The 144179-nt window shown below is 42.0% G+C and overlaps 3 protein-coding genes and 2 pseudogenes across 4 annotated transcripts; 3 read left to right on the top strand and 2 right to left on the bottom strand.

Moving 5' to 3' along the window:
- Positions 1-5713: 5713 nt before the first annotated feature.
- On the top strand, positions 5714-21194 carry serinc1 (serine incorporator 1). The gene is made up of 10 exons (XM_041958089.1): positions 5714-5820; positions 6736-6897; positions 8861-9054; positions 10275-10354; positions 10920-11057; positions 11350-11519; positions 11963-12053; positions 13158-13299; positions 13427-13651; positions 20052-21194. The coding sequence occupies exons 1-10, from the start codon at positions 5782-5784 to the stop codon at positions 20188-20190; spliced, it is 1380 nt and encodes a 459-aa protein (XP_041814023.1). The 5' UTR covers positions 5714-5781; the 3' UTR covers positions 20191-21194.
- A 4446-nt stretch (positions 21195-25640) lies between these two features.
- hsf2 (heat shock transcription factor 2) lies at positions 25641-44164 on the bottom strand. Of its 2 annotated transcripts, XM_041958462.1 has the most exons (12): positions 43984-44164; positions 43445-43553; positions 41078-41205; positions 39663-39787; positions 37089-37164; positions 36585-36646; positions 35940-36018; positions 35248-35381; positions 31980-32267; positions 28973-29075; positions 27939-28005; positions 25641-27315 (listed from the first exon to the last, which is right to left on the bottom strand). In XM_041958462.1, exons 1-12 carry the CDS (start codon positions 44074-44076, stop codon positions 26987-26989), a joined length of 1593 nt encoding a protein of 530 aa, XP_041814396.1. In that variant the 5' UTR covers positions 44077-44164; the 3' UTR covers positions 25641-26986. The 2 variants fall into 2 exon arrangements, with proteins under 2 accessions (XP_041814396.1, XP_041814397.1); XM_041958463.1 differs by lacking the exons at positions 41078-41205; positions 43445-43553; positions 43984-44164 and adding an exon at positions 40014-41056.
- Positions 44165-73862: 29698 nt separating this feature from the next.
- Positions 73863-79798, top strand: LOC121622347 (annotated as a pseudogene).
- A 4250-nt stretch (positions 79799-84048) lies between these two features.
- LOC121622348 (general transcription factor II-I repeat domain-containing protein 2-like) lies at positions 84049-85857 on the top strand. The gene has a single exon (XM_041959302.1). The coding sequence runs from the start codon at positions 84049-84051 to the stop codon at positions 85855-85857; it is 1809 nt and encodes a 602-aa protein (XP_041815236.1).
- Positions 85858-98426: 12569 nt separating this feature from the next.
- On the bottom strand, positions 98427-110982 carry LOC121622350 (annotated as a pseudogene).
- Between the last annotated feature and the right edge of the window lie 33197 nt (positions 110983-144179).

Here is a 144179-nt window from a genome sequence, read left to right on the forward strand (position 1 = left end):
ACAATCCAAACAGCACCGCCACGTTCAACTGACCCAGAGATGCTCCAGGTAGTGGCCAGTACCGATGCTACCATTTAACTATTGCTAATGCTAATGCTAACCGCTAAGAAGAACAGAAGAAGACAATACAGTTCCGATGCTACCATTTAGCTAATGTTACGTGCTAACCGCTACCTGCTAAGAGGAACAGAAGAAGACAATAAAGCTAGATTCACCTATACTGTTAATGTTAATTGCTAGCTACCAATACTAACTGCTAAGATACTATCATACTCTCACCGCTTTAGCTATTGTTAGCTGCTACAATGCTACCACAGGCCTAGATGCCACATGTAACTGCCGATTGCCACACTACCATCATCTACCCCTGCCTCTCACCAACTGCACCAAGAAAAAGCGGGGTGGGAATACAAACCCTGGTTCGGGTAGGGGATAGAAAATAAAGAGGTAGAGTCAAAAGATGGAAGCAGGGATTGGATACAGACCCTTGTTCGGGTAGGGGGTGGAAAATTTAGAAGGTGCTGAAGGTGGAGGCCTAAACCACAGACTAGATTTAACAGCCTCTTCTAACACTTCCTTCAAGAAGCAGCAAACCCTACCATTTCCTTCAAAAAGCAAACAGAGCAGGAAAACAAACCCTAACATTTCCTTCAAGAAGCAAACAAAACAGGAAAACAACCAAAAAGATCAAAAAACAAGCCAACTCTGTGTCTTACCACGCAAACTCACCTGAACAGGCCGCATGGTCCCAAAGAGAGACTCTAGCTGGCCACACCCCCACCTTATCTAAACTTCCTGGTTCTCTTCCTATTGGCAGAGCGAGAAGATGGGGCGGGGAAAGCAGAGCAGAGGAGAGGTGTCTTGTTCAGACTTTAACCTCTTCTCCCGCCGGGTTAGGCATGCATGTCCTCTGCCCCCCCCCCCTCTCTCACTGTCCCTATTTCACCCCCCAACTACTATTATTTCTCCTGATCCATATCCACTGACTAGACCTAGCAGCCTCATCTGACATCTCCCTCACTGTCTTCCTTAAATTTTGCCCATGCACGCCCAGCTCCCTCAACAGTGAAACAGCTGACCCTGCAACAAAACCTCTACACCCCACTTCAACCGGACAGACCCTGGTCTTCCACCCCCTCTGCTCAGATTCTGTCTTTAAATCTGCATACTTAGTCTTCTTCCTTTCATAAGCTGCCTCCACTGAATTTTCCCAAGGGACTGTTAACTCAATAAAAAACACAGTCTTTTTACTCATGGACCATAAGACAATGTCCGGCCTCAGATTACTATAAACCAATTCCTGGGGCACAACTAGCTTTCCTCCCAAGTCGACCTGCATTTGCCAATCATCAGCCCCTACCAGGCAGCCACCTACCTGCCTTCTCCCTGACTTAGCAGCTCTATTTTTCTCCCCCTCTCGAACAAACTGCACATCTAACCTCTTCTTTCTAGAACTTCCAGAATTCACCTGCTTCCTTCTCTCTTCAATGCCAGCGGCTAAGCTTCTCAGCACCTGATTATGCCGCCATGTATACCGGCCTTGTGATAAGCTAATTCTACAACCTGACAAAATGTGCTTTAAACTTGCTGTACCTGAGCAGAGTGGGCACGATTGATCGCCCTGTACCCAGAGACTTAGGTTCTGCGGGGTTGGCAACACATTGTATGTCGCCCCTATCAGAAATTTAATACGGCCTTCCTCCATATTCCACAGGTCCCTCCAACTAAGTTTCCTCTTCTCAACACCTTCCCAATTCAACCATTGTCCCTGTTTGGCTTGACCAACTGCTTTTGCCCCCCTTAACAACTCCTCCTGCCTACGCACCTGTTCCACTACAAGCTTTCTTTTCTCCTTTAGACCTGCTTTATTCCACACTGGTTTGCCTGGGCCAAGCCCCAAGCCTCCCCGGCCAAATTGAACATTTCCTACTATTTCTGCATGCCTAAGAGCTGCCTCTGCCTCCTGCACTGCTGCCCTTGGGTTCCATTTCCTCCCCCCAGAAGGATTCGGAACCACATTGCTAACTAACATGTCCTTACTCCCAGATAATAAAAGTTCTGTCCTAAACTTAGTGCATTTAAACTCCTCTGTTAGACTGGATACTGGCAGCTGAAGCATTCCTTTCCCATTCAAAGCTACATTGCTTAAGCACCTGGGAGCACCCAACCATTTTCTAATATAAGAGCTAACTAGCCTTTCCATTCTCTCTGCTACAGATAATGGGACTTCATATACTGACATTGGCCACATTAACCTAGGATACAAGCCAAACTGCAAGCACCACAACCTCAGTTTTCCTGGGAGCCCTGATTTATCTATTCTCTCCAGCCCTTCTGCAACATCCTTTCTAAATTGCACAACCTGTTCAACATCATTCAGGTCCACATTGTACCACCGTCCTAGACTCTTAACTGATTTCTCCCTAATTGTTGGGATTTCCTCATCATCTATAGCAAACTTTCTATCACTTACTTTCCCTCTGTATATTGAGATACTCCTTGACTTACTAGGCTTAATCTTCATACTAGCCCACTTGAGATTCTGATTGACTTTATCTAACAACCTCCTTGTACATGGCACTGTTGAAGTTAGCAGTGTCATATCATCCATATAAGCCCTAATTGGTGGAAGACGCATTCCATTCTGCCGTCTCTCCCCACCTACGACCCACTTGGAAGCCCTAATAATTACCTCCATAGCCATTGTGAAAGCTAGCGGGGAAACTGTACATCCTGCCATAATACCAACCTCCAATCTTTGCCAGCCTGTTGTGAGCTCTGCGCTACTTGCACACAGTCTGATGTCTTGGAAATATGCTTTCACCAAGTTAACAACTATCTCCGGCACTTTAAAGTAGTCAAAGGAACTCCAAATAAGGTTATGTGGCACTGACCCAAACGCATTAGCCAGATCTAAAAATACAACATTCAAGTCTCTTTTCTCCCTCTTAGCTGTCTGAATCTGATGCCAAATCATGCGAGTATGCTCTAAGCATCCCGCAAATCCTGGTATCCCTGCTTTTTGCACTGTCGTATCTATCATACCATTCCTTTCTAAGTAATTAGCCAGCCTCTGTGCTACGATACTAAAGAAAATCTTTCCCTCAACATTTAGGAGAGAAATCATCCGAAACTGGCTAAGGTCCGATGACTCCTTCTCCTTAGGGATGAAGACACCTCCTGCCCTGCGCCATGCTCTTGGAATACTTTGTTTCTCCCAAACTATTCTCAGGTATCTCCATAGTGTCCTTAAGATGCCAGGTGCACTCTTATAGACACGGTAGGGGACTCCATTAGGCCCTGGGGCCGAAGAAGCCTTTGCACGCCTAACCACCTCCACAACTTCTCTCCACCTAGGTGGGCTCACATCCATCTCCTGCTCCACTTCCCCTAATGGTGGCATGTCAGGTGGAAGACCTATGTTCCTATTCTTCTTTGAATCTGAATACGTCGACTTCAAATACTGTTCAATCTCTGATTTCGTTGCCTTAAGTTGCCCTCCTTTTTCTTGATTAAACAAGCCTTTCACAAAATTAAAGGGGTTCCTAAAAAATGCTGACCCTGCACGTTCCTTCTTCTTTCTCTTCTCCCTAAGGTGTTCTGCCCTTCTGAGTACTGCTAACCTGCTTCTCAGTTCCTCCTGCAACACCTTAATTCCCTCCCTTTCTTCTTCTGTCGCCTTCCTCCACTGCTTTCTTAACTGCCTCCTTTCCTTTACTAACTTCTCTATTTCTCTTTGCCGCCTAGACTTGCTGACCTGCACCCTCTCGCCTTTCCTTTTGACAAGCACCCCAAATCTCTCTCGACCATAGGAGTAAATCACATCTCCAATTTTATCCAATATCTCCACTACATCTCCTCTAAGCCTGCTTAATATGACTGATAAATCTCTATCAACTGCCTCCCATTCTTTGCTATTATTAGCCCTCGGCCACCTAACTCTAGCTTTCTGCTCCATGCTTCTCTCCTTGGCTGGCCTGTTGACCTCAACACCAACTGCATCCCCTCTCCGTACCTCCTCCTCTCCAGGGATAGTGTTACTGATATCCTGCGAACTGTGGTTTTCTACCTGTCGCTGGACTTCATCCGACTGATTCGACTGACTTCTCAAGAAATACTGGTCGATGCGGCCACTCTGCCCTTCCACCGCTAAACACTTCCTCCTTCCCTGATGAGTTCTAAGGCCTCGGATTGATGTTATTTTCTGCCAGCCACATGGGCAAACTTGAAGCTTCTTATCCTCTGCTGCACAACTTTTGCTCTCCTTAGTTGCCTTCACTGTCACCTGAGTACTGCTACCTCTGGCCCTAAGAGATGGGTCCGTGCCCCAATCCCTCACTGAGTCATGTATCCAAGGCATAGTCATATCCGTTATCCTGTTCGTTACCATGCAATCCACCTGTGAGTCATCTTCCACCCCTGCTCTCGCTGACTCTTGGGGTATTTTCCTTATATTGGTTGTAGCTAAGTCTGGTTGTAACAAGATTAGGGCTTGCCACTGCTGCCATGGGTTGCTAGCCCATACCAGCACCCGTGGGGTCTTTTCCCTCCTGTCAGCTGTCTTTCCAAGCAGTCACATGGTCTTTCCCTTGTTGTCAGCTGCTCTATTCACAACAGTCACTAGCCAAGCTAGTTGTCAGTTAATTTAAACACAAGATACTTGTGCTCAAAAAGAGGATTCATTCTCAGTGAAGAACCTTGGAGCTGTAATCTGCCTCTATACATGCCAAAGAGCAGTGATTCCTAACACGTCTCTGGGGGTCATCAGGTGGAAACCTCCCTTCAACAGTGTTTCGCCTACTTAGTCCCACTGCACCTCCAGGAGGTTAGGCAGTGAACTCCGGCGTCCCAGAGTCACCCCCCCTAGTGCCAGTTCACACTGCTCCTACACAATCCAAACAGCACCGCCACGTTCAACTGACCCAGAGATGCTCCAGGTAGTGGCCAGTACCGATGCTACCATTTAACTATTGCTAATGCTAATGCTAACCGCTAAGAAGAACAGAAGAAGACAATACAGTTCCGATGCTACCATTTAGCTAATGTTACGTGCTAACCGCTACCTGCTAAGAGGAACAGAAGAAGACAATAAAGCTAGATTCACCTATACTGTTAATGTTAATTGCTAGCTACCAATACTAACTGCTAAGATACTATCATACTCTCACCGCTTTAGCTATTGTTAGCTGCTACAATGCTACCACAGGCCTAGATGCCACATGTAACTGCCGATTGCCACACTACCATCATCTACACCTGCCTCTCACCAACTGCACCAAAAAAAAAAAAAAAAAAAGCGGGGTGGGAATACAAACCCTGGTTCGGGTAGGGGGTAGAAAATAAAGAGGTAGAGTCAAAAGATGAAAGTAGGGATTGGAGTAATATGTAAGATGCATTATGAGATATTGGTTGATTTTATGTATCTTATGCATTTATGCAACACATGGATAAGGGTTTTCCTGGAAAGTGTGAAGAAGTCATAAGAAACCTACAAATGATTTTTCTTGCCCTTTAAATATAACTACAAATAGCCTTTTATCATTACATCAGGTACATAGTTCTGTTTTTCTTTCGAGAAAGATGAACTTAACATATAACCTACGTTTATGGAAGTTACACAGGAGACTGAGGAGTGTACCGCAGTTGTCCTACGGAGGGCAGCAAACCGTGTATCTGCCGGATTTTGTATCCGGTGAAGAAGCCAGTGCATCATCCATCTTCTGGGAAACCATCAGCCATCTAATCTGTCGCCACACCAGACGAGAACAAGCAGCAGCCATCATGGGAGCCGTTCTGGGATTGTGCTCCATGGCGAGCTGGGTAAGTACCACACGCTCTTATATCGTGACTGAAAGCAGTTTATGTGAGAGCAGTTTGTGTTATTGGTGTTATAAAATGCTTCGACTTCGCAGATGCTGTCATGACTGCGCAATAAGACAAAGCAGCAGGCCGCCCGGCTGATTCACTGTGGCGCAGACAGACAACAACACAAGACGGCTAGTTAGCATTCAATTACCGTTCATCTGTAATCTTAACACAAGGGTTGCTCGTGTGGATAGATAATTGTTTTAAGCAGTTGCGAAAGCAAACTGTAGCTTTGTTTGGAAACCTGCTAACCTAAATAACTCACAACGTTAGAGCCTCTCTTCGGCTCCGCAAATTGTCTCGTTGTCGATGACCATCAGTGGTTCAGCATTTTGAAGCGTGTTTGTGAACATTGGCAACACGCAGCAGTTCCCAAAGAGGATGATGTCAACAAAGCAGCCATGGTATGACGTCAGCTGTTGACACGCAGACATGTAAGCAGAGCCGCGTTTCAGCCGCAGTCAGCAGGCTGTCCTGATTGCGACATGTGAAGGCTGACAGCAACAGATACACCCATACACAGGCCTGCCAACGAGCTTCAAAACAGCCATAATCTGGGTCAGAATCAGCTTTTTCTTCACATATGTGGACACAAACAAGAAATCTGACCCCGTTTGCAAGTTCCTCTCAGTGTACTTACACATAGTTCCAAGAACAAAAAAGTAATAAATAGAACATACAGCTATAAATAAGGACAACAAAGATAGGTGAAAATAAACAAAATTATTATTTGCGTACACGTAGGTGGAAAAAGTTCATCTGTGTATATAAATATATATATATAAAATGTGGAAAAGTAACTCTCCTTGATGGACTCTTAAGACTATCTATCTCTCTGTAATTCATAGTAATTTTGGTTTGTGTATGCAGATCCCGTGCCTGTGTGGCAGCGCCCCCTGTTTGCTGTGTCGATGCTGCCCCAGTGGAAATAACTCCACAGTGACTCGCCTCATCTATGCCTTCTTCCTACTGCTGGGAGTGGGTATTGCCTGTATTATGTTGATGCCTGGCATGGAGGGGCAACTTAAGAAGGTACGCAGTGTTCCTCAAATAACATTACCAAATGGTGAATATATTATCACACTACAGAAAAGAACATCACTACGATCTGTATTCCTGCTGTGACTTCTCACATTGTTGATACAGCTATTAGGTCCAAGAACCACTAGTGTTTGAACCCTCTTCTGTTTGCCTTTTTTCGCTAAATGTGGTGGTTTGTAATTACTTTCATTGTAAAGGAGCGTTTATTTCGGCAAGTTGTAGAAAATGGTGACAAGAATATATTCATTACTCATATTCATTTATGTACCTTTGTCTGCAAAGTCTTGCATTAAGGACATATGAACACTCCGGGGTATGTATGAAGTGTGCAAAAGTGGCCACATATACATAAATTATCCAATTCTACCTTAACTAAAGGCAAAAATTCTGGAAGCCCATAGAGGACTTTATATGATAATGTAAACTTGAAAATGAATTTGTAATTCCACAATAGTGTTGTGATTTTCCACACATGTATCTCTTGTCTGAAAAAAAGTATAAAAAATAAAAAATCCAATTTGCTGTTTGATTTTCACTAGCTCATAGTTCTTCTATCTGACCATATTAAAAGAAAAATTGAAAAGCTGTTTTTTGTAATTCAAATGCTACAACTGCACAAACATCATGTTACATAACCTCATCCTTGATATTTTGCTTAAATTGACAAGGTAGATACCAAGCCAGATAGAGAAAATGGCTGTGTTGTCTGCAAAACCAAAACCTGTTCACCAGCTCACCTGCACCTGGGTCACCTGTTTGTTCATGCTAAATTCTGTGTACTGCTTTATATGAGTCTTGCAGAGTGGATGCAGCAGTCCACTCTGCAAGAGCAGCAGAGTATATAGTGAGAGTATAGCAGTGATGAGATGATGAGTGTATTTAATATGATGTGTATGTAGTTATAGTGTCTGGATTACAGTTACTGTAAATAGACTGTGTACTCTAAACTTGACACGTGGTGTAAATAAGATCATTATTGCCAATTGGTAGCATTAAGATGGCCCTGGTGTGCACACTTAAACAAGGATCCAACAGCCATCATCTGTTGAGTGAAGGAATGGGTTAAGTCTTTGAAAATGAAATCTCATAGAGCTTTTCAATTTTCCTTTTAATATGGTCATAGAGCCTTCATATGAGTAAGTGAAAATGAAAATGTGAATTGGATTATTACATTATCGTATTTGTTTTTATTCAGATAATGGATGCACATGTGGATAAGTATATTATTGAATTACATTTTCATTTTCAAGTTTACCATGTCATTTTAAAGTAGTCCTAATGGGCTTCCATAATTTTTGCCTGTCGTTACGGTTGAAGTGGATCATCTATATTATTGCATTTATTTATATCTGAAACATATATATTGTGTTTGAGAACTTCTTAACAGTGCATTGCACATTCAAGAGCCATTCATCTCCATTCCTTCTTGTGCTGGAGTTCCTAAAAAGGACACATTTGTTCCTTTCTCTATTCATTATATTTATTTTTATTGACAGTGCTTTATACTATTTGCTGTTGGAATCAGATTTGTCCAAGGTTCATCTGCTGTCATTTTGATGATACAATGCCAATGCTGTAATAACTATCACTCTTAAGACTGCTGTGATGATGCCACCACAGTCAGAATGCTTATTGCAGGGGTCTTCTGCCTTCAAGTGGTGGTGTGATGCATAAAAACAATGTGATGTATGATGTGGTGCCTCACATGCACACCTTTTACATTAGTAGTAGTAGTAGTAGTAGTATACAGTCACTAGTATATAGTTTCCTTTGTTAAAATTGTTATTTTTTCTGTCTGATCATGAAGGCCTTAAGAATGCTTCCCAAAAGTGATCACAGTTATATTTCGGAAAGCATCCTATGCACAGCAGCTTTCTTAGTGAGTGTAGGACACTATTCTGTGCCAGCTGTTTGATTTAAAGGTGATTTTGCATAAAGCGGTTTCTTGCTGTAGATTCCAGGTTTCTGTGAAGGAGGGATGGGTTCATCTATTCCTGGTGTAGAGGGTCATGTGAACTGTGATGTGCTGGTTGGCTACAAGGCTGTGTACCGCGTTTGCTTTGGCATGGCCATGTTCTTCCTACTCTTCTCTCTGCTCATGATCAAAGTGAAGAGCAGCCAGGACCCTAGGGCTGCGCTGCACAACGGGTAAGTCAGAATCCATCCGTCCACAAGCTCCTCTGTCTGCTGGGACATAAACTCACGCTTTGCTGAAACTTTGTGGATTTGTCACCTGCTTTATATAAACTGATAATGCTTCCACTATTTTGTTCTAACCCTTTGTGCAAATTCACATGACAAACATTAACACCAGCATTTATCATATTTTGGTCGGAAAAATCCGCAAATTTGACCTGCTGTGTGCACCTGAGTGTGCACCTCTTCTTTGTGGCTTACCATTGTTCAGGGCCTTTTCCACCTCTACCCAGAGGACACAGAGGGAGTGGGTCATCACCTCCACTTTGAACTAATCATTATTTCGTGCAGGCATTAATGCCTGCCTGGCCTTGAAATACTTGGCACCTCTTATTGTCTGATCCTTGGAAAACATTTGGCCACTTCTTATTGTCATTGACAGCATGATACAGTATTCTGGATGTCTGAACTTAAGATGATAATAAAACAAGGTTTAAAAATGTGACACTTGCCAGCATTGTCTGTTGTTGTGAAGTTTATGTATGAGGATAGGCTTTGTATAGACATGCTTTTGTGCATATGTATGTGCGGTGCTGAATGGCAATGAATATGTCATGACAGCATAAAATTAATATACTTTTAATCCGTATAAGTTTATTTTAGGTGCACTATTATGCAAATAGTGTTTTAACACATTTACTGTAAATATACTACAAAGTACTTGAGAGCAATTATCTTAAAAGTACACTTTAAATATTGAAATAAAAAATTTCCTGAAAATACATGTCACAGTAGCATATTTGTCCAAAGTACAGTATATTTAAATTATAAATTTAGTGTTTTGAATATTTCATAACAGCATAAAACGAATCTCCTTTTAATCTGTAGATGTTTTAAGTGCAAAATTATACTAATTATGTTTTAACTTTTACTTGACAAGAATTATCTTCAAAGTGCACTTTAGGTATTAAATCTAAATTTTGCTAAAAATATATTTTACTGTAGTATATTTATTAAATGCATGCTTTCAATCCATTTAAAGTAAGTACACAATTATATAAATGTACTGGAAACATACTTTGCAATATTTAAAGTCAAGTATGTGAGTATATTCTGACCAACACTTCAAAACTGCGCTAAGGTGTATAAGAATTTATCCCCCAGTTCTTGTCAGAGAAAGATGTAAGAACTGTTGACAGGGAAATATTGAATGTTTTCTGTCTTGGTTGCAGGTTTTGGTTCTTTAAGTTTGCTGCAGCTGTTGCCATGACTGTTGGATCATTTTTTATCTCAGAGGGTCCCTTCACTACTGGTAACTATTCCTGTCCATTCATGTCATTTTCCTCTCAAATAAAATACAACATAGCTGGCAAGTGTCTGTGCCTCCTTGACAGTAGATCAAGACTGTGGAGGTCTTAAAGGAATTAGCCTGCATATGACATGATCACAGATTGTATAATGCCCCACATGAAAGTGTTGAAGAAACAAGATATGGAATGTAAATATGCTGTCAGTCTTCTGTTATCCCATATCATGTGTCTCAGAAATGTTGTGGACAAAGAAAAGAAGTTTTGCGACATTGCGTTTTTACAAAATGCAGTGGGTACCTAAAGGGTTTTATTTGTTTCAGAAGAGGAGAACATTAAAGAAGCATTCAGTACTCGCAATAGTCTGAATACATAAATCAATCAAATATGTCTTTGTTTTCTGTTGTGGCAACCAAGAGCGCAGTTTTAGCAGGCTGTCACAGAACATGTATTTGTGTCTTTGTTCTGGTTTTTAATTCAGTTTAAGGTCAGTAAAGGTCTTGAAATGTCTTCCATTCTGGCTGCATATATTGTAACAGTGAAGTAAAGTAACATCTCTGTGTTCCTCAGTGTGGTTCTATGTCGGCATGGCTGGCGCCTTCTGCTTCATCCTCATCCAGCTGGTTTTACTCATTGACTTCGCCCATTCCTGGAATGAATCCTGGGTGGAGAAGATGGAAGAGGGCAATTCTCGCTGCTGGTATGCAGGTATGTTGACAGTGTCATTGTAAGGCTAAACATAGGGATGAAAACCTGATTAATAACAATCTTAAAAGAGCAGTTTTTTGGACAGTAATGATGTAAACAATACCTAAAATGTTTCAGTGACAGCTATCATGGAGACCACAAAGGCTTGTAGAAAGTAGAAACATGGAAAATATGGACTGTCTTAAAAAATCTCTAGACAATAATGATAATACTGTATACTCTTGCATACAGATAAAATGTCCAGTCAGAATGTCTGATAACTGTCAGATAATGTTTGTTCATATGTTCACAGCCCTGCTGTCGGTCACCACAGTGAACTATTTGTTCTCTCTGGTATCTCTGGTCATGTTCTACATCTACTACACCCACTCTGATGGTTGCACTGAAAACAAGGTCTTCATCAGCATCAACATGTTCCTCTGCATCGCTGCCTCCATCATGTCCATCCTGCCTCAGATACAGGTCCACACCAGTTCTCTTTCTCCTGCTTTTTGGGGATTTTTTTCAGTATATGCATATTTGTGGTCTGTACTGGACATGAACCCAAAACACTTTCATCTTTCAGCTATAAAGCCTGACTCTGTAGAATGCTACATTTGTAAATATGGGGTACAAAATCACATTGAGTTAATAATGTGAGGCTGTTTTTGTCATGGCACAACAAGATAATGCAGAAATGATGTGGTGAAGCAACACTGAACACAAACACTGACGACTGACAACAGCAACATGTGGAATGGGTCACAGAGATGTATGAGTGACAGGTATGGGATCATCATTGATGATGGATCAGTGCTGGGGAAAGACATGGGCGATAAGCTGCAGAGAAGCTTAGTGCTTTTGTTTGTTAGATTTGTTCTTAAATTTATCTTCCTGATCTAATGCCTGCTGTTTTCTGTGTAAAGGAGTCCCAGCCCAGGTCTGGCCTGCTGCAGTCCTCTCTGGTTACCCTTTACACCATGTATCTGACCTGGTCTGCCATGACCAATGAGCCTGGTAAGATAACATTCACGGTGTATATGTGTGTGAGTGTGTGTGTATATATTTCATATCATATTTAAAATTTTTTATTTTTTTCGTCAGATACTGAATTGGAGACACTAATCTTGGGTGTCCACCTTGAAACTGTGGCGACTGTTTAGATCTTCTGTGCTGCTGGGTTGAAGTTGTGTGTGAAGCATCCATGTTTTAGAATATGGAGCTTCCTTGTAGCAACATGCATATTTGAAGCATGTGGTGTGACATGTGACAAAGCTGTCTTATCAGTCGTCTGTACTCCTCTGTATGGAATAGTCGAAGTGAAGACAACATGTGTCTTGCTGGAATATTTTCACTGGAATCGTACACGTCAGTATGGTGATGACTTCCATTTCCCCCAAAAACTATATCCTAAAAGTCTTCACTACATTGTCTGGACAGTCATGGATGTAAATGCAATTGCTGTCACAGCAATACTGTCTGTAGTCTTTGTCCTGCTCAGAAGGAGGATTAGAAACATGGTTACCTGTGTACATAACCAAGGAACGGTATTTCTGCAGGGAGTCTTTAGTGGGAGAAATCAGGTTTATATTCTCTCTACTTTTTTTTTCTTATATAGAACTAATAATCTAAGACTTAGATTATTAGTTCTATAATAATCTAGCCTTTTACAGAAATTTGACAACTTAGATTCTAAGTTGTCAAATTTCTGTAAAAGGCTGATTATAAGGTGATTACTGAGGTGCACATTATCATGACTGGTAGGACCAATTGCCAAACCAATGAAAATAGTCTCAGTTGTAAAAAATTGGAATTATATTTTATGTTTGTGAAATGTAGCGCCAACACTGCAACTGTCTCTGATGATATGACATATCATGTCGTAATATATGATATTACAATACAAGATTCATTGTTTTCACCCTGTTTCTAGCCATCTGTCATTATGTATGAGGTTCATTTGCAGTCTTGATCAATGATGCTCAGAAACACCTATTTTTCTCTCAGGTCTGAGTGAATGATAACTGAAACCTGTTCTGTTCGGTACAGTACACACAGCCTACATTAATGATAAATCATGAATAACAGCACTTAGTTCAACTCTTTTCTTGTGTCTTACAGACAGGAAATGTAACCCAAGCCTTCTGGGTATTATTGGGCTGAACAGCACTAGCCCTGCAGGTCAGGACCACGTGGTCCAGTGGTGGGATGCCCAGGGGATTGTAGGGTTGATCCTTTTCCTCATGTGTGTCCTCTACTCCAGGTGAGGAAGTCTTTTTAAATGTCTGTGCAGTCATCAAATTGCAGACTGACAGTTAGCTGGTGTTTAAAATGACACCTCTCATGTTGTTGTTCTCTGTGTTCCCTCTTTTCTCATGTTCGTCCATCAGTATTCGTAATTCGTCCAACGCCCAGGTGAACAAGCTGACTCTGACCAGTGATGAGTCAGCTCTTATCGAGGATGGGCCTCAGACTGACAGCTTTGAGGAAGGCAGTGGTCTCAACAGAGCTGTGGACAACGAGAAGGATGGTGTCACCTACTCCTACTCTTTCTTCCACTTCATGCTGTTCTTGGCATCACTGTACATCATGATGACACTCACCAACTGGTACAGGTGGGCTTCACACTGCAGAGCGACAGTCCTGCCTGAGTACTGAGTACTGCCACTCAATAAGACGCGATCCAGTTAAAGGATAACCGTAACACAACACATTTTTAGAGTAGGCCAAGTGGTCTTTGAGATAATTGCAAAAACAAAAACTTGATGTGTCAGGCCTGCAGGCATGATACAAGTTGCATGTTGAGAGCAGCACAGAGATTGGAAAGATAAAACATCACTGGAGGATTTTTTATAAACATAAAAATGTACCCTTAAGTCGAGTGACATCCTTAGGAAATCTTGTTCAATATTTGAAAGACACTGCCATATATTCAAAAAATGATATTGACATTTCCTACAGGAAATAGAAATACACATAACAGACTTAAAACATGATATTGGACACTGACATCATTTGTATTACATAAACATGGTTGCAACACAATGCACTACATATAATAATATTGCAATGCCAGGATGGACATTTCAGCATAAAGTGTCACGACTCGGAGGGCAGAGGCTCAGGCGCAGATGAAGGACTCAGTACACAAATACGTTTACAAGAATTTATTTACAATAAGTGAATACAAAACCCCCAGAGTTCTAAATACAATAAACAGTGAAGTGAGACCAACTACCAAACTATTCCTAGCAGAATATTTACACAAATTCAATGACAGGCCCAAATGGTGATAATCCTGGACGGAAACATATTATTCAGGAGAAGTCTGGCAAAAGAACATAACATGCTGAACACAGGAATCCAACAAAGGAACTAGGCCACACTAGAAACTACTGGGAACAACTAAGGCTACCAACAACTAACAAAACAGGACCAACGAGAGAGAGGGTATACTGAAGGCGGCTGTGGGATAGATCTGGATGGAGCGGCTGGAGGTGAGGCTGATGGCAGCGGGTAGGTGAAGCAGAGGAAGTGGGTTGACTGGAGAATGGCTGGAGAGTTTGAGAAGCCGAGTTGTCAGGAATCAGAGGAGCGTCAGGTAGAAGGCAGCGGAGATGATCCAAACTGAGGCAGAGCAAAAAAAAACAAAATTACTTTCAAGCACAATCAAGCAAAGAGCAAAGTTACTACTGTCGAGGTGCTGGTAATAAACTGACGGAGTGTAGTTTACGGTCCAGCGTCGAGTCATGGATTGAGGCCGGTATTTATGGCAGAGGAAGAACAAAGGAGCAGAGGTAGACCACGCCCCGCCACAGGTGAGTTGAGTTACTAATAGGCAGATTCACCGCACCTGTCTGAGCCTCACACACCAGCCTGCACACGCCCACCTGAGGAAGGAGTGTGAGAGGAAGAGGGAGAGATAGGAGGGAAAGGGGAGAGGGATTGCCACTAGGAGAGGGCAGAGGTGGAGGGCGTGACAGTACCCCCCCTCTACGTGCACCTCCGGGTGCACGTTGGAACCGTTCCGGACGGCGTCTTGTAAGGTCCCGGATCAGCGTGGCATGCATGATCCGTCGTCGTGGGACCCAACTCCGTTCTTCAGGCCCATAGCCCTCACAGTCGACCAAGAACTGGAGTCCTCTGCCACGACGGCGCACATCCAACAGTCTTCGAACTGTGTACACAGGACCATCCTCCAGCATCCTGGGAGGTGGAGGGGGACGGACGGGGGGGCAAGAACACTCTCCTTGACAGGCTTGAGCTGTGAAACATGAAAGGTAGGGTGAACTTTGATAGAATCAGGGAGTCTCAATCTCACCGAGCTCTTGTTGATGACCCTCTCCACTTCAAACGGTCCGATGGACCTGGGTGCCAGCTTTCTAGACTCGACCCGTAAAGGTAGATCTCTTGCACGTAGCCACACCTTCTCCCCAGGTGCAAATGTGGGTGCTGCAATCCGTCTCCGATTGGCCTGTCTTTCCATCCTTTGGTTGGCACGGATTAAAGCTGCCCGAGCCTTCCTCCATGTCTTCTCACACCTCTTCACGAACGCCTGGACTGAAGGAATGGCAATCTCCTGTTCCTGTGCAGGGAACAGGGGTGGTTGGTAGCCAATGGAGCACTGAAAAGGCAAAAGGCCAGAGGAAGAGTTCACCAATAAGTTGTGTGCAAATTCCACCCACACCAACTGACTGCTCCACGCTGCAGGATTCTCTGCTGTGACACAACGAAGGTATGTTTCTAAAGACTGGTTTGCTCGCTCCGTCTGACCATTAGACTGAGGGTGGAAACCAGAGGTTAAACTAACAGTGGCTCCCAAAGCTCTACAAAAATGTCTCCATACCTCAGATGTGAATTGCGGCCCCCGGTCTGAGACGATGTCCAACGGTAACCCATGGATCCTGAAAACCTGCTTCACCATTACGTCAGCCGTCCAAAAAACAAAGTCCACCGAGCCTGTCGTGAGTTCAGTCTCTTAGCCGAACGAACATATTCCAAGTTCTTATGGTCTGTCCAGACCACAAATGGCTGCTAAGCCCCCTCCAACCAGTGCCGCCACTCCTCCAGAGCCAGCTTGACAGCAAGCAGCTCCCTGTTAACTTTTACTTGACAAGAATTGTCTTCAAAGTGCACTTTAGGTATTAAATCTAAATTTTGCTAAAATTTAGATTTAATACCTAAAGTGCACTGTTTCCAACATCATAGTTCTGTTCGGCTTGAGATAGGCGACGTGAGAAAAAGGCACAGGGGTGAAGCTTGTTGTCATTGGAGGCACGTTGAGACAGCACTGCTCCCACACCAGTACCAGAAGCATCAACCTCCACAAAGAACTGACGCTTCGGATCGGGTTGGACCAGGATTGGGGCAGATGTGAACCGATCCTTCAACATCTGAAAGGCCTGAGTGGCTTCGGGGGACCAAGCAAAAACCCTGTTGACAGAGGTCAGAGCAGTTAATGGGGCAGCAACCTTGCTATAGTCTCGAATGAACCGACGGTAAAAGTTGGCAAACCCCAGGAATCTCTGTAACTGCTTTCTAGTCTCTGGTACTGGCCAATCTTTTACCGCGGAAACCTTCTGGGGGTCCATTCGAATCTCCCCACGGGAGATGATGTAGCCCAGGAACGAGGTGGTGGTGGCGTGAAACTCGCATTTCTCGGCTTTGACAAACAGCCGGTTCTTCAGGAGCCTCTCCAGAACCATACGGATGTGCTCTGTGTGTTCCTCTGGTGTGCGGGAGTAGATGAGGATGTCATCCAGATACACAAAGACAAACCTGTTGACCATGTCTCGGAACACGTCGTTCATAAGATTCTGGAAAACAGCAGGTGCATTAGTGAGGCCAAATGGCATGACCAGATACTCAAAGTGCCCCAGTGGTGTGTTAAAGGCCGTCTTCCATTCGTCACCTTCATGGATCCGGATCAGGTGGTAAGCATAGCACCAAGTCTAGTTTGGTGAAGAGGTTAGCCCCATGCAAGGAGGTGAAGGCAGAGTTGATCAACGGGAGGGGGTAAGTATTTTTAACTGTGATGTCATTGAGACCTCGGTAGTCAATACAGGGTCGAAGGGACGAGTCACGCTTATCAACAAAGAAAAACCCGGCCCCTACCGGAGAAGAAGAGGGTCGGATGATCCCAGCAGCCAACGAGTCCCTGATGTAGTTCTCCATCGCAGTCTGTTCTGGTTTCGACAAGTTGTACAGCCTGCTCCGGGGTAGTGCGGCACCTGGCAAGAGATCAATGGCACAATCATATGGTCTGTGGGGAGGGAGCGACATAGCTTTCTCCTTACTGAACACAGGAGCCAGATCATGGTATTCTGCGGGAACTGAAGACAAATCCACTGGGGTTGCAGGGCAAGGCTCTGCAGAAGCTGGGGTCAAGGCAGACTGTAGGCAACGAGAATGACATGCAACCCCCCATGAAGTGATCTCATTCTTGATCCAGTCGATCTGTGGATTGTGGCGTTGTAACCAAGGGTGACCGAGAACCACTGGGGGGTTGGAGTGGTCCAGGATGTGGAAGGTAAGTTGCTCACGATGATTCCCTGCCAAGACTAAACATGCTGGAGCAGAACGAAAACGAATCTGAGTTAGAGCCATACCATTCAAAGCTCAGGCTGTGATAAGATTAGGCAGGGGTTCTAGTGGGATCAATAGCTGTTTGGCCAACTGCTCGTCCAAAAAATTTTCCTCTGCCCCAGAGTCAATTAACACACAGGTGTGGAAAGAGATTGCCAACAGATAGTAGCAGTTAGCTGTAAGCGTTGGAGGGAGGAAGTGCATGTGTGGCTCACCCGAACTCCTCCGGTTAACGGGGAGCCAACCCTTTTGCCAACCTCTTTGGGCGGGCCGCCAAGTAGTGTCCCGCAGCTCCACAGTAGAGACAGGCGTTGGCTGCCCTTCGTTGCTCCTTCTCCTGGGGAGTCAACCGAGCCCTGCCAATCTGCATCACCTCAGGTTCAGCAGGTAGAGGAGTGACAGGGGTTCTTGGACCTGGAACAAGGTGATGGGCCGCAGGAATGCTGGTCCAGTGGCTACGCTCTCGCTTCCTCTCCCGAATGCGATTATCCAGACGAATGCTAAGGGAGATGAAGGCGTCTAGGTCCGCAGCGTCCTCTCGTGTGGCCAGCTAATCCTTAATCTCCTCATTAAGTCCTCTGTAGAAGGCTTCTTGGAGGGCTGCATCGTTCCACCCGCTCTCCACTGCGAGAGTGCGAAACTCCACTGCATATTCCACCACACTCAGTCTCCCCTTACTCAGGTGGGAGAGACGAGAACCCGCTTCTCTACCACGAACAGGATGGTCAAAAATCTTCTTCATCTCTCCAACAAAGGCTGGAGATCAAAAACTAAGGAAACCTGAGTGAGGAAAGCCTGACAGGATCCTAAATTCCTACCCCTGAGCGTTATGATGGTGGAGGGCGTGACATAAAGTCTTTATCATACAGCCACGTGACAATTTTCTCAAATGTTTTGCTGCAAAAACACTTTTAGGAGAGAAAATAATAAAAACAAATGAACCTAAATAAACAATATATTTGTTATGGGAGGTTGGAAATTCAAATTTGAAATTTGCAAGGCAGCACAGGATTTGGAAGGTCAACTTGTAAAGTTTTACAACAGAGAGGTAGAAACAGGAGATGCCGCCTTCTTGGTGCCACTCGACCTCAAGACAACACAGCTGTCACCAACAGTAGTTGGCACTAAGCATGGTTCAAAGTAAAACGTTGACAGTCATCTTCTTTGTGTTGCTTACTGAGTTTTTATTATTATGGCTAATGTTAGAATGAACAGACTGCTGTCATGTGACCAGAGTACTTCAACTTTCCCTGTTGCTTGATATCACAATAAATAAATATACTAATCTCTTTGTAAAACACAGATATTTATATTTGTTTCTTTTCTTTAGCTAACATAAAATATTTATTATATTATTATATTATAAGCTATTTATCAAATTTAAAAAGCCAGGAAGCCTGATGACTGAGAGAGACTGGAACAGAAAGTGTGTCGCAAACATTTGCTTGTTGAACAAACACATCAACATCATTAGCATCACAGCGAACATTCTGGTCTGCAGTTAATGGGCCATAACTGTGTTACTCTAACAGCTCTCCAAATGAATGTGTTATTCAAATTGATATATGCACTTTCACTTCTGTACAACCTATTTAAGCCGACCACCTTAAGAGAGGTGAACATCTTCTGAATTAACCATAGGTTGCAGTTACACAGTGATTTCTTTTGATTCAGAATGTGACATTTAGATTTGTTGTAATAAGCTATGCCCACTTTAATCAATCATTACCAAATTTTAATAATTGACTCCTCATATTTTAATTAATTAATCCACTTTTTGTGCTGTGCATGAGTATTTTGGGCAGCACGGTGTAAAAATAAATGTGTGTGTGTGTGTTATTGTAATGAAGCAACATGTCACCCACTGCAATGGCGTGGCCCATTGATGTGTATTTAATAGCCTTTGAACAACACTGAAGCTTTATGGCACAGAGGAATAACATTCTCCACAGTAACCATCAAGTTTTCTTCCAACCAATGTGCAGTGCAATGAGCATGAAAAATAAATTCCATTCACCTCCAACTCACACATAGTTCAAACCAAGTGGACAGAAAGTTACCACAAGTGGAAAGAGAGAGGGAAAAAAAAAAAATATATATATATATATATATATATATATATGTGTGTGTGTGTGTGTGTGTGTGTTTGTATGTATATATATATATATATATATATATATCATTTTATCATTTGAGGGAAGTGGTATTTGCTCACGTTTTCCTGTGAACAATTATTAAAAAAGTATGAAAGAGTCCACTCTAATGTTGGTCTCCTGTTGTTAAACACCTTTCACAGTGAATGAGATCAAAAAAAGATCAAAATAACTATAAGTAACTAGTTAAATTTCTGACTTTTAGGGCCACTTCCTCTTGCAAACAGGTATAAATCTGTCAGTTGACGCATTTCTCTGTTGTCTCTTCTCTTTGCAGCCCTGACTCCAACTACGAGGCCATGACCAGCAAGTGGCCGTCAGTGTGGGTGAAGATCTCTTCCAGCTGGATTTGCATCGCCCTGTACGTGTGGACACTGGTGGCTCCGCTGGTCCTAGTCAACAGAGACTTTGACTGAAACACATTGTCCCATAGCTCTGAAACATTAATGCTCTGCCTCACTTGTGTTTTGTTTCAGCAAAGTCGTTAAAACAGTTTGTTTGGTTGCTGTGGTTTGTCTGTATAGTCTGTTGCAGCTTCCTCACGGCAGAGGTTATGAATAGGGAACCAGCAAGGCTGTTAAAATTTGTCCTGTCCAAGCTCTGACTGCAGCCTAGTCTCTTCTGGTGTAATGCCATTGTGAATCCTCAGCAGTGTGTTGTAGTGGTTCCCCATGCTATTGCCATTGTAAATATCCTGTGTATTCCCAGTGGATGATTTTGTTTTATTTCTATAAAGACAGAGCTGCATGCTTTTCCTTTAAAACTTGATCTGACATTACCGTAGCTGTATCTTAAGCTTTTATGAGGATGACGGTGGCGTTGATCTGTGCCCCCTGTGAGCAGCAACATTTTAACAGCAACAGCTAGTATTACATATGGAAATGCTGTTACGTGTAAAATAAGGGAGAAACTTTTCACTTAGAGACGAACTTTTACAGCATTGATTCTGCTGTAGTCAGACGGATTTGAGTTGTGCATGAGTGGACTCTGAAGGCCCTGAAAAGTGAGAGCAGGCGAGCGACTCATTGTTTTTCACTAACTAGCATCATCGCCAGGCATGAGTAGCGCTGTGTAGCACTGTGCATGTGGAATAGTTATCTGCTATCATGTGTTAATGCTCTACAAGCTGTGTGTTTGCTTTGCAGCTTGCACACTCTTGAGCACATACACAACAAAGGCATCCCTGTTTTTGTTGCTTCTGATTTGCATTAAATTTTGACTTTAAATGTAAAATTGTTTGACAAGGATAAGTTATTTGGTAGTGTTTAGCAGTAGTATGTAGTTTCTCACAAACTTGCAGACATTGTGGCGATACATTTGTTTGTGGCGATACATTTGTGCTTTTAATCTAATATGATTTTTCTCTTGACATGTAAAAGTATCTTGTAACTCGTTTAATAAAACTGTCAAAAAAAGCCAACCTGATTTGTTTCTTGCCTCTGTGTTGCTCGGGCATGCACTGTCACTGTGAGGCCAGCAGTATGTTCTGACAGAAAGACCAGCAGCTGTACAGACACACCTGGTAGTTACGGGCTGTCTCTGTTGCTGATATCATGAACAGCAACTGCTGACAAAAGTCTGAGCTTCATCAGATTCTATTTGAAGCGTGAAATTAGTCCAGTTGAATTTAGTCTTTAGACTGGTTTTCCTCAAAGAGCAATGCAAAATCATAACGTTTTCAGCATCATTCTACTTACAGTAATGTCACAATGTTAGAGCATGTTCTCATGCGGTTCTTATTATCATGATTGTGTTTATGATGATGATGATTATCATTATTATCCTGGTAATGACAGAATGAATGTTTTTCAAATGACCAAACACAACATTGTTTTCTTCCTTTATACAGACATAGTTCCCCAGCTTAGACTTAATGTCTCTGAAGGATTACTTGTTTTGCAGTTGTTCAACAATGAAAGGCAAATTTGTAACAATTTGTGCGGTTATTAAATTTAAACCCTCCCATTACTGTGTGCAGGGGAGAAACAGCAGCACACTCTGACAGTGTCTGCTCCAGTAGCAGGTTGGAGAGCAGGAAGCAGATCACAGTGTGAGCCTGACAGTTGTGCTGATATTTGTGCTGCTGTGATACATAGAGTTGGCGATTTGCAGGTCGAATTGGATGCAGGTGTTGATTAACATATAATTTTGTTGATCAGGCAGATGGGTTGGCTCTCATGATGGGTCTGGTGAATGCGGAAAAAAAAATCTAATTGTGTGTGTACGTGCTGAACGCAATGTTAATTCAGATATTGACATGAACTATGATGTAAATTCGTCCTTGATTAGCTACTAATAACAAACACTAGTTCTTATGAACAACTTCCACTTGTTGCCCCCGATGAACTCCTTTGTGGTTTTGGCAGTGTGTTTTGGGTCATTATCTTGCACCTCCACTGTGTTTCACAGATGAGCTTGTATGTTTAGGATCATGAGCAGATCCTTTCTTTCTCCAAACTTTAGCCTTTCCACCACTTTGGTAAAGGTTAATCTTCACTACCTTTATCTAAGTCTCATTAGTCCATAAAACTTTGTCCCAGAATTTTTGAGGCTCGGCTCTGCACTTTTTGGCACATTCCAGCCTGGCCTTCCTATTCTTCTTGCTATAATGAGTGGTTTGCATCTTCTGGTGTAGCCTCTGTCTTCTGCGAACAGTAGATTGTGATACCTTCACTCCTGCCCTCTGGAGGTTGTTGCTGATGTCAGTAACAGTTGTTTTAGAGTCTTTCTTTACAGCTCTCACAATGTTTCTGTCGTTAACTGCTGCTGTATTCGTTGGTCTACCTGTTCGACATCTGTTACTTAGTACACCAGTGTTTTCTTTCTTCTTCAGGACATTTCAAATGGTTGTACTGGCTATGGCCAATGCTTATGCAATGGCTCTGACTGATTTTCCATCTTCTCTCAGCTTTACAATTTCTTGTTTTTCACCCATAGACAGCTCTCTGGTTTTCATAAATAATAATAAATAAATGCACAGGCAAGACCCAAATCTGAAACTGAGTGTAGACAGTCAGAGTAATCGATTGTTTGAATAATCAACGGGCAAGAAAACACACCTGTCAGTCACATGTTCCAATACTTTTGCTCACATGAAAAATGGGTGGGGTCACACAAAAGGTGCTATCTTCTAAGTTGTGTATCAGATCCAGATGTAAACACTGTGAAATAACGGCTGAAATTTTGATCTCTTGTCTCATATTCATCTTTTGATGTCAAACCCAAATGTGTTCAGTCTGCAGCAAAAATAAAGGAATTGGCCTTGCTGTACTTTTGGACGGGAGTGTATACACACCACATAACATTTAGTATTTTAAAACATCAGTCATACAGTTTGGAGTCTTTTCTGTATATAACAGGTACATAATAATTCTCTTCACCTCAGCTCTCTGGTGGCTCCTACATTTCAAGAACTTAGTTTAAAGTCATAGAAGTTGGTATTGAAGATTGATCTGTATTTGAAAGTTGTTCATCACTTGTAAGTTGCACATTACTTGAAAGTAGTTCCTGTTCTTATTTTGCATGCCCTACTTTTTTGAGCTGCTGGAACTGCAAATTTCTCCTTGGAGATAAATAAAGTATCTATCTATCTATCTATCTATCTATCTATCTATCTGTCTGTCTGTCTGTCTGTCTATCTGTCTATCTATCCATTTTATCATACTCAAGTGAAGTGTGACACATCACTCCAAAGAACACATTTCTACTGCTCCAGAGTCCAGTCGAGAAAAGTTTTACACCAGTGATTCCAAATCATATTAATAGCACTTGTAGTTGACCAGGGCAGATCTAGAGGGGCAGAAATTTCACAGACTGACTTGTGGCAAAGGTGGCAGCCTATGACAGTGCCACATCTAAAGTCACTGAACTCTTTATGTCAAAGGGGATTTCATGGTTATGTGCTGGGTTTTGTGAACCTGTTGCACCGAGTGAGTGCTTTATATAGAAAAGACAGAATGGACATAAAAACAGATAAAAAATAATTTGTAAACTAGACAATTCCGGCGCTGCCGAAATTTTGACAGTGGCACGAGGGTGCTGCTGGTGTTATCTATACCACTGTTTCTCAAGCCTGGTCCTGGAGTACCACTGCCCTGCATGTTTTGTATCCCTGCTCCAGCACACCTGATTCAAATGAATGGCTCGTTATCAGGCCTCAGCAGAGCCCAGTAACGAGCTGAGACCTTAAAATCTATTCTGAATGTTGACTAATATCTTTCTCCACTTGGTTCTTCGAGCTGCAGAGTTGTGAACAAGCTGAAGTCTGCAAATAGAATTTGCCAAAGAACCAGCAAAAGTTGCACATTTTTAATATTCTAATGTATTTGTTGTAATAATTCTAATGAATATTTTTGTTTGTATGTGTGAGGTTGCACTATGGATTGGGTGTGAATATTTGAACTGTCACTGTTTTCAAGAGTGTTTCATAAACAACACATTTAATTCACCAATGTCTAAATGTGTCATTATTAAGTGAATGATGATCAGTAAAGAGCAAATACAACCCCGATTCCAAACATACTTGTTTGATACAAAAAAAACAAAAACAAAACAAAAGTATGAACAGTGTTGACTTACTGAGCAGGGGGCTTGGAGGAGATTCAGGGATTTAAGGAACAAGTTGGCATTTTAACAAAATTAGTGTGGGTGATGCTTTGAGCATGTTTTTTTTAATTCTTGATAACAAGGACAGCAGGTCTTCAAGCATGTTGCCAAGCATGTCCTGTTATATGACTAATCATTTACACTGCCATTTAATCACTGTACAACCATCATGATTTGTCATGAGCTATAAAGATTAGGAACAAACTTACAGCTGGAAGATAAAACAACATTGGTTGAAGCCAGTCGGGGTGTTTTTCCTGTTTCCCTTACTTTCGTTTTGTTTCATGATACACAGTAATATCTGAAAAATGTTTGATGATTTAATGCAGGTTGTCAACACCTCACTTTCGATTACTTCAGTAACAAATGTGAACGTTTCTTAACGATGCCTCAATTCCACGTCCTCTTTGCAGTTTGCACTCACAGAACTGGACACTCACAGCAAGTTTAGTCATAATTAAATGGTATTTTTTGTTCCCTGACACAGACACACAAACTTCCTTCCTTTGCGGTGACGAATACTTGGTCTCCCATGTTTTAACACCTGTATGTTGTTGGATCAATCAATAGATGAAATTTTAAATTGACTGTTGTTTGGCAAAATCATTTTAACTCTTTAAAACTCTTTAACTTTATCCTCTTTTACCAGAATTGCAAACTGCATTTTGCGGTCTTCCTCACATGAATTTCGTTCAGTTGTCCTGGAGAGGGCTCTGTTGTCATCACATGAACTTTGGTCTCATGATAACACAGCTTTTTCATGAGCTTTCAATGTAACGATCCATTTATAAGCTCTGTAAATAGTTAGCAAGTGGACCTAGAGTGTAGAACTGCTGTTCAAAGGTTAACTTTGACACTAAGACTGTTCACTTCTATTTTTATATTGCTTAATTCATGTAGACCATTACTGGTGTTCTGATCAGATCTGATGTGGTTTTGTGTTCTCAGATGGACACACAGAGCTCATTCTTTACAGATGTTTTATCAGTCCCAGAGCCAGTTTCATCAGATATTTGACATCTGTATCTAAACTTATAACACACACATATATATGGACAAATATTCAGGTGACTGTCAATTATCTACTGCACACCTACTGTATATCTACCTCATCCCCCACTCTGACTGACAGGTTTTTGACAGGTTAACGTACAGTCTTAAGTTCACATTTTGTCCCAGATGTCTTTAATGTTGCTTTCATAAGTGAATGTAACAAAATTCACTCTTTCAAGTCTGAAGTCAAAGAAGTTTGAAAACACTATCTGAAGAAATGTTGCTTTATGAAGAATATCTCAGCTATGTGGACAGAAATGTAGCAAAAGATAAAAACAAAACTCAGAATAAACAGATTTTTAGAAGAACATACAAAGGTTTAGTACATCTTAATACAGCTCAGGTGAGGAAGCCTCCCCACTGATGTCGCAAGACCAGATGTGCTGCAATGCTGAGTGAAAATGCTGAAGACCAGATGAGACCAAAGGCTTCTGTCTTTAGGCCCAACAGCACAGACAGGAAGCTGTGCTGATGGAGAAGCTGAAGAAGAATCAAGGTCCTGGTCACCCTGTTCTTATAATAGTCAGTCTGTGCCTCTCAAGTCATTTTTACATTTGAGACCATTGTGTTGAAAAAAAACATTCAAGTCATAAAAATAAACATAATGATGATTAAGTACTCTTGTCATCAAAAACTAATTTCAGACACAAAATGTGTTTACCCTATTAAACCCTCACCTGTTTTTTTTATTAATTTGCAAGGCAGTGTCACTAGACATGATGTAGAACAATGTTTATGAAAAATGTTTCGGCAAATCAAACCTCTTGCCTGTGTCTGTAGTCTGTGTATATGTGAGTGGAGAGTGTCAGTGTTCCAGGGAAATAAAACCATGACAGCATATTTTGAGACAGTAAAGACAAAAACTACTGACTATGTAAAACAGAAAGCAAATCTATTTTTAATTAGTTTTTCTCACTTTGTTTTTTTTTTATTTCCATTTGTGAAAAGAATGCTTTCTGTTTTGCTACTGTTCCCATCATGCTTTGGGTGGTGTAAACAGGAAGTATACTGTTGCCAAATAAATCCAGGTGTAAACACGGACGTACAGACAACAAGATGATGGATTACTGTTGATACAGAAGAAAAGTTTCATTTAATGATTATGAGGAAAGCTCTAATGATATGGGCAGCCTCTATTTAATATGAATCCTGAGAGGTTTATGGGTGTTCATCCTTAATGGCAATGACAGAGATACTTTATGAATAGTTTGTGTAAGTTGGGTATGCTCTGTCTTGATTGAGTTATGACTCTGAGAAGAAGGGGTGCAATTATTTGGTTCAAAGGGTTAATAACCTGCCAGTGGTTGTTAAACTATATACTATAAACTATTATTATTATTATTATTGTTATTATTATTATTATTCAATGTGGCTTATTTCTGTAACTCAAATGTTATCTGCAATGCAAAAGTCTTACATGTAGAAATGTGTATGCGGTTCCTTTATTCTTCCACCAGCCTGGTGGCCACAGAGGTAAGGGTATATTAACACACAATGTCAGTACTGTCTGGAGGATGGAGGGATGTAGTCTGTGGTATGAGCAGTCGTTCCAGCTCACACTCTGTCCAGTGCAGTGGAGTCAGCCTCTGGTCCAGCAGGACTTAACTCACACAGGTAGAAGAGTGTTTCTTCACTTGCCTCTGCCTCTGTCAGAGGCTCCAGGCGTATCAGGGAGCTGCGAACTGGCTGTTTCAGTTCCAGGCTGGTGTCCAGCAACTCTGAGTGCAGCTCAGCCTCCCCAGAAGCACTGGAGCTGGAACAGGGCTGGAGGTGGGTATTAGAGGAGCTGGTGCTGCTGGTGCCCTGATCTATCTCTGGAGGAGGGGTGCAGCCATCGAGGAAGGCCAGCAGGGGGCAGGAAGTGTACTGGATCAACTGCTTATCTGAACACATAACACAGAGGAGTCCGGTAAAAAAACAAAAAAAATCTGCCCAGGCTGTGTATAATTTAACACAGAAAATAAGCCCAATAATCACCATCTCCCTAAATGTAATCACTGTCTTTGACTGTGAAAACTATTCATTTGTTGGATGGAGAACAGCTACAAACACTATCCACCACTATTATCAAAACACTGTATGAGGAATATGTTCTAGAAGACAGCTGTTAAACCCTCCAGTTGAGATAAATGAGAGTAGAATCCTGACGGTTGAATCACGTCTAACATTTGCAGACTTAACATTAGCACAGACGAAGGGACGCCTCTCACTTTGACTTTTTTCTTTTTATATTCCCACTTTGGGTGACTAGAGTTTAAGATAAATAAATGAACTACAACTACAACTTGTCAAAATGCTTAAATTTATATGGATCAGCTCCTTGCTTAGTGACTAAGTAATTGTCTCTCCATCACATTGATGTTATTTCGGATTTGCAACAAATATAATTGCACATTAAAAATTGTCCACATATCTCAACAGGATTTAACCAAGTATGTCACTGCAGGTGGCATAAAGGCCTCCGTGCAGTCCAGGTAAACTGAGGTATTAGTGTGAGTGTTCTCACCTGTGTTGTCTTCATCTGTCCTGCCTCTATTTAGCTGTGCATTGTTCTCTTTGAAGGACACACTATCCTGAAAAGACATGGAGATGAAATCACTATACAAAATTAGCTTCAACCCAAAAAAGAATAACAGCCTGGTTTTCAAAAAAAATATGGCCAGTAGCATAGATGGATTAAATGATGAATGGTTTACACTTTTTCAACTCTGTTACAGACAAACAGTGTTTGCAGAGCCATACTGCATATGGCCATGGAAGAGTTACTGGTCACTGTAATCATTCTATCTGTCTATATTGGCTGGAGAGAGATCCCTGGATTCAAATGTAACAGATGGAGGAATCCACAGTTGTTCTGTGCAACAATGAATTCTAAAATTCAGCACCTCGAGCGCGTGCTTATACCTGGCAGCTTTGTCACATCTCACATAACTTTTCCTTGTGATATACTAAAATCCATGTGACATAATTTACAAATAGCATGACTTTGACTGGCATTGTTCTTCATTCAGTACAGTAAACCTCTATTTGGTGAGATACACAGTTCAAGTCTTTTTGGCAGATACTCTCTCTCTCTCATGCTCATCCCTTTTGTTTTATTGGCAGGTGCTGTTTGAGTGAATGACTTCTCGTCACTAGATGTTACAGAGAAAGTTGTGCATACTGCCACTATCAAATACACCTGTCAATGTTACAGCAAACTTTTCGCTTTTTTTTAAGAAGGGTAAAGAATACAAGAGAATCCCACAAGAAACAGGACGGTTGACAGGTTATCCCTGCTTCACACACTTTGGGTGAAGCAGCCTGTGTCTGAAGGAGCTGCTCAGTGCCATCACAGTGTCCTGCATGGGGTGACACCTATTGATATTAACCCTTCATGTTTTACACTACCAGCAGTGTGAAAACAGTCATATTGTCAACAGTATGTTTGCATTCTTCTCCACAGTGCTGAAATAAAACTGATTAGATATGTATTAAGTTTCAGGAAGTACTGATCAGGTGAATGCATTCAGGTTAAGTGTGTATATGATATTATTTTACCTCAAGGGCATCAAAATCGATACCAAACTGTCTTCCATAAAGCATGGCCTGGAAGTCCTCCAGACTGCAGTCAATACTGTCCAGATAATCCATCAGCTCCACCCTGACAAGACAGACAAACACACACACATGCAGTCCATCAATGACCAATCACCCGATGGCAGACCTGACCAGAGGACATTGTTATACTGGCTAATCAGATACATTGGTTTCTTTCTCTGTTTTCCTTTGAACATTCCACAAGAAAAACAGGTTCATTTGGAACAGATGACAGTATCCCGATTGGGTATGAAAGGGGCATCCTCGAGAAAGTCATTCACAAGCAAGGATGGGGCAAGGTTCAGCACTTTGTGAAACACACAATTGTACAACCCTGTTTCCAACGAAGTTGGGACGCTGCGTAAAAGTCACTCTGAAGTAAAGAGAGGCAGGGGTTCACCACTCTGACAGACTGTGCCGAAAACCAATACTACATGGCAGTGATCTTAGGGCTATTAGCGCACATTTCAAAAGCCAGCATCCACAATAGTATGGGGGGGGGCATTAGTGCAGATGGCATGGGTAACCTGCACATCTGTGAAGGCATCATATACAGCTTTTAGAGCAACATATGCTGCCAAATAGATGTCTTTTTCAGGGAAGGCCTTGCTTATTTCAGCAAGACAAAGCTAAACCACAGACTGCACGTATAACAACAGCATGGCTTCATGGTAAAACAGTCTGGATACTAAATTGTCCAGGCTGCAGTCCCAACTTCTCACCCTTTGAAAATGTTTGCCGCATTATGAAACATAAAATATGAAAAAGGGCACCTCGAACTGTTGAGCAGCTGAAATTGCACATCAAGCAAAAAAGGAAAAGCATATTTTCCCCATTCATGACAACTGTACAAGGGGTGACATTTTCTATAATAACGTTTCATTTGAATATGTGACATTCCCATAAGACCAGCTATTATTAGCCCTGTCAATCAGCAGCCTCTGGATCAATAATAAAGATAGAAGGAATGAAGAACACAGATTTTGTTAATAATATTTATTTATTCTAAACTCAAAATTTCTAAGGGACGCTTCACCTGCAACTTTTTTTTAATTTGGCATGGTGAGTATTTTAATCTGACCCATGAGGAGCCCTATGAAGTATGTCCACAATCATCTTTGGATACTATCTGGAAACCAACAGCAAATAAACAAATGTGCACATTTGGAAAAATCAGTTAGTAGCCTATTCGCCGAAATTCGTTCTTTGGTAATGGTAAAGACAGTCCTTCATCAAAGGTTGTATGACGTAGATATGTTGGTTTTTTTGGGTGCTTCTCCATGCATCTCCCATAGGCTTTAAGAGAATGGGCAGCAAAGCCTTGGACCCAGCAAAGCATTAGAATGCTGATAATCGGATGTTGTGGCCCTACTTTCTATAGTTTCATTGAACCAAACATGCTAACCAATGTAACATTATTCAACTGTTAAAAACAAGTTGGGAAGAAAGCAATGTTAATCTATAATCCAATAAAAACTACCACAGTTACCAGCCAGCAGTGACTAGTATTTGCATTTTAAGGATAATGAAACTTACATTAGCTGAAGTTTCTGCCTACTTTAAGTTGTAATGTAATGTCATTCAACCTGGATATCCTACCATGAGTGTTTGTAGAGTTTCCACAACATAACAGAGTAGCCATTTGAATTTTTATATGACCCAAACATAATTTAGACTCACAGCAATGTTGTCCGTTTCGCGAACATAACCTAGTAGTGAGCCTGTGTGAATTGTAGCCTCAGATTCCTGTTCTTAGCTGACAGGAGTGGCACGCGGTGTGGTCTTCTGCCGCTGTAGCCCATTTGCCTCAAGGTTTGACGTGTTGTGCGTTCAGAGATGCTCTTCTGCATACCTCGGTTGTAACGAGTGGTTATTTGAGTTACTGTTGCCTTTCTATCAGCTCGAACCAGTCTGGCCAATCTCCTCTGACCTCTGCCATCAACAAGGCATTTTCACCCACAGAACTGCCGCTCACTAGATATTTCCTCTTTTTCAGACCATTCTCTGTAAACCCTGGAGATGGTTGTGCGTGAAAATCCCAGTAGATCAGCAGTTTCTGAAATACTCAGACCAGCCCGTCTGGCACCAACAACCTTTCTTCCCCATTCTGATGCTCGGTTTGAACTGCAGCAGATCGTTTTAACCATGTCTACATGCCTAAATGCATTGAGTTGCTGCCATGTGATTGGCTGATTAGAAATTTGTGTAAATGAGTAGTTGGACAGGTGTATCTAATTAAGTGGCCGGTGAGTGGAAATGCCCAATCAGAAACATAGTGTCTGATTGGTCGACAAGTCATAAACACAACCTCCAGACTAGTCAACAGACTCAACCCAACAAAGGACAACAATGAAAACCTGACAAAAATGTCTGCACACCGTAGCTCCCTTCAGTGCAATTTAATAGTACATTCACACTGATGTTTTGTGTTCCTGCTCTTCAGACTTCCTGAAATGTTGTCATGCTAACAACAACTGTTTTGTTGTTTGATTTGTCATCTGGATTTCTTTTAGTCTCAAAAAGGAACTGCAGTTCAAGGCTGGATTACAAAGCTTCTGAAAGGGATCTAGTTGCACTGGAGCACTCATGGGAATGGCACAATGGTTAGAGTTATTTGGACCAGCAAAACCAGAAACCCACCCAATCCAACTAAGATCCTTTATTTTGTTTTTTTCATCAATTTGTTACCCATGTATAGTTTAGTAGCTTCACTGGAGATGGAGAAAAAGTTTAAAACTCGTCCAGTGCATGTGTATATAATAACACCATGCCAAAGGTTCAGTTTCAACTCAATTTAGGAAAATGGTAGAGCTAGAACATATGGCAAAATATTGTGATATTATATGACAATTTTATCATAAGTTGATACTGCAAGCATCAGAAACACATCAGAACAATGATTTTTACTAACCAGCTGTTTAAATATGCATTTCAAATAAAATGAATCATAATTAAGATTTGCACTTACTTGCCCAGCAGGTTGATGTTCTGTGATATTGCTCCATTCTCATTTAGTATGGAGTCCATCATCTTTACAGGGTCCTCCAGACTCAGGGCTGAGGGTTTATTTAGCTGGAGGGCACTGCTGGTTGGTCCACTGTTGTTTAAAGTTTTGCTCCTCTGGCTGTCATCTACTGCCGCTGCTGCTGACACACCAGCCTCTGTCTGTTTCATTTCAGCGGTGCAGGTGGTGCTCACCTCCGTCTCAGCTGGCAGCACACAGCTGTCCAGTTCCACTTCCACGATTTCCACATCACTGAGAGACAACATTTTAATACAGCATGTCATTAAGAAAGACACTGGTGCCAGTTTAATATACTGGCAGCAGTATGTATCAACTTATTCAAAGTTTTGTTATAAAGGAGAATTCCCCTTACAACCGTTCTCTACAAAACTTGATTCTTTTTCCCACTTTCTGATATTAATGCTAAAAATTGTAGACAATTTCACAGTTTTAATTGAGATTGCACATGAATTGAAATTGCACATGGTGGGTATGGATAAAGTAAGTACTGCATTTACACTATTACACAGTAATAAATATGTGTCACAGTAGAATACTAGTATATATGCATAGGTTGAGTACTTAAAGAGAGTAACATTGCACAAATGTGTGTATTATCAATCACACATCAGTGCAAAAACAGTCTGAATATGGACCCAGTGCTACATTAAGCAATGCTGGAATTGAACACTCTGACAGCTAATGGAATGAAGGCTCTGTGGTAGCGTTCCTTCCTATAGAGTGAATGCAGCAGCCTGTTGCTGAAGGAGCTGCTGAGGGCCCCCACTGTGGCATACAGGGGGTGGGAGGTTTTGTCAATGATAGATGTCAGCTTGACTAACATCCTCTCACCTACATCCTCAATGGACTCCAGAGGGCAGTCCAGGACAGAACTAGCTCACCTGACCAGTCTGTTCAGTCTCTTTCTGTCCCTCTGAGAGCTTCCACAGCCCCAGCAGACCACTGCGTAGAAGACTGCAGAAGTGCTGAAGTCTGATGTGTGTAATGTGAAGAGAAAAGGAGAGAGCGAAATATCCTGTGGTGCCCCAGTGGTGCAAACTACCACATATGACACACAGTCACAAAGCCTCACATACTGAGGTCTGTTGGTGAGGTAGCTGATGGTCCATGCAGCCAGGTGACAGTCTACTCTGGCTCTTTCCTGCTCCCCCTCAGCAGCGATGGCTGAATTATGTTGAAAGCACTGGAGAAGTCAAAAAACATAACCCTCATGGTGCTCCCAGTGCTCTACAGGTGGGAAAGCGAGCGATGGAGCAGGTAGACGACTGCATCTTCCACACCAATGCCTGGTCAATATGCGAACTGCAGGGGGTCCAGCTTGCTGCTCCTCAGGTGACGGAGGAGGTTTAGTATAATCCTTTCCAGGGTCTTCATCAGGTAGGAAGTTAAGGCTACCAGCCTGAAGTGGTTGGGCTCCCTGGGATGCACAGTCTTTGGCACTGGAACCACACAGAAAGTTTTCCACAAGGCTGGAACTCTCTCCAGATTTAGGTTCATGTTGAATATCTGCAGAACGACCCTGCAAAACTGAACTGCACAGTCCCTGAGCAGTCTGGAGCTGATACCATCAGGGCCAGTAGCTTATGGAGAGACGGGGGGGGGGGGGGTGTGGCTCCTGTTGGAAAACGGGTAATCCGTGTTCCTACCGCAGGCAAATTAGATCACAGTTTACACATGCAGCTGATCTCCAGCATCCAAGTGTGATCAGTGAACACAAACAGTCTGTAACTCGTCCAGTGAGTTAAAAGACTGTTACCTAGGCTACTTCAAGCACAAATGTTTGATTAGGAACAACACACCACCTACAGCAAAGAGGATGTTGCAGTGGAAAGGCAAGGCAGAGCGGGGTGCATTGATTCTTACATTCTTGGTGACATCATGATCATGTTCCTGTGGGTCTTGTTCATTGGAAAACCAGAATTTGTTTCAAACCAAATCTTGCACTTGGTTGAGAATCACAAGGTCTGACAGGATGTTAGTTCCTTTTCAGGCTTTGGTCTTTGCATGAGGGTATCGCTTTGTTCAGGCTTTCAGCTTTACATGCTGAGCATTGCTCATCCATGTGGTGAGTCCCAACATGAAGTGAAGTATTGAATGCTTGATTTTTACTTGTAATGGGGTATTTTAACAGTGTGGTATTAGTACGTTTTCTAATGTGGATACTTCCTCTACCATGGCCCCTCTTTGTCTATCAAGGTAAACAAACATCAAATAATTCCATCAATTATGAAATTATGTTTTTTAACACTGTAGGTAGCAAACCCCAAGCCTAACTGCAATTGCTCTGAAATATGGGGACTGATAACACCAAATACGATAGAACAGCTACCCTGACCAAACCAGATCACTGGATGGCCACCTGCAGGTCTCCCACAGGAAGGGGCTTCCCCATGTTATCTACTACCGCTTGTGGTGCCGGACCTTCACAGTCACCACGAGCTGTGCATCATTGAGGCCTGTGAGTATGCCTTCCACCTAAAAAAGGATGAAGTCTGCATTAACCCATACCACAACCCCTACCACTACCAGAGGGTGGAGACCCCAGTGCTGCCTCCTGTTCTTGTGCCAAGACACTCAGATATCCTGCCAGAGCTGCCACCTCTGGATGACTATACTCATACAAACTTTCCTGTGGGAAGACTGTGGCTCAGGTCGTCCACTTATCAGAAGGTTAGTGGTTCGATCCCTGGCCTCGGCAGTCTACATGGGGCAAGATGGGCAAGATACTGAACCCCAAGTTGCTCCCAATGTGTGTGAACGTGTTAATGCTCGTAATGAGCAGGTTTTAGCTACCATATGTGAATGGGTGAATGCAGGCTCGTGTCGCAAAGCTTTGAGCGGTCGGCAGACTAGAAAAGCGCTATATAAAGTCCAGTCCATTTACAGTCCATAACTGCACCAACTGAGCCTAAATCTGCAGTGTATCTGTATGGTCTAACAGACGCATACGTCTGTATGTATGCGTTTCAACTCACCAGCATTTAATCTATGAAATAAACAAAAACACTCACATGGTGCCAGCGCGATTCGGCTGCTTGTGGTTGTTCATGGTATGGCTCAGTACAACTGCCTGCCCTGCCTTAAAAAACCTTGCAAAGCAGACACATTTGTCTTGCAGCTGCTACCTGTTTACCTTTATGTCTAACGTGGTGGTTGTGAAAGCAGTAGAACAGCGTGAATGCTCTGAAGAGTCAAAGGTAAATAGTCTTACCCTTGCTCATAGGCTCTGGGTGACTCCTCTGTGACCTCAGCCGTCATGTCAGTATCAGTCTGAGTCAGATCACAGATGACAACCTCATCTGATATCTCTGAGCCCTTCACACCATTTAGACTGTTGACAGATGACTAAACACAACACACACAGTCAGAATCAGATCTATTCCCATAAAACAGATGACACATTCAACATTATCAACAATGGCATTTACAAAAAAGTTGGGATGTGGTGTAAATTGTAATAAGAAACAGAATGTGCAAAACACCAGTTAGTGTCATTTTAATAGCTTGTTTTATTATCATCTTAAGATTAAACATCCAGAATGCTCTATCATGCTGTCAATGACATTGAAAAATCGGAAGTGACCAATATTTTCCAAGGATCAAACAATAAGAGGTGCCAAACGTTTAACGCCCCTAAATAGATGTATTTGTAATATATTAATATTAGATTCAATGTGCAATTGAATAATAGCACAACCGAATGCATGTATGTGTGTGTGTGTGTGTGTGTGTATACATAAATATGCATTAAAACTAAATCACCATGATGTGAATGCAAAAACACTTTAGTATGCTCAGAAAACTAATATTTAGCATATTTTCTACTATATTTAGCATTTTGTGTTAGTGTTCACAGTAAGTAGTACTTCTGATGGTTATTATTAGGTGCTTCTGTTTACTGACCTGGTCCATACACACTTTCTCATCATAGATCTGATGAATGTATTTGGGCTTCTTTCCATTGCTGTTCATAAGAACTGGCCTGTGAAAAAGATGGTGACATCAACATTTAAAGTTCATACAGACGACAGTTTACATTATGAGAGTGCTGTAAAGTCAAAATGCTTGCTGGTTACAGCTTTAACAATGAAGACGTTATTTCTTTTATCTTATTGTAAATTATGATCAACAATTTAATCAAAAACACAATACACTAATAACTAACAGACGAATAAAGAAAATCATGAGCTGCAGCGTCATTATTTACACAGCAATGTAACTATCATGCAACAAAGTAATTATTGTATGTATATAGTATTGAGTGCATAGTGCATTTCAAAACAAACACTGTGTCAAAGCAACACCTGTCTTTAATGCTGCCTCTGTGAGTGAATCAGCTTTCGCCCCAAGTGTTACTATTACATATTAAAAACGATACACTATATGACTGGTCTTTGCATTTCATGAGGCAGCTTATTTGGTCATGGCTTAGATTGAGTAACTACTTCACCAATGCATCTCTGACAGGTTCACAGAATGTGTGTCATTTAAAGGACCAGTACTCTCACTCCAATCCTACCTGAAGGATGTAACACAGTGTCAACTCACCTTTTGCGCTTTAAATTCAGGATGTGGTTGTTCTGAACCAGTGTGACGATGAAATGTATCAGCTGAAAAAAGAACAGTCTCTGTAATTCAACACAAAATGCAACTGGATTTGGAGTTTGTGGATAACACCTGGTGGCTGTGGTTGCATTTAACATTTCCCTTCCCAAAGTAATCCATTCAGTGTCACAAAAATGTTGACATGGCCACTAAATAAAATGACATGTCTTTTTTCTATTTGTAATTTGCATGGAGTCATGCTTACTGTTGTACCGAAAAGGAAGCACCACTCACATGAGTGGTCGAAAGTGCTCATAATGACTGACGCATGTGCAAAGTAACCTGAACTGATTTTTTTTTCTCCTGGATTGTGAAATGAAGTGTAATAAAATGTCTTTCAGAAATAAGAAAAAAATGCAGCTTATTTCAGTGGAGGTGTTTGCAGGAGACATGAATGTGAATGTACTTCAGGAGAGTGTAAACTGATGGGTCCAGTAAAGTGCTCACCTTTTTGATTAGCTGTTGTTGATGGGCATGTTTCTGTCTCAGATCTGAGATCTCTCTCCACAGAGCTTCATTCTCCCTAAACAACAAAACAGGTTACATTCACAGTCAAGAGAATGAACTGCAGAACCAACGCCATCTCTTCTGAGGTTCTATACCTTCATTATGATTTTCATTCACTGACAATGTTCAGTGCTGATGAAGTTAGTTTCTGACGTGTAATCAGAGGGGTGTTTTCCCACTCTACGATAATGTTAAGGCTACAGTATTGGAGGTGGTGTTCTATTCTATAGCATTACATTGACAGGAGTTTGCATCACTCTGTCCTGTCCTATCATGTAACAAAGCAGGACAAGTTTAGAATAAACAGGTGTGGAGATTTAAAACACATAACAGAGTTTGCTGTGTTCAATAATCTGTGAGTTCTGTCACTCAATACAAATCTTGAACTTTGAGTTTAAGTTCCATCTTGAAAATGTGAGGATTTGCAGCTTTTCCTTTTCATTAGTGCTGATTAATTTATTAGAATTTTGAAGTTTGGACTATTGGTTGGACAAAGCAAGAATTGTGAAGGCATCTCTTTGGGCTCTGGGTAATCAGGACGCGTTTCTCACTATTTTTACAAACCAAATAATATATTAATAAAGAAAATATTCAGATTATTCCATTTAGAAAGTAATCATTAGCTGCAATCCTGTACAAAGTAGTAGTTCAAAATTAACTCCACCTCAACCAACTACAAGAGTAAAATCACACTTTTACAGTAATGCATATAATAATCTGACAATATAATGTACAGTAGCATAACATTCACAGGGGACATTTTTCTGCATTTTTTTTCTGAGTACTTTAATGCTTTAAGTGCAAGTTCCTTTGTAAAATCAGCAAATCTGAAACTTTTCCAGGTTTCACAAGTAGACCTGGATACCATCAGCATAGCAATGATTAGTGACACAGCTAATGTGCCCTAAAGGGGAGCATGTAAAGGGAGAATAAAACAGGTCGTAGAATCGACCTTTGAATGAAGATACATTGACAGGCTTTGATAAAAACAATTCTAATTAGATAAGAAGAGACCAATTCAAGTGCTATACCAGGTATTCCAGAAGTTCTAATAAAATATTATGATCTGTTCTTTCGAAAGCAGCACTTAAATCTAGAAGGTTTCCCCGTGATTGGACACCAAAAACATTTCTTTTGTGAAAGAAGAGCTGTCTCTGCTGTGCCTCCTATGGAAACCAGACTAGAATTTGTCAATAATCTTGGAATGAATAAATAAATAATTCCTCTTGGAAAAGCAAAAGATAACTGCAGAAAACTTTTTCCAAGACTTTAGAAATAAAGGGCAACTTTGAGGTTGCTATATAGTTCTGAAGTTTTTTTTCAGAAGCAGTTGATTAGAGGACATCTTAAAATGAATTGTAACACAACTAGAGGTAAAGGATTTATTGAAAATAATGGAGGGCCAATGGTGCTTAGTACATCCTTGCAGAATTTAGATGACACAATGGCAAAAGTAGGAGAGAGTGGGACAGAGATACGGGGAATACAGTGTCAACTACTCCTGAAACAGGAGCAAAACTGCAGAGTACGGCTGGAAAGGACAACATGACTCAAGGAAGAAACTGGATGCTCTGACTGTACCAATTTCATCAACAGACAAGGACAGAAGTTTTGGACAGTTATTGACAGAGGGTGAAGAAATGGTGGAAGGCATAATTGTTTAAAAGGTGATCATAGTTTTAAAAAGAAACATTGGGTTATTTTTATTGGCTCTTTAATCAACCAACTCCTTCACATAGTAGAGTGAACATGAAACCTGCATTCACCCTGTCTACATTGCCTTTTTATACAGTGGATATTGTGATTTTGATTAATTGATTTTAGAGGTGGATCTGGCTATGAGGTACTGAAATATCAGCCAGCTTCACAAATCACCAACCTGAGCAGGCCGTGGACCAGAGAAGAAAAGGTATTTGAGAGACAGTGTGCTAAAAGGTTTGACTGATGTGATGAAAAGATGGCATCAAAAACAATGCATTTATGATCTGGGATGATGTCAACTCATTTTAAGGAGTCTAATGATATGCCCATGGCCATTGCCCAAGTGAAGAGACTCATACTAAAGGACTTGACAGACCGATATCAAGGGGAGCAAAAAGAGTTTCTGCTAAAAAGCACAGTGTTGGTCCCCCGGTTTAGGAGCTTTCCCCAGCTAAGTAAAAAAGGGAGAAAGTTGTAGATAGATATTTGAACGGTTTGAACCTTTGTGGGGGTTTTTTTTGAAGGAATAATTGAACATAATTTTTGGCTAGTTTCAACAGCCCTAGCAGGTATTGTTTTTGGCCATAACAGACACAGGGTTTGTGATGTGAATAACAAACACGTTGTAAGAAAAGCTGGGTTGGTTACTAACAGAAACCTGGGAGCATTTTCACATCATTTTTACACACTATTGCTAGTCCACCACATCATCTTAACCTAGGAGAGTAAAAAACTAGAACTACTGGACTTTGTTCTTCATTTTGATTTCCCATACATTTTCTGGGGGTGACCTGTCCCCTGCTTTACACTTACCTCTTCAGTGTTGCTAGCCTGGCATCAATGTTCTCCTGCTTGGTGTGAACACTCTGAACACTCGCCAAGATCTTGGTCAGGTCTTCCTGTCGAATCTTATTGTCCTCTGGCCGAGTATTAGAAACCTGAAAGATAAATTACAGTCAAATCTTGTTTTTACAGTTTTTTTCATACTGGAAGCATCAAGGACAGCAAAACTGTGACATAAGGATTTGCACAAGACATTAGGCAGTAAATGAGAAAAGGAACAGATAGAAGACTCAAAGGTCTTGATGCAGAGAATGTATAGGAAGAAACTCAAAATGTAACCACAATCACAATCTTATAATCTCCATAAATACAAACACCCACCATCTGATTCACAGCATTTGAAGTACCAGACCAGTGGGGTGGGAAAATGCCCATGTCTCTGTATTTCCAGTAAAGCTTTGATAGGACTGTTCCCCTGCTTCCAGTTTTTGTGATAAACAAGGCTTAACAAGTCTGTACATAGATCTGTCCTGGGTGTAAATAGACAAAACAGACATGGATCGTGGTCTGACTCTGGCTTCAGTGTCAAAACAAGTGTTGTCCAAAATTTCACAGTGAGTTGTCCAAAGACCTGCTGAGCAGTTTGTTAGACGATGCATTTTTGTAACAAAGTAATACACACCAAGGCTTGTAATGAGGTGCTAAACACTGGAAGCAGACTTGACAGACTTTCACAGACTCTGGCTCCATATGCATTTCTCCTTTATCAAATAATTAAAGCACTCAGGCCTTCACGATCAACAATCATAGTAGGACCCAGAAAAAAAAGAAAGAAGAATGCATGAATTCAGATAATCAGATAATTAAATCTATATAAAATTAATGTATTTTTAATATTAATTTTAAAATTTAAAATCTGTGTGTGTGGTATGACACATCATGGTTCTTGTCACTTTGACATTATTTGATTGGCTATTGCACCTGTCATTGTTTGTTTAAAATTTAGATTTTCTAAAGGCCTCTTGATTTTGTGCCTCACCCTAGTGTTGTAACATTATTATCTCATCATGTTCTCATCCTAATGGTGGAACATGATTAACTAGTCACCATAAGATTTATTATCAGGGTGTGGCCTATATATCAAACCAGCGCCTCAGTCCTACTATGACTGTTGATCTTGAAGAGGAAGAAAAAAACTACACTTTTTTCCTACTTTCAGGGATGTTTTTGGCAAGTGGATGGCACTTTCATCCTGCATTCAGCAACTTCTGATCGCAGTAAATATGATGATACATACATATGATTTGAATGGTTTTTGAGTCATCCATTAAAGGTTTGTTACCTTGAGGTTAGCTACCTATGCTTGAGTCACAAGGTCTTTGGCAACATATTCATAACAGAAATTCTGCTGACTGAAAAGAGAGACAACGGGGAGATGACTCCACCTTCCTCTTGATATTCTCCAGCAGGTCGTCCTGTCCATGTTTGAAGTAGGGGTGCTGAAACTCCACTGGACCATCCCTCTCCTGTTTCACAATGCCTGTGTCAATGTGCATCACTTTACGGAATCCATCTGAACACATGAAAAAAAAAAAACATGCATGCATGTGCACACACATGCGCAATCTCATTAAAAAATAGCAAGAAACACTCCCTCTTAAATGTGTCCATATAAGTGCACATGCAAGAAACACACAGAAACAGAAATATGCAGACTCCTTTAAGAGCACCCAGGGTACCTGGGTTGTCACATGTTCATAAACATCCCAATGTAGAGCTATCTTTATATTGCTATAGTAGTAAAGACTGGGTTCACAATCTACACACGTGATAAAGATCTCACATGGTGATGTACAATTGGCCATTTATTTGCTATTTGGTATCTCTGGAAGTTTGAGTTATGGAAGTAAATAACACAAACAATTTTCAGTATAATTCAAAATAACATCACAAAATACATTCTCCAAAATGGCAGATCAAAAAGCCTCTGACATAGCGTCAACAACAACTGCAGGTCTTTTGTATTGGATTGAATAGCATGGAGCAGTGTATAATCTCTTCAAAGCACTGCCAATCTTTGACCAGCAGTGTTAAATACCCTGACTGAAACTAATAAAATCAGTCATTTTTAGTCAGGTATTCATACGTGATTGGTGTACCAGTGTACTACTGAGAAAACTGAGGAATAATTCAATATAGCTGTTCACTGACTTTCTGTGGAAGCAGAATTGGCCGACCTGATGGGCAAGCAAGACAGCATGTCTGCTGAGAGAAAACTGAAAACTGATGACTGGTTGTGTGCCTCTGCTAACCAGTCATCAGTTGAGGTCACAGTGACCTTGACCACTAAAATCAAAAAAGTTCATCCTGGAGTCTGAGTGAATGTCTGTGCCAACGTTCAAGAAACTCCCTCAAGGTGTTAATGAAACATTACATTCATGGGAGAGAGGGAGACAGAGGGAGAGAGAGATGCCCAATAACACAATAACAAGAATATATATAAAATGACACTAGAAATATGCCAAACAAAATTCTCAGTAAACCTATTCTGTAAAGTCGTATTATCATAGGACTTCTCTAGTGACTTAATGAAATTATATGATGTGTATTAAAATGTTATTCTATTTGGTTTATTAAATGTGGGAAACTTTTCCTGAAATATAAGTCCTCTTCCTTTTTGGCCACTCCAAGCAACTGTACCATATTGCAAGAATAGTAATCAAAATCCAAACCGTGCGTGACCACAGCCTCTGACATGATTACACACCTTCAGATCTGGCTATCATAAGTTCAACTGAAACTCCCAAATCTCACTTTCTCTCTGCTGTTGATTTTCACATATTAGCCATAATAGCAGACATCATTGAAGGTGAGCATTCCAGCAGATCTTTGCCAGACTATAATGTTACTTAAAAGGTACCATTAACCCAGACTGGCTTCATATAAAAACAGCAGAGAAACAAACTTATTTGCGATTTTAGCAGTTTCAAGTGAACTTTTGGAAGCCATTGCTGTATGCCAGATGTGCAGTCATGTCAGAGTCTTCTGAGTTGGACCTTGGATCAACAGAAGAAAAATTTAAAACCTGAAAAGACACACCATGGGATAAACCCTGGTGCGAGATGCAATCATTAGTTAATTAATCCAACAGAAAAAAAGAGAGACAAAAGAACTGTCAATCATTTTGATAACCGATTCATTGTGGTAGTCCTTTCCAATTAAAAATACCAAACATTTACTCGCATCAGCTTCTAAAATGTCAGGATATGATGTTCTTTGTCCTACATGTCCTACAACTGAATAGTTTTTGAAATTATCTCTTGATCCTTTGGACAGTTTGCTGAATGAAACAAGCCATCTGACCACATCACATTGATCTGTGGTACATTACAACAGGCATTTTTCTCTATTTTCTGATATTCTATAGACAAACCAAATAATTGCTTCATTGAGAAAATTGTGCAGACTGATAGTGAAAATAACTGATAGTTCCAGCCTTACTTGGTGCTGACCCTGCTTTTTGGCTGGGTGGAGAGGTGGGTCAGTCTCTGGTGAGTTATCTGCTTGTCACCTTGGCAGTGAAACTAATTGTGATATATGTATATGCTAACTGATTTATGTGTCACTATATACCGGTTATCTGGGTTATCTCATTGTGGCTGCAGATTAACCAAATGAAGCCAGAACCAGCCCTCTCCAGCAGCCACCTGTGAGTCACTCTAAAACAACTATGAAGCACTGACTAATGGCACAACGCCGGTGCTCTGATAGGTAACGCTACAAATGGAGTGGGGTGGTGAATACTGTCTTACACATATTGAGCTGCCTGATAAAACTGGCCATGTTGTTGTGCTTGAAGAACTTAGGGAGGATCTCCTTGGCAAAGCGCTGCTCGTCCAACACTAGGAAGCTGTTGCCTTCCTGGAAACAACAAACATCAGTCAACAGTCAGAACAGCTGATCAGACGGCTAACGGACCTATTTTAGTGTGTGATCCAATCTGCACACACGCATCTACAGAGTGACTATCTGTACAAAACTCAAAGATGACCTGATGCTGGAATGACACAGAGATAGGATTTGGCTTAACGTTAGCTAACTAGTGGGACGGAAAATACTGATTAGCTAACAGTTGATATTTAACTTCAGCTACTGGTTGCTGATCACGCTCTGTGCTTAATACGAATAGGAAGCAATACATGCACGACGGCTGAACCCTAACAATCAATTGTTATTTGCATTATGTGGCGATATGCTACACTTGCTGCGTTAACTTAAGGCGAATGTTGTCTGCTTTGCGTTAGCTTTCACAACTGTATGCTAACCGTAATGTTTAACAGTTTTACGTTACCTGACTCCAGCAAATAAATTCATTTGTGTCTGCATCCTCAACCAGCGTCCACAGCTTGGTGAGGAAAGCAGGGACGTTCGAATTGTGCTTCATGTCGCAAATTCAAGGACAAATGCACTTTGACTGTAAAACGCAGTGTTTGCTCTGTTTTGTAACGTTAGCCTGTTAGAAATGCTTCTTCTTCTTCTTCTTCTTCTTCTTCTTCTTCTTCTTCGAGGTTTTACGGCAGCTGGCATACATGATGTTGCATTACTGCCACCCTCAGGTTTTATTCTCCATCTTTATTCATTTTCAGGAGAGATACTATAGCATCCCCTTACAGTCGTCTCTCCAGTCGACGAAATATCAATTTCATACCTTGGACGTTCCCCCGACATTCTAAAATACACCATATTTTCCGTAACTGCGTCATAATTTCTTTCCTGTCATCTGTAAATTCCCTGCATGATGTAAGAATATACTCAACTGTCTCAGCCTCATGACACTGATTGCAACCACCCATTGGATGTTTTTCTATGATGGAAAGTGTACTGCTAAGGAGTCTGTGCCCAGTTCTCAGCCTGCTTAATATATCTTGCTCTTTCCTCTTATTTCCTCTACTTCTTACCATACCTACTCTGTTTTGGACTGAATGTAAAAGTCTCCCTTTTATTGCATTGTCAAAACTTTAGAGTTACCTAAAATTAAACAAACGAGTGATAATAATAGTTGATAAATGACTAAAAGCAGATTAACAAAAAAGTTAATCTGACACTGTAAAATTTATTCCAGCAACATTGTTGTTTGCATTAGGACGTCCCTGTATCACCTCCTGTGAACACACAAGTGGTCAGAGGTGGGACAAAGTCAGGGGCAGTTTTCACAGAGGACATTTTCACATGTGAGAGTAGAAGAAGAACACGTCTAAATAATGTGATGAATGATGGCTGAATTCCACTTAGCTGCTTGGTGAAGTTCAGGTCAAGCAGAGGTTGAAATAGGTTTACATAACGGAGCCAATGACTGCAAGTCAGCAACTGAAAATGGGATTTGACCTTTGATCATCTACTGCTGTCCTGATGGACACAACACATGAAGAATTGAACTGTTGTCCGTTTCAGTGTATTTGAATGTCCACTTATTGGCCATTTTGCTGCCTTCATGTTATATATATATATATGGGAAACGCTGTTGTAACATGTGTCACCAAAACTTTGACAAGCTTTGCACGTGGCTCACACTGACAGCTGTATCTGGATAACAGCTAACTGAACTGAAAACACTGTGGAGTTTCTAACCATTGAATTCTGTAAGAAGTGAAGGAATAAAATGTCACAACAACAGCACGAGGCACCAGCTAAATGGAAATTTACTCAATGTTAAAACATACTTGCTGAAGTAGTTGCTCCAGCTTTGACATCAATATACTGATGTAAGTTTTTCCCATGTGACTTCAGAGCATAAGGCTCTTTAAGCAGTATGAAATGAGTGGCATGTAGATTAAAAAGACATCATCTTTGAGGACAGAGGATATAGAGGTTTTGTTTTTTATTTATTTGTCAGACTTATTTTTTGTTTTTTTAATTTTGGGGCCTATCCCAGAGGTGGGACAGGATAACAAATATAGACATATAATCATTCACGCTTCCATTTCCACACCTGGTGAATTTAGAGACAACCAATTAACCCAACCTGCATGTTTTCTGTGACTGTGGGAGGAAACCCACGCAGACAGGTAAGGAAAAACTCAACCACAAGCTGGAAAGATTGTGAGGTGACAGTGCTAACCACTGCACCACGGTGCTGCTCCATCTGAATTCATTTTTTTCTAATAGTATGTCAAAGAAGGGAACATGTAGGGTTGGGAATGAAAAGGCAGGTGCAGAGACGGGCAACATCCCGGATTAGCGGGGGGAGTTGCTGCTTTGCTGCTCATCTCTATAGGGGAAAGTAGTAGAGGGCAGTGTCTCTGACCCATTTTACGGTGCGCTGAAACCAGCTGCTGTTCTCAGCTTTGGTCTCAGGCTGGACGACCGTCTCTCCAGTGTTGTCTTCTGATCCAGGGGGCAGGGGTTGTGATGTTGACCCTGTGGTTCATGCTCTCTGGTCCTGCGGTCTGATTCCTGGATAACACCTCACTGACTTCACTTGTTTCTTCATCTGGCATGTCGATGCAGAAGTCAGCACAGGATCTCCTTGGGACGCTGTTAGTTAAGAAGGGATGCTGCAGAACCTCCAGGGTCAGGGTCCAGATGCAGCATCTTTTTAATGAGATCCACCAACATGCGTTGACCACTCTCGTCTCCATTTGTCCTCACCATCAGGCCCCCGAGGTAATCGAGCGACTTGATCTTGATAACCCTTGTGTCGTTAGGGCAGATCCATGTGTCGTGTTCAAACTCCTCCGCTGTCTTCAGTCTCCAACGTTGCTGGTCATTGTCTTGTCTTCGGAAAAAATTCTCGGTGTCCCGACCACGGTCGAGCACATGATCTGGTGGCTGTCCCTGAGCTTCTTGGATAAAGCTCAGCATATCGTAATCCGTGTCCCCGGGGTAGAGGTGGTGCCCTATGGCCAGTTCAACAACTGTCAAGCCCAGAGACCACATATCTATGGCCTCAGTATAAGGAGAGTACAGCATGAGTTCTGGTGCCCTGTACAAGGGGGTACCACCGGGATGCTCATCAGTCACAGGACAAGCCAGGCCAAAGTCAATCAGCTTGACTTTCAATGTCTGCTCAGAGTTCACAACCATAATATTTTCTGGTTTGAGATCTGCGTGTACAATTCCCAGGGAACTGAGGTGGGAAAGGGCTGTGGCCATCTGATGAGTTACAGCACGCAACCCTTTAAACGGGATGAAAGCTCTTCTCTTCATGTAAGAATCAATGCTTTCATCCAATAGCTCAAAACTTAGGCAAATATTTTCCCTGTCAAAGAAAAAGCCATTCCATTTCACAATGTTGCAAATGTCTGGATCCAGACCCCACAGCTTCTTCAGAATGGCAATTTCCTCCCTTGCTTGTAAAAACATTTCGGGGTGGTTCTTGTTGACCTTGATGGCTACTGCCTTGTTCGTTTCAATGTGGCGGCATTTCGTTACATGTCCAAAGCTGCCCTCCCCAAGGAAAGACTCCACCCAGTAGCGGTTTCCGAGCAAGCTCCCCTCCTGTATCCAGAGGTCTTCTGTTGTAGAACCAGCCATTTGACTTGATGCTTTATTCATTGCCAAGGTAAAGGAAATATAACTGTTATAATATATATATATATGTATATATATATTTATATAGAAATATAACTAACCGATATCCAAATGCAAAAGATAGTTTGTTTGCACTTGTTCTTGTTGAGGTCAGGTTGAAGGTGTGATATGCACTGAAAGATCCTATATAGGCACTCATAATGAACTTCTAAGCAATAGCAAGTATTCATGTAAGCTCACAGCAAAAATGATGACATCACGGAACTGGGTTCCATTATCAGTCATCACGGATTTACGTATGTACGTAGATCAGTGTACGTACACTGATCTGCGTACCTGTGTATGTAGATTGTGTATATTGTAAATATAATAATGAACGTAAATCCACTGTGTACTCGTATGCAACTTTATTAGCAGCACTTTTGAGGCTTCATTGCCTCATCAGAGAGCCGGTCGCCGCACATGACGCAGAGCGGGCTCGGTGTGCGGGAATCACCGGTCGACACAAACCCATATTTCAAGTAGGACTGCTGTTGTCTGTTAAAAGCTTTCTTTTTCATGGAAGTCGTAGGCTCTTCTTCTGTCTCTTCACTGGGCCTTTCTCCTTCGCAAAGAAACTTTCCAAAGGCGTCGGTTTTTTACTCATTTTGCTCACGTGTGGGTTGAATTTGAGCGCTCAAGTGACCGAGATGTACCCGAGAGATTCTGGTAATTTTTCAAAATAAAATATTTTTCAAAATAAAAGCTCGTTCAGTGTCAGACAATAAATAAAACGGAAATAATAATTATTTCTTGTGCGGCCCGGAACCAAATGATCCACGTCAGTTTTTTACTCATTTTGCTCACTTGTGGGTTAAATTTGAGCGCTCAAGTGACCGAGATGTAACCGAGAGAATGCGGCTCATTCATCCCTCTGATGCGGCTCCTGAAATAATTCATGAATATCTAATTAAAATGTATTTTATTTTAGTTTGTTCGTTTTTAAACAAACATCGCGCGTGTTCACAGATGACATCTTACGATCCGGTGTGAAGACGAAGGTGACGGCGCACAGCCCTGATGTGCAGACGCTGTGCGCTGAGGTTCAGGAGCAGAAATCACATCACCCAAGTTTGATTAATATTTTAATTGCTTATTATTTTGCATATATTCATATTCTTTCATTGTTCAGTGAAAAAGTCCGTTTATTATTCAGGCTGACTGCAGGCGCCAGTAAATGGATGATGGCACGCGGAGAGAGGACGGCATTTTTGGTTTGCTTCCGGTGGAGAATGTTTTTCATAAATACAAGAAGGACTCAAATAGACTCTGAGTATTTTACTTGAAAGTAACCTTCACCCCAGCGTCATGTTTTTTGGAGTTCAAAATGTTTGTTGCGTGCAGAAATGTCATTTTGTTTTCTCTGCAGTCGTTCATTGATTTCATGAATGCAGCACATTATAGGCTGGTTTGTTGGTACATAGCATAATGAGCGAATGTGCTGACGTTTACACCGCCTCTTGGATTTGATTGACAGTTGCTTCACCTTTGCTTCCCCCATGACATCTGAACTCGTGCGTGATCGTGGAATAACCTGTTTGTTATTCTATCTTATGTCTGAAGCAATATTTTGGAAAGCGTTATGTCAAACTGATTATTATCACAGACAGCACTATGCAACTGTGGCAGCTTCTGGGAATACGTTTCCAGCTGCTTGTCAGATAAATGAGAACGTTTTAACTGACTTTGTGAACTCTTGATCCATCACATCCACGCAGCTTATCTGAACCGGACAATCACATTTTTGACAAGCTAAAGGGCCGCAGCTAACTCCATATTTTCACTGTGTCGCTCTTGGATTTGCATTTAGCCGCCATCTCTTTAGTGTGTCTGACAGAGACACTGATCTGTCGCTGACCCTGAACATACACCAAACAAATCACAAAATAATGAACCACTAAATCCAGTGTGTGATGATTGGAAAAGAAAGAGCATTCTAGGTAGTACATTGATCTTTATAACATCGCTTCGGTTGTACAGGTTCATTGGTAATAAGGACCAGCGGTTTAAATTCATTAATGTCCAGGGATAAAGGGTTATAATTATATTCACAGATGGCAGATAGATCTTTAGGTATTTTTACTCATAGGTATTTAATTACATTGTCTTTCCATTTAAATTTGCACATTCTATCGATATTTTCCTCAGGTTCATAGTTAAAAGTAAGGGTTTGTGTTTTGTGTAGGTTTAGTTTCTATCCTGAATACAGGCCAAACTGTTTGAGTAAAGTTAGTAATATAATTAGGCTCACATCGGGGGTTGTGAGTGTCACCAAAATGTCGTCTGCGTACAGACAGATCTTGTGTTCTGCATCTCTAAGTAGAATGCCTGCTCTATATTTCTCCTGTCTAATTGCCTGAGCCAGTGGCTCAATAAAGAGAGTGAAAAGTGTAGGGCCAAGGGTACATCCTTGTCGACAACCTCTTTTCAGAGATGCCAATTTTGATAAGCTCCCATTTATTTGAATTCTATTTGTGAGTCCTTTTCAAAGAATTATTCTTCTGCAGGAAGCAGTGGGTCTGGGTTTGAGTGGCATAAACAGAGTCTGAAAAGTATTGAGACGGACTAATGCCATGTTGGCTTTGGTCTTTTCATGAAATTTGTTTACAATAATAAAACTAAACTAGAAAATTCCCCCTGGGAAATTTTGAAAGGGACACGGGGTGCGTTCGAGCCGACAAAATTATCTACGTTTTAAAGTTTGAATGAAGTCTCTAGGACAAAGTATGGCCGAGCAGCGGACAATTGAAAAAGGCTGAAATTTGAGGAAATTTCCCCATTCATTTCTTATGGGAAATTTATCGCAGTTGTTCGCGTCTTACGTCGGCCTTCGATGGTCATAGCTCGAAAACCGTAAGAGATATCAAAATGTGCCGAGGGTCATTTGGAGCCGACAAAATTATCTACGTTTTAAAGTTTGAATGAAGTCTCTAGGAGAAACTATGGCGAAGCAGCGGACAATTGAAAAAGGCTGCAATGTGAGAAAACTGCAGATATCAGAGGTAGTCAGTCCCTGATTAATGAATTGCTCTCAGCTGTGTTTCTGTGGCTTTCTCCTTGTCTGTCTCTGTTGATCACCTCAGCTGTCTGTGTCTGCTTCTCTCCTCTGCTTCATGTCTCTGTTAACATGAATTAATGAACTGAATCAATAAACATGAATGGAGCTAATGCTGACGGAGCTAACAGAGCTAACACTAACGGAGCTAGCAGCTAGCGGTGCGAATAGAGCTAACGGCGCTAACGCTAACAGAGCTAACTGTGCTAACAGAGCTAATAACGGCGTTAACAAGGGGGCGGGGGGATGGGGTTTTCATTATGCATTTGTCTGTGTGTGTGTGTTTCTGTATCTGTCATTGTGTGTGACTGCGTATGTGTGTGTCTTCGTCTGTTTGTGTGTGTGTGTCTGCTTGAACTACACAAGCAGCCCAACCTGCTCCTACATGGAGATGTGTCTGGTATATGTGTGTCTGAATGTGTGTGTGTGTGTGTGTGTTTGTTTGTGTGCGTGTGTAACTTCTGCCCCACCTGCTGATAATTACCTCTCTACCTCTCCCACTTTTTACCTGTTCCTGTTCAGTTTTGACGTGCTTGTTTTTAATCACTTTTTAGCTGTTGGTTAGCCCTGCTTGTGTGTGTGTTTGTGTGACTACTTTCTCAACCTTTTTGGCAAAGCGCTTGGTGAAGCTGAGTTTAACTGTTTGTTGGATGGAGATTGTTTTCAAACAATGCCCTTCTTTTGACTGAGCTCGTTAAGATAATCATTCTCAGGCTTGTTGTCCTGCAGATGTGTGTGCGTGGGTTATTGACCGGTGTGTGTGTAAATGACAGTTGCACCTGTTAAACTCCTCCCTTGAAAAGCGGCTTTTTCGCTGTCGGTTTCTTCCGAACAACTTGCGATTGTGTCAAAACCGTAGCTGCTATCAAAAAACCGATTACACTGTGAGATGCGGACAAGTCTGGGCCAGATGTACGTGTGTTTTATGTCCAGATATTCTTTAGAAAAATGACAAAATGGTCGACTTAAAAAGACTCTGCGACTCAGAGAACAGGAGTTTGTATTGTATGCAGTGAGATTTGGGTTCGGCGAACCTCCTGAACTAAATCCTCTGGTGAGAGAACCGTACCTCGTATCAGAGTGTACTATAGATCATCGGACTCCCGAGAACTTCCTGAGTCCGGCCATCTCCTCGTTTTATTCCTGACACAACAACTTTTCGTTTTATGGCGATCTAAAGACAGGAGGCATTTCTGCTTTGCTCACAAAACAGCTCTGAATTTTAACATGGGACTTAATGGGAGAACAGGAGGGCGCTGGCTGCACAAAACGTCTCACTATTTAAATTCAGTAAGTCTCTCGGCTTTTTCGAGGACATCACACGAAAGAGGACAAGTTTGTCTACAAAATGAGCCCAAAATTATGCGTGTAGAGTGTAATTTGTGGCCGTAGCGACGAGAAAAAGAGAAGATTTTCAGATCGTTTTTAGACTCTGTGCCACTCTAGCACGCACTCTAGCACGAACATTCCGCGCAATACACACCCATTATAATCTCAAAATTTCCCGCCAAACGATCACTGTCATTGAACAGTGACTGATCAAAAACTATAGGACCAATCAAAATGTGGATGAACACACCAATAGACCAGACTTGGGTCTACATTTTAAAGTTGAAATGAAGTCTCTCGGTGAATGTATGCCTGAGCTACAGATGTTTGAAAAACTCCAATTTCAATCTTGTTTTTTTCGCCCGTCCCATTCATTTCTTATGGGAAATTTATCGCAGTTTTTCGCGTCTTACGACGCGAAAAACTGCGATAAATTTGAGAAAAGTAATAGCACACCGATCCCGAACAATACGCACGTTTTGATATATAATTTGCGAGGGTTTTCTCAAAGCTGCGGGGCGAGTTTGAGGACGAAAACTTGGAGGAAGATGAAAAATAATAATAATAATAAGAAGAAGAAGAAGAAGAAACGCGCGGGATAGTAATAAGTGACTCGGGGCTACGCCCCGAGTCACTGGCTCCTGCAGCTATGAAATAGCTGTAGGAGCCAGTGACTCGGGACGTTGCCCCGTGTCCCTAATTACATCAGGCATTTCATCCTTTAATATAAAAACAAAGAGCTGAAGTGAAGGAAAGGACTTCTAGAGGGTCTTTTGACAATGTTCCAGATCCTTTTTAATGGGTTTTATAATCATTCCTCCAGTGTCATTGTTAATAATGTCTCATTGATTTGTTACATCTCAGTATCTGAATTCATGAGCAGGTAAAACAAATCTGTAGAATCTTTGCATCGATGATAGTTTGTTGAACTGGTTTGTGAACAGCAGGAAACATATATTTGATGGAACATTGCCAAAGGGTTGGGGTCAGGGAGGGTAAGACCCTCTCAAAGCCCTTCCCTCCTCTTACTGAGTCAGCAGAAGGAGTTCACCAACACAGCAAACAGTTTAAACAGGTCAGTGATGGTGGCTGCTGGGGATGTCACCACTCCACCACAGCCTTCACGTCCACATGCACATTTTGTTTTTCTCTCCACTGTCATCTATCTGAACCAGTCACCTAAACACCCTCGACAGAAGTTATAAAAAACATCTAATCTGTACACAGGGAAATTAATGAGCCTCAGATCTTATTTCCCTTCTTCTATTTTCTATTTTCTCTGTGGTTCACCAAACTGTATTTGTATGTGATACAATGTTAGACTCATTTCAGCCAAAAGGGGTCAGGAGTGCACAGGTCTAAAGTGTTCATATGATCTGAATTCATTCATGTCACAGCCGGAGAAAGTCTTTCATTTCTGCCTGATTTCAGTCTTGAATATTTTCTGGATACTGAGCCACATAACAGAATAAGAGGCTTAACAAGAAGCTCCAAGCATTGTAGCGCTCCCACTGATGACCAGGGATAATGCACATTTGAATGTAAAGATGCATTTAATAGACAGATGTTAAGACATAATGATCTTAAAGACACCTTATGTTTAACGTTCCCCTTTAATTTTTCTCACTGAAACATATTTGTTAGACATCAATGACACACTCCAGAAAGCATTTCCTTCCTCATAAAATGTTTGCAAGCCTTTTTTTAGATATTTTGAAACATTCATTCTTCTTACATCCGTGTGCACGTGGCAGGTCAGTCACAGCGAAGGCTGTTTTTTGGTGTGTTCATCAGTGGAGTGCTGTGAAACTGTCAGCAGGATGAGTTCATGTACGTCACATGCTGATGCACATACATGTTTGGTCCTGGTGCTCACCAACAACAAAACGAACAAAAGAGGAACCCAGTCATAAACACATTGTTCCACAGTCCACCAGTGATGAAAACCTCCACAGGGGTCCTGTAGTGCAGCTTCTATGAGCACTCCTGATCTCTAGTGGCTGAAACTTGTATGACACCCTTTGATTTAGTGTCTTTGCTTCCAGCTTCCTGTGTGTTTGGTTTGAATGGGCATATTGAATTTGAATTTGACTTATATAACAATAAAGATATTGAATTTGAGCTCTTCTGCTCTGTGTTATCTTCAATAATAACAGCACTCATCATCGTTCAAAAACACATACTGGTCGTGTGATAAATCCAACAACTGCATGTATAAAATAAGTGTTACTACCTGATGAAGCTCGACAAGTTCAGTGAGGATGGTGTTCTTTTGCATGCTCAGGTTAAGCACACGTACAAGAACAAAAAAACACACTGTGTGTACTGACAATCGTTAGTAACACAGTAATGTAGTGCACTTCCCATCATGTTATAATGTCACTGGATGGCTAAATGTCCGTCTTTGTAAGAGGTTTTAAGGAAAACGCTTGAGTTTGATCAAAGGCACTTTGGGTGCAGGAGACACATGTTATTAAAATGACAGTCAGTACAGCAGGACAGTATCAGGTGGGCAAAATGAACATCCACCAAAGTTAAAGGCTCAGAGGAACACTGCACGTCTAAAAGGAACAAGAAAGAAAAGCTGAAAGGCCGCAGGGAGGTATCATATAACAGACAGTCCAAGTCCATGTGAGACAGCTGAAGTGCAGATCCAAAGCCTTTAGAGTGCATAGCAGCCCATCAGGGCAATGAAGGGAGCAATAATGTCCATAATCCAAGATGGCTGACACAGAAACTGCATATACTTTAGAGTTACCTAAAATTAAACAAATGAGTGATAACAATAGTTGATAAATGACTAAAAGCAGATTAACAAAAAAGTTAATCTGACACTGTAAAATTTATTCCAGCAACATTGTTGTTTGCATTAGGACGTCCCTGTATCACCTCCTGTGAACACACAAGTAGTCAGAGGTGGGACAAAGTCAGGGGCAGTTTTCACAGAGGACATTTTCACATGTGAGAGTAGAAGAAGAACACGTCTAAATAATGTGATGAATGATGGCTGAATTCCACTTAGCTGCTTGGTGAAGTTCAGGTCAAGCAGAGGTTGAAATGGGTTTACATAACGGAGCCAATGACTGCAAGTCGGCAACTGAAAATGGGATTTGACCTTTGATCATCTACTGCTGTCCTGATGGACACAACACATGAAGAATTGAACCGTTGTCCATTTCAGTGTATTTGAATGTCCACTTATTGGCCATTTTGCTGCCTTCATGTAATATATATATATATGGGAAACGCTGTTGTAACATGTGTCACCAAAACTTTGACAAGCTTTGCACGTGGCTCACACTGACAGCTGTGTCTGGATAACAGCAAACTGAACTGAAAACACTGTGGAGTTTCTAACCATTGAATTCTGTAAGAAGTGAAGGAATAAAATGTCACAACAACAGCACGAGGCACCAGCTAAATGGAAATTTACTCAATGTTAAAATATACTTGCTGAAGTAGTTGCTCCAGCTTTGACATCAATATACTGTTTTTCCCATGTGACTTCAGAGCATAAGGCTCTTTAAGCAGTATGAAATGAGTGGCATGTAGATTAAAAAGACATCATCTTTGAGGACAGAGGATATAGAGGTTTTGTTTTTTATTTATTTGTCAGATTTATTTTTTGTTTGTCAAATGCTGATGCTCTCCTGACCAGTTTGTTCAGTCTCTTTCTGTCCCTCTGAGAACTCCCACAGCCCCAGCAGACCGCTGCGTAGAAAATTGCAGATGCAACCACAGTTGCAGAGTCATAGAATGGTCTTAACAGTCTCCTGCACACTCCAAAGGTCTTCTGTGCAGATGGAGTCGACTTTGGCCCTTCTTGTACAGGAAGGAGAGAGATTCACATTCCATATACTGACACTACAAACATAAACACATCTACATAATTGACAGTGAAATTAACTGCACTGGTATATTAGAGGAGTTATGGAAATTAAGCAAGTAAAACAATTAATGAGCGAGCCACAAGGAAATCATTCAACGGGAAAAGCAAGAGTAGCTCCATCCCCTCGATGTTTCAGGATCACTCTCTTCCTTTGGAGATTCAGCATCCCCCCCCTCAGTCTCGGGTCCAGCTGCAAGAACATCAACCCCTTCCCCAGTGCCGTCTCTCTCCTGTACTTGTTCTGCTTCTGGGTTCTCAGGCAAGAGTGCCTCCTCATGGTCGTTTCTCTGTGTCTCTATCCTTGGATGAAATTCCTCTGCCTCTGCATTGAGGGGAGGATTAACATGTCTCTTTGGTGTTCACAGTTGATACTCTCCTTCGCTGAAACTGTCTGAGTCAGTCAGGTAAGTATCATGTTTGGCTTTTTCATGCCTTGTTACTGCACGCTTCACTTTGTTTCCTTTGCCTTTTTTTGTCGGGTTGGGGTCACTGACCTCTGACTTTTCAACCAGGTAGGGGCATGGCAAGAGCAGGTTACGGTGTAACACTCGTTTTCTTGATAATCCTTGTAATGGTTCAACCACATACACTGGGCTGTCGGGACCTTTCCTTCCAGTGATGACATAGACTGTGTCTTCCCAGTAACTGCGTATTTTCCCAGGGCCACCTCTTGGTGTTAAGGTCCTCACAAGAACATGATCACCTGGCTCAAGGGTGGAGCTCCATGCGTGCTGATTGTAGTTCCTCTGTTCTCTTCTTGCACACTTTCTCATGTTTTCCATTGCAATATTATACGTTTCTCGCATAGCGTCTGGAAAACCAAAGCGCATAGTGAAGTCATCAAAGAGTTTTCTGGCTGCTGTCTTTCCAGATTTATCCTTTGTTGCATATGCCTGTGCATATTTAGTGAAATGATCTACGACTACGAGGATGTATTCTTCACCTCCCTTGCTTTTCTCCAAGTGAACGTAGTCGATTGAGATCATCTCAAACGGGGCCGAAGTCTCAATGCGCTGGGTAGGTGTCCTGGTAACTCTGTTTGGTTTTTTCCTTTTAATACAGCAACATACTTGAGTGACATAATGCTCCACCTCCTGCCTCATCTTAGGCCAGAAAAAGCGTTCTCTGGCCAGAGCAACCATTCGATCCGCACCTAAGTGTCCCATCTCCTCTTGCAGGTGTTTGTAAATGATGGGTTTCAGGGATTCAGGGACAACTAGCTGTGATCTGGACACTGTCTCTCTCCTGAGAATTCCATCTCCATCAACCTGTAGACGAGACCACTCTCTAATGAGACGTCTGACGGCTTCAGTCTCTGCCAGTTGGTGTTTTTGTCTGAAATGGACATGTGCTCTTTTCAGGACCAAGACTCGGTTTATGACTGGATCTGTGTTTTGTGCCGCTCTGATGTCCCCCGCTGCACGACGTTTAATTGGCTGAGTGATTTTCTCGTCTTCTGGAAGTGCATCTGGATTACAGGTGACAGCAGAGATCCAATTAACTTCTCCTGTTTTTTCTCTGTTGAGAGCTTTCCCGATGGATTCAACAACATCCTGATTACACTCCTCTGTGCACTCATGCAGGATTTCCTCGATGGGTTTTGGTCTCCATGACAGGAAACCTGCGTCTCGATTTGCCGATCCAGGCCTGTACTTGAGGGTGAACCTGTAATCTGCCAACTCTGCCACCCAGCGATGTCCAGTGGCATTTAGTCTCGCTGATTTTGTGACATATGTTAGCAGATTATTGTCACTGTATACAGTGAAATGAGGTGCGTGGAACAAGTAGTCACGAAAGCGCTCCGTTATGGCCCATTTTAGCACCAGAAACTCCAACTTGCCAGGATGCAATTTGTAGTTCTTTTCGGCTGCTGTCAATGTCCTGGATCCTATGACTCGAAGGGATCCACCTTGCTGCTGGTACAAGACTGCACCTAAGCCTTCCTCTGTCGACATGGAGTACAAAGGGCTTCTCCAGATCTGGATATGCCATTACAGGTGGGTTTGTCAGCTGATCTATCAGCTTGTTGAGGATATCTTGATGAGTTGCTGACCACTGGACAGGGTGGGATGGTGGTAGCTGAACAGATTGACGACCAACCCCCTTCCTCTTCGAGTTGTTTCTCTGCTCAGACTTTGGCTTTGCTAACAACTCATAAAGAGGCTTAGCTGTCCTGGAGAAGTCTGGTATGTAAGGTCTGTAGTAACTGAGGAAGCCCATCAGCTTTCTAACCTCTCGTACAGTGGTCGGCACCTCATGTCTCAGAGCTTGTAAAGCTTCCACTTCTTTTGGGTTCATTCTGTATCCCTCCTCAGAGATCATACGACCCACATAACAAACCTCATGTTTGAAAAGGTCACACTTCTTGGGTCTTAACTTGATTCCACACTGTCTTTGACACTGTAACACCTGTCTGACATTTTGAATGTGCTGTTCAAAGTTGTGGCTGAATACCAGCACATCATCCAAATATGGGACACAAACTTCATCTCTGAAATCCCCCAGGCAGCCTTCCATATAGCGCTGAAAGGCGGCAGGGGTATTAGTGAGTCCGAAGGGGACTCTGACCCGTTCATAAAGTCCTCAGGGCGTAATGGATGCGGTACAGGGTCTGCTTCTCTCACTCACAAAGCCCTGGTGGTAGGCCTTCCCCTGCTATTGGATCAAGGACTGTGAACCAGGAGTTGCCTCCCAGGTTTTCCAGGATTTCTTGTATCCACGGGATTGGGTGACGATCTGGTAGTGTTTTCCCATTTAGCAGCCTGTAGTCTATACATAAGCGAAGACTTCCATCTTTCTTCCTGACGCACACCACAGGTGAGGAGTACGAAGAGCAGGATTTCTGGATCCAGCCTCTGTTTAGCAGATCCTGTAGGTGCGTTTTTACTTCCTTACTTACAGCCACACCACAATATCATTGTCAGTTTGGTTTTCAACAGCCACTTTTATTTGACCTTTGTCCTCTTGTGGGAGCTGGATCAGCTGTTCTCTGACAGTGAGTCCTGTGGGCCATGGCGTCTCCTGATTTGGTTCCAGTACCACGTGTGATCCGCTCAATTGACTCTTCAATTCACCTGTCCACATTCCACCTCCATGATTTTATTTTTGGGTATGGTAACAGTTTGTTTGCCTAGTCTGGCTATGTGGGAGCCACCTTCAAGCTTTTGTTTCTTTAAAACAGACAAGACCGCTCTTGCAGTTTTGCTCCCCACTTCCAGTGCTGAGCAGAGTCTTTGTACCATGTGACCAGGAGGGAGGCTGTCTCCAGTTGCCAGTGCCAGTTCCTCAATTACATTAAAACCTATGACAGGGCGTGCAAATTCTTCACTGGCCACCAGGATCGGGACAGCACTGGTTTGTCACTCATTCCTGACACAGCATTTTTGGACAAAGTAAATTCAATTCCCAACCATCCTTCGTAGGGAATAGCTGTACCGTTTGCAGCTGAGAGGTCTAACGCTCCTTCTTCAAGTAGCTCCTCCACTGGTCTCACCTCAACATGTGGCAGGTGTTTCTTTTTCCAGTCAGCTCCAATAATTGACACCTATGAGCCAGTGTCCCACAGCACTACGGTGTCAACACCACCCAAGGAAGCTCAGACAAGGCACCTCTTCCCTACCAGCTTAGCAGTTTGTTGTTGCTTACCAGTGAGAGGCACTTTTAGTTCGAACTGGTCATCTTTGTCCATCTTCTCTTTAGTATGCAGAAGTGTCTCAATTTTATTTGTGGCGGCTGAGATGTTTTTGGCACGGCAACCTGCTGCCCAGTGTTCTGCACTACCACATTTGAAGCAGTGATTACACTTTCCTTCATGGTTGGACACCTGGCACTGCTGACATCGTCTGATGTTTGCTGGTCTGGTTTGTGGCGGATGTTTCTTGTTCTGTTGTTCACTTGTTTTCATACTTTGGGGTGTGGAGATTTGACTGAGGTTTGCTATTTGTGTGGTCAGGTTTAGGATGGCCTCACAAATGGCTTTGTTACCTTGGTCCACATTCTCCATTAGTGTGTCACGTTTATGTGTTTCACTTTTGTTCTTGTTTGGTTTGTGCACAGAGCTCTCCTTTTCAGTTTCCTCATTTTCCTCACTTATAGCTGCAACTTTTACAGTCCTCGCTTTTAATGTGGTTGACAATTTGCTCTTTCTTTCCATTTCCAAGCTGTATGCAGCTGTCAATTTCTCCAGAAGAACTTCATCCTTTATTTTTGGATCTTGTAAGTATGGCTTTACATCTGCTTGGATGGAGTCGTCATGGAGACCTGTGAGAACTGTTTGGAGAAACTGATTTTGGATCAGCTCTGAGCTGTACTTTAGTCCTGACTCAACTCTTTCTGAAGCAAAGAGGATTTGTTGTCTTAGGTCCATGACTCACACCAGAAACTGGATTGGTGTTTCTCTTGGCTCCTGTACTGCACGTGTAAGGGAGTGATACAGCTCTGTAGCATCTTTCTCAATATAATGAGTCCGTAATATCTGTCTGAGAGCTTGCAATGTCAAATCAACTCTGCTTTCAAGACAACTCTTCAGTTTGTTTCCTGGGACTATTGCTTGAATGACAGCTTCGACCACTTCTCCTTCATCATAGCCCTTTTTTAATGCCCTTTGGATTTGTCTTTCTAAGCTGTCTAATGACTTTTTGATTTGGCTCTACAATTTGTCCCACTATTTTTAAGTCTCTTCTGTAGAGGGGGTGGACAAATGCTGGATTTGTGTAAGGGACAGTGGTTGTTTCAGTGTAATTTTGGAAAGGAATACTGTCTCTGTCCTCATTTGGATTACTGGGTGCAATACCACTTTCGTCCACAGGGTGGTGCTCAGATACTGCCTGTTTGGGCTGACTGTCCGTTTTTCCTTCATTTTTCTTTTTTAATTCGTCTATCTGATCACTTAATGACAGTAATAGAGACATGGACCAGGTCTAGTACCGCACATACTTCATTTAACTCTGGTGCTGACAATGTGTGTAACTTTTCCTCTATCTCCTCCATCAAACTCTCCCAAGCAGGCGACATTTCTTGTGTCTCGGCCATGATAACTGGTGGACCTAGAGACTTTTACCTTCACTGTTTCGGTGCGCTGCAGAGTCCGTTAGCGTGCTAGGCTAGCAGCTAGCCAGCGGCTTTGTTGTGGTCGCTGCCTGTCGGCACCGTTTTACCATGTGTAGTTCTCCTTCTTGGCGACAAACTTTTCAACCAGGCGGAAACACCACGTTTATGTTGCACCCTCAGAACGACAGGACTCGATCTTCTGTTTGGCAACTTTATTCTTCCCGGTAATGCTTATTATTTTTTTAATTAGTTCGTCGGAGCAGCCGGGTTTCACAAGGCAACCACACATTCCTGTTACATTTTCTTTTTTTTTTTCTCGCACACACACACTGCGCAGACTGATGACGTACTGTTGCTTCACTAGCATCATACTCTGTGGGTACATCCCATTTCTCAAAATTGCATCCTCGTTTCCCTCACTTGCGTCTTTTCCTTGCGTCTTAGTCCCTCCCACCAGGGATGCATGAGAGGACGCAAGGAAACCACGCAAGGAGAGAAGAAACGAGGAAGGAGAATTGAGACGTCCTGTCCTCTGAAGCGTCACGTGAAGCGACGTCCGTTAGTGATGACGCGACACAGCTGGATCTGCCGAATAAAAGGGCCAGCAGTCATCGTTATATGCACACTGACACAAACGCCCCCCGCCCTCCCTACGCCGTGTAGACACATACACAATATGAGATTGAAGTCACCAGCATCAAGAAAGAAGTACGTAGCACTGTGATGAATGCACACGGAAATGACCAAAGTGCAACAGACGTATAAGTGCCTGCAGACGATGTAATCACCAAAGTCCGTGATACGTGGGGCAGCACCCATGACACACTGAAGACATACGTGTGAAGCATGCCAGGTTAACACATAAAACATCCCCGTGGGTGAGCTCATATGTATATTGACATGGTGTCACTTGTCATAGGATGCCCCACCATCGGTGGCAATGGACAGTGTTCAGCCACTGTGAGGAGCTGTGTCAGCTGTGGCCAGTCAACTCAATTAGTTAATGACGATCGTCGGGCACCAGGTCCATATAAGTGTCAAACGAAACCAGACCACATGTGGAGAACAAGCCAAACAGACAATGGACCGACGCAGACGACAGCGAACGGCATGCGCACTGGCAATCTGGCACATGCTGGAGAATGAGGAGGAGGAAGCAAGACTCAGGAGAGCGCGACTGAGGCAGCGTGCACTCCTGTGCCTACTACTGGTAAATATCACAAAAACAGAGCAAATACAGCAAACACATTGGTAGCTGTAGGCTGTTCCATCACACACCGTGGCATATTGCCTGAATAGAGTAGAGAAGACTGTATTGATCACACAGTGGAAACATTGACTGTAGCAGAGGCGCGTGAGAACACAAAAGGGGGTGCGCAAACAGTAATGAACGGTGAAAATGAGACCAGTGCGAACGTGCAACCAGGCGTGAATGAACACAGTATAAGTAATATAATTAACAGGAAAAAGAAAAGCACAATAAGAAAGTATCTAATGCAATGTAACAACTGTGCATGCATACACTAGCCTGGACACAAAAGTTGGGATTTGCCAGCCAGGTAGATGAAGATGAAGAAGAGGTTCACAGCCCCAAACAATATATATGGTCCTGGTATGTCAGACATGTGTTAATCCATAAAGATAAGATGTGTGGAAAGTAACACAGTGTCCTTTTCCTGTGTAGTGTGACCGGGAGCCAGTATATGCTCGCCTCAACCCTGATGTGCCACTTCTGGCCATATATTATGATGGTCAGGAGGACCTCATGGCAGACTACAGGCTGAGGCGCCAGTCCATACAGGCATTGATGAGAATTCTGCCATCAAGGCGCACACAGGGCTGGCCACATGAGGTACACATATTGTGTACCATCTACTGGCTGACGCATGGCCTATCATACAGTGTGGTGTCCCGGGCCTTCAATGTCCCCAAGTCAACAGCCTGCAGAATGGTGCACACTGGAGTGGAGAATATTGCAGCCCTACGTCAGGAGGTCATCAGACTGCCCACCCCTGGAGCACTGGATGCAGTTGGCCACGCATTCGCACAGCTGGCCAACAGCCCAGTGTTCTCCAGGTGTGTGGGCGCCATCGATGGCTGCCATGTCCGCATCAAGACCCCCCCAGGACCCGGTGGCCAGGATTACCTCAACAGGAAGCTCTTCCCATCCATACAGTTGCAGGCTGTATGTGATGGGAAGGGCCTCTTCATCAACACCTTTGTGGGGTATCCTGGCTCCGTCCATGACACCAGAGTCCTGAAGAACAGCAGGATCTACAGCGAGGCTCTGTATCCACCCGGAGGTAAGACATAAGTAACCCCCTAACACACATAGTCATCATCAACTGTACATGTTGTAAAGTTGTTCCTCTCTCACTGCAGGGTACTTCATTGTGGGTGATGGTGGCTACCCCTGCATCGACCGTCCTGTGGCCATCATCACCCCATACAGGGAACCACTGCAAGGGAGGGTGCAGAGCCGCTTCAACCACCATCATGCTAAGGCCCGTTCCATCATAGAGCGGGCCTTTGGCATGTTAAAGGCGCGTTGGAGATCGCTGTTCTTCAGGGCTCTGGAGGTCGACCACACCTTTGTCCCCTCAGTCATCACCGCCTGTGCAGTGCTCCACAATATCTGCCTCACAGAGGGGGACATCCTGGAGCCAACCGAGGATGACGGGGACATTGGTGTGGTTCCACCACGTCCAGTGAGGGGGGCAGCAAGCGGACATGGCCAGCGTGACCGACTGGCGGGGCTGCTCTCTACTCCACGTGTGCAGCCTGTAGCATTGCAGGACCATGATTATCTATAGGCCATGGGGACATGCAGGCCTGGGACACCACTCTGTGTAATATGCCATGTGTCACCATGTGGATTGTTCACAATGTGTCTACCTCATGTGTCCAGCCTTGTGTGTATGAGGTCCTACGTTGTCTAATTCAGTGATGCCACTGCAGTTCATTTGCACATTACCCTGTAGAGGGATATTTATGTTTGTAATGCATGTGGCTGCCTTCAGTTGCCTCAATAAATATCATGCCACTGCATATCCGCCTGTACATGTCCTGTATACAACCATACTGGTATGTGCGTATTATTACATGTAAAGGGGCACACAGGTGAGCTAATAATGTTACCTGTGTATGTGCTATACCACACCTGCCTCTGTGGCCGGTATTCTGTATAAATACATGTGTATGCACTCAGTTTGCTGCAGTACATATTCAGCACCTGCATACAGTCATAGATGACAGCTGTCCTTATACCTTACCTTGAAGGGTCTCACTGTCAACCATGACAGTATGTCGCATATTGTATCAACTGCATGACTAGAACGGTACAGTAGAGGTGTTCACTGGCCAAGATCACATGTAGCATACATATAATTCCAGGTGTTATCACGGTTTGTGACGCAGAGGTTCAATAACACGGAGTCAGGACTTAGATGCCACAACTGAAGGTGTTTATTCATTGGAAACAAAACTGATGATACAAAACTAACTAAACTTATGATTGGACTTACTGTCTGACTAATTCTCTAAATAACTCTAGAAAGTACTTTCTGTCTGTACTACAGTCCAGGCAACGGGCCTGCTCCCTCTCTGCCTCCACTGTGAGGAACGCCATCACAGCGCCCCTCCATGTGCGGGCCCTCTTGGATGGGGGCCTGCCTGAGGTGGACGGCCCATCATCTGCCTGTGTGGTGGTGCCGCCACTTGTGCCAGGCTGTGGGGAGTCTGGGTACCTGTCCTCTACACATGCCTGGCTGCATGTACCGGCCTCAGCTCCAGAGGATGGTGCACCACTGCCACTGGCAGCAACGTCAGAGGAGTCCAACAGAACTGGGGGCTCAATAGAGGGACGCCCCCCAATGGCCTCATGCATCTTTGCAAACCACGGCCATGTGGCTGCCGTGGCCTCCCCCCCGTCTGTCCCTGTCCCCGTTGGTGGATTCTTTAGTTCCTAGGGAATATCAGTGACAGACTTTAGCAGGCACAAACCACTAGAATGTGATGCACTATGTAAAACATCTCCTGTCCCACATGCTCATGCATGTGCACTTTGTCCATATTACATGCAGTGCTCACCTTGTATTTTCTCTTGAGGTTGTCCCACTTCTTGGACACCTGTGAGGGGGTCAGTACGGCCTCCATCCCCATCTGCTTTATGACTTCACTGTGGAGCACATATGACATGTTAATACAGCCCTGTTATGAGCCCAGCCACAGGTTATTTATGATCAGTAGTGGTAGTACAGTAACGTCATTCTGGCTGAACATATTCCGCTGTGGGACTGTATTATTCAACGTGAGTCTGTGTTACTGGCGAGGTTTATTCACACAATTGCCATTTGACTCACGGGGGTTTCACTGAGTGGAGCAAGGTGATGTGTGTTCACGTAATACGTACAGTAATAGTCTGGGCGCACCCTATATGTAGCCGGTATGTGGACAACGGAGGCAGTGCGACGTTGCATTACACACACAGTGCACGTGCGTGAGCTGGTCAGCTATATGGCATTGTGTAACACTGTACCCACCCCCAGGCCTTCTTGGCTGTACGCCTCTTCCCGGTGAAGAGATGGTCATTTGATGACCTGACCCGGATCAGCGTCGCTGTGTCGGCGTCTTTCCCTGTTAATTGAGACACATGTCAGCGCTGTAAGTGAAGGGGAACCTACAAGCCATGTAGCACACTTTTAAACCCAACTAACACACAGAACACTTGACTTGAGGCCGGCGTGTTTCTTTTAAATTTGCGTTTCAGAAAACATATCGTGGTAGCCACGTGTATGCGTGTACTCATCACATCACGGGCTCCACACCTGTCGTTTAACAACTCACGCAGCGCTGTACATTACACACATGCTCGGAGGCTGCTGTTAGTGTGATTACAACCATACCTACGGAGGTTGCGGATGACAAATCATTTATGTTTACCATGGCGGCACACCATATTCATGTCTTATTGCTCTTTGGCGGCCGTACCGTTGAGATACACACATCTACATTATAGCCATTCATTGAGGGATACTTACACTTGTACTGTTTCTCCGCCATCTCGTTCAAATGTGGCAACTGTAGGGGCGGAGTCTTTATACCGTTCGGATCTTTTCATCATTGATCATTTGGAAGGAGAGTCGAAGGAGGAAATTAAGTTCCGCCCTAGCAGAGAGCGAGGAGCCCCAGCCCAGGTTCTCGCCAACTTGAAGGAGTTATATGGTTGTGTTCAATCATATGTCACATTACAACAGGTTTTCTTTTCGCGGCACCAACTTGAAGGTGAGACCTTGCAGGGGCTTTCCTTAGCCCTTATGGCTTTAATGGAGCAGGTGAAGCAGTGTTCACCTGATGGGATGCCTAATGCAGATGCTCTACTTCGTGACAAGTTCACTAAACATGTTCTTGACAGTGCTCTCCGTCTGAAGCTGTGTGTAGTGCATCCCTTCCTTCATCTTCTGGCCTTCAGTACACTCAGCAGCTCCCTCAGCAATAGACTCTGCAAGAAGGAATGCTACCACAGGTCCTTCATTCCAACAGCCTTCAGATTATTCAATTCATATATTTATATTCCCACTGTGACACAAATATGTTTATTGTGTAATAAAGCAAACACTACTCATTGCATTTTTTTTCAAATCCCTGTGCAATTTTTCAATATATTCTGTTGACAATATTTTTTATAGTCTTGTATAAATTGTACATATAAATATATATTTATTTTCCATTGCCTTGCTATTTCTATTGCTGCTGCCTGTAATCCAGAATTCCCTCAGATGGGGATTAATAAAGTTATTATGCCAGTGAACACATCTTCAAAAGTGCTGTGAAATAACTTCTGTTACGATTTGGTGCTATATAATTAAAACTGACTTGTGCACTGCTAGTCAAGCCTGTATTCTGTTGTGGTGCCCCGCAAGCTAAACACTGGCTCTAGAGGGCAGGGTGAGGTGATGGGTCCATTAGAGACCATTGGTTTAAGAGAGACATATAAAAAAACTTGTTTCACTTCAAACATACTTTCAACTTTACAATATGGGTCACAAAGAGCATTAATAAATGGTTGATTAAGTACCATTTAAGATTAATACTTATTCAGCACTCATGCATTTTTCCTAAGGGATACATGTTTTCAACTTAACAGGGGTCACAAGGAGCATTTATGAATAGTTAATTATGACTAACTAATGCTTATTTAATTCCATTCAATTTTATTTATAAAGCACCAAATCACAACAGAAGTTGAAACTAGAGCAGGTACCAAGCTCTTTATCTACAGAGACCCTACAGTTCCCTAATGAGCAAGCACTTTGCGACAGTGGCGAGGAACTTCCTTTTAGCAGGCAGGAAACCTCGAACAGAAGTAGGCTCTGGGTGGGCGGCCATCTGCTTCGACAGGCTTTTACAGTATAACATGCACAATAGCTTAAAGAATGTCAGCATTAAGATAAAGGAACAGGAAAACCTATGCATGAAGACCATGGAATATGTCCACTGCATTCAAACATTACCCAAAGTAAGTCACACATTAGAGGATGGACAAGTAGGTGGGCAATCATTACCCTTAAATAAACATTCATAATGTGTACATCATGGCATTCATGTAATTTAACATTTTTTACCACATACTATATAGCATATGCTAATATTTGTGAGTACCTTTGTTCTGTTACTGGTTTTAGTTAGTGTTCTTCTGTGAATGTGTTGTTTTGTGTGAGGACACTGTCCCTTTAAGAGAAAAGATAAATAGGGAAGTGTAAGCACATGGTGAAGGAGAAGAGTTAATCCAGCAGCCTGTTTGCATCCTGAAACATCTGCCCACATCTTATGCCATCGTCGGTATGTTATCTTTTCAGGTGTTCTTGTGGTCTGTTACAATGTATTGTTTGTCGTTTAAAGATAAGTTTTAAGTGAATGTGATGAACGTTGTTTTTGAAAGATTGTGTGCATGGCGCGACTGCCTGGCTATCTTACAGAACAATTACAGATTAAAAATCACAGTTTGGTTTATTAAATAAATACAAAATAAATAAGTAATAAATAGACAGTTCATATATAATTTGATTTCTGATAGAAACAGTAATTTAATTTCTGTATACAATGGTAAAAACATGTAAAAGAGAATAAGAATTCTAAGCATGTTTCTTTTATTTGTTCTCAGTTTCACACCTTGTCAAGTCAATAAACCTGTGGACCAACACGTCGTTGTCTTCAGAGTTTTGATAAACAGAAGGTGTTTAGCGAACTGCTAAGTTATATTGGGACATATAACAAGGGCAGCACAACCTTAATTAACAAGTACGTCTTTGCTGTTCACTAAACCTGTCTGCTGTCAGCAATAATGAAGCTCTAACAAAAGTTCATACAGGAAGACTACTCTTTTGCATGCTTCGGTCTGTACTTTATTTCTCCTGCCATCCTACCATTCCCTCCTCACAAATGCTCACTCATAATTTCCTTGCTGTTATTTTCTGAGGCAGTCTATTGAGCTGTTCTCATTAGCTAGTCATCTTGCAGCAATCTTTTTACATATAATACTCTCTCTTCCTGTCTGTGTCATTCATGCTGTTGTTATGCATGCTTCTTTCACCGTGCAGATCATTTACGGTGAGTTTACGTTTTGTTTAGCTGCCTAGTCTTGGGGTGTCATCTCATCTCATCATGTCAGACTGAGAAACAGAACTTATTGATGCTGACTTATTTGACTCGACTTCTACCCAATCAGCTGCTTGGCGCATTGCTACTTGTCAGTTCAGAGGTTCTGGATATGTAGGTAATGCTCCTGCTCTGCTCCGGGTCAGGAGCTTTCACAGCTTTATCCCATTCAAAGAGTTCAAAGAGTATTCAAGAGTTTTCCCAGAAGCCAGCCCAACGCCCCTAGCAGTTCCCCCTCTAGAATCTCCAGCCCACTGTTTAATCAGCTTTCCCTGCAGTTATATCAAAAATCTGCCAGGTTTTATATGAGAAAACCGCTTTTATCCTGAAATCCTTTTTTGCCTTTATTTGATAGTAGAGGTGGAGAGAGACAGGAGAGAGTGAGGATGACTTACAGCAGAGGGTTGGAATCAAGCCTGTGCTGGTGTGGTACGGGCGCAGTCTTTTAATCACTTAACCTCCAACTTTTCTGTGTCATGCTCTTGTGCATGTTTAATCTCTGAGCAGATTATGCCATCTTTGTTGAACTGTGGCCTGTTTCATTCTTCTTGATAAGTCAACATTCTTTGGGGGACTTATCAGGATGTGGTGTTTTGGGGGGCTTGCACTCTTTATTGTTTGGGCATTTTTCTGTCCAGCAGCCAGATTAGATGGATCCTTTGGCAGTTCATCATATGTGGGAATGTCAAAGTTTAAGAGGTTTTGTTCTTAAAAAAAAATCTAAAACTGTGTGTCATCATTGGCCACTAGATGGTATCCTTGATGCATTTCAAAATCAGACGCTGTCAACTGTGCCAATGTGCTGCCTTTGCTGCTGACTGCTTGTATAACATTTTTATACAGCAGGCTGAAAGAAGCCTATAGCTGAGTTTGTCTCCCTCTAATTATCTTGCATTACCTTAATGATAATAACTAATCTAAATACTAAACATTCAAGGGGGTTTTATGTAGTATCAGAGTCGTTTTTCCAAATTATGACCTTTTTAATGACTGTTTTTTTGGTGGGTACATCACAGGTGGGCATATTAGAGTTTAAGAGGTTTACTGTCATTGATGAAATATCAAATTTCACAAAATTTAAGATGTGCTATTAGTTACAGTAGCTACTCAATAACACTTTAGCTTTTTCTGTGAAGACAGAGGAATAAGCTTGATTCTAAAAGCATCCCTATGACAACCAAGCGAAAAAAAAAAAAAGAAATCAACAGTAAATCCTCCCTCTTGCTTTCACAGCATAGCATACTAACTTGTAGCTAAAGGTAGCAGCAAAACAAGCTACCTGCCCTAAAAAGCAAAGCAAGCCCATGTTGACAGTTATCTGAAATATTGCCAGCTGTCTGCGTGACCTGTAAAGGCTACACCGAGTCACTCAATTACATTTCATTTTTTCATTTACAAGTAAATTACAAAAAAATGATGCCAACCTTTACTGAAAACCTCATTTCCACTTTAAGTAGATAGAGAGGGTTAGACTAGTGTAGTTACTCAAGAGAGGCATGTCATGGTGAATTTGAAGGAACCAGTAAGTGGCTGGCCCTAACTTTCAGGTTAGTTGCCATGACTGCTGAGTGAGGTTGACAAGTGTTGGGCTAATTGGATTGGGGGTAATATTACATCAAAAGACGTCACTCGCTCCTTTAAAATGGCTGTAATTAGGACATTCTTTAACTCGGACACAAGGGAGATTATGGAGGAGCAGGAATCAGAGGGCATTACTACCACCCAAGTGACAAATGGTTATCCAAGATTTCTGGCAATGTTAAACAAAAAAGGGTTTCACAAACCTCCGTTTGTAGAATTCTTGCTTTTATTGCTGCTTGATCAGAAACTACAGTTAACAATTCTTCAATTCAATAGATAATTTGGCTTTTATTTTTATTTTTTATAGATCTTTTGCAAGTTTGGCCATCATTCTGACTGGTTTTACAAATATTTGGAACTTCTATCAATACTATAAATTATATTCATATGTATGACATTGTTTATTACAAAAATTGCAATTTCAATCACATAAAAAATCATTACTGCAATGAAATTTTGTGGCAAACATAAGACTAGCTAGATGTTTGCTCAACACTGATTGCAGTAGAAAGAAAGCAGTGTTTGAGGTTGAGTAGAGTGTTGTTTTCCTTTAACACTGGCAGTCTAAATTAGGCTTTTCCTTTTTTCTTTTTTTTTCTAAAGCCCACATTTGAAATGGTAATTCTTTAAAGCCATTACGTGTAGAAACACACAAACATTTCTGCCTTACGTGTACAAAAAAGACATTTACATGACAGTTTAAACACACATTACTATTCTGGGCCATACTGTGTGCCCTGTATTGCACTGCACTGCATTGTATTGCTGTCCAGTGAAAACTTCAGACCACAAATTTAGATGATTTTCATTCAGTGATTCTCTATGCATTGAAAGAATTTTATGACCCTATTGTCTTCTGAAACCCATTCCAAAACCTCCTGAATTTAGTTATGGAACAGCTGGAGTTGGAAGCAGCTACCTAAGGCCCTGTGATCATTATCCATTACTACACCTGTGTAACCTGCGCAGGGCCACAGGGGGCTGGAGACTCCAGATCTCAGCTCACTTCGGGCAAGAGTGAGAGCATGAGAACTTGACTGTGAAAATTCATTCTTGAGTAGTATGTAGTATGTGACCACCAGAAGCCTCCCAGTGGGGATCCGTTACATAGGATGAACTGCCAGAGTCTTCGTTTTAAAAGAAATGAGCACTTACCACAAACCATCCAACATTTAAGGTCTCTGCAGGTAAATCCTAAAGACAAGTCCTTTCTCCTCTTCTTCCTCTTCCTCTTGTTCTTGTTCTTATCCAAGGGCATTGTTGGTTACTTTTTGTAAACAAATATTTGTATTCACTGTGTCCACCATTTTTGTAGCTTCCTCTTGGATGTGTGTTGCTTATGGTCTAGCACCTGTTCGCAATAATTTTATCAAGTTCCAACCTCACCTGTGCGCCATTATTGGTGGTGGTAGGGGGGGCTACACACCCACTGCCCAATGTTTGCTGCCCAGAAATGCCCCGACTACAGCAAAATAAGACCAAAATAAGGAAATGCAGGGAGAGGGCAGAGTCTCTGCAGATAAATACATTTTTAACAAACAAGAAACTCAAACAACTACAGACATTTGATGACATGAAATACAGTTATGTCTGTGGATTTGATCTATATTTTAAATATGTCAGTCAAAGCATTCCTGTGTGTATGTGCGTGTGGTTTCAGAGCAGGTAAGAGGCAGCATACTGAACTGTGCTGTGGAGCTGGAACACAGAGTGGTTGGAAAGAACAGACATTTTCCGTTGGATGGAATACTTGGACACTGGTTTTATAGTTGTTGTTCTCTCTCATTACATGATTAATATTGAAGTCTAGCAGGACAAAAAAGACCCTGAAGAAAAAAAAAGCGGCATTACTGCTGACCTCAGCAGATTTGTTTTTTAGCCTAATGAATAAATATGTTTCGGAGTAGGCCAAGCAGGCATTAAACATCTTATGCCAGATCATGAATTTTGCTGCACTTTCAATGTTTGATTAAGTGTAACTCAATAGGTATGCCTCTTTATATTAACTGGTGCTGTATTTCAATTCCCCCCTCCCTCCAAACACAAATTTTTAAATAAATGATCTCACCAGAAAAGTGGTTATTTTTAAGACCATTGTATTGTAGTGCAAAAATAAAGCACACCTCCCCAGTTTTTGCACTTTTTTTCCTCCTTTCTCTTTTGCCTTTCAGGACATTCCTTTTCAAAACATTATAAAACCCATGTTGCTTTGTCTTTGTTTCTCTCTCCTCGCAGGAAGCTCTTTTTTCAGAACGAGCATAAAAATTATCGCTTCTGAGATTAAGAAATAATTTGAAACTATGTACAAGCCAGAATAAATCAAGAGGCACTGCATATGTTTTTGACTGATATGTTTTTGCGATCAGAGAGAGTCCTGGTTAGAAACTCTTCAGATTGAAACAGTAAGGTACCAGAGGCCATAGAGAGCAATGCAAGACTAACTCGAAGACATGGACTGACAACATATCTTATTTGTGTGTGTATGCATGTGTGCATGTATCTTTACAGTATCTTTCTTCATCAGTGTGTATCAATGCATAGAGGGTGTTGTAAACACACTACATAATCATACCATGGCTATCATTAAATTACATTAAATCATTAAGTTAAATGGTTTTACAGTTCAGTTTCAAAAACAGGTAATGTTTTCCAATAATGCAAATTTCTGCTCCTCTATCTCTGGGGCGTGAGGAGGTTGATGCCAGTCTGACTGTTCCACACAGTGGTCCAGAACAAGACAGCTCAACAAATACCACATTAATTGCCATTGCCAAATTTAGTGCAGATGTTCATTGTCATTAAAGGATGTTTGCAAATGACTGCCAACCGGTAGATCTTTCCTCTAGCGTCACCACACAACAACATTTCCACTTGTATGCTAGAAATATTAAAAAAATTCAAGGCACAGATAGAACATGCACTCTTTCAATTATGGACACAAGATGTCCAAATCTTCATAATCTGCTGATTACACTAATGGGCATAATGCCCCGTCCAGATACACAAGGCAAGCTTGACATTTTTGCAATTACTGGTGAGGCTCCTCTTCTTTTGCTCTGAGTGGATTCAAAGAAAAATCTTCTTTCTCCTTTCATCTTCTTCTTTCTTTTTCTCTTCTCAATTTTCTTCTTCATCATCTCTTGTTCTTCTTTTTTCTTCTTCCTCTTCCTCCTCATTCTTCTTCTTCTATTTCTTCTTCCTCCTCATCCTTTTTCGTGTTCTAGCAAAAGGAAAAAGAAGTTAAGCACAAAAAATTGAAATAAAGAATGATGAGGCAATGATTGATATATACAATGGAATTTACTATGTGTATTTATCTTGACAGTGACAGTCAGTGATGAATGTACAGGGTTAGTGACACTGTATGACTAGCTAACTGGTCATAAGGGTAATGGCTTGTGTCTGGTTGTTTTGGCGTTCAGTGATCTATAGCACCTACCAGAGGGGCGAAGTTGGAACAAGTTGTGTCCAGGATGTGAGGGGTCTGCAGTGATGCCTCCTGCCTGTTTCCTCAGTCTGGAGGTGTGTAAGTCCTGAATGGCTGAGGTTGGCACCAGTGATTTTCTCAGCAGTCCTTATAGTCCATTGCAGTCTGTTCATGGCCTGTTTGGTGGTTGACCCAAACCAGATTATGATGGATTGTGCACCTTAGGTCCTGGGAGAGGGAGATACCAGAAACCTGTTGGTTTACAAAGTGGAAACAGTGCTGTTGAGGATTCTAATAGGAGATAGTGTTGAGGGGCTTCTCCTGAAGTCCACTATCATCGCCACAATTTTCAGCTCCAGGTTGTTTTGTCTGTACCAGAAGACTAGCTGTTCAACCTCCTGTATGTATGCAGACTTGTCACCATCTCAGATGAGGCTTCAGGAGTTTAACAGGTGGGTCTCCTGAGCTGCAATTAAAGCTATAGAGGGAGAAGAACGGGGCGGGGGGGGCTCCAGTGCTGGATGTGATTTTCCCCAGCCTCACCTGCTGCTTCATGTTTGTCCTCCACTGAAAGGTGGAGGCTGGCACAGTGCACTGGGTGACTTTCGAGTCTAGGATTTCTAGGATGATGGTGTTGAATGCTGAGCAATATTTCTACAAACAGAATCCTTGCATATGGTGGTGGCCAAGGTGCTGCAGGATGTAGTTCAGTTCCATGTTGACTGCATCCTCCACCGACCTGTTTGCCTGGTAGGCAAAGAGCAGGTCTGCAGTCTCCTCTCCTTTTTGCCTTATTGTGCCTTTGTGTTTCCCTTCCCCTCTGCCTCGTGACCATCTCTCCCCTATCTGTCTTGTGTGTCTGTGTTTAGCTCCAGGGTATGGCCGGCAGGTGTGGTCTGGCCTCCCCCTCTCTTGATCACACCTGTGACCAATTATTCAATCAAGATCCATCTGCTGACACAGTGTAAAAACGCCTGCCTGTCATCCAGTACTCATCAAATCATCCATTCACCTTTGTGGTAACAGTGAGACTCTGGTATTTAGACTAGTTTGCCTTGTCTGCTTCTTGCCTGCCTGAGTCCTGTCTCCTTGTGCCCAGTGCTAAGCCTTGTGCTCCTCAGTCTGTCGTTGTGAGTAACTTGGAACTGGACCCTCACCTGGCCCGTTCACTCTCAGCTGGCACTCCTGACTCCTTTTGAATCTCCTAGACTTGTCTGTTGCACACTGCTGAAAGAATCATTAAACTATTTGCCATTTTACATATCCTCAGTCTGGGTTGGGTCTGTTTATGTCTTCACAAGACAGCTTACAACCTGTTATGGAGTGTTTGAAGCAGTGGTCCCCAAACTACAGCCCGTGGGCTGGATATGGCCCGCCTCCACATTTGGCACGGCCCCCTGAACAATACAACACCCCCCCCCCAAAAAAAAAAAAAAAAAAAAAACCTACAGTCAGTCAGTGGACAAACAATTATTTTTTGTTTAATTCAAAGAAAAGGCTGTTTGTCTCATCTGTCAAAAGACGGTGGTGGTATTCAAAGAATACAATCTGCACCGACACTATGAATTCCGTCACAAAGAGAAGTATGATAGCTTGCAAGGCCAAATGCGAGCAGACAAACTTTCAAAGCTAAAAAGTGGACTGTGAGAGAGGGTGAGAGATTGCTAGCTGCTGAGCTAATGCAAGTGGCAGAACAGACATGCATGTAAACAACAGTGAGAATAGCAAGGAGGTTGCTAAACTGAGATAGCGCTATGTTTGCTTGAGCAGAACTAATGTGAGTTTAAATGTATGGCAGGTATTAACTGCTGTAATAAATGTGAATGTAATGTGCATGAGATCAAAAGGTCAAGAAATAAATGAGTAAATCAACCATAAGGTGTATTAACTGTGAGTGCAGGAGGATTACCAGCTGTGTGGCGGTGCAGCCAACACAATTCATTCAATCAACAAAATTACAACCAAAAACAAAGTACAAGTACATTCGAAAAAAGTTGGGAAGCTGCGTAAGATACTAAATTATTGAACACATTTATCACGCTGACCTCTGCCATGGCTAAACTTTGCAAGGCATCTGATGTCAGATGCTACGAATGATGATGATGCTAGTCACACTTGCAGCTGGTTCTGCAGGTTTGGGTCATTCAGTCTTTCGTGGAACTGAGTCTCAGTCTTAGTTTTCAAAAGAACTGGAAGTAAGTCATTGCTTTGGCGTAGCAAATATGTTCCTTTTCTTTCGTTTACTCTTCATGTCCAGAAACCTCTCACCGAATGCCAGATGTTTTCACAGTCACCAGTATATTCAGATGACATAGCAGGCTTTTGTTTTGCAGAGTAGGAAACTGCAAATAGAGTTGGACAATGTTACCCGTTTCTAGCCACATTTGCATTAGCTACATTATTTCACATTTTAAAAGGAAAGAGCTGAGAAGCTGGCTGACACTTGAGGTTCAGCTCTGAGAGGCACTTGCCCACCATGAATGCAAAATCACACAGCCACTTGCTATCATTGAGTTTGCATGACACGTGTTCCCTTTATCTCCATTAATTCTTCAAGACAACCAGACACTAAACTTGGAACACTTTACTTTGTCTGGCTGAAGCAGCTTCACAGTGGTAACCATGCCTCATAGGCCTAAAATCCAGTGCATATACTACTGGGACAGTGCATGTGTCACAGTGTTATAGGATGATGTGTACTTGTGTGTCTGTGTATGTATATGTGGTTTATGGGTCTGTTCCTCCCCCACCATGTTGCCTATGAGTATGTGCTTGCTGATCAGCTACACCCCTTTAAGAAGTAACACCTGTCCTCACCCATTAGTTTCTTCTGGCACATATGTTGGCCTGCACAGGAGGTGGAAACAGCACAGAGACATGCTGCGAGCAGCATATGGGTGCGTGAGGGGAGTCGAGGAGGAGTGAGACCGATGTAACCCAGCCAAACTGAAAAACCCTTGGTAACTGGAGAATGGCTGCAGAGCAGTGCAGGGGCACACATGACTGAGAGGAAGACCACAAGGAGCAATGACCTGAAGCAACAGAGGCTAGGCAGAAGCAGATCATCATGGGTGTGTGCCCGACAGAGAGACAGGATAAGGAGGCACTGTAGGATCTTTAGAGGGGTCCTCAATTCTATGTGATTTCAGAAGTTACTGTGTTAGCCTTCTTGAATACAGCTCCAACGGGGATACACAAACTCTTATACTGTATATGCTAGGTTCAAACACTCATTTGTTACTGAATTTGGAGTGTTTAATTAAAATCAGGGTTAGGGTCCTCGCTGTTTACTTAATGCACTTCTGAGGAGCATTAGGAATCACTTCCAACTATTCTGCCTCAACTTGACCTTTCTGCACATAGTCTCCCCACTATTCCTAATTCCTGGCCCAGCTTGATCACAGAGAAGGAAAAGAGGCTCTCCCCTGGAACCTGGACTCTGATAAAAATGGATGGTGATCTTACAGAGACTCTTGACCTGGAATATTTTTAGCATTTTTTCATTGTTCTTAATAAACTGAATTTTGTGAAGATATTAGTCTGCATGCTGTTTTGACAGAGTGCCTCCCAGTAGGACAGAAACAGAAAAATACACACTAGGGGTTTCACCCTGTCGCACATAGGTACACATATGTCACAAAAATTAGAAATGTGTAATGTCCAGTTATTTTAAAATCCTCTTTTGCATAGCTGAATTGGGTCTGGGTTATAGAATGGACAATGTTGTGGTTACTTTGGGTGGACATTGTAAAAAGCTGGCATTGTGAAGCTGTTAAAATCCAGGAGATGGTGGCAGTGCAACACTTATGAATGCCAGCCACCATAAAACTCAACAGAAGAAGACAGCATCCACTGCATTTGGTCATCATTTCTGAACTAATTTCTTGCATATCAACATTTTTTTTTGTCTAAAATGCATTTTTGTCCACACATTTGCCTCTATGAAGTAACCTACTCTGAGACATGTCCAGAAACACAACAGGCATTAAGCAGCCACTTTGGCATTCCACCTCCTAAAAAGAAACACCATTTTGTATATATATTCCTAATCGGAAATTGAACGTAAATCTAGAACAAAGATGAAGACTGTACACTACAGAGGACAGTAAATGAGAAGCTAATGGCAGCTAATGATAACAACAACCAAACTTTTCAGACTTGCGCCCTCACCCAACTTGATGTAAAGGAGGTTTTATTCTGTTCCAATTGCTATATTTAATGCAGACCCATATAGGGCTAATAAATTATACAATGCTTGTCTTCTCTGTACCTCTGTAAATGTCTCCACAAAATTGCAATTAATAATTCTTGCCAAGTGGGGACGTACAAAAGTGGTTGGCCTTACACAGGAAACAAAAGGGTTCCTCACGTCCTGTGGGAAAATGTCTTAGATGGCATGTTTATCATAAATTCAGGCACATCTTTACTAGATAGATATTAACATTAAAATGAACCTGCTAAACATTGTAACAAACATGTAACTTGATTTCTATTTAATCCTTTCTATATGTATGTATACCTTAATATTTAAGACTATCCACATGCACACTCACATCAAATAGTGTCAGAAGAAAAACTCTCTACAAAGTAAAGTGGTCAATTACCTTATTGTGGCAGGGTGGCCAGGTCTTTTTTTTCTTCTGAGAGGAGCAGACAACGCCAATAGTTTTAATGGGTTAAATGCAATTGATACCAGGGAAAAGGTCACACAGGTTCAATCAAACAAAAAATTTTTTTTTTTTTTTTTTCAAAAAATTGCTATTGCTGGGGTAAATCAAAAGAAACAAGAATCAAACTATATACACAACCTTAGGAACTAGGGCTGGGGCTTACCAGGGCAGCCAGCAGGGAAAAGGGCTCTACTTACCACTTGAGAAATCAGGGACACAGAGAGTGCACTTCACTGAAAAGAAATACCACCACCAAAGGATCTGGCTGCCATGCGCTGGGGGCCCACAGCTCATGTTCAACACAATAGAAAACAAATCAATGACAAGCCCAGCAACATAAATGTTAAACGTTAATCTAATCAAATATTCAAAGAAAATGCAAATAAAAATGGATAAAATAAACCAAACTCAAATACAAAATGAACACTAAAAGAGATTAACAAAAAACAGTTAACAATATACAAACAGTAAAACAGGCGATGGCCAAAAGAATATTGCCAGGCCTGCTGCAATACAGCAACCAGCCAGGCTGGACTCGGCAGCCTAACAGGCCAAGCCACTGCGTAGTTGTGGTGGCATGGACCACAGCCGATCAGGATAGCTGATCAGAACAGCGTAAGGACACAAAGCACAAAGCACAAATAAAACAAACTAATATAAAAGGTAATTGGTAAAACAGCAAAAACAGCAGCTCTGTTAGGAGTGGCGACCGGCTTTAACAGGGCTGCACACCGAGGCTCGGAGCCAAATGATGAGTTGGCATGGGGGGGACCGGGAGCCGAGATGGGGATGGCTCTACAGCCACACAGAGAGCTAGGATTAAATGAGAAACACAGCCATTATTAGAACTCAATTTACCAAAACAATTGCAGCAGCAACAAAACTGTTGCTTCTCAACTCCACACCCACCTCACCAACAATAGTCTGTATGAGCAATTCCAGTCTGGTTTCTGTCCCCGTCACAGCACAGAAACAGCCCTCATAAAAATCACCAATGACCTCCTCAAGGCATCTGACTCTGGTTTAATTTCCATTCTCATCCTCCTCGATCTGAGTGCGGCCTTCGACACCGTCTTTCACCCCACTCTCCTCAACAGACTCTCCTCCATAGGCATCACCGACACCCCCCTGCACTGGTTTCACTCCTACCTCACAGGCCGCACTCAGTTCATCCAACTCAAATCCTTCACCTCCCAGTCCTCCCCCGTCTCTTCTGGTGTGCCCCAGGGCTCTGTCCTGTGGCCCCCCCTCATCATTTACCTTCTCCCTCGGCAATATCTTCCGCAAATTTAATATCCATTTCCACTGCTTCGCGGATGACACCCAGCTCTATCTTTCCTGTAAACCAACCACTGCTCTCCCACCCTCGTCCCTTACCCTCTGCCTCTCTGAGATAAAATCTTGGTTCACCTCTAACTGTCTCAAACTTAACAGTAACAAAACAGAACTTCTTCTGGTTGGTACAAAAGCATCACTATCCAAAACTGACAGTTTCTTCCTCGATTTTGACAGCTCCACAGTGTCCCCCTCCCCTCAGGTTAAGAGTCTGGGTGTCATGATAGCTCACTATCTTTCCACTCTCACATCAATAACATTACCCGGTCTGCCTATTTCCATTTACGCAACATCAACCGTCTCCGTCCCTCTCTCACCCCTCACACCACTGCTACCCTGGTCCACAGCCTTGTCACTTCCCGCCTTGATTACTGTAATTCACTCCTTTTCGGTGTCCCTCACAAGTCCCTCCATAAACTTCAACTGGTTCAAAACTCTGCAGGCCGCATCATCACCAAGACCCCCTCCTCTCACCATATTACCCCCGTCCTTCAGCAGCTTCATTGGCTCCCGGTTAAATACAGAATCACTTTCAAGATCCAACTGTATACATTTAAGGCTATCCACAACCTCGCCCCAAATATCTCTCTGACCTCCTCTCCATAGCCATCCCCTCTCATTCCCTCAGATCATCCTCCTATCTCCACCTCTCTGTGCCCTCCGCCCGTCTCAGCACCATGGGGAGCAGAGCTTTCAGTCGCTCTGCTCCCCAGCTCTGGAATTCACTACCGCCCGACATCAGAAACATTGATTCACTCCCCACTTTCTTTCTTTCAAACTGAAAACTCATCTGTTCCAGACTGCCTTCTCTCTATAACTTCACTTCTCCTTGTAGCTTGTTTTTACTTGATAGGTTTTAATTATTGTGCTTGTATTTATCTTGTGTTATTTGTGTTTTTACCTGCTCTGTAAAGTGTCCTTGAGTGTTCTGAAAGGCGCTTCTAAATAAAATGTATTATTATAAAACAGACCCACCTCACAGATGGAAAAGCCACCATGATCAGCTGTTCCCACGCAGAGGATGAGTGCCATCACCTGCTGCCAGCCAAACAATGCACCCGATGCAGACACACAACACTAATAAACAGGCTGTGGTCAGACAGTGATCAGACAGACAAGAGGGGCTTGATGCTTACCATTTAAGCAGGTTCGATGTACAAAAATCCAGCCGATGCCAAAAACAGCCCAGTATCCCACACCGCAGCCCCATGCCAGCTGAGCCACGCCACTGCGTGGTTGTGAGTAGTGATGTGGGACAGGTGTGTGCCTGTGCATATATACTCCAAGAGCCACCTACTAATCAAGGCAGCAGCTTGACCCTAGAACAGTTACAATTGTTGCCTTGAGGAGTCAGTATGGTATTAACATTCTCATGTTTCATGACTAAGTAGAGTTGGTTGGACCTTAGGAAGGTTCAAAACAAATGGCAATACAAAAGAGATAACAGGAAATGAGGCCTGTAAATCCTGTGGAGTGGAAATCATCTCTCAAATCCGAGAGCCTGGCAAGAAATCCCTCTACATCAGTCCAGGTCGGGATCCAGATTTCCTGCTGTACCTCCAGCTTGGTGAATGGTATTGGGAACTTAGGACTTTCTTGAGGTTCTAGAAGACGTTTTGTCTCTCATCGAAGAGGCTTATTCGGTTCTAATGTAGGCATTTATCCTTTTGCAGGATCGGTCACACCTTGTTTGAGCCACTGAGGTCACGGCCCCCTATGAAAGAAAAGAAAACAAGGACCACTGCGTCGTCCGGACTGGCCTTGGAAATCGAGGCTGTTTGCCGGTTTGCCTGTCACCCTAGCAGCTGCCAAACTCTCAATCTGCTCAAACGCCACTTCTCTTCTAAACTAATCAGTTCAACAGGACAGGAGAAATGATGCAAATGAAGCATTTGTTGTTGTTGGACAGGTTGCTCTCAGCAGAATGATGAGTAGCTATCAGTCCATGAATAAAGGCATTCCTTGAGTTACAAACAACCCAATATTGACCCCTATTGGCCCGGACAAGCTCCAGTACTGATCCATTTAAAATGGACAACCAGAATACTAATCCCAAAAATAAAGTTAACTTCAGATCAAAATGTGACTGCATTCTGTGTCAGTCACACACTAGCATGCTCAAATCTACAAACAAATCTCACAAACAGGCAGGGAGGTAGCGCAGTCATCCTTGAACTCAAGCCTCATGGGAGTACTTGTACTAGACCAATAGGAGTGAGACCTGATTGGACAGTGGCCTTGGTTTCTAAGCAGTGCCCAGACTGACACTTATGTGTTGTGTTTGGGCTATGCCCCCACTGGAAATATCATTTTTGTAATTCAAAAGTACTGTAAAGAGTTACTTTTCTTGGTAAATAACACCAACATGTAACAAGTTACTTTAAATAGGAGTAATATTGTAATGTCACAAGTTACAACAATGTTTAGCAGGTCCATATTGGGTCATGTGAAACTGTGAGACTCCTTACCAGCTCCAACCATCCTTGTAAACTTGTTAAAGTGTTTGCACACAAAACAAAAAGTCAAAGTCATAAAATGTTAATGTGATTGCTTTAAAACCTGTGTGCCAGCTGCCTTGCACTTTTTATAGTATGCATATTCATTTTGTTTTTGCTAATGCTTTCTGCAATACACCCTGGGAGACAGAGACACAGTGCACAGTTGCTTTCATTTAACAATCCCAGGTGGAAAGGGTTCATTTTTAAACATACAGCTCATCCACTGGACAGGATATCAGTTGTATTTGTGGGCCACAAAAGTGTAGAGATAATATAATGGCTTATAATTTTGTCATGTGTTTGTGTATGCATATGTCTTTTATTGTGTGCATGTACATATGTGTGTGTTTTAGGTTGGGGGCGAGGGGGTGTGTGATGCATGTGTGGGTGAAAGTAGCAGAGCGAAACCATATGGAACCAACCAAAAGTACAATTCTCTCATCTGCCAATTGAAAGTGAGCTCGGTCAGGTGGGGAACTACAAAGCCAGGATATCATTAGTGAACGCTGAAGTCACAGCCATGGTATCAACACTGCATGAAATGAGGTCAGTCCTATAAGCAGGTGGTGAGAGAGGAGTTGGTAATTAAATACAAATAAAACCAGAAAAATATAACCATCAAAGAATGGCTCTTGCAATCTTTCCAATCCTCTTGCTAGAATGAACTTGACAACATTGAACTATCACAGCTACTGTTTTTAATTAGTTATTCTTACAATATCTGGGCATGACTCCTGGGCAGGAGTGGAAGAGCATGAACAGGGCAAACTATGCTGACAGTACAGTACAGTTGCCTAAACAGCAAAATTATATAGTCAGTCATAGATAATGTAGTTAATTGCAAAAAACAAAAAACAAAGCAAACATTATAACAATAAAAATAATAAATAATAATAAAAATGAAGAAAAAAGTCACCTTTTTCCAATTCATGCTGATCTCAGATGGCATGAGCGAAAGGGAGTAGGAAGAAGTGTAAACTTATTAAACCCTAGCCCTTAAGTACGCTTACATTTTTATCAAAAACTCATGACTGAAACATCCTGATTCATCCTCAACCTATACATGATCCATATATTCAGCATATATGTATAACGTGCACAGTATGCAGGCATTGACAGTTACATTATGTGTAGAAAAAAGTGTGATTCACAAAACACACCCAAATACTTATTAGTCCTTACTATATCTCGCATGAATCAATTCTTTATACCTTTTTTAAACTGAATTATGTTAGATATTTGTTTTATCTCTACACACAATTTGTTCCATAGTTTTACCTCACAGATCGTAACACAAAAACTTTTCAATGTAGTGCGCACTTTAAGAATCTTAAAATTTAACCACCCCTTAATTTATAACATCCCTCTCAATCACAAAACAGTTTCTGAACATTACCTGACAGTGAGTTATTTTTTGCTTTACACATTATTTGCATAGTTTTGAACTCAACATTGTCAAAGTATTTTGACATTTTCTTATGCTTGAGGTATGGGGAATATGTATTTCCCCATACCTCCACACAGTAAGTTAAGTAGGGTAACACCAGTGAACTATAAAGAATGTAAAGTGATTTTTGATCCAACATGTCTTTTGTTTTTGCTAGGACTGAGAGGCTTCTGGATATTTTGTTTTGAACATGTCTTATGTGAGGTTTCCAGCAAATTTTGTCATCAATTGTCACTCCGAGGAATTTGATTTGTTTTACCGTCTATATCTACATTTTCCAAATATCATGATTTTTGTTTTACTTAAATTTAATGATAACTTATTTTTATCAAACATGACTTAATTTTACTCAATTCTGAAGTTATCAAATTTGCTGTAAGTCCTCAACAGTTGCTAGAATATTTGTGTCATCAGCAAATAGTATAAATTTCAACAGATCAGACACTTTACATATATCATTGATTTACATTATGAATAGTTTTGGTCCAAGCACTGAACCCTGGGGGACACCACACAGAATATCCAAACACACAGAGTAATGATCTCCCATCTTCACAAATTGTTCCTGTTCTCCAAATAGCTTCTCACACAGTTTAGCACAATTCCTCTGATTACGTACTGTTCCAGTTTATTGATTAATATTTCATGGTTTATGGCATATGTGTCAAACTCAGGCCCGCGGGCCAAATTTGGCCCGCAGTGTGATTATAATTGGCCCGCGAGATCATATCAAATGTGCATTAGAGCTGGCCCGCGGTATATACTGTGCCGCTAATACTACAAATCTCACAATGCTTTGCTAGTATTTTGGCGCGCAGTAAAACCCGGCAAGCGCTCCTTACTTCCGTTCACAGTCATTCATCCATGCCCCGGTCGCATCGGACAAATTAATAATTTCACCCTCCACAAAAATGGCCAAACGAAAGATAGACAACAGGACCTTCCAAGACAGGTGGGAGGCAAATTATTTGTTCACGACTATAAAGGACAAACCTGTTTGTCTTGTGTGCGGAGCTGGCGTGGCTGTAATAAAAGAGTATAACATAAGAAGACACTATGAAACGAAACATTATGAAAAGTACAAGGACCTGGACCTAAAGCAGAAGCTGAAAAAGGTGGAGGAGATGAAAAGAAGTCTGGTTAGCAGGCAGACCTTGTTCACGAAAGCAAAATCAAAAAGTGAAGCTGCTGTAAAGGCCAGCTTTATTGTGGCAGCAGAGATCGCAAAATCAGCCCGGCCCTTCAATGAGGGAGAGTTTGTCAAAAAGTGCATGGTCAAAGTTTGCGACATCGTGTGCCCAGATAAGAAGCAAGAATTTTTGAGCAAGAACGTGAGCCTGAGCAGAAATACCATGGCTGAGCGCGTGTGTGAGCTTTCCACTAATCTACATGAAAAACTAATAAAAAAGGGAAAAGATTTTATTGCATACTCCCTTGCTGTGGATGAGAGCAGCGACACGTCTGATACTGCCCAGCTGTCAATCTTCATCCGTGGAGTAGACTCGAGCCTGTGCGTCACAGAGGAACTTTTAGGATTAAAATCAGTACATGGAACGACCACAGGAAAAGATATCTTTGAAGAAGTATCCAAATGTATAACTGAAATGAGCCTGCCTTGGGATAAACTTGTGGGACTGACGACAGATGGTGCGCCCGCAATGTGCGGTCAAAAGAGTGGATTGGTCGGCAGGATTCAGGAGAAGATGCGGGAGGAAGATGCAGGTAAGCTTACAGTTTATCACTGTATCATTCATCAGGAAGCGCTCTGTGGCAAAGCTCTGCAAATGGAACATGTTATGAGCTCTATAAAAGGAGTAGTCAACTTCATAAGAGCCAAGGGTTTGAATCACCGGCAGTTCAAGTCTTTTCTGGAGGAGTTGGATTCAGAATACAGAGATGTGCCTTATCACACAGAGGTTAGATGGCTAAGCAGAGGGAAAGTACTGAACAGATGTTTTGAGCTGCGCGAGGAAATCTGTCAGTTTATAGAGAACAAAGGGAAGGACACAACAGAGCTGAGAGATGAAAAGTTTCTGTGTGAGCTGGCATTTCTCTCTGACATTGTGAGCCATCTCGATGTGCTTAACCTGCAGCTTCAGGGACGGGGCCACGTCATCACAGACATGTACGCAGCTGTGAAGGCCTTCAAAACTAAGTTGCGTCTGTGGAAGACTCAGATGCTGCAAGGTCATTTTCCGTGCTGCCAAACCATGGCAGCGCAAATTTCTCCTGACGCGCTGCCTAGCGCACAGTTCGCTGAAAAAATCAACGCGCTCAGCGTCGAGTTTTCCCGGCGATTTGCCGACTTCGAGGCTCAGAAAGGGAGATTTGAACTGCTCAGTAACCTGTTTGCGATCGATGTGGAAAGCGCACCAACCAGCCTCCAAATGGAGCTAATTGAACTCCAATGTAATGACATGCTCAAATCAAAATATGACTCTGTTGGTGCTGCGCAGTTTCCATGTTTCCTCCCCGACACAATGCCTCAATTACGCACCCAAGCTGCTCAGATGCTCTCAATGTTCGGCAGCACATATCTTTGTGAGCAACTGTTCTCTATGATGAAGGTGAACAAAACACCTCACAGAAGTCGACTCACTGATGAGCACCTTCACTCCGTCCTGAGGCTTTCCTCAGCTCAGAGCCTGACTCCAGACTTAGACGAACTTGCATCTAAGAAAAGATGCCAGGTATCTGGCTTAGACCAATGTGCAGAGTAAATCAGAGCGTAGCAAACTGAGCTTGAATATATCTGTTTCTTATGCACTTTTTCTACTGCAAGGCATGGTCTGTCAATAGTTGAAATGTTGGATTTTTATTGAATGACATTATTATTTTTGGTTCTGTTGTTGTTGGCTTTGAAAAAGATTTACTTGAAAAAGGAACTTGAAAGGATAAGGGGAGAGACATACTACTTTATTTATTTAAATAAGAAATGAATACCACTGTGTCTTTTATTTCAAATTTAATTTCTCATGTTTTTGTAATATCAAGCTTTGGTTGTTCCAAATTCTGTGTTTAAGCAAAACTAAAGTTTGTTTCCATATGAAAAGGTTAAACATTACATATCAGTTGCAGTTAATTTTTCAATAAATATTGACTTTGGCCCGTAACTTTACTTCTCTGCTTAATTTTGGCCCACTGTGAATTTGAGTTTGACACCCCTGGTTTATGGTATCAAACGCTTTTTTTAAATCAATGAAAACTCCAACTGTGAGTTTTTTACTGTCTGTGGAATTTGTGATTTCTTCAATGAGTTCAGTTAATGCTAGGGATGTTGACCGGTTAGTTCTGAATCCGTATTGACTGTCTGAGAGTAAATTGTGTTTTTCTATAAATTTATCTAATCTGTCATTAAACAGTTTTTCAAGGATTTTGGAGAATTGTGGGAGAAGAGAAACAAGCCTGTAAATGTAAAAAGAGTGGCAAACATCTGCATACTTGGTTGATGATTACATGTGTCTAGGTTGTTTTGGCGTGCTGCTGCGTGAATGAATAATTCGTTTGTCATGTCGTAAGTAGGCAATGCCCCCCTTTTCTCTCGCAGCTCGCAGTTGTGGCATTAGATCCTTCCTTTTCTTTCTCACAGTATCTGTGAAGTCCTCATATTTTTGTTCCTTTGATACTCTTGTTGTGTTGTAGTATGGCAGATCTGTCCTTATAGCTAAGAAATTACACCACAATGGGCCTGGGTCTGTCACCTCCAGGCTTCCCTGTGCGGTGGGCCCTTTCCATCTCAATCCCCAGCTGCATCTGTAGGTTTTCAGATAAAACCTTTCTCACTTTTGCTTGTCTCTAACCAGGTCTCCCCAGGTGATTCCATGATTCCATTAAACACCAGGTTGTTTCTCCTGGACTGTCCCTCAAGATACTCCATTTGTCAGTGACAACCAGCATACATTTAGACAGCAACTTTCCACTTTTAGCCGGTGCTAAAATGTGAAACATCATGTCATGTCAGTTACTAACAAATGCTAACGCCATGATTTTAAAGCCCCTGAAATATAGGTATTACATCATTTGTCAAAAACACTAAATCTCCACTATTCAATGTTTTTCAAATGGCTTATAATTGATAAATATCACCTGACTCTCCACTTCCTTGCAGCACTGCAGAGCTGTTACAGATGGAACAAAAGTTGTCAAATGTCATCTAGTTATAGGTCGGGGCTGTGGCATGAAGAGGGTAGACCCTTGTTTAGATGCAAAGCCTTAGGTTATTCTATTGTCAGACGGTCCTATTAATAAATCGTCACTTTTGGGCAGAAACGTTGTATGTCGAAAACTGCTGCTTTTTTAGGAAATGAAAAAAATGAAGAAAAAAATAACTGAACACTGCATTGTCACACTGTAAACCCAAACAGTACTACTAACTGATAAATATTATTGGTGCAGTAATCAAAACCACTTATGCAGTTAACCCAGCACTAAACTTCTGTGTTCTCTTAACTAGTTATGATGTTTTAATTTTACTTGGGTATATATTTATGAGTAAACATCGGCAATTACATCAGAATTTGTGAGTGTGGGACGCACGCTGCGTCTGACGTCACTAACGTCACTAACGCCTTATGTTTTTAAAAAAAATGGAGTTTTGGCTACTTATCAGCGGGCTGAAGAAAACTTCGCACACAACTTTTTCCACAAGCTTTTTCCACCATTCCTCCTTTAATAAACACACTGGTCTGGTAAGTTATTTGATTTGTTTGAAATTTTATCATATTAATAACAGTTGAGGAGCTTTCTGTTGACAGCAACCACTGTAGAGCTAATTAATTTAAGCTAGCATGGTAAGACGTGGAGGTAACTTTAGCGTTCAGGTTAGTTTATATCGCCATTTATAATATGAAAAGTATGCATGCATGTGATGTCATTTCTTTATTTCTTTATTATATCTTTATTTCTTAATATCAGCTGTCAGCTTTATATATTATAGCGAAGGTGGGGTGTATGATAAAAGTTTAACTTGCATATAAGCTTAAAGATGGGGATCCGGCCCATCACATCATTTTGTGTTGCCTGCGAGAGATGTGTTTCCTTAATGTGATAAATTAATGGGCTCCAGACTGCGACCAAATTGGTCTCATACGTGACCTTTTTCGGGAGCGTGCCAGTTCAATTTTCACGACTCACTGAATTTAGCTTTCTAGTGTGAATGTTTACCTTAATGTCATGACTCAATGTCTTAAGTAATGTTTTACTGTTTGTCGTTAATGGTATTGTAACTGTTCTGTGTGTAATTAATGGCTGCAATTGTGCTGCAATACCAAAATCTAGATAATATTGTAACAGACTGGGAGACATGACTATCACTGGTTTAAACATAGATAGATAGATAGATAGATAGATAGATGGATAGATATCACACAAAAGTAGGTGTGATAAATGTCATATAATAGTGCATGACCGTTGCATAATGCACACTGCTATGCTGCTGGATGTTTTGAAAATCGCTACAACACAGAACCAGACTCACCAGAAATCACCATTTTTGCAGGATCATACTGACTGTCGAGCACCAGTTCCCCTTCTTCAGTAACCTGAGGTATGTTTTTCAGTTGAATCATTGAATTTGTTATTAAAAAATAAATAAGTCTACTTACCTGTTTGGCAAAGCTAATATTTCACCACCACAGTGGATCATCTTGCAAGTTAAAATAATACTAGGCACATTTGAGTACTTTCATGGTAGATGCAGCTCTCACATGATAGTGTAGCTATATTTGTGTTTAAATTAATCATAAGTTGGGACAGAACTTCTAGGAGGAGTTCATTTTGTGAAGCAAATTTACTTCATGAGAAACTACATGTGGAAAACTTTTATTAACACTGTTTGCTTATTTTAAAACGTGTTATTCAAATTTCAGGATGCAGGTGTTTCAGTGGATTGGAGGTGCAGGTTGTGTTCTGCATCCTTAAACACCTGTGCAAAGTTATTCAGACATTATCATTTGCAGCATAGCCTTTATTCAGTCATAATGATGCTGGCAGATCAGATAAAGGAGCAGAAGAACATGCATTTTTTTCATGCTGCACGTGTAAGCAGCCTTTTTCTGAAACATTGCTGTTTACTCATTTGAGAAGTCATTTACGAAACCATGAGATGGTAACATGCCCATTTAAAAACTGTAATTACCGTACAAATGTTTACTCATCATTTAATGCACACAAAAGCAGAAAACATGTAGGTAGTTCAGACTTTGATGATAATGTCATGTCAGCAGAAGATCTGCTGACTTTGTTCATGAAGGACCTGCCCAGTGTGAGAGCACAGACATTTTTGATCGATTTGAGGTTAGTGAATGTGACACTGATGATTTGAGAGCCCAGTTGCACCATAACTTAGCATCATTATTTCTAAAGATGCATACTGTTCTTCACGTATCTGATATGGCAACTCAGGAAATAGTAGAGCATTTGGTTCAACTATTTTCCTTGTCCCAACCCCTCATCAGGAAGACTATTGAAGAAGTTTTACAGAGTCATAATGTTTCTGCTACTGAAACATTTCTAGATGAAGTAGTTGGCGCTGTTAATAACAGTAACATTTTTGCCAGTGCAACAGCTAAAGGGGAGGAGTTGTCCTTGACCAAGAGACGAAAAACTTTTATCGAGAAAATTATCCTGTAGTAAGGCCTGTACAGTAGGTACTAGAGCCAGGGCACACAACAGTGCACATTTTCATCCTTGAGATGATCCAGGAAATGATCAGACACACTGACATTCTTGACAAACTTAAAGAAACAAAGACAGTACAAAATGGTCATTATATGAGCCACAGAGATGGCTCATATTTCCAGGCCAATGAATTATTGTCGTCTTCTTTTGTACATTGATGATCTTGAATTAGCAAATCCACCTGGCACATCAAAGAAAATCCACAAGCTAAGTGCAGCGTACTGGGTACTTGCTGATCTGCCAAGTAAATACAGATCAGCCCTGCATGTTATTCAGCTAGCAGCATTGTGTAAAGTTTGTGACATTCAGAGATTTGGCTATGAAAGACTACTTCGTCCTCTGTTACAAGACCCTTGTACTCTTGAACAAGATGGGGTATTCATTGAGTCTATCGGTAAGACAGTTCGGGGCACTGTTATGTGTGTGGTGTCAGACAATCTGGCAGCCCATGGGTTAGCAGGCTTTACGAAGTCTTTCAAGTCCAAATATTTTTGCAGATTCTGCATAGCTACTCAAGACCAAATGCAGTCTTATGAAGTTGAAGGTGGGGAATTTAGTTTGAGGTCAAAAGCCAGCCATGATCGTAACATGCATGCTGTGATGCATGAGGAGGGTCAGGATCAGTGTGGTGTCCAAGAAGATTGTGTTCTTAATCAGAGGTTGGAATATTTTCACACAGTCACTGGTTTCCCACCTGATACCCTACATGATCTTTTTGAGGGCATTGTGCCTGTAGAGCTGGCCTTGTGTATTGGCAAGATGATCTGTTGCAAATACTTCACTCTTGAGGATTTAAACAAAAGAATATTGTCATTTCCATACCAGCACACAGACTAGGTTGACAAACCCAAGCCTATCCCAAAAACATTTGCTGGAAAGAACACAGTTGGTGGCAATGGTCATGAAAATGCTACATTGCTTACACTGCTTCCTTTGAATATTGGTGATAGAATTCCAGAGGGAGATGGAGCATGGACAGTACTCATGGATTTGAAAGAGATCAGAGTTCAGTTGGTGCTGTCCTTGACATTTACAGAGGAAACAATCCAGTATTTGCAAACAAAGATATAGGACCATAGACAAATACTGCAGGAGGTTTTTCGTCATTTCACCCTGATCTACGCTGTTTTGGGCCACTTGTCCACCTGTGGACAATGAGATTTGAGGGAAAGCATCGTTTTTTCAAGTGTGTGGTTCATGACACACAAAACTTTAAGAATGTGCTAAAAACGCTGGCAACCAGGCACCAGTACATGGTGGCATACTTTCTCAGTGCCCCATCATTCTTCAGACCTTACCAGCAGACATCTAATGTCTCTTCTGTGATGGTTTCAATGCTTCCTGACATTGCAAAGGCATACGTTGCACAAAAAACAGACAGCAACATGATTTACAGCACATCAAGGGTCAACGTTGATGGTACTGATTATGATGTAGGAATGTTTGTGTCTGTGGTACAAGAGGGAGAACTGTCTCAGTTTAGCAAAATTGAACAGATTCTTCTTGTTAACAACAAGGTTGTTTTTCTTTGTCGAGAACACAAATCATTCTGCATTGTGCACCTGCCAACCTATGAACTTTTGTCAGGGAATTTGACAGTTCACACCCTATCACAGCTCAAGGATGCATTACCTCTCTCTGCATACAACATTCAAGGAAGACTGATCATAACCCCAAAAAGATACATATTATTCTCCTGAAAAGTAGATTACTTCTTACAACATACCGTGTATTACCAGTGGTAGCTTATATGATTGATAGCAGATAATGCCTCTTTGAAACAACAAAGCTTCTACTACTCTTGTTCTTTATCCATGTGTATGTATAAATGTTGTGAAACAAACTGCATTAACCTTCTCTCTGTGTGTAAAACAGAACACAGTCACAAAGAAGGAGATGACTGCTCCCCAGAAATGTGTTCTACGTGTATATGTTGCCACAGATGTTGCCATGAAGCTTACTCTGAATGAGCGACCAAAGTCAGTAGAAGAGCTGAAAAGCATAATGCAAGAAAAATTCAAGTCACGACTGGACGGTGACTTCAGTCTACAATATGAGGATCCTGACTTTGACGGTGAACTTAGCGTACTTGTGGACACTGAGGAATTGCCAGAGAAGGGCACATTGAAAGTAATTAGATCCGAAAGTGATAACACTTCCACTGAAAGTTCTGATACAGACATCCTTCCCCATGTACCTTTAACACAGCGTCAGAAGAGTTGGCCCGATTCTTTTCCCGTGCCATCTTTTTCTTATGAAGTGGAATATGTCCTTGAAGAAGGCAACAGTGCCTTTGAAATGTCTGAAAACACACTGAAATTGACAAGATCCCAGAAGCACAACATCCTGGAAAACATGGCTGAAACAATGCACAGCTTCAAACCATACCCAAATGACAGGGAAGTGGGTAAGGCAGCTGAAGCTCTAGTTACTGCACACCCGTGCCTCAGAGAGCTTGGAAGTCAGTGGATGGTATGGATGGAAGGTCAGTTCAAAGTTTAAGATGGGGAATTATCGAACAAAGCTGGCCAGATCTGGGTGTGAAGAGGTTCTGTTAACACTGTCAGGAGGAGCAAAAACAACCTTGACAGTGAACATCCCCATTCAAACATTAAAAGAGCCAGGCATTCTGAAGTTAACTTTCTTCCCAACTTTCCGAGAGGGGAGAACCGGGCTACATTGCAGAGTCGGTATTGTGACTTTATATATGGTCAGATGGTGTAACCCAGGGCACATCAGTGTACAGGGGCAGAGCTGCATGAGAGGCATAGAGCTGCGAGCTGTTAGCATCCAGCCATATTACCTCCCAAGGGAATTCCTGCACATCATCACGATAACGGTCATCCCCCCCTGGACTGAACCACCTGCACATCAACGCCAGCAAGACTAAGGAGATGGTGATAGACTTCTGCAGGAAAGTACCACGGACCACACTGGCCTATGTCCAAGGTTTGGACAATGAGATCGTGGGGGAGTACAAATACCTGGGTGTCCAGCTCAACTATAAACTGGACTGGTCCACCAACACAGATGCCCTGTACAGGAAGGGCCAAAGTTGGCTCCATCTGAGAAGACTGAGGTCCTTTGGAGTGCGTAAGACACTGTTAAAAACTTTTTATAACTTTTATAACTGGTTGCATCTGCAATCCTCTACGCAGTGGTCTGCTGGGGCTGCGGAAGCTCTGAGAGGGACAGAAAGAGACTGAACAACTGGTCAGGAGAGCTGGTTCTGTCCTGGACTGCCCTCTGGACACCATTGAGGATGTAGGTGAGAGGAGGATGCTAGCAAAGCTGACATCTATCGTTGGCAAAACCTCTCCCCCCTGCATGACACAGTGGGGGCCCTAATGTAGCACTGGGTCCATACTTCAGCCTGTTTTTGCAGTAATGTGTGATTTATGTTTACTTCAGCCTGCAATCACATACACATCATGTGCAATATTACTTTTTTCATTCTCTTTAAAGGATAACTTTCGTTTTTTACAACCTGGACTTTATTTGTAGCATTAAATACATTTAGACACCCAGACAACTTTGGTGGCATTTGGAGTCGTTTTGAAGAAATTAGCCACAGAAGAGCGGCGCGTATATCCGTACAATGCGAGTAATTGGGGCACCCGTGCGTAGCCTCTATAAACGCATAATCTGCGGCGAAACTCGTTCATATTCCAATATTTTGTTATGATATGCTGGCGCTATTCCCCTCTGAGCCCGTGGTGGCATGTTATCAACATCCAGTGTCTCTAGACAACTACTTCTGACGTGGATGACGTCATTTTCGAGCGCCGCGCGCTGCGAGCAACCAGCCACAACATGGCTAACTCTGCGGCGGTCGGCTAGTTTAGCTGTAGTTTGTGACTGTTATTTTTAACAAATGGGTGAATATTTTTCCGACTCTGAGGTGGTGGACGATGACAGTGTTTACGATGGACGTCCTTACCGTTTGAGCCAGAGTACACGGACGAGGAGCTCGTTGAAAGGAGGACGCGGAGGCAGAGAGAGGAACAGATGGTCAAACAACGACAAACGGCTGCGCGTCCACGAGTAGACGGTAACTGGTGGTGTTCTTGTGGACAATGTTCATTGATGACAACAGAGGAGGATATGTTCATCGATGATTTTCGCATTATACGGATATACGCGCCGCTCTTCTGTGGCTAATTTCTTCAAAACGACTCCAAATGCCACCAAAGTTGTCTGGGTGTCTAAATGGTCGTATTTAATGCTACAAATAAAGTCCAGGTTGTAAAAAACGAAAGTTATCCTTTAAGTACTCAACCTATGCATATATACTTTTTTCTACTGTGACACATATGTATTTATTACTGTGCAATAGAGTAAACACTGGACTTCATTTATCTGTATCCATCATGTGCAATTTCAATCAATGTGCAATTTCTGTTAAAACTGTGAAATTGTCCTCTAAATTTTGGCAGTGTATGTTTTATGCTGTTATTTTTTATTGGTCTTTGTGGCAATATATATATATCTCTTTAACATTTTTATAGTTCTTTGGATAAAATGTACCTATATAGTCAACTTTTATTTTGTATTTTTCTATTCTGTTATTCCTACTTGTATTGCCAGCTGCCTGTAACACTTGAATTTCCTTCCTTTCCTTCCTTTTATCTTACCTTATCTGACCTGACCACAATTAGAGAAGTCACAACTGTGACAAATTCTGTCAGAGCTGCCACCACGTCTCCTGCACAAAGTGTTGCAAAGATGTTTTCACTCTGTCGCCTGTTGAGAGAGAGCCAACTATAGCTGAAGATGCCCAAAACTACCTAAGAACTCCCGGAAGCTCCAGGCGAAAGGGAGACGTGTCAGCTGGCGAAGCTGCAATGAGAAATGCTGTTGCTTCTCCTCTCCTCCTTCCAGAGTAACCTCCCTGCAAAAACAATACTTTACTGCAATATTGGGTAGATGCTATAGATTAGATTGCAATCAGCAGTGTTTATTAGTACTTTTCTTTCACTTTTCATGGTACTTTTAATAGTACTTCCACTCCTGCCCCCACCCCACCCAAGTGGGTGCATTTCATTTACATTCCTTCTTTGTCTTGGCTCTGCTCTGGCCTTTTCACAGGGCAACCCTCTGTTGTGAAGTTACTTAGACATTCTGGATGCATCCTCCAAACCACAAAACACCTCATATACACACACAGCACACACATACACACAGACAAAAACATACTCTATGCCCAGGAAACGACAACCTTCATGAGTTAATCACTGCATTTAACTGTGATCGACTTTCACAGCCAGACTAACATGGCTGAAGCATGATGGAATAGTGGAAGCTACTGCAGAGCCTCAGATTAAGAAAAATTCAACAATAGATTCTTCTTATTCTGCCCTGTTAAAGGCCTCTCCAGCAGACGCCTGTGATTGTGTAACAAAGACGATTGAGTTATTGAGGCTATAAATGCTGAGATTGTCTGTGAACTGAGTTGTTAAGGGAGGGTTTATTCACTGCTGGTGTGTTTGTGTGTGTGTGTGTATGTTTGTGTGTGTGTGTGTGTGATGGTTGCTATATACCTTAATTAGTCCCACATTGGGGATTGTGATGAAAAGGAGTGATTATCAAGTTGTTTGTGTAAATGACGTTGTTGCTGTCCTTAAGTGGTTCTCCTCCCTTAACAGTTATTTTCTAGTCAGTTTGATCTGCTGAATCTTATACAATGTTGTGATGCTGTATGCCCATCTTTACAATATTGCAACTATTTTTGAAAAGCTTGACTGTCTGTTGTTATCTGAATTCAACAAAACTGTCTTATTTCAAGGTCTACTTTCTGGTGATCTGGTGAACACATCCTATGGTCTTTATGGTGATCATGTTATCATGTGATCTAAGTATAGAACTTTGTCATATGAAATAAGATTACCCTTTAAATTTAAATTTACACAACAGTAAGAGGCATCAGTAAAAAAGCAAGGGAAGTTCAGGGGGCATCCCAGAACAGAGCTGGCCTTTTTAACCAGTCTGTTAAGTCTCTACCTGTCAACCGTTGAAATGCTGCTGTCCCAACCGACCACTCCATAGAAGACGACTGGCACCACATAGTCCAAGAAAGTCCCCATGTTTGCCCCCTGCTCTCCAAAAGACCCTAGTTTGCTCAGCAGAAACAGTCTGCTCTGGCCTTTCTTTTATAGTGCATTTGTGTTGTCAGTCCAGTCTATTCCCTAGATGTTTACTGGTGTAGGAGTAGTGTTTGCACCTGCGGAGGTCCACCACCAGCGCTATGTTTTTCCCTGCATTGATGTCGACGTTGTTCCACTGGCACCAATCCACAAATCTCTGGGTCTCCGTGCGTGAGGAAAAACATTTCCATTTACTTTCAAAATATACTTGCTGTTGCAAATTAGTACTATGTAAACATAAAAAGCATGATTGCAATAATGCCCACTTGTACACAAAGATATTAAACTCTTCATTAATTCATGTTACCAGAGGATGGACTTCTTCAGCTTTTGACACATGAATTTCCTCTGCTGGCAGGGCCAAAATTTCATTTGTATAAAACATATGACAAGTCTTGTAGTTCAATGTGTAATCCATGACATTTTGCTGAAATGTGTGACCGGGGGGGGGGTCCCGTCTCTCATTCTGTCAAACTAATCCAAAATACATAGCACAATTTACTGAACACAATTATGCTCTCCAAAATATGTCTGTACAGTTTTTTTTAGTTTGTTTGTTTTGTTTTGTTTTTGGTGCAGCCCTTAATTTGTGTTCAGGCTGAATGTAAAGCATTTTTTTTTCTTTATTGCCACAAATTTTGCTGCTGAAACTGATTGAGCAGTAAAACTCGACCTGCCTTCGAACGTCCCTCTGTATTTTGTTTGAACACACCCTCACACTAAAATATCAAGTTTGTATGCACTTCTTCTATTAGCTCAAGAAACATTATTTCCTGAGGATGAGAGAGTTTGTAACAAAAAATCGTTTTGTCTGGCTTTTTACAACAGCTACAGCAACAGCTTACAGATACTGGAGTGAACCACAATGAAATTATAATATTCAGTGATAAAATTAAATGAACAATTATTCATGTAAAAACGGTGCGGTAACACTTAAACATCTTAGTACAGCATTTTTATTGCACAGATGTTCCATTCTCTGCAACAAGACAGCAAGTCTGAGGTAAATAAATTGGGATTTACAGTCACATTCCAAACTCGGAATACACATGTAATGTGGCTAAATCTGCATCAATAAATGAAGTAAGAACTTCATGGGGACTAGTTAAAAGAATCATGGCTTTGTTTCACACCATTAATGTTTCTATGTTTAAGTGAACTGAAGTGACTTTCCCCCAATTTAGCTCCCTGTTAATTGGCAGCATATGTGCGGAGGTGTTAATGCAATTAGAGCAGCAAATACCACTGAGAATGTCACATTAGGACCTTGTTTGGTGCTCAGTAGTAATACTGTGATTGCATATTATTGCTGATTTGGCAAGTAGCAGTTTCAGCGGCATGTCAATAATCTGCTTCCTAGCACTGATCTACAAGGATTGCTAAATCCATAGGAGACATGTAGCAAGGAGCACTGGACCTGAAAAAAGAGGATTCATGAAATTATCATGTATCCAGTAGAAATGCTCAGTCACATGTTTGTCACCAATGTAAACAATAGTCTCACTGAAAAAGACTCCAGATAAAGATAGCTAACGTGGAGACCTTGTGTTTTCTCTTACTGAAGTGCAATTGATTTGACTTGGTTTAGTGGAGTTTTGGGATACATGCTGTCTTTCTCTGAGTTAAGTTTGAGTTTGAGTTTTGGTTCACTGTAAAGTGGATAAGTTTTGCATGACTTTCACAGCAAGGATTACAGCATTATACTGTGAAATGTACTCACAACAATTTACTGTAATTTCACATCTGTGACATTATAATGCATTGTTGTAAAAGCACAACTGTATACTGTAACTTCACAGTTTCAATGACAAAGCAATTACTGTGATATTACAGTACACTACTGGGGAATTACAACCTTTTGCTGTACATCATTACAACAGGTCCCTGTACTTTTACAGTGTGTGCTGTGAAAGTAATGCACAAGTTGACAGTAATTTACTGTGAATTTACAATGTATACTGTGGAAGTCATGCAAAACTTATCCAATTATTTATTGTGAATTCACAGCGAAAAATTTTACAGTGATAGCTTTTATATTTACTGTGAAAGTAATGCAGATGATCAGTATCCATTTACTGTGAATTTATAATCACTGTACAAGTACAATCAAAGCCCCCATAGAAACCACACTCTGAAGCAAAGTCAATGTTAGCCCAATGGCATATTATTTTTAGAAAAAAGGTTATTCAGCATAACTGCCAAAAAATTCAAGAATTCAATAACAGCAACAGACATGTTATTCTTTTTTAACCTTATTTAATTGAATACATTAGAAAGGCAACATTTGTCCGGACTACCCAGCTGTGTCACAATAACAATACGAGAATGGGAATGAGGCCTACCTGGCAAGGTAAGAGAGTAAGAGAGAGAGCGATGAAGGGATGTCGCAAAGGGGTGATGTGCTCCTCTCAGTCTCAAACATTCTATAACCCACACAACAGCGTTGCAACTCCTGCAGCAAAAAAAAACTATGATGCCCACTCAAAGTCAATAACCTTCCTCAAAAGGGTGCTCACATGAGGATTCATTGTTGTGTGCTTCTTGGTCTTTAAGCCTCTTTCGAGATTGATGCCCAAGAAGCACCTGTTAATAAGCAAAGATAGTTTCAGTTTTAAATAGACTTATGTATTGCAGGCAACATTTATCAAGGTGTTCAACTGTGCCTTTTCCCATATCACACCCTAATAGATCTATAACCCAAACTTGTCGGATCTTCCTCTCATCATAAAATTATTTTTAGCCATCTTAAGCCAGGGTGCCTCAGGTTAGGTTTGCCTTAGGCCCGGGCCACACAGCACGCCTGAGCAGAGCGTGAGCTTGGCGTTACGGCATGGTTTTCATTTCGGCGTCCATACTAGCAGGTTAGAATATCCACACAGCCGGCATGAGTAGTGCAATGCGTCATCTAGAGAGTCCAGGGCTCGCCGTTTTTTTCCGCTGCATGGCCCGGGCGTTAGGCAAAGTGGTCTGGGCATCCTCTGTTGTTTTTCTACTGTAGGGGGCTGTAGCAATATGCGCTGCCACTCTATTTCAATTTCAATTTATTTAGGATAACCCATTGAGATGCAGCATCTCATTCAAACGCGTCTTCATGCAATTGGCCAGCTGGTAAATTAAACCCAACCCTGTTGGAAGTATGACAAGCACATCCTTTTCAATAAAGGGTCTGACCTTTGAATGAACTCCAGCGTTGACGATCCAGCGGCAGGATACTCAAGGTACTCAAGGTAATAGCTGCTGAAGAAAGCTGCTACTCCATGTACAAACAAAGGGTGTGGGCCCATCACAACATGTCCCTCAATGGATATAAGCCACCCAGAGGGCTTCATCATGTCACCTGAAATGAACAGATACCACATCATGTGTTATGAGCACTTTGAGATCTGTTTCAGATATATAGTAGTGTGCCATGCAAATGTAATTATTATTATTATTATTTGTGGTCATGTAGATTCCTAGAATTAAAAAAAAAAAAATACTGAGTTTGCCTTGAACGATCAAGCAGGGGGTGCTGGGGAGTTCTGCAGTATTAACATCCACAGCAGTGACACATGGCTGTAACACAGTAACACACAATAGCATAGATTTAACATTAAAGGATAAATATTGTTCATTGGTCAGAGGTAAATCAGGTATCAAGGTAATAAATGGCGTACAATGTAATCACTCATTTTGCATTTTAAATATTTGAATAAAAAAATCTTACATCAACTTCAAGCATCAAATTCTCCTTCGGCTTTCTGAAGTATGACATTAGGAGCAGCAGGATGCAGGCAGCCTTGTCAGAGTCTGGCTCATAGCAGGCCAGAACATCACAGATCCTGGGGTTGTCCAGCGTTGCACAGTAATCCAGGATGGTCTGTCCTCGTCGACTGATTGCCTCCTGCAGTTTTTGAAGGATGTCGATGTCTGTCAGGAGGCTAAAGTGTGAGAATAGGTATTTCTGAGAGAAGAGAAAGGGCCACTCCAGTTTGATCTCGGACATCGCTGGGACAGTTAAGGTATTTCCGCAGGATGACATATGTCTTCGTCATTATTGGTTCTGCTCTCTCTGCCCCACTCATTCCTTCCTCTGTGTACACAGACATACATATGTATTGTTAGTACCCAAGTAACAACTGACTAAAGTCACCCCAATTTGCATTGCACAAAATTAAAAAATAATAATAAAGACAGTAGATTGCATGCCTGAGTAGATGTTGAGCAGATCCCTCTTCATATTCTCCAACATTGCCTCGGTCTCCCCCACTGGCAAATCTGCTGGGCCCCACCTCACACATCTAGGGGTGGGCATCACAGGGTAACTATACGATTGGGGGTGATTATAGCTCAGAAGTTGGAGCAGGTCATCTCATGGCTGAAGGGTCTACATCTGTGTTTACTACAGTATTGACACCGCAACATGCTTGAAGTAAAAAGGGTCCATGTTAAAGTGTCCATAAAGTAGTCAAGAGAAAAGTACGTTTTGTCCTGTTTCAGGGTTATTCATGGTCTTATACAATGCTTTCGATCAAAATGTTGACAGATTTTACCCGTATATTGTCACATACGCGTATTGGTCAACAGGACCTCTTGCCAGTCTGGTCTCTCCTGCCATTCCCCTGCGCGGTCTTCCTTCTCTGCGGCATCGAGCAAGAGTATTATTCCTATTTTTGTACTCCACTCTTGCTTTTACTTGTTGCAAAAGAGAGTGACATCCGTCTCCAACAATATCACCGTGCTTCCCAATGTCGCCAAATGTTTTTGGATGGTTTCTGAAAATAGGCAATTAGACAATTAGAAAATACGTCACTATTGTGGACAAAATAATCACAATAAACTATATTATTACAATACGAAATATAAAGAAAAAAGGTCTAACTGGCACTGTATCGTAGTGTCAAACTGTAGCTTCTACTTTGAACCAGTCTGGTTCAAAGACAAACCTGAACACTAACTTCCATGCAGACCAGTACACTTACAACATAAGCACACAGCTAATGTGAGGATTTCTTAAAGGAAAGAAACATGCTAGTTAATTTAAACACAAGATACTTGTGCTCAAAAAGAGGATTCATTCTCAGTGAAGAACCTTGGAGCTCTAATCTGCCTCTATACCTGCCAAAGAGCAGTGATTCCTAACACGTCTCTGGGGGTCATCAGGTGGAAACCTCCCTTCAACAGTGTTTCGCCTACTTAGTCCCACTACACCTCCAGGAGGTTAGGCAGTGAACTCCGGCGTCCCAGAGTCACCCCCCCTAGTGCCAGTTCACACTGCTCCTACACAATCCAAACAGCACCGCCACGTTCAACTGACCCAGAGATGCTCCAGGTAGTGGCCAGTACCGATGCTACCATTTAACTATTGCTAATGCTAATGCTAACCGCTAGGAAGAACAGAAGAAGACAATACAGTTCCGATGCTACCATTTAGCTAATGTTACGTGCTAACCGCTACCTGCTAAGAGGAACAGAAGAAGACAATAAAGCTAGATTCACCTATACTGTTAATGTTAATTGCTAGCTACCAATACTAACTGCTAAGATACTATCGTACTCTCACCGCTTTAGCTATTGTTAGCTGCTACAATGCTACCACAGGCCTAGATGCCACATGTAACTGCTGATTGCCACACTACCATCATCTACCCCTGCCTCTCACCAACTGCACCAAGAAAAAGCGGGGTGGGAATACAAACCCTGGTTCGGGTAGGGGATGGAAAATAAAGAGGTAGAGTCAAAAGATGAAAGTAGGGATTGGATACAGACCCTTGTTCGGGTAGGGGGTGGAAAATTTAGAGGGTGCTGAAGGTGGAGGCCTAAACCACAGACTAGATTTAACAGCCTCTTCTAACATTTCCTTCAAGAAGCAGCAAACCCTACCATTTCCTTCCAAAAGCAAACAGAGCAGGAAAACAAACCCTAACATTTCCTTCAAGAAGCAAACAAAACAGGAAAACAACCAAAAAGATCAAAAAAACAAGCCAACTCTGTATCTTACCACGCACACTCACCTGAACAGGCCGCATGGTCCCAAAGAGAGACTCTAGCTGGCCACACCCCCACCTTATCTAAACTTCCTGGTTCTCTTCCTATTGGCAGAGCGAGAAGATGGGGCGGGGAAAGCAGAGCAGAGGAGAGGTGTCTTGTTCAGACTTTAACCTCTTCTCTTGCCGGGTTAGGCATGCATGTCCTCTGCCCCCCCCCCCCCCTCCCTCACTGTCCCTATTTCACCCCCCAACTACTATTATTTCTCCTGATCCATATCCACTGACTAGACCTAGCAGCCTCATCTGACATCTCCCTCACTGTCTTTCTTAAATTTTGCCCATGCACTCCCAGCTCCCTCAACAGTGAAACAGCTGACCCTGCAACAAAACCTCTACACCCCACTTCAACCGGACAGACCCTGGTCTTCCATCCCCTCTGCTCAGATTCTGTCTTTAAATCTGCATACTTAGTCTTCTTCCTTTCATAAGCTGCCTCCACTGAATTTTCCCAAGGGACTGTTAACTCAATAAAATACACAGTCTTTTTACTCATGGACCATAAGACAATGTCTGGCCTCAGATTACTATAAACTATTTCCTGGGGCACAACTAGCTTTCCTCCCAAGTCGACCTGCATTTGCCAATCATCAGCCCCTACCAGGCAGCCACCTACCTGCTTTTCTCCCTGACTTAGCAGCTTTTTCTCCCCCTCTCGAACAAACTGCACATCTAACCTCTCCTTTCTAGAACTTCCAGAATTCACCTGCTTCCTTCTCTCCTCAATGCCTGCGGCTAAGCTTCTCAGCACCTGATTATGCCGCCATGTATACCGGCCTTGTGATAAGCTAATTCTACAACCTGACAAAATGTGCTTTAAACTTGCTGTACCTGAGCAGAGTGGGCACGATTGATCGCCCTGTACCCAGAGACTTAGGTTCTGCGGGGTTGGCAACACATCGTATGTCGCCCCTATCAGAAATTTAATATGGCCTTCCTCCATATTCCACAGGTCCCTCCAACTAAGTTTCCTCTTCTCAACACCTTCCCAATTCAACCATTGTCCCTGTTTGGCTTGACCAACTGCTTTTGCCCCTCTTAACAACTCCTCCTGTCTACGCACCTGTTCCACTACAAGCTTTCTTTTCTCCTTTAGACCTGCTTTATTCCACACTGGTTTGCCTGGGCCAAGCCCCAAGCCTCCCCGGCCAAATTGAACATTTCCTACTATTTCTGCATGCCTAAGAGCTACCTCTGCCTCCTGCACTGCTGCCCTTGGGTTCCATTTCCTCCCCCCAGAAGGGCTCGGAACCACATTGCTAACTAACATGTCCTTACTCCCAGATAATAGAAGTTCTGTCCTAACCTTAGTGCATTTAAACTCCTCTGTTAGACTGGATACTGGCAGCTGAAGCATTCCTTTCCCATACAAAGCTACATTGCTTAAGCACCTGGGAGCACCCAACCATTTTCTAATATAAGAGCTAACTAGCCTTTCCATTCTCTCTGCTACAGATAATGGGACTTCATATACTGACATTGGCCACATTAACCTAGGATACAAGCCAAACTGCAAGCACCACAACCTCAGTTTTCCTGGGAGCCCTGATTTATCTATTCTCTCCAGCCCTTCTGCAACATCCTTTCTAAATTGCACAACCTGTTCAACATCATTCAGGTCCACATTGTACCACCGTCCTAGACTCTTAACTGATTTCTCCCTAATTGTTGGGATTTCCTCACCATCTATAGCAAACTTTCTATCACTTACTTTCCCTCTGTATATTGAAATACTCCTTGACTTACTAGGCTTAATCTTCATACTAGCCCACTTGAGATTCTGATTGACTTTATCTAACAACCTCCTTGTACATGGCACTGTTGAAGTTAGCAGTGTCATATCATCCATATAAGCCCTAATTGGTGGAAGACGCATTCCATTCTGCCATCTCTCTCCACCTACGACCCACTTGGAAGCCCTAATAATTACCTCCATAGCCATTGTGAAAGCTAGCGGGGACACTGTACATCCTGCCATAATACCAACCTCCAATCTTTGCCAGCCTGTTGTGAGCTCTGCGATACTTGCACACAGTCTGATGTCTTGGAAATATGCTTTCACCAAGTTAACAACTATCTCCGGCACTTTAAAGTAGTCAAAGGAACTCCAAATAAGGTTATGTGGCACTGACCCAAACGCATTAGCCAGATCTAAAAATACAACATTCAAGTCTCTTTTCTCCCTCTTAGCTGTCTGAATCTGATGCCAAATCATGCTAGTATGCTCTAAGCATCCCGCAAATCCTGGTATCCCTGCTTTTTGCACTGTCGTATCTATCATACCATTCCTTTCTAAGTATTTAGCCAGCCTCTGTGCTACGATACTAAAGAAAATCTTTCCCTCAACATTTAGGAGAGAAATCATCCGAAACTGGCTAAGGTCCGATGACTCCTTCTCCTTAGGGATGAAGACACCTCCTGCCCTGCGCCATGCTCTTGGAATACTTTGTTTCTCCCAAACTATTCTCAGGTATCTCCATAGTGTCCTTAAGATGCCAGGTGCACTCTTATAGACACGGTAGGGGACTCCATTAGGCCCTGGGGCCGAAGAAGCCTTTGCACGCCTAACCACCTCCACCACTTCTCTCCACCTAGGTGGGCTCACATCCATCTCCTGCTCCACTTCCCCTAAAACAACATCAGGCTGAACAACAAGACCTTCATAAAAACGTTATTAAGTCTGGTTTTCTTGACTTTACTAGCTCCATTTAAACAAACCATGTTTACAAAGTCTTCACTTCGGCACCCTTGTGACATCACAGAGATGCAGGAAATGAGTCAATGAAAACTACAAACAGCTGAAGGGGATGGGGCTGGGGATTTACTGACAGCTTGGGGGGGCTTAATGGACATTTTTGGACATCTTAATGGTCTACGGAATGTTCTATTCTCGTCTTGCATGGTCTCTTTGTGTATAAATTCTTATAAATCCTCAACCCTGTGAGGAACAATCAAGTATTTTACATCTTTTTGACCGATCATGTGACTGCTCACAGCTTCCCCACTGGATTTGCCAGTCATCTTACTGGCCTGACTACTACAAACACAACAATGGGATCGATGTAAAGGTTTAAGTGTCCCGCTTTCATTAAAAAAAGAATTATGTTGCTCTCATTTACCGCTCTGGACATAAATGCAATAGAGTAGACTATGCCGCCGACCTCTAATTAACTGACTAAAAAAATGCATAACATGTTGACCGCCATGCAAAACTTTCACCATTGATATGATATATGATGATTCACCTTACTACTGTATATCTGATCAAATGCTGAGTCATGTACCTTTATAATCTTATGATACACGAACACTTAAAAACGGTTCAGTAAAAGCATAATGTACAGTATTTAGGTATTCAAATTCAAATAATTAGATAAGAACAATAATTGCCTCATGTTTGTCTGATCTTGATCCCGCTTTTGGCGCCGTCCCAAAAGGTGGCAGCCTGTAGCAGCAGCTCCCGTCGTGTTTTTTCTGCAATTTCCCAGCTTGGGATAAATAAAGTCTGTCTGTCTGTCTGTCTGTCTGTCTATCTGTCTATCTATCTATCTATCTATCTATCTATCTATCTAGGCTGTGGTAAACAGCAAACTCTAACGTTAGCTAACTAGCGTTAGCTTGCCTATATCAGACCACACAGGCAGACGCTTTAGCAAGCTAACGTTGGCTGGTTAGCTAAAAGTTGCTACTGCTACCGTTCGCCATTTACTTTTACATACAGTAGGACGTGAGAGAACTTCCGACAGTTTCGAGCACTTGCTAACAAAATATGAACGGTGTAATGCGATAGACATTCATCTGAAAATAAATTGGTGCATTGCAATTGGATGTTAGGCATGCAGCTCACCTCCTCCATTCAGCTCGGAAGTCCAAGGGAAAGCGGCGCCTCCGCTGAGCTCCACCCCCTCCTCCCGTCAGTGCTCCATCCAAAGCCACGCCTCCAGAAACTTGCTTGCTCAATGCTCCATGTTGAAAGTACAGATTGTTTAGGTTACATGAGCCATATGTAGCCTTATCAACTTATTCTCCTGCTAACTTGGTATTTCTGCTGAGGAGTGTGCTTAATATTTCCGGCAACTGTGAAACGTGTCATCTATCTATCTATCTATCTATCTATCTATCTACTGGCTATAGCTTTACAGTTCAGTCATGTGACTTTCCAAGGAATATTTGACTACAATGTTTCACTGTAATAATACTATTGAATGCTGTGAAATTCTTGCATTTTTTTATTGTGTTGCTGTGATATTACAGACCTTGTTGTGATGTAACAGGGTTTTTTTGATTGCAGGATTTTACTGTAAAATAACAGGTAAATGCTGTAAAATCCAAGAATACTGTAGTTTTTACAGGTATTCATTGGGATATTACAGGGGAACTTGATTACAACAAGTTACTGTAAAATAATACTGTTAATTATTGTGAAATGCTGGTAAATTTTAACAGTGTTGAGCTGCATTTTGAAATCTGTGAATCTGAATACAACTGAAAGGAGTTTCAGAACTTTAACTTTCTAACTGCTAGTAACTAGGGTCCTACATGAACACAAAACTTAATGCCAAACTTTCACATGATTAGTTTATGTTTTTGGCTTTGTCTGTGCTTGTTCCAGGAGAGTAAAGTGGTCTGTTCCCATCTGGATAGAGGTGAATTCAAAATTTAGCCACACTGAAATAAAACGTGATGACAGTTTTGGGGTTTTGTGACTCACAAAGAATGCAGTCACATTTTTGTTTGTGTATTTATCTTATTCTAATATATGAACTTTATTTTGGGATTAGTATTTTATTTGTCCATTTTCAATGGATTGTTCTGTTACCCAGGGACTTTTAGCTTCTGACCCTCAAAATATATTGAGTGTTTTGTGTTTTAAAGTATTGTTGTGCACCTTTCAGGCCACAAGTGTGCAGGGCACACTACCATGATACAACAGTATAAGTGATAGTAAAGTAATATGTTTCATTATCATACCAAAATATTAAGGTGTTCAATTAAGTTAACAGCATATGAAATCTAAGTATTTTACCTAAGTTACACTGATAATTGGGTTGATGCAAGGTGCACATTGTTTTCATACTGAATTAAAAAAAAAAACAACTGTTATATATTTTGTATCATCACAGTAGCAGAAATAAGAAATGACCTGGTGATGATAAAAGTATTTAAATCATATAAAATATATATATTTCAATCATTATGTCATTGACAGGAATTTTGCTGACAAGCTTTATCAGAAGCTTTTTTTGTTTGTTTGTTTGTTTATTAAGTTTGCTGTTTAATATTCCAAAATGCAAATGTTGGTAATTGTCATTTTTGTACTGGTTCATTGTTTTAACCATCACATGGTAACTAGCATTACTAACATTATTTTGTGTTGTTTATTTCATCTGTAACGTGTTCCATGATATAGTAATTGTAAAAACATTATTGCAATCTTTTTAGTAATGTGTTAGATTGCTTTAATATTACTGTTTATTTTACCCCTAACACTGGTAGAGCATACAGATCAGTTACTTCTCTGCAGTTCTCTGCAGTGGAAATTGTATTGTAGTGATCTGTGTGACCTACACACAGGACTGTGCCTGAATGCATCCTTTGTAGACATTAATTGAAGGCTGAAGTTGCTGCTGCTGTGCTACTGACATACTGCTTTTACTGCACAGCCTGTGTAGACATTGTTTGAGAGTAGATGTAATCCTGGATTTGCCTTCAATACATTGTATTGTTCCTGTGAGTTAATTACTTGCTTGTAAGAGCCTTCTTCTGCTTGCTACTCTTCACTCCAGACTTAAACTAGTTGTAAGCAGCTCCTTCACATTAACCACAGCAAACGCGTCAGGAATGTTAATGTCCTGATGTATATCCTCCCTCATGGCGTCTCCTCAACCACGTGACACAACCTGCGGTCATACAGAAGAACCGACATGAAGAGAAAAAAAGAGAGATTGAGTAAAAAAGGAAGTAGGAACATCTGAGAACGAGGTATAATTACATGTTTGGCAGAGCAGTGGCACAGCTATATACTTGTTAAGTGGTGGGTTTGAATGTGTGAGTATCTCTGTGTGTCTTTACAGTATCTACCCTGTCTGTGTGTCTGTATGTTGCAAATGCATGCCGTGTGCAGGGAAACAATTGATTTTTTTTTTTTTTTTAATCAAACCAGATATGCACAATGACCATGTAACATGCATGCACTTTAAACTGTAAACCTTGGCAAGGGATGGTTTTTACATCCTCAGCAGTGTACTGCAGTGCATAGTGCTTGCAGAGATCTGTATATTTATGTATGCTTTAATAAACAACTTGGCTGTGCACACCAGTTGTGATGCACTGAACCACGACACTAATCCGAGTCACTTTCGCTGTCTACTTTTGCTCAGATTATATTTTGAGGATTAATGAATATCAGACAGAAGAGTACTTAACTTCAAGGCTTTTAAAATAACCCTTTCTCTTTTGAGCAAAGATCTTTTCCCTGAGGATTCCTTTCCCTTAAAGAGAGGATTTGTTCCCTCTGTGACAGTGTTAGAGTAATGAGTAGCTCCCACAGAAAGCCACTGTGTTGAATAATTGACTGTAAACACTCAGGGAATGTTAATTAAGCCTCTCACCCAACCAGACAGATTCAGTTGGGTAATTTTGTGTTTTGGGGACAGGGAAACCTCATGCAGCTCAGATGTGTAAAGCTGCAACTTCCACTAAAATTTGTTGAAAGCAAACCAGGCCTTTATGCCTCCATCAGAGTGGACTGCACAGTGATCTGTCGAGCATTCAAAGGCTGAATAATGGCAACAACATTTTAGCAAAGAGTGATATATTTTGCTCCGAATAAAGCTTGGACACCAGCCAGATCAATTGTAGTAACGCAAATCACATTTACTGAACTGTGTTGACACTCTGAATACCTGAAGTAAATGTATAAAACCATTATGTGGCTCCTAGAGGATGCAGTTTATTACACCCCGCAATGCAACATTGAAAGGGGGGCAAAGTAAACGTTAAAGATGATGCAAACATGTCTACGAGAGTTGAATAGTGAAAATGTAACTTTCAGCCCAAGGCTAAATGCATTTCCAGAAATGTACACAGACATGAAGAAAAAGGACAGACTGGAAGAATATAACAGAAAGAAGTGGAGGTCCTGGTGAGTTCAGAAAATAGAGTCTGAACTATGACACAAACACTCACAGAGTCTCAGTCCACAGACATAGCCAATCTGTACATTGCTATCTAGCTACAGGTAGAGGCTGTGGTATAGTTGAACTGAACTCATGCATACAACATGTTATCTGACCATGTCTGAAGGCGAAGGGTAACAAAACTGTTCTTCATGGACAAATTTAAAGCTGGGGTGAAAAGCCTGCTGTCACTGAGGACTTGGTAATCATGCATCTGCATGGAGGCTAAAAGGCTAGCACATTAATGTTTCCGTGCTTTTCCCAAAATGCTCACATTGGGTGAATGTTGCATCATTTGCATGTGCAGTAGGCTACAAAGACAGCTAGGACGAAACAAAACCTTTTCGTGGTGGGTGATAGACTTTCATTGGGATGAATGGCCACCATATTGGAATTTGTTTTAATGAATGCCTACAATTGTCAGTTTGGCAATTTTACTGTTTATCTTTTATTGTTATTTCTCTTCCAAATATGTTTGTCTAATCTCGGGGTTCATTTCTAACCTGTCTCCTCATGTGACTGGCTGTGTTTCTAGGCCCATCTTAGTTGTGATGCTAGTGTGCACCCATATCTCAGCTATTGAATTGATTAGGCATAATGCCATTTTAACGATAGGAATGGTGGTCAAAGATAGAAAAATAACACAAGAACCAGGCTCTAATAAATGAGAATTGAGGAGTAACTTAATTCGCCATCCAAGTACATTCAGAGTATTTATATGGCCAATGATATAGATTTCTTAATGGCAATAAATTAATCAGCTGCATGTGCATGTTGCAGATATCAAATGATCAGTGTAACTGGGGTCTGTTGGATCACTTTGTTTGGGTTCAAGAGATTCCAGGTTGTCTTGATTACCCTCTCCAAAGACACAAAACCAATGTTTGACAAAACATTGGTTCTGTGTCCAGCAGAGGGCCTTCTTTTATCATCTTTAACATAGGGAGTTACTAAGCACAGACATCAAGAAAGTGTGCACCAACACACACACACACACACACACACACACAAAAGAAAAAAAAAAGGGGGTTTGAGAAATCTGCCTCTCTTTCCTGCACTGGTAGTACCACTAACACCACATATGAAATTATGTGGTGAACAAAAAAGTCTAAACAAAGCAAAATATAAAATATAAAAATATAAAATAATATATTTCAAACTAGTCACCTTTTGTTGTTATGACTTATGTTTTGCACACTAATGGCATCACTCTCAGTAAACTTTGTGAAGTCACCTGGAATGTTTTTCTTGTAGTCCTGAAGGAGTTCCCATATATGTTTAGCACTTGCTGGTGTGTTTTAGGTCATTGTCCTGTTGAAAAACTAATGATGGTCCCATGAAGCTGAAACCAGATGGGATGGCTTGTGTCTGCAGAATAAGTGTAAAAGTGTATAAGTGTGCCTTGACTTTTGAATGAATCGTGTCACCAGCAAAGCAACCCCACACAATCACACCTCCTACTCTATGCTTAATCATGGGAACCACACATGCTAGTATCATTCATTCACCTTCTCTGCATCTCACAAAGACACAGCAATTGTAAGAATAAAATTCAGATTTTGACTCGCCACACCAGAATACAGGTCTATTGTCTGTTCCTTGTGTTTATTGGCCCAAGCAATTCTTGTCTTTTTGTTGGTCCCAGTCTCCTCCAACCAATTGCTGTTAAGATGGGTTACTCTGTGAAGCATTTATAGGGGTCCTAACATGTAGCACCATTAATTGGTAATTTCTGAGGCTGGTAACTAATGAGCTTAGCCCCTGCAGAACTCATGGTCTAACTTTCTGGGGGAGATCCTCATGAGAGCCAGTTTCATCATGGTGTTAAATGTTTTTTGTGACTGCAGAAGAAGAAATCTAACATATTGAAATTGTCCAACTGACCCTCATGTCTTACAGTAAGGATGGACTGTTATCTCTCTTACTTAGAAGAGCAGTTCTTCCCACAAAGTGGATTACTACAGTCATTGAATATGGCTAAATGCATAAAGAAAGAAAATAGATCACAATTTTCAATTCCGAACCCAGGCATGTCAAACTGATTCCATTAGGGCCATGGGGGGGCAGCCGTGGCCTACAGGTTGGAGAAGCGGCTTGTGACCGGAGGGTCGCCAGTTCGTTTCCCCCTGCCGCCTGATGCGGCAGCCCACTGCTCCTGTGTGTCTCACTGCATGTTGCATGTGCATGTGTGTGTTTCAGTAAATCAGTGATGGGTGAAATGCAGAGAATAATTTCCCAGTTTGGGATTAATAGAGTGAATAGAGAGAGAGTGAGAGAGAGAGAGTGGCTGCAGGTTTTTGTTCAAGCCAAGGAGGAGCACACCAGGCTGGAATCAATCATTCAGCTGATCTCAGTCTTCAGCTGATAACTAAGTGATCCCTTGATGTTGATTCGTTGGCCTGGTGTGCTCCTTCTTGGTTGGAACGAAAACCTGCAGCCACAAGGCCCTTTATGGAATCGATTTGACACTCCTGCCTTAACTTAACCACAAGCAGAACTCAGGGCTATCTCTGGACTATGACATACTGATGACAGATGGCCACCATCTCCCTTCAAAGTCTATGGTGTACAGAATGGAGCACTTTCTTCACGTGAAAAAAGTTGCCAATGAACGTTAGACAGGCAACAACAATGGTAAAAGTTAATACTACTGTATAGTACAAAAATATGTGACTGTTAAAAAGGAATGAGTAACAACTCAGGAATTACCTGATAATAGCTCCTGAATAGGTCTAATTAGATGATATTGGTATATAATTATAACTTATATATTATATTATAATCTAATTATATTTAATTCAATTGTAAATTAACATGTTCCTTTTAAGACAATTAGGGTAAAAACCAGATCTAGTCTGTGGTTCACGGCTGACCAAGCTGACCTCTTTAATTTACAAAAAAGGGTTTGGGCTCATTTCCAACTCACATCGACAGTGGGAACAGTCAACTAACAGATCTTTGCACTTTGCACTGCTTTTAGTAATCATTTTGTTGCCTCTGGTCATCTTTTTGATAACATTTTTAGTAATCTGACTCAGAACATCAAACCACAGGCTACATCACAGGGTACCATTTCTTCAAGCTTCAGTAAGCCCTTTAATCTTATGTTACTGATACTCATATCTTTAATCTGTCTGTCTACACTGGAATAATCCCAATTGCCTGGAATGCAGCTCATCCTTCCTTTGTAAAAAGGTGGGGACAAAACTGATGTTAACAATTATTGTCCAATCTCTAAATTGTGTTGTCTGGCTAGAATCTTAGAAACCTTGATGAACGATCAACTATCAGTCTGGATTTAGACCTAAGCATGGTACCATTTCTGCAGCATCCTTGGTCTGATATTGCACTAGCCCTGGATAGCAAAAAGTCCTGTGCTGCCCTGTTTAAAGACTTGTCTAAAGCTTTTGATACTGTTGACCATTCACTACCCCTAAGCAAACTCTCCAACATTGGTTTGCCTTTTAAACAGACCTCAGGGTGTAAAAATGGCTGATGTTTACGCTGACACTTCATATATTACCAAAGGAGTTCCACAAGGTTCAGTATTAGGCCCAATCTTGTTCTTAATTTACATTAATGATATTAACCCTCTTCTGATTCCAGTAAATTTCATCGATATGGTGAGGACACAATTTTATATTGTACGGCAACATCTATAAAATCAGAAGGTGATTGTCTGCAGTCTTCTTTTGATCCACTCCAACTCCAACTGCATAAGCATAAGCAAGTGCTGTATTCTGACAAAACAAAATGGATGCTACTCACCAAGTACACTACTAGTGAATCTGCAAGCACATCGTAAATGTATCAAAGCGCTGATGTGTCAAAAGCTTCTTTGCCCGCTTTGACACATCAGACAGCAGAGAAACCATACACCTACCCCGGCTGGAGGAGCAGCACCAGCCCCTCGTCCTGCAGCAGCACCAGGTGACATCCACCCTGAGGAGGATCAACACCCGCAGAGCTACAGGACTGGATAAGGTGTCAGGCAAGACTTTGAGGACATGCGCTGACCAGCTAGCAGGAGTATTCCTAAACATCTTCAATCTGTCCCTTCAGCTGTCTGTGGTTTCCTCCACCATCATACCGGTACCTAGGAAGACATCCTTCACCTGCCAGAATGACTACCGGCCTGTTGCTCTGACCCGGTAATCATGAAGTGCTTCAGAGACTTCATCCCCTCGGACCTAGACAGCCTTCAGTTCGCCTACAGAGGGAATCGGTCCACAGAGGATCCTGTCTCCATCACCCTGCACACAGCCCTGACCCACCTGCAGCAGCCCAACACCTACGTCAGGATGCTATTTGTAGACTTTAGCTCAGCTTTCAACACTGTACTTCGGTTTTACATCCACACGTAAACAAAATTGTTATACTCCTTTGCCCACCATTTTATGGCAGTTCATGCCAACTACTTCACACGACTGCTCCAGTGCGCTTAGAAGGTCATAGTCTGATGAAGCCAGTCAAACCACATCATCTGCCAAGAGCAGAGAAGCATTTGTGAGGTCCCCAAACTGGATAATCTCCTACATGGGATGTGCATTGAGATTCTATCAATGAATATTACAATCCTAATTGAGATTAGGGACAATCCTGCTGAAGCCAAACACCCACCAAAAACGTACTGTGTGCTGCTACAAGGACCAGATGGCTCATAGCAACTGCACCAGTACGCCATAGAGTTGGTTAACCTCCACCCTGTGACTGCTCAAGGGCCAAAACCTGACCCTGATTACATATGAATTCAGTCTAGATGTGATACATGACAAGTGAAAATCTACAGCAGCTGAAGAAGCTGTGTGACAGTCAGCAAACAGATAGCTTTGGTTTGCTTATCAATAAGCATAATCCATAAGTTTAATTGTTTATGTACTGTTTGCATTTCAGATGCCAGTATTATTAAGAAGTTGTCACTGTTTCATGAGGTTTATTTTGACTGAACAGTCTCCCTGGTTTATGCTATGTTATGCTTACAGAATATGTGTAGCATGTGGTATATGTGTATCCATACATTTCATTTGTATACAAATACAGTACAGGCCAAAAGTTTGGACACACCTTCTCATTCAATGCATTTTTACATAGATAGATAGATATCTATCTTTATTTTCATGACTATTTACATTGTAGATTCTCACTGAAGGCATCAAAACTATGAAGGAACACATGTGGAGTTATGTGCTTAACAACAAAAGGTGAAATAACTGAAAACATGTTTATATTCGAGCTTCTTCAAAATAGCCACCCTTTGCTCTGATCACTGCTTTGGACACTCTTGGCATTCTCTCGATGAGCGTCAAGAGGTAGGCACCTGAAATGGTTTTCACTTCACATGTGTGCCTTTTCAGGGTTGATTAGTGGAATTTCTTGCTTTATCAATGGGGTTGGGACCATCAGTTGTGTTGTGCAGAAGTCAGGTTAATGCACAGCCGACAGCCCTATTGGACAACTGTTAAAATTCATATTATGGCAAGAACCAATCAGATCACTAAAGAAAACGAGTGGCCATCATTACTTTAAGAAATGAAAGTCAGTCAGTCCGGAAAATTGCAAAAACTATAAATGTGTCCCCAAGAGTTGCAAAAACCATCAAGCGCTACAACGAAACTGGCACACATGAGGACCGACCCAGGAAAAGAAGACCAAGAGTCACCTCTGCTTCTGAGGATAAGTTCATTCGAGTCACCAGCCTCAGAAATCGCAAGTTAACAGCAGCTCAGATCAGAGACCAGATGAATGCCACACAGAGTTCTAGCAGCAGACCCATCTCTAGAGAAACTGTTAAGAGGAGACTGCATGAATCAGGCCTTCATGGTCAAATAGCTGCTAGGAAACCTCTGCTAAGGAGAGGCAACAAGCAGAAGAGATTTGTTTGGGCCAAGAAACACAAGGAATGGACATTAGACCAGTGGAAATCTGTGCTTTGGTCTGATGAGTCCAAATTTGAGATCTTCGGTTCCAACCGCCTTGTCTTTGTGAGGCGCAGAAAAGGTGAACGGATGGATTCCACATGCCTGGTTCCCACTGTGAAGCATGGAGGAGGAGGTGTGATGGTGTGGGGGGGTTTTGCTGGTGACACTGTTGGGGATTTATTCAAAAGTGAAGGCACACTGAACCAGCATGGCTACCACAGCATCCTGCAGCGACATGCCATCCCATCCGGTCAGGCTGTGTAAGGGCTATCTGACCAAGAAGAAGAGTGATGGAGTGCTGCGGCAGAAGACCTGTTTTGAAGAAACTAGATTAAAAAAAAGTTTTCATTTATTTCACCTTTTTTTGTTAAGCACATAACTCCACATGTGTTTGTTCATAGTTTTGATGCCTTTAGTGAGAATCTACAATGTAAATAGTCATGAAAATAAAGAAAACGCATCGAATGAGAGGGTGTGTCCAAAGTTTTGGCCTGTACTGTATTTCTTGTTATTTGGTACTTACTGTGTGTTCTTGTACTGTTTTGCAGTTTTACACCATTGTCATTAAAAAACATTAAAGTCAGCTCTTGCCTTGGGTCCTTTATGAAAGAGTGTTTAGCTTGCTGTATAATTACGTGTGCAAACACGTAGTAAGGGCAGAACAGTCATTAATTTTAGATGTATATGATCATGAACCACATTTCAATTTTGACACAATGACAATGGTCGATGCAAAATCAGGGTATCATCAACATTATTACAATTCATCCTTTGTGAAAGAAAGCAATGTTGGACACAACAAACTCTAATTCTATGTGTGAACCTGCCTAGAACACTTGCATGAATTAGATTGGATAGCAGGTAGCAGGTGATGCTTCACTGAGCAATGACAGTGAGTATGAATGAGTCAGCTGATGCTGATCAGCTGATGTGAGTGCTACTTCAACACACAGCAAGAATTTAAGCAGTGCTCCATTCCTACCTCCCCCTAGTTCATTTCCCTTATGTCTTATCTCTGTATGTTAATAAATTAAAGTAATTGAAGGTCAAGATTAACACAACTCTGAAATGTTTTAAACTCATACAAATGCATCTGCACCTCTTTTCAAATTGCAAAGGACAAATATGCACCGGTTTGCAACTACTTCTTTTTATTTTGACTAAAATTTGCTTCATGTTGAGTCTGAATGTACCTTTAAGCATATTACTTAACAAAGGACTGGTTCCCTTGGTCCCCATGGTCTATTAAGGGGGCTCCAAGATTAGAAAGGAGTACAAAAAAGTAAATAATGTAGGAATTACTTTTGCTAACATTTTTCATATCTTTCTTCTATAATATAATATAATATAATATAATACAATATTGTCATTTCACGCAAAACTCTGGATTCCAGACAAAGTCTTTGAACTCTAGTGCTCTTCTTAGAAATGATATCTTAAAAAAAATGCTTTAATTTCCTGGGGCCTTAAAGTACCAGAGTTACCAGACAACTTCAATAAAAACCAACAAATCCTCTTTGACTCAAAGCATTTTACCCCCTGAGAAGAAACCAACACACACACATACACAAATGCATGCGTGGACACACACACACACACACACACACACACACACACACACACACACGCTTACCTCAGAAAATTCATGTCTTGCAAAAAGAATAACACAAAAATATATGGAGTAGTGGAGTGGCATATGGAGTGTGAGATAAAGTTAGAAATCTATGGAAAGATCATGGCAGAAAACAAACCATGGCAGCAACTTGATACTGTGAGAAACATCTCTGTTTATTCACTTTATCAGGCCTTTGTTTACAGGCCACAAAGGCTCAGTTGAGCATTAAGTGAAAGTTGGGTTCTGTGTTTTTATTCAGCAGTCTTCAGCCATAGAGCAGGGAACTGGAAAGAGAGTTTGGCAACAAAAAGCAAGGTCACAAGGATGAAGAGAAGAGGTGTGGGGATGGGAAGAAAGGAAGGAAGACACAGATTAGCTGTGAAACACCACGTGCAGTGTGCACACTGTACGTACAGTATACACATGCAAAACTACCATACAAACAACACATGCTACAAACCAACATGAACACAGACACATAGACCTGTCAGTTTGTTCAAAGCCAACTCCCAACTACTTTTCTATCAGATATGGAGCCATAACAGTGTTTTGTATGTTTTCCTTATATCATGCTGCATCTCTTATAGGGCACGGCCATTTCCACCTACAGCAAAAAGAATGCAAAGTCCTCTTTTTCATACCAGTGTGGTTTTTAGATTCAGAATGAGAGTGTTGGTGTCAAAACATTCATTGGAACTGCATCATTACTTTATTATTCTATATTTTCTGCAAGCCAGGTGACTTTGAAATGTACAGCTCACAATTTGAATTTAGCTTTCATTAAGCTTTATCAGCGACTGACTCTTCATGTGGGCTTGCAGGTTTGAGTTGTTGGCATGAAACTGAACCTAACACGAAACCAAATGGATAGTTTATTTGTGAACAGTCAAAGAATATTAAAAAAACCCTTGTATTGACACACAAATCCACTCAGCCCTAAAAATGACCTAATAAGCTTGTATTGCACCCTCTTTGTACCAGTGTGACACAGAGGGAGAGAAAGAGAGAGCCAGACAACCCTAAACAATACATGAGAATACCAGTAGAGTATGTACAGTACAGTACAGAGAGCTAGGCAGCCTGCATGGAATAAACCTAGCTTGCATCACTACTGTCCTAAATGTTAGCAGTCACCATCTTTGTGTTCACAGCCATTAGGTGGCATCTTGGTGTGTTTGCGTCATCTCACTTTCTTGGAGGCCATGTGAAGATGAGCCCCACCCCTAAGTCTACATCCTATGCCAGATGCTGGCCAGGGGATTTTTTTTTTAACCAGTAACTGTGTCTCCTCTGGTGTCTTGTACTGTGTCTGGTCTGGCTTCTGATTTGTGTTCCTGACCACAGAGGCAGTTCTGGCTAGACTAGCGCCCTGGGTGAACCATCCCTTGCCCCCCAGTGGGTGCTCCAGCCCCAAAATATTTCAGAATTGCCCCTGAATTTACAATTAAGACACAACATGCTTAGTTAGATCACACTGACATCACACATGCATCAGTTACCCGATTAAAATGAACATAATGCACATTATTAACATTTGTTAACATTCTATTAACTAAGCATAACACACTACAAATTATTTAAAAAGCTATATCACATGTAGCTTACAGAATGCCATGTCAGTGTATGTTAGAAGTTATTTAACTTAGCATATAGCGTATAGGAATAATAAAGTCCAAAGTCAGGACGGCTGTGTGAATTTGCACTTGTTGTGTTGCAAACACCAACTAGACTAGGTTGTTTTCGAAACTGGGCACCTGATAGCTTCTTTGGTCTTTTAGTTTGATCCATGATCTTCATTTAAGGCACGACTCCATAACATGACCTTTCAGCGTTCACCTGTCAGTCAATCGGAGTCCGGAGTCACGTGACGTAAACAAATATATGTAGATTTTTTTTTTTTTTTCACATAACCCAATCAATTACGTGTAGACATAATTATGAAATACAATTTATTTGGAAGAAGTTTGTGGTGTGTGTTCAGTTGGATGGAAGAAGTTGTCATCACCAGTATTTCAAAAAGACATTGGTTAATGGTGAAAAGATTCCCAGAAGCTGGTTAGTCTATTCTGATAAAAACAACAGCCGTTTCGGCATCAGTCTATCCCCCGACCCCCTCCCCCTTGCCAACCTCAGCAGTCGCAAGTTGATCCCCCGCCCCCTCCCCCTCGCCTCTTCGGATAGTGTCCGAACAGACACACACAACTTGTATGACTCTCAGCAGCAAGTTGACGTGACAATAAGGGCGCCCAAGCGCCCTCTCCACTAACTTGACATGGAAATAAGCGGTAGTCTAGAAAACTGGCGAGTTTTGTTTTGACTGTAGTTTATTTGTTTTGTTTTGTTTTTTTGAGGGCGCTCGGACGCGGCGCCCTCGTGCGCCCTCACATAGATTGCGCCCTCGGCGGTTGCCCACATTGCCCATAGCAAAAACCGGCCCTGCCTGACCAAGATGTGTCGGGGACACCTACAACGGATAGTGTGTCAGCAACACTCCCACAGCAGTCTGGCAAGCAGTACTGCAGCATCAAGGCCTGGACCAGCAGGCTCCAGGACAGTTATTCCACATGGAAACCAGGCTCATGAACAATGGACACTAATGGCCTGTTGCCCAGCTGTCCATTACACAAACTCACACAGACATAGCTGTGCATACACAAACACACAAAAGGATGTAAACAATCTAGACACACATATGCACAGGGCCTACACACACACACACACACACACAGCAGTTCACACACATTATACATTATCCATATTATTATTAATTATATTATTGGATCAAGATATTTTGGAATTGTAATTTGGTGGAATGCTGTCCTGAATCAATGACCTTGTTAACAACCCCACAAGAGGTTAAATACCCAGAATTTCCCACCAGTCATAACTAAAGAGGCCCCTTGGATGAAAGGCAAAACGTTTTGAAGTTTCTACAGCCAAGTCAACCATGTTTGGATAACCATGACCTTAATTACTAACAATAAGTACGACATCTTACCAAGCATTTTGGGACCAACACTTTCATATTAGTGGGAGTATGAAAGGACTGCTACTATGAAAGGACTGCTGCAGACTACTGAAACCACCTACAGTTTAACCTAAGATAAGGACAACACAGATTCATACCCCTACTTCTAGGTTCCAGGTGAAAGGCCATAGAGCTAGACAAGTAGACTAAGAGACAAGTTCTGAAGCTTTGAATAAAACGGTCAGCAACTTACCCCAGAAACTGAAATCACATCTGCCCAGTGTAGTCTTGAGGAAGGTCACTGATTTCATTAAGAACACACAACTATCTCACCACACCAAAAGAAAGGAAAAACACACGTGTGAATTGCAAAAACTATGGTCAAGAGCCAGCAACATCAGGAAAGCAGAATAATTTACCTGTCTATGGACTCTAAGGTTAGGGGATTGAAACTGGACCCAGATGAAACCACGCTGTCCTGTGATGTGACCTTATTGTTTACATGCATCACAGCTGTTCCTATTGTCTGTTGCAATGAGCTACAGGCATCATGATGACTATCACACAGATCGTCAGATAGCAGAACAGAGCTCAGAAAACAACCCATCCCTGTTCTGGGGAGTGGATAAAAGACTCTGTGCTCCTGTCCCTACAAAACATCCCTGAACAATTAACAAATGCAGAATGCTAAACATGCTTTAATTAATCCTAAATGGAGATCTGAATATCCATGTCAACAAAAAGAATGACTCCAATGCTGGACAGTTCTGAACTTACACAGCATGAAGCCACTCTTCAGCATGCTAACATTCTGGACTAGGTAATAACAACAGGGTTGAACACTGACAACGTTTCAGTATTAGAATTACCTATTTCTGACCATCACTATGTGTTTTTTAATACCAAACTGATCTGAACAAAGACTAAAAAGGAATTTCTGGTTCGAAGATGATTCCTTGATGGCAAGGAAGGAGTTTATTGAGTCACACAGCTATGACTGCTCTTTAAATGACATGGTTGAACATTTCAGCAACACCACGTCTCTGCTTTAAATGCTGTTCCTCCATTATAGGTTAAAAAGAGGTCAACTGACAGAATCTCCCTGTGGTTAAACAACAGCGGGGCTAATGAGAGAGAATTTGTCCAGTAGCTGAAAGAAAATGGAGGGAAACTGGGCTCACATTTCACTGTAATATATGCAAAGATGCTATGACTGTCTATAACGAAGCAATACGTCTGGCAAGAAAGGGTTACTATATCCAGATTATTACAGAGAATGCTGGGAACTCTAGTATATTAATCTCCATGACTGACCAGCTACTCAGCACTGCCGCCACCTGTGACTGTATGATTGAGCTCAGGTTCAATTCAATTTTTTCATGGTCTGTTTGCCACTTCCTGTTTTGTACTGTCATGTCTCGTTGGGTCTGTTAATGTGTTTTTTTTTACCGACGTCTAGTCTTGTTATGCACTTCCTGTTTTATTGTGAAACCTAACTCTCCTCTCATTTCAGACCCTTGACTTCCTGCTGTCATCCTGCCTTTCTGATTGTCTGCTCACCCTGATTTTTTCCACCTGTTCCTTGTTACCTTGTGTATATATAGACTGCGTCTCCCTTTGTCCTGTCCCAGATTGTCTTGTGAACCTTGTGTACCATGTGTACCATGTGTACCCTGTCATGCATCCATGTTAATTCTAGCCTTGTTGAAACTGAGTTGCAATGTTAAGTACCTTTGATTATCTTGCGTCTGTCTGCCTGCGCTTTTTGTTGTAACTCTGGATAGCCATGTTTGAACTTTGTAAAACCAAGCGTTTTGTTTTTGTCTTGTTTCTTGACCAAAAAAATTTGTTGATAAATATGATTCGGATAATGATTGAAATGATTTGTTTCCTGCATTTGAGTCCTAAATCCCCTCGAGCCCCTTGGGTCCTGATAAATTTCAATTCATTTCAATTCAGTTTTATTTATATAGCGCCAAATCACAACCGAAGTTGTCTCAGGACACTTTCCATATAGAGCAGAACTCTTTATCTACAGAGACCCAACAATTCCCTCATGAGCAAGCACTTGACGACAGTGGTGAGGTAAAACTTCTTTTAAACAGGCAGACAACTCGAGCAGAACCAGGATCTGGGTGGGTGGCCATCTGCTTCGATTGGTTGGGTGAGAGAGAGAGAGAGACAAAGAGACAGAAAGAGAGAGTGAGAGGTTCGGGGATCGACAGAAATTACAGTATTGACAGCTCTAATAGATTTATAGCTATATAAAGTACATATGGCATAGTATATGCGTACGCAATATATTTATGTATGTGATGTATAAGCATATTAATAGCAGATAGTATATGAACATGGTACTGCAATAATGATCTAATAATAATGGTAGCATAGCTAATAGCAATAAAAGTTACAGTGGACATCTGGCAGGGCCACGGCAGGAGACGCAGCTCTTAACAATAGGTCGGGTTCAGCTGTTCTCCATTCGGACCTGTGAGACGAGAAAGCACAAAGACTCCGGGGAAGAAGCCAAGTTAGTAACATGACTTGGTAAGACAGGAATGCATACAGATGGAGAGGGAGAGAAGAACAGTGGAGCTTTGCGTGTCTTTGGAAGTCCCTCAGCAACCTAATCCTATGGCAGCATAGCTAGAGTCTGGTCCAAGGCAAGCCTGAGCCAGCCCTAAGTGTAAGCTTTATCAAAAAGGAAGGTTTTAAGCCTGCTCTTAAATGTAGAGATGGTGTCTGCCTCCTGGACCAAGACTAGAATATGGTTCCAGAAAAGAGGAGCTCCCCAGCGCCACAGCCCCCAGCTGTTGCTGTGACTCCAGTTTCGACTCCCCCTCCCGTCGGAGCAGGTCCCAAGCTAGCCTCACCAGAGTGATATTCCGGGGAGCCTGGGCAGTGCAAAGCCTTCATGATAGACTGTTCGATACACTTCGAACATGCATCTTATGCATTCCCCACAGACCGCTCTAAGGTAGCCTTTATGATCTCTCACCTGACCGGTCGAGCAAGGGCATGGGCAACTGCAGAATGGGATCGTGACTCTCCTCTGTGTAGCTCGCTTACAGACTTTAAAGCTGCCCTCATGAGAACTTTTGATCCAGTGTCCACAGACAGAGTGAATTGAGTGGACTGAGACAGGGCAGAGGCTCCGTTTGTGACTATGCCATCCATTTCTGCACCCTGGCGGCAGAGAGTGGGTGGAACTCCACAGCATTGTATGATGTGTTCTTGAAGGGTCTCTCCACAGCCATCCAGGAGATACTGGTGCCTCTGGACCTGCCTCCGGACCTGGACTCGCTCATGGCTCTGGCTATTCGAACAGACAACCGAATAAACAAACTCAAGCATCATCAAGGAAGCAAATCTTCTGAGTTCCGACACTCGCTTCCCGACTCACCTCCACCTCCCTCTACGAGCGGGGGAGCTGAGCCCATGCAGCTCGGTCGGGCACGGCTGACGCCGGAGGAGCGTCGACGACGACAGCTGGAAGGTCGATGTTTTTATTGCGGGGAGGCTAATCATCTCGTCGCCTCATGCCCAGTCAAGAGAACCAGGACGATGAGTTCACTAACACCCTCTGACCGAGCTCCACGAGTTCTCACACCCGTCAAAATAACCCACCATGTCCCCACCACTAGTCATCGGGCTCTCAGACTCAGGGGCCGATGAGAATCTGATGGCTTGGACCTTGGCAGCCAAGCTGGGCCTCAAATCAGAGCCATTAGCTACTCCGGTCCGGGCCCGAGCTCTGGACGGTAAAGAACTATTCACCATCACCCATACCACCGAACCTCTGGAACTGCAGATTCAGGGTCATAAGGAACTAACAAACTTTTTCTTGTTTCACTCACCTTCACAGACTCTGGTTCTTGGTTATCCCTGGTTGCGCTGACATAACCCTCACATAGACTGGAAAACCGGGGCTATTACGGGATGGGGAAATGAACGTAGCGCTCACTGTGAGTACAACCCTGTTCCAGGGGATAACATGCCAACTATTAATCATGTTTCTCTTCATGTTACCACAGACACTGAGACCAACCTGACCGCTGTGCCTTCCTGTTACCACCACCTCCGAGAGGTATTTAGCAAATCAAAGGCCATGTCACTACCACTACATCGACCTTATGACTGTTCCATAAATTTAATTCCCGGTTCTACCATCCCTAAGGGACGCCTGTATTCAGTCTTTGGACCCAAGAGAGCGGGCATGACAGAGTACATTGATACCTCACTGAAGGCGGGGCTCATTCGGCCCTCGTTGTCGCCGGCCGGCGCAGGTTTTTTCTTTGTGGCCAAGAAAGACGGGTCCCTTAGGCCATGTATAGACTACAGCCCCCTTAATGAAATCACGGTTAAGAACTGTTACCCACTCCCTCTCATGACATCAGTTTTTGATCAACTTCAGTAAGCTAAAGATTTTACCAAGTTAGATCTTCGTAACGCCTATCACTTGGTCAGGATCAGGGAGGGAAATGAGTGGAAAACAGGGTTCAACAAGCCCAGTGGCCACTATGAGTACTTGGTGATGCCATTCGGTCTCACCAATGCCCCCGCTGTATTCCAAGCCATGATTAATGATGTTTTAAGAGAATTCTTAGACCAATTTGTTTATGTCTATTTAGATGATATCCTTATTTACTCTCCTGACCTGCAAACTCACAAGAGTCACGTATCGGCTGTACTACAGCGGCTGTTAGACCACAAGCTTTTTGTCAAAGCAGAAAAAAGTGAGTTTCATGCCAAAACCATCTCCTTCCTGGGCTTCATCGTAGCCCCTGGAAGAGTGCAGATGGACCCGGCTAAACTTTGCGCTGTGGCCAAATGGCCCACTCCCGATAGCCGCAAAAAGGTTCAGCAATTCCTCGGATTTGCCAACTTTTACAGGCGGTTCATCAGAGGTTTCAGCGCTACAGCAGCTCCCCTGCACGCACTCACTTCCTCCAAGATGCGGTGTTCATGGTCACCAGAAGCCGACACTGCGTTCCAAAGACTCAAGACCAGCTTCACCACGGCGCCGATTCTCATCATGCCTGATCCCCAGCGGCAATTTGTGGTGGAGGTGGACGCTTCCAACGAGGGCATTGGGGCGGTGCTCTCACAGTATGCGCAGCAGGACGGTAAGCACCCCTGCGCTTTCCTATCGCGGCGTCTGTCCAAGGCGGAGCGGAACTACGACGTAGGCAACAGAGAGTTACTGGCAGTCAAGGTAGCACTGGAAGAATGGAGACACTGGCTGGAGGGGGCTGAGCACCCATTTCTTGTCTGGACGGATCACAAAAACCTGGAGTATATACGTAAAGCCAAGAGACTAAATTCTCGCCAGGCCAGGTGGGCGCTGTTTTTTAACCGCTTTGTATTTTCTCTTTCCTACAGGCCGGGGTCCCAGAATGCCAAGCCCGACGCCCTGTCTCGACTCTATGACCCTGAGTGTGTTGAAAAGGAACCAGAACCTATCCTTCCACGGACCTGTGTGGTCGGAGCGGTGACTTGGCAGATAGAAAGGGAGGTTAAGCAGGCAAATGGGGAGACCCCGCCACCTAGTGGGTGCCCAGATAATTTTTATTTGTCCCTGTCAATCTGTGCCCACAGGTGATTCACTGGGCTCACTCCTCGCTGCTTTCCTGTCATCCGGGAGTTCGGCGGACGATGTTCGCCATCTCCCGGAGGTTCTGGTGGCCCTCCATGGAGCCGGAGGTCCGGGAGTACGTTGAGGCGTGTTCAGTCTGTGCCAGAAACAAGACGTCCTCCGGGTCTAGTGTTGGTCTGCTACAACCGCTGCCCATTCCCTCCAGACCGTGGTCCGACATTTCCATGGACTTTGTCACAGGGCTCCCGGTCTCCCAAGGTCATTGAAGAGATCTGGTTCGTGTTAATAAACTTGTGTGCTGTAAAATCTCTGCATCTGAGTCCTCTATCGAGTCCCGGCCTGACACAAATATCCATCAATTCCCCCTTTTGGTCTCATCTAACTGAGACCAACAAACCACTTACTCACTAAAAACCAAAAGCGTCAAAAGCCAACACGTAGTCCCCATCTCCACCTAACGCTGGAGCCTCAGGGACCAGTTGCCATCTGGTATGCTGGAGCATCCCCTTTCTCTATGGCTGCAACGATAACACCGTAACACAGAGATGCATGGAATGCAACAACAACCAATCAATATCACCTTCCATTGGGGGTGTACCTGATGCATCAACCAAGTGCATCTCTCAATGTTATCTCTACTTCCTCACTATATTGCCCAGTTTACTGACCCAGAGCTCTGTAACATGCCACCACGGCATCAGAGGGGAATAGCACCAGCATATCATAACAAAATATTGGAATATGAACGAGTTTCTCCGCAAATTATGCGTTTATAGAGGCTACGCACGGGTGCCCCAAGTACTCGCATTATACGGATATACGCGCCGCTCCTCTGGGGCTAATTTCTTCAAAACGACTCCAAATGCCACCAAAGTTGTCTGGGTGTCTAAATGGTCGTATTTAATGCTACAAATAAAGTCCAGGTTGTAAAAAACGAAAGTTATCCTTTAAAGAAAATAACATTCTGAAGGAATTTCAGTCAGGTTTTAGAATACACCATACACTGAAACTGCTCTTTCTAAAATAATTAGCGACCTCAGACTAAATTCTGATGATAATAAGGTTTCAGTTTCCGTCCTCTGAGATCTAAGTGCAGCATTTGATACGATTGACCATGATATCCTAATCAATAGTCTTAAACAGCTGGTTGGTCTTTCTGACCTGTGTGTTTAATTGTTTTAAAACATCAAAGGGCAAAAATTTTAAGTCAGTCTTGGAGATCATGTTGTCATGATTCTGCTTTTGTGTTTTCTCTCATCCCAGTCTGACATGTTTTTCTTTCCTCCATCTCTGTCAGCAGGTAGAGTTTGAGAGAAAGGCGAGGCCGATCTCCTCTGGAGCGAGCCTCACTAGACTCACCTGCTCCTCATCAGTTAATCACCCCGGATTCTTAAGCCATCACCAATTTGACTCCTGTGCCAGTGATTATTCTCCTTGCTCTCGCCTCACCAGTCTCACTCCTAAGTGAACACCTGCCTCTCTCCGCCTTCCCATTAACTACCTGACACATGTGTCTGAGAAACATGACATTTGTTTTGGGGTTGAACACTAGGTGACATCATTAGAGAATGCAATGTATGTTTCCATAGTTATGCAGATTCAAGAACACTGCAATCATCTGCTGCTGGTCTACTGGAGGCTTCCAGCAACAGTTGAAAGAAAACTGGGGACAACCTTTGTCCATTATGCTCCACAGCTCTGGAGCACACTACCTACAGATATGAGGGAAGCAGCTCCCTGACTATTTTCAAAAGAAAGCTAAAAACGTCTTCACTTTAGCCTTTAAGTAACTAGCTATGGACTTGCTGATACAGGTCTGGGGTGGGTTTTATTCTCCATCTTATTTTAAACTCATTTTTAGTCTGATTTCATCTCTGTTCTCTCTTTTCTATGTAAAGCACTGGTGCGTGCGTGAAGCTGCAATTCCTGTATGAAAGGTGCTATACAACTAAGATTTATCATTGTTATTATTATTAACAAAATAACTAAGAATAAAAGTCTAAAGGACCGGACATGGGGCTTAGGTGAAGACACAATCATAATACATTGTAGATGTCTGATATTTTAAGATTGTTATATAGTGTAGATAGTTTTGGTATAGATATCTTCTTCAACCCATCTGTTTTGCACACTGTAGATGGTCATCACTGTGGCGAGGTACCAGCACAGATGATGCATTGTAAGTTCTCATCTCATTCATTATGCAAGTGAGTGGGGAGCTCCACCTCATCTGGGGCTGGTTTTATAGCTTGATCTGGCTGCAACCTTAGTTTCAGATGTTTTTAACCCTTAATATCCTGGCACTAAAGGGGCAAAGTTGATCATACCCAATTTCAGTTCGAGTTGCAAACTATGCCTCTGGGGAGCAACACCTCATGGCTACCCACTGCTGAAAGGGTTGAGGCAAAGTTGCCATTGTGGGGACAATATCAACAGTGTTGTAACTTGTTGGTGTGCAGCCACTTTTGAGAGCATGATATATATTTTCTATTTTTGTACTTTCAGAGCAAGATGTGCTGAGACGAATTGGAGATGATCATAGCCATTGCTGGAATCCTGCAAGAAAGTGGGTGACTTTCAATCTGCTGTATGAAATTGAAATGATGATGAAATCTATTTGCGATACTGATTATGTATGAACTTGCATATTTTTACTGGAAAGAATTGAGCTCCTATTGTTTTTGAATTTATTTCCTATTTCCATGGCCAAGGAAAATTCAGTCAATATTTGTCAGAGGTGGGGGACTATATTAAGACGGACCGGCAACTCCCGAGTGGGAACAGCATGCCCTCCCCAGACACCGTTATGTTAAACGGCATCCAGCCTGACAGCTGTGGAGATAACTCATCTCTAATTTCACTAGACAGAGCATTACAAAAAATGCTGCAGAGGGCAGCCTCATTCCACTGGGAGTCGACTGCAAGTGTGCAGAACTCCACGGAGAAGTCTGCCACACAACATGAGCCGTGTTTCAACATCACCAACTGACTGGGCACCTTTCCCACGTGGTCTGGGTGATGAAACACACTTATTAGGTTCCATACAAATGGTTCATACGTTAGTGATTAAATGGATTGGCCAGAAAAGCCTCCACCCAATCTAGTGCGCTACCCCACAGTAATCCCACAACATAATGTATCTTGTTTGTGTCAGAGGGGAATGTGAGTGAGCACTGACTGAACACTGCCCTGGCACTTGTCAAGATTGCCAGAGAAGGGGGCTGGATCTGGGGCATAAAACTCTCAGATGGGCGCAGAATGGTGGGGGCACGGGAGGCAGAGGTTGCGCCGGAGCAGGTGGAGGACAGAATGATTAATTGTTTCATCTGTGTAGCTAACTGTGTTACCCGGTTTGTTATGACTTGGTTTCTCTCTGGTCGTGCTGTCTCAGTAGTTTGCTGTGGTTGTAGATAGCATTCTGCACTACCAATTCTTGAGCTGGAACTGCTGGGTCCATTTGGCCAGATTGTTCTGTTATACTGGGTGAGATGTAGGACCCAAAAGCAGAATGGTAGACAGCAATCAGTGCAAGGAGTTTATTAGTACAAATACAAATGTGCAGAATGTACAGTTCAATGTGCAATCACATAAGAGAAGAGCCTAAAGCTGTCAAGATACTTTTAATGAGCTTTCAAAAATGGACATTTTAATGTAATTTTACTGAATTTGATCTGTTTTACTTCAAGAAATCTTTACTTTGATGGGGAGTCCTGCCAAATAATATTGCATGAAAACAACAGCCTTCATTTAAATTTGGTAAAGCAGGTATTTCTGCAATATTTTTCATTTTTATGCAGAGCTATACATGTGTCTAACATTCCAGAGATGTTTATAATGATTTTTTTAACAACACGTGGACTGTAAAAATGCAAAGAATGTCTACGGTAAATGTTTACCTAATACCTAAAGGATTTTTTTTTTTTGCTATAATTTGACAGTAAATAGGAAGTTTTGATGCCATACTTTTTACTGTTATTTCATGATTATTTTTATTTATTCATTTATTTTGTAGTGTAGAAGCAATTTATGGCAGTTGGTGACACACACACAGACGATGTAGCTGTTAATCTACAAATTCATTTTACCCTTTTACCAGCAAGACCATTCTATCTGGCTTGTGGGGCAATTCACATATACAAAAAGGCAATTACTTTTCTGCAGCAACAAATAAAAGAAAATAAAACAATAGTTTAACATGTTCCTCTGAGTGGTCCCTGAATGCACCACAGACAGTGCATGAGTGGCTGATCACATCAATGCATCATGGCGCCTGTCAACAATGTGCAGCTAGATGCGGAGTGTCATGCTGTCCAAGAGAAATGGACAAACAATTATTTTGGGGATGCACTCTCAGTGATGAAAAAGGCTTATTTCATGTATAATTATACTGTAGTTACAAACATGCTGAATTGGATGAGCTGCAAAGGCAAATGTACGTGGATGAAGTTAACACTGTGTCGGTGGAGTTTGGAAGCCCAACAAGCAGCTTTCACAAGACAAAGTTCTGACAGAGACAGTGTTATACAGGCAAATTCTGTGCTGAGCAATCTAATAGCAAAGAAGCTGAAACCTTATTCAGAAGGAGAATGTGTAAAGTGCAATTTTACTTTGTGCGTTGCTAGCAGCAGCAAGACTGCTAGCACCACAAAAAGTAAAATTGTTCCAAAGTGTCAGTTTGTCTGGAAGCAGGAAGTACAAGGGCCAAGGCCACTTTGATACAATGGCTGCATTTACTCTGCTGGGAAATGGTGAACTGCTTCCTTCACTTGGGAGGCGGGTTACTTACCTAAATGAAGGAATGCAAGCATTCCAAGCCACGAAGCGAGGGTTTGATGGAGTGTAAGGCTTCAACAGTAATGAAGGCAAGTCTGGATAAAGACAGAGATGGGTACTACAGTGAAGTTTCAATTTACCAGTCTGTCTACATGCAACCTTTACCTACGATCACACGATAGTGGCTGACAGAATCATGGATACAAGAAAAGGAACATCTGGGCTCAGTCCGAGGCACATGGATCGATCATCCACAACGACTTTGTAGTAAATTCTCTGTCTCTGCGTTTCTCTCATAAGGAGATCAAGGTGATTCGGATATCCGATAAGGATACTGCCTCCCTGTGATAACCATATATTATGTAGCCAGCTATGACCTGGATACAAATTTACAGATGGGCTACATACTCGGACAAGCTGACTGGGAGAACTATTAATTAATAATTAAAAGTTCTCAACTTTTGGTTATGCTGACACTAAAAGAAGGAAAGTGCTGATTCAGAAGCATAACACAATAAATTAATCATTCGGGACTGTTTCTCTGACTCCTGCTGCAGAAGATATTCAGCTTTTTAAAAGAGCTTTTCATTCATCTTAATGGCTGCTGTTATGTAACACCTCCTGTTATCCTCAGATGTCTTTAGCTCCTTGTGTTCCCACATGTTTTATACATGAAAAGCCTATCATTGAGAGTATGGACAGAGTGTGTGTGTGTGTGTGTGTGTGTGTGTGCGTGCGTGTGTGTGTGTGTGGGGGGGGGGGGTATTCCTTGTGAATCTGTGCATGTATGTGCTTGCGCTGTTTGAGTTTGGCCAACAGGACAGAGACAAAGCTGTTGCTAAGCTGGATCTTTCACTGCTGAAGAAATGTAGTGTTTGCGCCAGGCTGTTTCAGTGCCACCTCCCTGGTGATGCCCTGGGCACTGGCACCCCGACCAGGCCTCTCTTGGCTGGGTGCTGCCTGGATCAGTGGGTGTTCTTGTACCTGTTTTTCTGCAGGTTCACTCTTTATAGTTGGGTTGAGATTAAAATATTAATTACATTAAGATCAATCTTAGTTTAGGACTGGTCTTGGGTTTGAGTTCATACTCGAATCCATACATGTATAGATGTATGTCTGTGTGTGTGTGTGTGTGTGTGACTTACAGAGCATAATGGCAGTGAGGCTTATAATGAGGCTCAGAGGCCCTCTGACCAGGCTTTTGAAACATTGGGCAGAGACTTGGCACCCATGGGATACTACATCATTTGGACAAAGGGTTATTCATGGGCACATATATGCAGAGCCATAGATGTACATCAATACCAATGCACGCGTACACACACACACGCACACTCACACACACACACACACACACACACACACACACACAATGAGCTTCACGTATTGGTCACACTCTAACCATTTATTTCCAGTGAGTTAAGCACAACACAGGACTTGCAAGTCCTCTGCCTCTTACTGATTTGTCCGTGCTGCTGGAGGTTTTGCATTGCAAAATAAAAGCAAGGTGCTATTGATGATCTACTGTTGACTCATTGCTAGGTGAAATAATCTCAACAGATAAAAGTTTTTCTACATTTTTCTTACATTTTTGTTAAAAGTAAATATAATGCATAAACAACTTCCCATGATGTCGCTTTGAGTGCATTTCTATAAAAAAAAATGTTAAAAAGCTTAGAATGCTACAATCCTACTCAATAATCACTTTATTGTTATAATATAAAATACTAAAGTAGTTTTTCTGCTAAGAGTGTTTGTGCAGAAAAAAACACAAGGCAAAAACTCATCAAAATGGGCAGGTGGATTGCAAATTACCCATACTACTCAGGCAAAAAGTGGTGCTGTAATAAAAACAGCTACACCTAGAGTCTCAGTTCTTCTGATCAATTTCATTTCTGAATTCATCTGCATCTTTGTTCCAATGGTCTTCTGCTCTAAAAATTTTTTTTTTCTGTTTTTTTTCAAATCTTGTTTTTGACAACTCCTGAGAAACCATTGTGCCAATCATCCTGAGTCTGTAGATGAGTCTGATCATCTCAGTCAGAGACTACAGCAAAATCAGGCATCTGGTCCTGGGTAATGGCATGGTCATGCAGAACGCTGTTTGATGTAAATTAGACAGTGGCACAAAAAGCAACAGAAGAGGCAGGAATGTAGTATTCTGCTGCAAGGAGTCAACTTGCCTGCCTCTATTCCTGTTGCACCTGTGTCTCTTCCACCTGTACAGCCAGCCCCACAGCCTGCTTGTTCTATCAGCCCATTGCTGTAATTATTCAATTATCATCCCATATAACTGGTCTGGCCACGGACTCCAAGAAGGGTGGGTACTCCACACTGTTGTTCGTCCCGTAGGCCGAAACACAAGTGAGGCACCCGTCCCCAACCCGAAGGCGTAGGGGCAGTGACCCTCTCGTTCACCGGGGAAAACTCCAACACATTGCTCGCCTGCAAGCCCCAAACCTCAGGCCTGGCTCCAGGGTGGGGCCCCGCTAACGCGAATCCGGGCGACGTAGTGGTCCTTGTTTTTATGTCTTTCATTGGGGGCTGTGGAACCACTCTTAGTCTAGACCCATCACCTAGGACCTGTTTGCCTTTGGAGACCCTACCAGGGGCAATAAGCCCCAGACAACATAGCTCCTAGGATCATTTGAGTACTCAAACCCCTCCACCACAATAAGTTGGCGATTCAAGGAGGGGTTGTGTCACTTTTGAAGTGATTTTTGAACAATACATAGCACTTGGTAAGAGTTCGGGTTAGTGGAGATATGTTCCATGTCAGGGATCGTACTGGTGACCTTTGGAACTGGAGTATCCCCTGCTGTACGGCAGGAAAAATTCAGGTTTGCACATATTAACTATTAACATGAAAAATCGGTCCTATAGCTTCTGGCGGGCAACAGAGTCAATTTCAACTCTCACTTAACTTCATTTCCTCTCTTGATATTCCACCCTTGATGAAGATGAGGAGAAGAAGGGATGAAGGGATGAGGGGTGAGGGATAAAGGGATGAAGAGATGAGGGGTGAGGGATGAAGGGATGAGGGGTTGAGGAAGAAGTAGTGGAAAAAGGGTAAGGGATGAGAGGATGAAGGGGAGATCTTGGTTATGGATGAAGGGATGGCGTGCCAGTGTGAGCTGCCAGTGTGGAGACAGCTCTAACCTGCCTTCTTACTAGGGATGCAGAGAAAAAAAATGAAGGAAAAATGGAAAGTCAGCCTTACAGCTTCTGTTGTGAATTTTATAAACAATTCCGAAATATTCTTGCAGAACCTCTTCTTGATATGTTCAATCATTCATTCACTTCAGAATTCCCACAGACACTGAAGGAGGCCAATATATCCTTAATTTTAAAGAAAGGGAAGTGTCGTGACTCTTGCGTATCCTACAGGCCCATAGCCCTCTTAAATGTGGATAGGTAGCTGCTTTCTAGAATCTTAGCATCCCATGACATGTTTTCTAAAGGGTCCGAATTTGTTCCAACCAAGGAGGAGCACACCGGGCTGTAGTCAATTAATCAGCTAATCTCAGTCTTCAGCTGATAACTAAGTGATCCCTGGAAGTTGATTGGTTGACCAGTGTGCTCCTCCTTGTTTGGAACGAAAACCTGCAGCCAGACAGCCCTTTATGGAATCAGTTTTAGATACCTGTTCTGATCCTTCTGACCGACTCTAAAACATCCGTACCAGGTCTTATTGATGTCATTGACAGATTTAGTTCTTTCTCTGGTTACAAGATCAATTTGGTTAAATCAGAAGCTTGGTACTCTTTCAACAATATCAACTACTGTACCTTCCAAATGGTCTCCCAGTGGGTTTGTGTACTTGGGAATCTTCATCACCCCATCTTTTGACCAACTAGTAAAGTCAACTTTGCACCTTTATTTTGTAAAATTAAGCAGGACCTAGAGCGATGGATGCCACTTCCTTTTTCCTGGTTAGGATGCATTGCCCTGGTCAAAATGAATGTGTTGCCTAGGTTACTGTATCCTATTGAAATGATTCCTGTTTTGTTTTCTAAAAGGGTGTTGAAGGACATAAATTGATGGCACAGGTCTTTTATTTGGCCTAGGTCTCGGTTTGAGATGGCAGTATTACATTTCAAGTTCAATGGGTGGCTTGGACTTACCTGATATTAAAACTTATCAACTTTTTGCCCATTTAAGATTTGTGAACTGGGTTAAGGGTAAAACTTCAATCTGGATCCTGTAACAATCAACACTCTAAAAGCATGGTGGCATGTCTGCCGTCTTGAGGGAAGATCAAATATAACATCCATTTTCACCCCAATAATAAATAATCCTGCTTTTCCCCCAGGTTCTTCAAATCCTGGTTTTTGACAAAGGTCTAATAAGAATATTAAATCACACAGGGACCTTTTCTCAGATGATAAGCTTATCATCATGTATCATTAACAGTTACAAACTGGCCAAACAACATTTCTCTCGCTTTTTCTACGACTGATGCGCAGGGGGCCAGAGGTGTGTGGGGGAAGGAGCTGTCTGTGACCATTGATGAAGAAAAGTGGGATACCATTTGGTCTCTTGGATAAAAGATTTCAATTTGCACTCGGACAAGAGCAATACAACTTAAGATTTTACACAGATTTTATATATCCCCACACTGCAGGCATTTCTTTAACTGCTCTCTTTCCCCTCTGTGTCGCAAGTGTAAAACTTATGTGCGAATTTAACTCATTGTTTCTGGTCTTGTCACAGACTTGAAAAGTTATTGGGCTGAAATTAAAAGTGAAAAGGAGAGAATTTTTTAACATTAACATAGAAATGGACCCCTTGTCCCTGATCTTCCAAGTGGCTATTTGAAAACAGCAGTCAACAAGAGGTTGTAATTCTAACATTTGCTAGGAAAAATATTATTTTGCAGTGAGTCAGTGATAAGGTTCTGTCTGTGGTTGGCACAAAATAATTTTTGAACTGATTCCCGTGAATTTCTTACCAACGTCATACATCACAATGTAGACCAGTTCTACAGAGTATGACGCCCATTTTTGGACTATATTGGACCGGACCTCTCCTCTACCCTATTAAAATGACTGCTGTGAACTTAAGTGGCATTCGTGTGCTGTAAGACTGATCCACCACCTCTTGTATTATGCCATAAGTTCATCTTTCATGTAAGAGCTGTTGTATGTCTTGTTTTTGCTTTGTTGTGTGTCTAGTTTTTGTAGACACTGTTTTGTTGAATGGAAACAAAGTTCCAATAAAAACAATGAGGAAAAAAGAAAGAGATTAAATGTTTGGCGGCCGGGCCATTGGAATATTAAGAGGTCTGGTTGATGGCACCACTGTGTATCGCTGTTGAGGGAGCAGTTTGGGTGGAAGTGCTCCAGATGCTTGTGTTTTACTCTTTGAGCAGTTTGACAGTTTGGTTTTCTTTTCAGATCAATGGAAGGGGGTTGAGGGGTGAGGGATGCATGGATGAGGGGATGAGTGTACTGTCAGAGATCGTTCTTCAGGTGAGTTACTGTCCGCTTGGATATGTTTAAAGCTGGACAGTGATCTGATTTTGTGGCCAATGCACATCATGGTGATTCTGCCTGCCACTCCAGAGACTGGGCCTCGAGTGGGTTAGAGAGTGATTTCGAGCTAAAGATGGGATGTTACTCTGGAGTTTCTAGTTGGCAGGGGGCCAACAACGTTGGAGTTGTTGAAGGCTGAAAGCCGAATGCGTTGGGAAATATGGTTTGCTGATCATAACCGAGTGCGCTGTTGGAGATGGATGCTCTGAGATGGAGAGGACTTCAGGAGTCTGCTGATCTTCGAACAGATTGCTGGCTGAATGGGTTGAAAATGAGCTCCTGGTTTGTGGTGTGAGGTGAGTGATTTGCTGTAACGGTCATTTGCCACATGTCATGCAAAGACCAAGTCGAAGGGGAAATGAATGAATCCTGTGAGCTTAAGTACTTTGTGCAGAAATGGGATGTGTTCAGAGCGTGGTCTTTGTTCCAAACCTTAGTTATAAAACTTCATATTGTGAGCTCTTGCTGCATTAGGTTGTTGTGTTATTTTGCCCTGTTCATCTAATCTAGATGTAATTAGATGGTGTGTGAAAGGCCCAAGGGCTCGAAGGAGTCAGGACTCAAATGCAGGAGACCAAACACAGTTCCAACAAAAAGCGAGCGCTATGGCTGATTTATTTACAAAAAAGCAAGAAGGCAATACAGGCAAAACTCAGGGCTCAGAGGTTGTGTCAAAAGCAAGAGCAAAAATCGCTAAGGCTTTAAAAAAGAGAACTAAGGACGCTAAGGTAACAAAGGCAATAAACTTCTTAGATATTTTTAGCGGGACTGATAGCAAGACGAGAGACAGGGAGCGCATGACGTACAAGACAATCTGGCACAAGACAAAGGGAGACGCAGACTATATATACATGAGGTAACAATGAACAGGTGGAGACAATCAGGGCGGGGCAGACAATCAGACAAGCGGGAAGCACATCAGGAAGTCAGGGTCTGAAACGAGAGGAGAGTTAGGGTTTCACAATAAAACAGGAAGTGCCCGACAAGACTAAACACTGTGAACAGACACATCAGACACGGCGGGACATGACAGTGTGCATGTGAGTCAATGCACTGCTGAGTGCCAAACAAATAGTTTCTTTGTGCTCAAGCATTTTAATCGAACAAAATGGTTTTTTTGTATATTAAACTTTGAATATAATTCTGCCTCCTACTTGTATATGCCTTAACATATGGTGTAACAACTTTTTAACATGCCACAGTAGCAGAGCATGAGTTATGAGATCAATCACATCAAAAACTGCTTTGATGTTGTGTTTTGGGGGAAAGAAACAAGAGAGGGAGAGAGGGAGAGAGAGAAAGAGAGAAAGAGAGCAAGAGCGAGACAGAGACAGAGAGAGAGAGAGAGAGAGAGAGAGAGATTGATTCTTGGTGGGCTGAGGTGTCAGGACTGGTACAAGGTATAGCACCAGGGTGTACCAGGTCCTGTCCAATCCCAGATGTAAAAGAGAAATTGCACTGCCTTCCCACCATCAGTGCCATGACCTCTATTCTCACAGACAGTGAATGGTGGAAATTCACAGGATGTCAGATTCCCAAGGACTTCAGCTCCATACTAAATACATACATACATAAATACTGGGTTGAAGTCATGAGACATACAGCAAATCTCTGGCCATCCATGTGACATGCAATAATGACTGCAATGGGTCAAGTCAAGTACATAAGACCAACAGTAGCCTACTTCCTGCACTTTTGGCACAGGAGTATTTTACATAAGGAATGGAAAACTGAGAAAGCTGTCACACGATTCAAATATAATTGAAATATAACTAGATTATATATAGTAGATTAGTATAGGCCTATTTAAATTAAAACCTAAAGATGTTACCTATAGGATTAGTGATTACACTTGCACTTCTTATACATTTGGCGTAAACATTTTTGAAAAGGAACAGGTAATTATTTCTTTAACTAGATATTATGCAGCATGTGCATAGTAACAGTGTGCTCTAGTTAGTGAAACACAACATTAATGGCAACAACTCCTGCTCTGTTTGTCTGGGGTTAAGATCCTGCAGATGAATGCACAGTGTAACTTTTTAAAGGGACTGTGATGGACAATATGATAACCCTCATTGCTGATGTAGTTTGGATTAGTTTCTGTCAGTATCTGAAGCTAAGTGCATGGTTGTCCAAACAAGACACCCAGCCATGCGGTCTAGTGGATGACAGCTGAAGGTAGCTGAGCTCACCTGCAGTGGGTGGCAACCAGGACATCAGGTGTGCTGTGGCTGTGGCCTGTTAGTAGCTTGTATAACCGTAAGGCTTTGCAGCTATTAAATTCCATAGGTCTAAAACTATTTAAAAGACAAAGAGATTTTCTCTTTGTGTTTAAAATAGTTTCAGAAATGCTACTTGTGCTGTGGAAATTTTCAGCAGGAACAAAGAAATTTAAAATGAATGCTTTGTCATGGTGTACTATACCGGGCATACTGAATTTTTTTTTGGAAGTCTAGCTCAGCATGTGCTAGAGTCGAGTCAGGTGAGCGGTCAGTATTAGGAGGGTAGGTGGCAGCTTTCCAGACAGAAAAAATGGGGGACAGAGGCGAATAACAGGCAACAAAGCCCACCAGCTGGTATTAATGCTGGAGTGTTTTGGTGTTTGGTCAGCCTAAACGAAACATGCAGTGGGTCTTTTTAGACCACCTGTTGGCATGTTCTCAACAAACAACATGTGTCCTAAACTCAGATGATTGTTTTTATGTTTTGCCATATATACCTCCTCGCAGATTCAACATAAATGCAGTCAAGATGCGGCTCCGAGGAGAGAGTTCAGTCACAGACCCGAAAATAGCTCCAGCTTTATTGAATTATGATATGAAGAGAAATGATGCAAGCAAAACCATCTGCTGTCCAAGGAAAGCTCATTGTGTTTAATCCATGTGTGTGTGACTAAGAATACACTCTGTGTTGAGACAACCAAACACAAGTGGAGGACCACGATGGTTGGATTAACATGACTTGAAGTGATACATGTGTGCTGAGTCGCAGACAAACACACACACACAAGGACAGAAGAGGCGCTTCTAGTTAAAAGACAAGATATATTTTGTTTTCAACAACTCCATAATTTCTCTCAACATTTTAAGATGATTGATAATAGAAATACCTCTCAGTTCTACTATTTCTGTTCTAAGGGGCTTCATTCAAGCTCTGCTTTTTTCCATTCTTGTTAAATGTTCCTACTCATGACAGTTTTCACCATACATACCATACATTGCCTCTCAGTGACAATCACCATTTAGTGCATAAGATCCATATTAAGAGTATATATGCGTACAAAAGCTGAAAATGTGCCAAAAAAAAAAAAAAAACAATTTATAAAACCTTGCATATGCACTCCTGCAGGCAATATTCACTTTAGAAATCACAGTCCACCTGGAAATGTGCCCACGTGGATCAGCCTCATATCCTGTGTTCTACATACCAACATTCATCCAAAGCAACGCAAAGCACCTCAAAAATGTTGAAGCATAGAAATGTGCCTGCTGATAAATGGTTCTGAGAGGAAGACCAAAAAAACGAAATTTTCAGACACAGAAATCATAGTACTTGTGGGGGAGGTGGAGGTTAAAAAGCACAATTCTACCATTCATTTAACCCTCTAGCAGCATCCATCATATAGCATTACACACAGTGTTACCGATTGATTGCAGCAATCAGTGGTGTCCCCCACCCTTGATATCATTTCAAAATGGAAGTTTGACAGGTGAATACTATTTATTTGTTTTGTTTTGGTGAACTATGCGGACTCATGATGAGGATATGGAGTAAATTGATTGTGTGAGAGCTGTTACTGGCTTTATTTTCAGACATTGCTAATTTACACAATTTATATGCGCAGGTAGTAAAGATGTGCCACATGAGGTGACTAGAGAAGGCAGAGTGTGTGACAGAGCGCTGTCTTAAGTGGCCTGATCAGCACAGTCATGTTAAGTGTATTTAACACACCAGATACATATTAAATTAAAATTGTACTTGGTGATACATGCACAATATTACAAGATATTATTGAAAACTACAGATGCCAATTTCGCATCTCCAAAATGTTTAGACCCATGGGCCAGAATTTTTCCGAATAAGTGCAGACAGTTGCTAATTTATAGAATTTTTTTATAAATCCTAAATTGTTGTGGAATTGTCCGCACATGCACAAGACTAACACACTACCTAGTTCAGTCCCACACTCCCACAACCATAAACTTTTAAAGAAACACCCTTAATTAATATTGATACACATACAAATTCCCCTGATAATCCCTGTGTAAATTATGTCTGTGCGAAACTGGCAATGTCAGAACACAAAACTAAAAAATGGGGTAATCATTCACAAATCAATTTTTACATTGACATAATGTAAATTGCAATTGGAGCAAACCAATTATTTTACATTGTAATAACTTGTATTTGTTTTGTTTCGATCTGGCCAAACATGGACTCAGCCGACTCCAACCACTTTAAAAACGCCTTGACCGCTCAGGAGAGCCTCCTCCATCAGCACGAGGACCAGCTCCACAGCTTTCAGCAAGGGGTTAAAGAGCCTTCTGACCATCAAAGCGAACTACAGCTGACGATTATGACCCAGTTAAACCTACTCACCAAGCAGTTTCACCAGATGAACACCCACCTGGCAAAGTCCTCACAGCCTCCTGCGCCCGAGCTGCCGCCGCTTCCTCCGGTGCCCGAGCTGCTGCCACCTCCTCCTGTGCCTGTCCAGTTGCCGGCCTGCTGCCCAGCTGTCCAGTTGCCGGCCTCCTTTCCTGCTGTCTCGTCGCCGGCCTTCTGTCCTGGTGTCCGTTCGGCGGCCTCCTGTGCTGCTGCCCCATCGCCAGCATCCAGTCTTGTTGTCTCATTGCTGGCCTCCAGTCCTGTTGCCTTTCTGCCAGCTCACTGTTTGGGAACCTGGCCACTTGATGTTGTCCCTGGGACACCTTGCCGGTCTCCAAAGGGGTTCTGCCTTCGCTGCCAGCCTCCATAGGGGCGCCGCCTTCGCCGTGGCCTCCAGAGGGGCTCCGCCTTCGCCGCTGGTCTCCAGAAGGGCTCCGCCTTCAGCCACCGGTTAGGCCTCCAGAGGGGTTCTGCCACGTCCGCCAGCCACCAGATGGGTTCCACCTTCGGCCACCTGCCAGAGCTCCAGAGGGAATTCGCCTCTGGAACATCCTAAGAAACATCCTTAGCGCCTCTTGTTAACATTTTTGACTACTAAGCACCTTTTGTTCATTTTTGTATCCTGAGAGACTTTTGTTATAAAAACAACTTGAGCCTTTTTGTGTTCCTATCCTGGTGTCAAGTTGTGCATTTGAGTCCGGAGTCTTGTGCCTGAGCGCTCCTGATAATTTTCTCATTTATGAACATTCAGCCTACGACAGCCAGCAGTACATTGTACTTGGAGTTGCTAGCAACGTGCATGTATTTGCACAATACTACAAAAATCCAAATCCTCAAATACAATCAAATGTAAACATGAAAATAAGATGTTAATAACTTTGAAATAAATGTGAAGTAAATCTTGTCAATCATTGCAGGATACTTACACTAGCGCAGTTTCTTATACTGTTCAGTTGAAAGACTTTCGGGAAGGATGCACTCATGTATCCTCACTCATGGCTCCTCTGAGATCCCTCCTCGCTCCTCACTCCTTGGAACAGAAATAAGAGCTTTGGGATGGCTGCCAAGATGGCAGACCAGAAGTACTTCCCGTTTCAGCTAGGATCGAGGACAAAGGAAACGACAATTAAGAGAAATGAGATGCACCTCATGGACTTGGGGAGAGTTAGTCTTTCTAGATCAGGGGTCGGCAACCTGCGGTTCCGGAGCCGCATGCGGCTCTTTCATCCCTCTGATGCGGCTCCTGAAAATAATTAATGAGCATTTAATTAAAATGTATTTTATTTTAGTTTGTTCGTTTTGAAACAAACATCACGCTCACAGATGAGAGCTTATCCTGCGTAAAGATACAGGTGACGGTGCACAGCGCTGATGTGCAGACGCTGTGCGTGAGGTTCAGGAGCAGAAATCACATTCACCACGTTTGATTAATATTTTAATTGCCTATTATTTAGCACATATTCATATTTTTTTCATTGTTCAGTGAAATAGTCCTTTTATTATTCAGGTTGACAGCTGACTGCACACGCCAGTGAAAGGCTGACGGCACGCAGAGAGAGCACGACATTTTTGGTTTGCTGCTGGTGGAGAATTTTTTTCATAAATGCAAGAAGGACTCCAATAGACACTGAGTATTTTACTTGAAAGAACTCCAACCCAACGTCTTTAATTCTGAGTGTTGTTTGTTGCATGCAGAAATGTCATTTTGTTTTCTCTGCAGTTCATTGATTTCATAAATGCAGCACATTATAGTTTGTTTATACATAGCTGTGTATACATACTGTGGGAAATGGGTCCAAAGTGGCTCTTTGAGTGGTAAAGGTTGCCAACCCCTGCTCTAGACAAATAAAGCGAGGGGAAAGTTTCTCTGATACAAGTCTGAAGGGGGTGTTGTGAGTGGATAACCATACTTTCTGACCTGGTGTGTAGGCAGGTGCCCGGGTCCAGTGCTTGTCGGCTATCTGGTGGTTAGCTTCCACAGAATGGAGGTGGGCGAACTTGGCATCCTTCCATACTTTCTGACAGGAAGGAGGTGGGTCTGCACGGACATAACACAGATCTCACATTCCTGGGATGGAAACAGGGAAGATTGATACCCTAGGGAGACTTCCAAAGGGGACAGATCAGTGGCAGAACTGGCTAGAGTGTTAACAGCATATTCAATCCAAGACAAATGGAGATTCAAGGATGTAGGGTTTGTGGCAGTGACAGTGTAGGGCTGATTGCAGATCTTGATTTGTTTCATTCTGTTTGGCTTTTTGATTGACGATGAAAAAGAAGAACGGCTCACCCTGGTCCCCAGTGCTTGGCAGAAAGACCTGAGAAACAAACTGAGGATCATGGTCAGACACAATCTCTGCAGGGATCCCATGCAGATGGAACATTTGATGGACAATGATATTGTTTTTTGATTACTGTGTTTATTTGTCCTTCACACTACCATCAAAATAGATTGGATTTTGTTTGCCATCAAAACCACTAGACCAGACACTTTCTGCAAAGCTGCATTTTTAATCATTCAACCAGTGTCTTTCATTGGATAATGAGAACAAAGAATCTTGACAAAAAATTTGACTCAAATGACATAAAATAAGGGTTTTGTCAAGATTGAAAGGTTTAACATAATCTGAAAATTAAAAAAGACTAAAATGTCAACAGTTCTCATTGACTTAAACTACACTGAAATAGTTTTCTTCGAAGATGAGACTAAAATGCCTGGACCTTTAGTCAACTAAAACATGACTAAAAAAAGAGGATGAGGTAAGTATGATAAAAATTAACAAGGACATTTGACAGAGGACTAAAACTAAATAGAAAAATAGTTGGCAAAATTAACACTAGAATCAGCTAAATGCCACTGTTTGAGATTAATAACACATAAAGCCTCAAGTTACTCTGTCTTGTTCTGTTCACAATTCTTTTCAAGCTGGTAGAGTTTACCATCTCACCAGTTAAGCATTTAGTTGATCTGTAACTTCTCCTACCTTGTTTCTTCCCAGTAGAAAAAGACTTGTCCTGTTTCTGATTTTCAGCCTATGTGAGAGTGTGTCCACAAATACAAAACCAGCATGTTTGGCCCTTAATGAAAAAAAGTAAAACTGCAGTGAATAGCCCAATAAAAAGAACCAGGTATTCTCAGCCCAATCTGAGTACCGCTCTGTAATTAATCCCTGAATCCATTTTATTACACCCAACAGTTTTATGATGCAGTTCACCAGTATGTGCAATGAAAGCCCAGCAAAGCAACTCTTGTCTTACTTGGTGTTTAAAAATGGCTGGAGACTTAGTTACAGGACAATTCACACCGTCAGTGCCAGGCACAAATGGTCTCAGAATTTTGGTGAAAAAATAGCACAATCCTTCTGGACTGCAGATGCGTGTGGGTTGAACCAATGAGTCAACATTGGCTGTAATGAAATAAGCCTACCCAACTTATTTTACTTAAGAAACTGGAAAAGAAACATGGGAAGCATGAGACAAGAATGTTATGTAAATATCAGAAGAAAAGCATGTACTCTGTAATGTGCTCGATATATCTTCCTACAGAAATACTTTCTTTCAGATATCCTCTGTATGCACATAACATCACTCATAACTATACAGTAGTTGTTCCAAAGAATGGTGGAGATGGGTTTCTCAGCAACATCAACAAGCACTTGAACAGACAGGGAACAGAAAACTTAATAGAATGAATGAGCATTGATAAAGAGAGACCTCTGTGTTGGCAGCCATGGTGCTTCATCACTCAACATTCTTCGTGTATTTCTATCCGTTTTTGGTAAGGCTTTAGATTACAGCCTGCAGCATACAGTGCAGTTACTCCAGAGTTACTATGTAATCTTTTGTACTAATGCCACTGCAGTATGTAACAATACATAGATGCAGGTGCTAAGGAACAAGATGTGAAGTTATGAATAAGGGGCTAACAATTCAGAATTTTACAAATAACTTATACTGTTGCTATTTTTTAACTGCTGGGTACCTGTTATATTTTTAAAGGCT

Source organism: Chelmon rostratus, chromosome 18 (assembly GCF_017976325.1).
Source record: "Chelmon rostratus isolate fCheRos1 chromosome 18, fCheRos1.pri, whole genome shotgun sequence".
Lineage (NCBI taxonomy): Eukaryota > Metazoa > Chordata > Actinopteri > Chaetodontiformes > Chaetodontidae > Chelmon > Chelmon rostratus.

Coding starts and splice junctions, on each gene's coding strand:
- LOC121622348 (XM_041959302.1), top strand. CDS start 84,049: ATGGCCAAACGAAAGATAGACAACAGGACCTTCCAAGACAGGTGGGAG.
- hsf2 (XM_041958462.1), bottom strand. CDS start 44,076: ATGAAGCACAATTCGAACGTCCCTGCTTTCCTCACCAAGCTGTGGACG. Junction 28,006..28,972: donor TCGATTTTGATGCCCTTGAG/GTAAAATAATAT, acceptor ATGTCTTTTCAG/GATAGTGTGTCCTTCAAAGA. Junction 27,316..27,938: donor GACAGATGAAGACAACACAG/GTGAGAACACTC, acceptor TTATGTGTTCAG/ATAAGCAGTTGATCCAGTAC.
- serinc1 (XM_041958089.1), top strand. CDS start 5,782: ATGGGAGCCGTTCTGGGATTGTGCTCCATGGCGAGCTGG. Junction 6,898..8,860: donor TGGAGGGGCAACTTAAGAAG/GTACGCAGTGTT, acceptor TTCTTGCTGTAG/ATTCCAGGTTTCTGTGAAGG. Junction 11,520..11,962: donor CCATCCTGCCTCAGATACAG/GTCCACACCAGT, acceptor TTCTGTGTAAAG/GAGTCCCAGCCCAGGTCTGG.